The 144,179-nt window shown below is 40.6% G+C and overlaps 2 protein-coding genes and 1 long non-coding RNA gene across 7 annotated transcripts in view; all 3 read left to right on the forward strand.

Annotated features, from left to right (window-relative positions):
• Positions 1 to 2,747: 2,747 nt before the first annotated feature.
• Positions 2,748 to 109,702, forward strand: PAG1 (phosphoprotein membrane anchor with glycosphingolipid microdomains 1). The gene is made up of 7 exons (XM_062568169.1): positions 2,748 to 2,795; positions 93,264 to 93,475; positions 96,126 to 96,177; positions 96,713 to 96,809; positions 100,619 to 101,217; positions 106,096 to 106,155; positions 108,442 to 109,702. Exons 2-7 carry the CDS (start codon positions 93,351 to 93,353, stop codon positions 108,790 to 108,792), a joined length of 1,284 nt encoding a protein of 427 aa, XP_062424153.1. The 5' UTR covers positions 2,748 to 2,795; positions 93,264 to 93,350; the 3' UTR covers positions 108,793 to 109,702.
• Positions 109,703 to 135,822: 26,120 nt separating this feature from the next.
• Positions 135,823 to 140,945, forward strand: LOC134136362 (uncharacterized). Its single transcript, XR_009957484.1, has 3 exons — positions 135,823 to 136,239; positions 136,834 to 136,867; positions 140,281 to 140,945. It is a non-coding gene; the product is annotated as an uncharacterized LOC134136362 (long non-coding RNA).
• A 2,199-nt stretch (positions 140,946 to 143,144) lies between these two features.
• ZNF704 (zinc finger protein 704) overlaps positions 143,145 to 144,179 on the forward strand; it is a 111,416-nt gene continuing 110,381 nt past the window's right edge. For 4 of the 5 annotated variants that reach the window (XR_009957678.1, XR_009957677.1, XR_009957679.1 and 1 more), the window contains exon 1: positions 143,147 to 143,390. Coding sequence is in view for 1 of the 5 variants with exons in the window: in XM_062570250.1 (XP_062426234.1) it covers positions 143,148 to 143,390 (243 nt within the window). In the remaining 4 variants the exon portion in view is untranslated. Of the gene's footprint in view, positions 143,391 to 144,179 lie in introns of all 5 variants that reach the window. The other variant, XR_009957680.1, reaches the window with a different exon arrangement.

The following is a 144,179-nucleotide window of genomic DNA, read 5'->3' on the forward strand; positions in this document are numbered from 1 at the left end:
CCTCTTGCCCATGCAGTTCCTCTTCCCTTCCTGTCTGCCAGCTATCATTGCCTTTGCATTACACACACAGACACACAGACGCAGCCCGGCCACACACCTGCTGTGACTCCCTGGCTGATGTTTCTCCTTTGGGAAAACTGCCTCCTTTCCATTGTCCTCTGCACCTCTCCTCTCCTTCCTGCTGTTTTCCTGTGTGCTGCAAACACTATTTAATGAGCAAACCACCTTCCATGATTGCTAGTTGAAAGAAAAATGTAATTGTTTTATTCCTGAATATAGAGGAAGATAAATTAAACCAAATGGGAGCTGGAAGGCAAAGGAGAGGTGGGAGGCAGGAGAAAAGGAAAGGAGCAGGCAAAAGAGAGCTGCCCTTTGACTTCGGAAATGTCTTAGGCTTAGCTTACATCCAAACATGAGTATAGATTAAGATGAGAATATAAACTGATATGGCAATATCGTTTTTATACCTAATGTAGGGATTCTTGTTCAACAGCGAGTATTTAGTTTTGATTTAGCGTATGTTGCTGGAAGGATTTTAAACTAATTAAATACAAATAAACCAAGTAGCTGGAGGACTGGGGATGGCCACAGTGGGTTACAGAAGTGTAAAGTCCTTACTAGTTTCAGTATACTGGCATGTCTTATGCATCCCTTATGAAGGCTTGAGCAAAGTTGCTTTTTGCTGAGGACATCAGCTGTAAGTATTCAAACACTGGTTCCCAAGCATCCTGGACCTATGCTTCACTGTCAGCCTCCAAAATTTCCTACTAATCACAACGCATCACTGTTACTGAAAATGCTACAAATGCACAAAATGACTATGATGTCCAACCAGGGCTTTGTGCGACCTCCACGATCCTTGAACAGAGTTTGGGAACAACCCGCTATTCAGGCATGAAGGAAGACTGAACTGGAACAAAAATGTTTAACAAAGTAGTTGATTAAAGACAGGATATGTGCAAATCTTCATTGCCTATGACAGCACGAAAGCAACACATTTGGGTGCGAAAGAGTTAAAGTCATTCAGATACTTGGGTTCATTGTAGAGTCATCATGTGGGATGTGGATGCAGACGTTAACATTTCACAAAGAGTGCTTGTTACTAATGGAAGGATTGGATGGGAATTCTGTGCAAGAAGGACAGGCAAAGGAAACTAGAGAACAAAGTCTAAAAAACCATAATTAGGCCAGCTACAATAAGCTGGCTAGTATAGTGGCCAGCAAGGAATAGAGAACAAACACTACACCAGATTGATAGAATGACAGTAATCAGCTGGATAGTATACAAGCTGACAGTCCACATAATAGAATAATACACATTTCTTTGCAGCAGGCTCTGTTGACAACAGAGATGGGCTAGATGCTGCAGGATTAGACATGGACTATGTCGCCTGGTGAGCAAAGAAGACTCAGAAAAAAAAATCAACAAAAGAACCCAGCTGCTGGAAACACTGAAAGATAGATGAGTGGAAGAAGGGATCAACTCTGAGCATTCATTGGATGGATGTGCATGGAAACAACAAACTGAGCTATAATCTTGCCAAAGATTAGGTAGGGATGAAAACGATGGTGGGAGTGCTGTATCAGGTTCAAAACAAAACAAAACAAATGAGAAACCACTTTTCTACGTAGGTAAGTCATTGCTCTGTAAGCATCAAATTCAGATTCAGGCTCAGACCTTGAGCCAGGCATGTACATGACACACATATCACTGTAAAAGTGAACATGGGACTCGAATTTGTACTCAGAAAAGCTAATAGAACTCACCGGGTGTTAGGTCAGTCCTGGCATGCAGGTGGAAACTTAAAAATAATTGTGCAATTTCCTTAAAATCCCCAGAGATCTAAGTTAGGCATTTTGTCTTTGCAGCCCTTCCTGCCTCTGCTCTTGCGCTACTTTTCACTCAAATACTACACACTGTGAAATACTGTCATTTCTTCACTTAAAGCCCTTGTTGCAACATTAAAAAGCCGCCAATAACTATCCCGGGTCCCTTCTGTCGTAATCTCTGTCCTTACTAGTCATGCTCGTAAGGAGGAGGGAGGAAAATGGGAAAAAGAAGGAAGGCTGGATCCCTTCTTCTTTCCTCGGTTGCCAGGTCGGCTGCCGAAACACACTGCAGCTGACCCAGCCCGGCCGGGAGCGGAGCCCATGTGCAGGCACCAGCAGCAGCCGCGGACGGGAGCCGCAGCGAGCCGGGCGGGCAGCAGCCCCCGCGCGCCTGGGCCGGTAAAACACCCCCGGAGCCGTCGGGGGGCGGTGGGGAGCGGGGGCAGCTGCGCGCCCGGCCGAGCGCGGCCCGGGGGCCGCCGTGCCCCCGCCCGCCCCCGCGGAGCGCGGCGCGGCTGCGGGCCCCCCCCGCCTCGCCGCGCCCGCTCGGGGCCGGCCGCGCAGCCCGCCGCAGAGGCGCTGCGCTGCGCTGCGCGGGGCGCTGCGCTGCGGCCCCCGCCTCTCGGCCGGCCCTGCCCGCGCCGCAGCGCTCGGCTCGGCGCGAACATGCGCACTGCCGCGCCGGGCGCTGCGCCGCGCCGCGCTGCGCTGCGCTGCCGCCCGCGCCGCGCTCCGCGGGCCGCGCTGCGCCTCCTCCCCCTGACCCGCCCGCCGGGCGGAGGAGGGGAGGCAGGGAGCGGCGGCGGGGGGCGAAGCGCGCCGCAACTTGCTGCTGCTCCTCCCTCCGCCCCTCGCCGCGCCGCTGCCGGCCCCTGCGGGCAGCGCTCCGCGGGAGGGCGCGCAGCCAGGCGGCGGCGGCGGCATCCCCGGACGGCGCCTCTCCGCGCAGGGCCGGGGGCTTCCCGGTGAGTTGGGGGCGGTGCGCGAAGTTGGCGGCGCGGCGCGGCGTGTGTGTGTGTGTGTGTGCTGCGGGGCGGCCCGGCGCTGCGCGCAGCCCCGCGGCCCTCTGGACATTTCGGCGGTAATTTCCGAGGAATCCTCCGCAGGTGCGGGGCGAGGCGGGGAGCGGGGAGGCCCCGGGGGGCAGCGCTGGGGCGCCCTCCCTGCCGCCCGGCCAGCGAGGCGGGATCCTCCGCGCCTGGCGTTCCCGGGCTTCTGTTGCTCCGAGTATTGCGGTTGCTCTAACTGCATTTTAATTCAAATCCTGTTACACTGTGACAGACTCCAGTTTGTTTCACCGTGGCATCTGCTCTTAGTCTCGGAAACTCTTTAAGAGGAAGAGATCACCAGGGGAGAGGAGGGTCTGTTTTTTCAAAGCCTTGCGAAGAGAGCTGCAAGCACAAATTAGACCTAACAGGTCTTTTGCTCTGTGTGCTCCTTGAAACATTTATTTCTCTTAGTGCTTCTGAGATAAAAAAAAAAATAACAACAGAAAGGCAGCTATCAAACACTCATAAGAAAAAGTTGTGTCACTTGAATGTTACATACGCTAATGGACCCAATTATCTAAATAAACAAACATCATGATTTATAGGTGTCTGAACTGTAATGCTTTGAATGATAGAGCTCTTTAACCTTTCTTTCTAATCTATCCCTCAGAGATTTGGTTTTAAGCAGAGTAATATGTCATCTGTGGTGCTGAATACTTGAGTTGATTACATTTGTAAAAGGAATGGGCTTAGAAATAATACTGAGCCAGTAAGCAACGTATGCAAAAGAGAGAGGAAAAGAGCAAAGATAAAATTTTGGCAGAAAAAGATTTTTCCACTCCGCAGCAGCCTTGCTTCATTAACTTTTATCCAGAGTATCTCATTTTATTAAATTAAACTTCAAGCAAAAAAGGATGTTCTGTGTGAAACTAGAAGCTAATCCTCCTTAGTCCTGTTGAAGTCCGTCTCTGTTGCAGTTAAATTACGATTTGAGCAGTGCCTGTTAAGAGAATTTGCAGAAACAAAGAGCTCAAGATATGTAAATGGAAGTACTTTGTTATTGTATGCTTCTCTGAGAAGAAGGAGCAGAAAATACAAAACCTAGCATTTTTTATTTTGCATTCTTTAAAAATCTGTCCAGTTAAGTATACCTATATGTGAAGTGTACAGTTTCATTATAGCTAAACTGCCTCCTCTTACTGGAAAAGTGATTATTTAGTTATTAGTTCCTTTAACAAGGGCCAAATATTGCTGCCTGTGGAGCATCTCCCGTAAGGGCTGAATGTCTTTTGCTCCCATTGAAAAAATTACCAAGCACATTATGAAAGGCATTTTGCAGGCCTGGAGTACAAGCATAATTCTATCTTTCACCAGTATTTCAAAACAGGATTGTATTAACATATAATCAATATTCAGCAATCTTACTGCTTATATGAGTAAAGGTTGTGGGATATGACACTCAACCATCTCAAGTATCTTTTGTTCAGTTCCTTTTATGAAATGTCACTCAATGGGGTGGAGGGAAGAGGAAATTCGCTGCATTTTAAGGCACAATGTTCCTCATAAACCCTATTACCAGGCATCTGAATGTGAACATTGTTTTAAATCACGCAGAGAGATCACTGCTACCAGATAGCTTCAGCTCCAAATTTATCCTACTGTTAAAGTTATATTGATTGTAAAATGACAACTGGATTTCAAATAAGAAATGCTCAATAATCTAGAGCTAATTTGTATTTTAAGCGAGGAATCTACAAGAAATGCAATTGAGTTTTCCTAACTGGCTGTGCAGTGGCATTTAGTTAATGAACCCTCTTTCCTGGGGCAGCATTGGCTTCATTGATACCCAAGAGTTAAATCTGTTTATCAGTTCATTGATGCTATTGGTAAAGTGCTGGAGGTTTCAGTGACTGGAACAGGACCCAGTTTTTTCTTCCTTCTAGTGAGGGGATTGAAAATAGAGGGACTTCTCCAAAGTAGTTGCTCTTCCAATGCTGTATCATTTGTAACTGCAACATGTAACGTAAGAGTGATGAGGTTAATAGAACAAGTAGACTTGAAGACATTGTTTAACACCTAATTGAAACAACAAATAATTCAAATAACATTATCCAAGCTTTTACAATGATGACTGCACTTCAAGGTGTTGAGGATGCAGCAAATACCAAAGGCCGTGTGGGCTTTGTTCGGGTGGCGGCAGCCCAGATTCAGAGCACCCTGCTGAGCTCGGCAGGCATGAACACGTCTCGGAGATGGGTGGTAGCTGCAAGCGAGCCCAGGTGGGATGATGGTGTTGAGCCTGTCTACTCACCCCCATGTCTGGGCTGCCGAACCGGGGCCAAGACAAGTCCAGGGATTCACTGAGTGAATGGCAAGTGCTCGTGGTGGCCTCGTGCTGGGTGCCAGCGAGGAAATGCCTCACCGGAGGCCCATGGTGGCTGCACACTGCCCATCCTCACGCTCCCGGGGATGCAGTGCCATCGATTGCAGGTGTTCGTTGTGTATAGGGAGCCCACAAGCCTCTACTCTGGGGGGAGTAAGAAGTTCAGCAAGGATCCTTACGTGGAAAAATGGCGTGCTTCTAAACCTTCATATCATCACATATTGCTTGTGCTGATTAAAACGTCAGCTGGACAAGCAATACACACTAACTTATGTAACAGCAGTACTAAATGGTAATAGACTGGAGACTTTGAAACCACTGCGCATTCACGCAGCCTCACAAAAGTGTAAAATGCTGCTGTGCAAAGATGAGGGAGCTGAGGCATGAAGATTCAGGTGCAAATTTACCCAAGGGAGGTGAGATATCTTTAGTTGCTGTCCCCTCACCCCCGCTCCATCCCTGTCTCTCTCATGCTCAGATTTGCTATGCGGTACCAGGGCTGCTCTCGAGGTCTCTCAGGAGCGCCATGTCCTGCTTATCTTCTCCTCAGGCTGCTCATCTCCTTAAAACCCCGAGCGCTGCACCAGCAGTGCCGCATTGGATATGATGCTGATGAGCCAGGGTACGCCAGGGACCCGCAGATCTTAACTGATTTACTCAAGGGCAGAAGCTGCAAATCACCATATAGTTTCATGCCACTTTTCTTCAGAGGCACAGCTGACTTCTGCTCCAGTGCCAAGTCCACCCAGGTAACTGTAGGGATGGTGTTGTAAACAGGAGGAGTGGAATGAGTCAGATTTAAGAGCAAATATGCCCTGCTCTCGGAGGGAGAGTGGGCTGAATGTGGCCTGTTTCAGCGCTGTGGCTGCGGGCAGCCCCGTGTAGCTGCACCAGCAAAGCTGCCGGCGGGGAGCTGCGCTGCGGGGCTGATAGTTGCAAGTGGTGGGCACGAGGTCCTGCAAGCGGGCACCAGGCGTGCTCCTCAGGTGCAAGTGAGCAAAAGGCACTATTTCTTCACCTCATTGTATGTGAGGTAACTACGTTTTAATTAAAATAACGATGGTAGATTATTAGGACAGATAAATAGTGCCTTGTTACAGCCCTCTTGGGTAATATGGAAGCAGTATTCATTTTAGAAAGGATGAATGAACAGACAGTGTGAAGGATAAAGATCAGCTTTGTTAATCACTCTGCAAGTGTTGTGTGGGAAAGGATAAACTCATAAGGAAAGATACTGTCCATAAATGCCACTTAAACGTTTATATAACTTGAGAAAATTTTGATATTGGAGGCAGCCAAGAAGCAAGGCATGTGTGAGTTGCTGTCAGAAATAACTAGGACTTGTACAGCTGGGGTTGGTCAGTGAGTGGTGTGTTGGTTATACCCTATTTCTGAGTGCTTTGCTAGCAGTAATGACGAGCTCTTCTTCAACACAACCTTGGTGGGGTGGGGGGGAAACTGTTCTCATCCGCATGAAGATAAAACACTTGGAGACTACGTTTGCTTGAACTCTTGTGCTTCAGGTGTGATTCACTTTTAACTTTCCATGTTCCTGGATAAGAAGTTTGCCTGTTTGCAATTACCTAGGTTAGCTGCACAATGATCGATTTGTTCATCCACTTTCAATTTGTAGCTGTTTGGGTCTGCAGGGTGAGAAAGAATTACTCCAAGTGGGAAAATCCCTCCTTTTCCTCCCCTTCCCCCCCTCATAAATAACTGAAAATGGTAAGATTTGTAGATTTGTTCCTGTGCTAATTATTGATTTAATAATTCTCACAAAAATTTCTCTTGGCCTTTTCCAGTTCTCAGAACATGATAAAAACCTCTTTAACAAAAACAAAAAACAAAAAAGACAAAAAAAAAGAGAGAGAGAGAGAAAAAAAAACCCAGCTCTGATGCTTTCATGTAAATACGATGAGGATGAGTCTTTGAAAATATAATTTAGCTGAAATTGATAAATAAACTAGCTTGGCCAGAATAAATCTTTTCATCTAACTTCAAGAGCCCCACTGTAATGAAGTAAATGTAGATGTATTTTATGTGTTCCTTTCATCTGAGTACATAACAAACCCTTTAAGCATTTCAAACAAATCTGAAATGGATTTCTAAGTGGCTTTTTTCTTTTCTTTTCTTTTTCTTTTTTTTTCCTGTATTGGGGAAGTTTAATCTTTTCAGGATACAAAGGGAATAGAGTGTACCCCGCGGGTGTGTTGAGGTGAGTGCCGGTGGGAGCAGGAGGGGGCAGAGAGCACACGGACGAGCTGACTTGTCTTCTGCAATTGCTTTGTGAAAAATGCAGAATGTCCTCGTTCCCCGTGTGGTTTGACATGCACTGCTTGGCGTGCCTGTCCCCGACCTCACCCCTCTGGAAGGAAGCTTGTGAAAAATGCTTCGAGAGGTAGACGGACCAACAGAGTTTCCTGCGGGCTTTCTCCTCCAGAGCAGCCTAACTCAGAGAGTTTTTGCTGAATGCAAGCTGCGTGAAGAGAGCATGTACGAGCACAAAATGACTTCCCTGCTCTCTACCTCCCATCTACGTTGATGCCTCTTGGCAGCCTGTGCCGGGCCTGGGATCACCCGGCACCGTGCCAGGCACCTGGGAGGCTTGTTCTGGAGGGCATGTCCTGGCTCTGCCCCAGGCCTTGTCTGAAGGTTCACAGAGTGCTTAAATCTTAAACTTAAAGGTGGCTTCAGGACCATCCTCCCAGCCAGTGCGGACACAGTCCTTGGCGTATGACTGTGGCAGCGTCATTGCCTTTGGCAGGATCTTGTTGGTTGGAAACTGTGTTTTGGGAGAGAGGAATTCAAAGAGCAGTTCTGCAAAACTGAAAGCTTGCTATGCTATAGTGGATTTGGTTTTCATTCCCAGACTTCCCATATCACTATTTTCAATTACTTTTTCTTTCTTTAATAGATTGGTAACTTACTGTGCTAAGGATACTTAACAGATGGAACTGTCTGCTTTCCTTGTCCCTGCTCCATGACGAAACCCGCCAAGTAATGTTTGTAATTCCCATACTACAAAAGGCTCTTTGGATGTTCTCTTTAAAAGTACAAATTTTAAAAGCTATACTTTAAAGACAAATATTGTTCATTTAAAAGATAGAAGAGTATGTAAGTGCTGTGTTTTGAAACTCTGTGTTTTGGAGAAAGAGCCCATAACTTGATGGACTTCTGATAAATGTTCAGAAATTACATTCAAAGCAGGATGATACAATATGTTTAGAATATTTTGAAAATTAAAATATTTAGACAACTGTGTTAGCATAATTGCAGCAATTCTACAATATAAGCTTTTTCTTTGCTGAGATTGTAAAGAGACTGATTTCTTTGAGTGTTAAAAGAATTTTGCGAGATAGCTTTTAATCCAGCAGAATACTGTACTTTAAAAGCCTAATTGTGATTTACTAACATCCACATTCAGCTCACTGTTTGACACTACGCAAAGTCAGACAGCCAATTTAGCTAGCGTCTGGTGCATTGTGCCATGTGTATGGAAGTGAAACGTATTAAAAACTGCTCAGCTTTGGACGTGTTCATCTGGGGATTTACTCATAAATAATTGATAACCTACGGAAACAAAATCTCTTCATTACTTCTTGGAACGCTCACCTCTTCCCTCTCGCGCTCGTTGTTCTCGTAGGCGCACGGGAAGGCAGAGGCTCTGCTTTAATGAAGGTGCACGGCCGCCTCCAGTGCTCCTTCCAGAAGGTCACCCAGATAAACAGCGGAAATGAAATGCGTGACAGAAGATAAACATTTTATTGTCCTATGGAGACAGGTGGCATTTCAGTGTTTTAGAGGGAACCACTTAGCTGCTGTGTTGAAGACTTCTTTTCATCCTGTTGCAGAAGCGATGCACATGATAAATGACTAAATCAATGAAATGCCTGCACCTAGTGCACTGCAGTATAGTATGTCAAATTAAGAGTTGTTTGACGTACACACCAACTACAACTGTGATATTTGGGCTTGATCCTTCAAAATTTCACTGCTGTTAGGTATCCTTTCTTAGACTGCAGCAGAACAAATCTTCATGAGCAGTACTTTCTCATTTGAGTAAGGCTTTGCATGATTGGGCTCCTATTTACCAGACACCTAAGCATAAAGATGAATTTCCTTTCTTGGGAAAAAAAAGCTATTATGCTACCCACAGACCTAATAAAGTGGATTTGATTGGATCTAGCAAAATCTCATTTTAAAAGAAAAATGGTTAACGTAACAGAAGTTGTTCATCTTTTTGATGACTTGATCACTTTAGAATTATTTGCCAAGTAACAGTCTTGTAAGGTGCTAATATTTGCTTCCAGTTTAATAGCCCTACCTATTACTAATGTATGGGAAATAATCAAATTGTATCATTAGATGCAGATGGAGAAACCTAGGAAATCTTACAGCTATTTCAGCGTGAGGTTTCAGGTGTTACTCTTATTTAATTAAAAGCTGAATACTATAAAGGCTTTGTCATTCTACTGTTTCCAGATGACAGTGGCTAGTATGGAGTAAATGTAAGTCCCAATGTGCTGATTGCAGCTTTCAGCTTCAGGCTACATAGCTTGAACTCTTCTGTTTTCAACTGGCAGAAATGTGCATCTATTGAGTCATCTTGGTTAGTGTCTTTCAAAAAATACTGGTTTTAATCAAAAAAAAAAAAGAGAAGTATCTTTTAAAACAATAGTCACATGCAACCTGATGTTGGAGGAAGCCTTCATTCTTTCTTCTATAAACCAAAACGTTAAGCTTGCTTATAAAGGATTAGCAGCATTCTCTTCTGTTAATTCATACTGGTGTAGCCCAAGTGCCTGATTTTACATCAGTGAAAAATCCATTATCAGTCAATGGGAATTTTACAGCTGAAGCCAAAGGGATTAGAGGCTCATGGTTTGGAAGTGACTGAAGAAGAGAAAGACCTGGATATGCTTGTTTTCACATGGCTGTGGGCCACCACTGGGGTGTGGCCACAAAAAATGGCAAAAGACCATCTGAGGTTGCTTCAGGCAGGCTATTTCCAGAGGTGGACAAAAGGACCGGCACTGTCGTGCAGGGCTGCCGAGAAACCGTGCATCTAGGATGCTGCTTTCAGTGCTGGTTACTGGTGATCGAAAGAGGTACACGGAGAGAGGTGACGTGAAGGCCTACCCCAGGGACTGTGCGACGGCGAGGGGGGAATCGATCGGCCTGAGGTTAGGGTCCCGGTTTGGGGAGGCGAGCTGTGCGATGGGAGCGGGATTTAGCAGGAACAGGGGAAGAGGGGCACTGATCTCAGAGGCGGTGCTGCGCAGGAAGGTGTCTTAGCGAATTAACTGCCTGCAAACGTTTCTGCCCCTTAATAAATAACAATTGCTTTCCTTCTAGTAAAGTGGATTTACTAACGTTCGGACTACTTGAATATGCATGGTATAAGATAACCCAAATTCCCACACACACTTCAGTCAAGAATATTCCTCAAGCAGATTCCTAGAGTGTAATTTCACTTTCTTTTGAAACATTGCCATCAAACTTAGCTTAAAAGTAGTTCTGATCCGGAACCTAGTTGTGGACAAAAACACAGTCCATGTGCCTTCTGCTGCAGCATTTTTTACGTACTGTTCCAAGGATGGAAACTAATTCATCACACAAAGCTCCTCAGAGAAAAAGTACACTTTATTATGATTTGGGAAATGTAAATGTATTGTTTTGATCTGTTATAATAGGCGAGGTTGTGTCATTTAATTTGGCAATCATGGAAATTAAATTAATTTCATTTTCTTTTATTCTTGTTAAATGCAAAATAATTGAGCGCACATCATGAAAGGTTGGGGCTCTGTTGTTTGTAGCTTCATCATTTATTAATATAACACATTAGATGAGAGCCTTTATAGATTTGCTTGCCTAAGGAAAAAGAAGAGGAAAATGTATAAAGCGAAACTGGATAGGTAATTCTGTCCCACACATTGAGGCACTGTCAAACTATTGCCTCATTTTTAGTACATTTTGTAAGAAAATAACTTTTTTTTTTTTTTCCCATTGGAACTGTGACGCAGTGCTTAAAACAGTCGGGATGAGCTCGTGTTTGCCTGGGCAGGACTGCTTGGGCAGCGCCGTGCGCCTGCCCCTCGCGCCGTTCCCCTAGGGAGGTAACGTCGTAATCGGACCGGCGAGAGGAACCGCGGACGAGCGTACCGTGCAAGGCAGGTTGTGTCGCTGTCTTAGCCATCTTAATTGGCTGGCCTAGTTAGAGGAGTAAGCCAGTCGTGACGCGGTCGGATCTGGAACTATTACCTTGGACTCATCTGGCCTTTTCAGAAAACAGCTTTGGCCTCGCGTTGGCCGTGTTGTGATCATCGGTTCAGCAGTGGCAAAAGCACTCACCTTTCCTACCTTTGTGTCGCTGGAGGCCGTCGGAAAATTGGCTCTTCCTCTGCGTCCCTGCAGCCCCACGTCGCCCAGACACTGCCAGCCGCGGATTAGTAAAATAAATCCCCCACGTTCACAGTTAAGTGGAAAGTATAAGGAGAATTTTCTGGTTCTTTTGTGCTAGTGTCATTTGTTAGCGGGTACTGTGACCACCGTTTCTTGACTCTCATGATGTGACTTGTCACCGGGGCTCTTTGCATGGATTAATTCATTGCTCAAGGGAGTACTAACGTGTGACGTTATGCACATGGGCCTTAGGTAAACAGTTGCCTCTAGACTACCTGTAATGAATCTGTACTTTAACTACTATCTTTTAGTGTGGTTTGCGTCTTATGATGTGATATTCTTTCTTTTTTGTCTTTTTTTTGTTTGTTGTTTAACTGTGATGTCTTTGGTTGTCAAATGGGATGCATACCTATAATAACCTTTAAGTGTTGCCAGGCATAGTCAGTTTGGAAAAAAATATTCACAGCAATTTAATACATGAATTGTATCAATGTATTGGAAAGTATTTTTCACTTTAATTATGTGGAAGTATGATACAACAGTTCAGTTTTGCAGGGTATCTTGGTGGACAGTCTGTCAGCTCTTTCAAAGTGTTGTTGCAGTCAATTTTATTGACTGTGGTGAAAGCACAAATTAATCTTTCAGTTCTTTCCCTTTGTAACAAGAAGATTTAATTTCCTACCCTTGATTTACATTTCAGTATCAATTGTGTATTTTAATTTATGGGAGTGAACCCTGAAACCCTTATTACTCAGCTGTGGCTCCATCTTTAATTCTGTTTAACAAGTCCATCTCGTGTCTGAAAAGCACCTACAGCAGGGATTGTTCAGTGTTAGCAGTCGGATAAATGGTGGGGAGAGAAGTGACGGCTGTGCCTGCCCACTTGAGTGGGTCACGGCGTGTTTCCCACCCGTTGCTGTGAACTGGCTGGTTCTGTTATAATCCTCCTGAGCAGGTTTGGGAAAACCAGCCCCAGGGAAGCACCGGAGAAAGCACACTCGTCCAGAAGCCCAGGGACGGTTTCCTCCCAAACCGAGAGGTAGTTTTGATGAGGAAACTAGCCAAGTTATTTATTTGGCAAAGCAGGTAGATAGCCAATAATTGTTTATTTGCTTACTGTGTATTCGGTGCCCTGATGGAGTATGCTCATCTACAAATAAAGCAGTGTAGCAGGTCCTTGCTATGGACATTAAAATTGGTGGTTTCAGGTAGTGTCAGGGCCGACTCTGGCTGGTTTTTGTCAGTGCTTTGCTTCTCGTGGCTGCGTAAATTCCTAATACATCTGTTCTTGGATGGTTTTAACGTTAGCAAGAGTTGTCACGTTTAATCGGCAGTCAAGAAAGAATACTTTATTCGGGAAATACGGTTGTCAACATTTTCTTATAACTTCTTCCCGTTTGGTCTTTTTGAACGAGGCAAGAATTACATTTTGCAATGCTGTGATTCCCTAGGAGTAAGAATTTCTAAGACTTTGTAGTTTCTGTGTTCCCTACAGCATGCTGCATGCTCTGCTCCGCAGAGCAGTAGTATTTTCTATATTAAGTTGTGTACTTAATTACACTGATGCCTAGAAAAAGCAACAGCTTTAAATAGAAAAAGCTTCCTTTCACAAGAGCCTAGAGGAGTACAAAAACCTCAGGAGCTTGTGCACTTAAGCTGTCTGTAGTTAGTTACCAGTTTTATGAGGTGTAGCTCAGAAATGTACTCATTGTTTAAAAAAAAAAAAAAAAAAAAAAAAAAAAAAAACACTCCCTGCAGTTCATCAGTAGCTGACACTTGGAATCACTGAATTCAGAAAAAATAGTGTGAATGAAGATTGCTGTATGTAAAGGGCAAGAGCTGATTTATACCTTTTTTTAACACCTAGCTACCAGGCTATGTTAATACTTTAGTACTTGCTCTATGTATCTGTATTAGCCCCATTTTATGCAAATAAGGGCAAGCTCTTGCAAAAAGTAAATTCTGTTAAATCACTTGCCTGCTGAAGAGCAGGGTGTAGTGGAAGGGAAAAGCCCGGTGCTTCTTTCTGTCTGTGCAGCTGGTGTGTCATTAGGGGTAGAGGGGTCCTCTGCCTTGAAGGCATGCAGTGCAAACTTAAACTTGCCTTCTTCTTACCCTTCTACATAGTCCTCTTCGGTGGTGTTTTGTCGCTCTGTGTTCGAGGCAGTAACTGGTTATATGCTAGAGAGGCGAAGCCTGACAGTTTGGTGCGCACCAAATGTTAAACAGGGGGGGTGCCGACCCGGCGCAGCCGGGAAAGCGAGGCTTGCAGGAGGAGGTAGCTGATGTCTTAACACCGGTTTGAGGAGTACGAGTAATTTGTATTCTGGCAGAAGAGTCTAGCGTCTGGTGAACCAGTTTTACATGCAGCTGGCCCCATCGATCAGTGCTGCGTTCATGCAATGGCTTTCAGTTGTGTTTTGGGTAGTAGCTAGAAATTATCCCAAATCCAAAATTTAAACATGGGACCGGATGGGACCAGGCCAACTTTGTTCTTAAGCAGCTTTGCTGGATGCATGCTCTGTGTCATGTTCTGCGTTACAAAAGTCTATTCTAAAATAATAACACTCTTAGCTTGCACTTCAAAAACTTTGAAAAAGATTCTCTGTTCTCACCCAGGAAAGGACGTCAGCGTATTTTTAATATCTTGTGTCTGTTTTGCAGCTCAGCAAAACTTTCTCACCTTCAGTGTTTAAAAGGGTAAATCACAATATTTTTATTGGCATATTCAGCAGGAAGTAATGTCTGTCATTTCGTCTGATTCCCATGGGATGCATACAACAGGGCACTTATTTCACCTCTGTTATGACCACATATATGAAAGGTGTAAAAATGTCCTTAGAATCATAGAATCACAGAATCAGTAAGGTTGGAAGGGACCTCTGGAGATCATCTAGTCCAACCTCCCTGCTCAGCAGGGTCAGCTAGAGCATGTTAGACAGGGTTGCATCCAGGCAGGCCTTGAAGATCTCCAGAGAAGGAGACTCCACCACCTCTCTGGGCAACCTGGTCCAGTGCTCCGTCACTCTCACAGTGAAGAAATTCCCCCTCACGTTCAAGCGGAACTTCCTGTGCTTCAATTTCTGCCCATTGCCTGTTGTCCTGTCACATGAGACAACTGAAAAGAGTTTGTCCCCGTCCCCTCGACACCCTCCCTTCAGGTACTTGTACACATTGATAAGATCCCCCCTCAGTCTTCTCTTCCCCAGGCTGAAGAGGCCCAGCTCTCGCAGCCGTTCCTCATAGGGCAGGCGCTCCAGCCCTCTGAGCATCTTCGTAGAGTATTTGGATCTGCAAGTGTTGGAGAAATAACGTTTATTGTGCAAGTCTCTTGCCTTGCTTTTTGTAAGTATTTCCCTTTCTTTAAAGCCCAGTTCCTGCGAGCTGTTTTTGCAGCACATGTAGCGAGCGTTGTGTCGCATTTGTCTTCACGGAGTAACAAACTAGAGGCGAGCTCAGCTGTCTCCCTAACAGGCCTTGCGCCGTATCATACCCGAGATTCGAGGCAGGAGGCTTTTATCACTGCAAACCTACAAAGAGCATGTTTGTTGTAAAACACAGAAGTGTGCCACTGTGTGCGTTTCTTCCTTCTGACAAAGTTAACAGCAGTCTAGAAACAGCACATACAAAACGCACTGCTTTATATGCAAGTGGGAGCAACACCCACTTGGTAACCTTAGCTTTCTTATTTTGTTTTGCAAGCTAATTTTGCATTAATTACAGGCATAGCTTTAATCTTTGTCATAGGGCAGAAACAGTAGAGTTATCCTTTGACTAATGATGCCCAATATATTTTTTTCCCCTGACTCTCCATTCGTAGAATAAAGACTGAAGCATTTTTTATATCAATTTATTCCCTATTCGTGATTTTTAAAATTCGCAAAGACATCAGTCCTGGATACATTGGTGATGTCTGCTCTGCATGAGTGCTGTTGCCTCTAGTGTGATCCCTGGAGATTGTAGGAGGCTTTGCAGGTCAGGGAGAAAACTTCTCGAGGTGAGAGAGGAGCAGTCTTAATTCAAGTCATTTGATTTTAGTGAAGGAGAGTTGCCGTTTTAAAACGGGATGAAATCTAAGCCTTTACATGGGTTGTCCCCAAAGTAGAGGCATGCACTTGAGCTTAGATACAGTTTAAATTCCAAATTTCAATATAGTCTTGGGTAAGAAAAAGTTTAACCAAAGGAGAGACAGATATTCTTTCCTATGGAAAACAGATTTTGTTCTCTGGTTTTGGTACAGAAAGTCTGTGTTGTGGGAAGGAAAAATGCTTAGCAGGATTGAAGTTCATATGGAACTTTAATTCTTTTTTAACATGTTTAGGAAGGTTAAGAAATAAATCTCATTCTTAAACTGAACACTGCAGAGGTTGACAGCCAGAGTGTGCGGGAGCAATGGCTATTGAAAAGATTTCCATGAGGGCTGAGAATGCAGATTGCTTAATAATTTGGAATTTACATGTTCGTATGCTGTTGTGGTTTCCAAGGGATCATGCATACAAATGCCTTTGTGAAAGGTGATTACAAGTGTAAAATGACATTAGGTGCTCTATTTACTCTTTTTTATATATATGATATTATTTTTTCTGTTTTGCTCATCTGAAAAATGCTAAACTCCTACAAGTGAGAAGACTTATTTTGATATTTTGATACTTGAATTGCAGCTAGTCGATAAGAAGCAGTGATGGTAATTTGCAAAGCTAATTGGAAAATAAAGCAGATTTATTCTTTTGTTGTGAATTTCATTTGTTTTGTTTGTCTCATACTGTACACATGATATGAGCAATGATTTCACGAATTATACTCATGTTACCTTTAGGAAAACTAAACAATTTGCTGTACAATGAAAAACACACGCCTAGTCTGAACGTCTCTGAAATTCTTCAGAGTTTCAGAAAAGGTCTGTATTATAAAGCTATCCTTGATATCTGTATGGATATCTGCCCCTAATGAAGCCAGGCTGTGGTGAATCAAATACAAAGTGAACTTGAAACTCTGCAAAGGACTTTGAAGAGCAAAGAGTCTGCAACATAAAAATCAGTGAAGAATTGTATGTGTATCTAAAGGTGGATACCTGTAACAGTGCCGGCGGCCTGCTGGATCATCAGGCAGCTGAGAGGACATTAGAAAAATGGGAATTTAGTTTAACGGTTAGAGTAGCAGTGATTTTGAACAAGACTGATGGTGATACTCAAGGGAAGGTGAGAGCTTCCTGGTAAACAGTTGCTCTCCTCAGCATGCTGCAGCTCAGGCCTTTCAACTTTTTCTCCTTTCCTCCCACCTGGGTGGGCATTGCAATCAGCTCAGGCAGTCCTGTCTGCAAGCCTGTAACTAACTTCATTGTGCAAGTCCAGCCTTGCCAAAAACTGGCCCGTTCTTGGTAGATATCTGTCTCCAAAAACTGCTTCCAAAATCAGCTTCTCTGATTTGTGAAAGTGGAGAAAAACAGCAGAAAAAAAATGGAAGTAATCTGTTTGGATAGTTCATGAGATGGCTGCATTATTTATAAATTATTTATGATTTTGAAGCTACATACTTTCTCCCTAGGTTTTATGTCTTGTATAACTGAACAGTATGGTTTACTTTAAATTGCCCATCTGACATGCATCATGAATCTCTGTACACTACCGTTTCTCTTCTCTTGTATGGCCATCACTTGTGGAAAAGGGATTTGCATAACATGATTTCTTCATGTAGATGTGTTCAGGCTGAAGCTCCAGAGCATCTTGTTATAACATATGTACCAATCCTGTTGAATTGGGTTAGTGCCTGGCTCAGTAATTGAATCTATTTGTTTGTTGCTGTTGTTTTTGGAATGACGCTGAACAGTATGCATGTGTTTGTGTGTTTTTATTGCAGTCTTCATATCCTTACCTTATTCTGAGGTTTCCTTGAGGGGAGGTTGAGGGGGAATTGTATTTTTCCATTGTTCAAGCGTGGTTTTTTGTGTCCTCCTTTTACTAGAACATGATGGAAAGGGTATTGCAGTATTAATACAAATTACTGGCATACTTTCCCACAATCCCAGAGACATGTCCAGGCACCTTGTGGGAAGAAATGGGTGCCGTGGGTCTAAGAGCAGGGGGAGCGGGAATGGAGAAGGGCAAGACCCTTGAGGTCAAAAGCTGCACTAGCACGACTGAAAGCACCATGCAGGCACGGTTATTTGATTTGCTCTAGGAAATGGGGTGATATCTCTTCAGATATCTTTGGCTCAGCCAAGGCTTTCGTTTCAAATTCCCACGGTGATAGGGTTGGAGGGTGCTCCCAGGAGGGAGGTCCCCACCAAGGGTGCTTCCAGCTCCATCCTGAAGAGCTTTGGGGCCACCAGCAGCTCCCAAAGCCAGGTACCTGCCTTCCCTGAGCTGGCCACGAGCCCCAAGATGGCAGGGGATGTGTGTAGGGCCCTGCAATGGGCTTAATGAACATGGTGTGTATACTAGAGAGAGAGAAAGATCCCCACTGTTTCAGCCGGTGTCACTCGAAGAGGGACACACGACCTCTGTGAGGTGCTACCTCCTCTGTGCATAACTAAAGCACTAAAACAGCCACCTCACAGGTCTCTCTTTTTGTGCATACTTTGTGCAATTGTCCCATGGATATTTTTCGGTATTTTGTGCTGCCTTTAAATTTTAAAAAAGCTTGAATATAGTTAGAGATCAGTAACAAAGGTACATTGGAGGATGCATTTGGTTCCTATGAGATAAGGTGGCATTGAACAATACAGTGACTTTGACTAAATTCTGTTCTTTTTAAAACTTCCTTTGAGTCAATAGGTTTGGGACATAGCACTTTTCAAATGCAAACTCACTTGTAGAAGTTCTGAGCAACAGCAGGAATGGGGAAAGCTGTGAAAAATGCAAGACAGGCACTACCCAAATCTTGCCCTGTTTAAAAGCAAGCCTGGTAACTACTCTAACAGTGACTCAGAAGGGCTCTTCAAACTCTTCAGCTGGGGTTGTCTGTGTTTTCTTTTCTCTGGCATTGAGACAAATCTTTAGTTTTTGGCGCTGCTATTTGGGTCTTCACTGTGACAGTTCACTTTACCTAGTGCAGTGGTTCTCCATCATTCAAATAGTGGAGGAACAAGATTATTCCGAGAGGAAAGCAGTTGTGGGCCACCCTGAGGAACCTAGTGCAACAAAACCCTAGTAATTTGGCCCAGAGCCCCCCTAGGTCTAGTTTTGTCTATTTGCTCTGCCACTGCTTTGCCCAGGTTGTTCCTCTGCACAGTGCTCGGTGCTCCTGTGCTATGCTATGTAGCGGTGCTTTGGTAAGGAAACCTGGTGCCAGAGTGAGCCTTGGTCCGTTGTGTTATTACCCTGTCGATAGTGAAGGAAGGCTCCATATGACGCCTGTGTGGTTTCTGGTCCCATGTTTGTGTTGTGGTGCCCTGATGTGACGAACCCTGAGCTGCCCCTGCACCCGGGGAATGCAGAGCCTGCATAATGTGACCCAGGTCCCAGTGCTTCTAGCCATGCATTAGTACACACAGAATAATTTTTACCTCCTGGTTACTGGTTTTATCTGAACCTCTTCGTTTATCCAGTCTCCTCTGTGGCCTTATTTTCCTTGTTCTATTTGTTTTTCATTTTTGTTCTTCCATCTCTTTTTATAGCCTTCTTTTTCCAGCTTCTGTGATCTTCCTGTTACCTCCTTGTCTCTCCTTTACCTGACAATAAGTGTGAATAAATGAGATAATGAGACACAGGCCAGTCATCCCAATTATTTGGTATATGTATGCATATGTATGTCCTAACCCTCTCCTCCATCTCTCATCTTTCCCTCTTTTTATACAGCAATCTCTGGAGGATGGGATTATCTTTTGGTGCGTATTTAGCATATTATTGACACTGCTGCACTACGAATAGCATTGACTAATGATATACATATTTTGAAAAACTAGAGCCACATCACAGTGTTCGTTTGGGCTAGTAACAACAAATTGCCATGTAGCCCAGCTTGTCATCACTGTCAATGAAATGTTCTGCTGCACTCAGATTGTCATTGTTTCGTTTTTATTTTTGAAGTTGGAAGGGCAGGTAAAATACAGTCCATAAGGCCTCTAATAATTAGTAATGCATTTTATACAACTGCGAAAGTAATGTGTTCAGAATATTGGCTTATGGGAAAGATGTACTAATTTAAGTAATGATGACAGTATTTTGATCAGGTGTGTAGTAAACGTAGAAGTTTGAGGGTATTTTTTGAAGGCTTCTCCATCTTTCTGTAATTACCGGATAGATAATACGAACTTGCCACATCCAACATGCTAATGATTGCCTTCCAGCTTTTAGAGAGACAGAAATTATACAGTAACTGTGTCTGAACAAGATTCTGCTGTGGTAGTGTAATAAAACATACAATACTGTGCTCTCCTGCCATCGCATAAACATCCGTGAATATGTCCCAGGTCTTTCAATACAGAAAATAATAGAGATGAAGCTAAATTTACTTTAGAAGTACTCAAACAGCTATTGATGGCTTGGGAATGCTGGGTTATCAATAGTAGATGAACTGCTTTGCTGTTGCCTGACACTTTGTATGGGTGTCTCATGAATCATTCTCAGATAAAAGGTAAATGTTCTTACTCTCCAATTTTGCTCCTCTTACGTTGCTACATTTTTCATCTTTGTCTGCAGATTTCCTGAAGCAAGCTCTCTGTGGCTGAGATGCAGGGTATTTTCTTCGTGAGATGCCTTTTTTTGAACTGGTTCTGAACTGTGCTGCTTGATTAAACTCAAGTCTGCTAAGATTGTAGCACGCGACGTTAATCTGCTGTGCTCTGCATTCCAAGGGCAGCTTAGCTCTGGCCTGTGCCGTGCCATTAGAAAGAAGGTAAAGAGAATTGGGTTTGGAAAATGTTCTTTAATATATCATATACACTTGGTTCATTGCAGCTGGGTCTAGACTGATGGGAAGAGAGCACTTTTGCTTTTATACCACTAGCTGTTTTATTAGATATGCCTTGCTGTATCTCACTTTTAGAAGAATTATTCGCAACCCATGGATTCCTCTGTGATGAAGAGAGTTTTTTTTATGTGTTTATTTTCTTCTAAAATGCATTGGCTATGGGAGATATCTTCAGAAGAACGCAGAGGGCTTTAGTCTTTTATCCTTATTACCATCACACTGAGACTGTGTAGGCAAAGGAGCAGTCTGAGGGTAGGAAAAGTCAGCCTTTAGATAACCAAGGAAAAAAAAAGCAAAAAGTGTTAAGAGGCTGTGGCAGCAGTGTTCCAACATGTGGCAGATCATCTAATCCCTAGTTAATACAAAACACTCCTAAAATTACCAAAGCTTTTGATTTGTTTTTTCCTCTGTTTCAGAAGAAAGCAGTGTAGCCTGCAGGTAAGGAGTAGCTTGAATTTACCAGGATAATGCCGCAGAGCACTTTTTGGAGATCGGAGACAGGAACATCACTTCTTTGTTTGGCTCGAGAGCTGTGAACATCATTATTGCAGAAGACTCTGCAGGACGTGGGGGGAATTTTCAGAGAAGGCTTTTATAAGCTTATTCTGTTCAGTTTATTGTGAAAACACATAAAGTAGATGTTGATATTAATAGTGTATGTTTTATGCTGATCAGTGATCTGAGTGAGAGGTGAGGCTCAAGTGCTCCTGCACTTATTTCAAGTTATAAATAGTAAACTGGTGCCATATACATGATTGTATTATAAGTTTCAGCATCTGTAACAGGATGAATTCTCTAGCTAAGGTGAAGAGTGAAAATTTGTTGCCTGAAACTTTAAAGGTAATTTGAACACCAGTTAACCTTTAGTTAATAGGTTATGAAAAGGAGAGATTGAAAACTAGGAAATCAGCTTTTATGTTTTTGACTGACTAGAAGATTTCTGCATATTCTCTTGCTTTCCCTATCTCCCTTTTTCTCCCATGATCATCCCTTGAATTTGTTCTAACTGGTTACATGATATCAGACTTTGTTGGAATGATTGCGTTGGGCAAATTCTCCATGCTCTTGACTGCAGTAGCTGAAGAGGCTGCTGTTGCCATCTATTTCTGAGTAACTTCAAAAACTACTTCTGTACTGGGTCATGTGGCAGGTTTTCAGTGCAGTATTTTAGCCTGATGCATCTGCAACAGCAGCTCTCGGCAGCACCACTTCTTTGGTTTTTTCAACAAAGAAATAAATCTCACAGCCATTTTTCTTGGGCTCTGTATGCCAGTTGCATGAATTAAAATGCACAATGAGAATACAACATGAAGGGGCTGGTTGTGTACTTATCAATTATCAGAGAAATAATTAAGGCCTCGTCTACAGTCATGGACCCAGGAGCTCTCAGATACTGTGTGTGTCTCTTCTTGCCTCTCTGCCTCTTCTCTGACAGCATGATGTTTCTGCAGGGGCATCTTCTGGGTGTGATGTTAAAAAGGAGCTACTGCACATCCTTGCTGCTTCTTCCAGCTTGCAGAAGCCAGGGAAAGAAGCCGTGCAAAGCGAGGAGGCGTCGGCACCCTGCCTGGCTGTCCTGGCTCTTCAGAGCCTCTGGCCACAGGCAGCAGGAGGGATTGCGCTGCAGGCCTGTCTGGTTTTCCATGGGAAGACTCGCAAGCCATCGGCATGTCAAAAAAGGGCAATCTGAGCAAAATCTACAGCTAATGTATATGTATATATAATAGGTATATAGCCATATAATGATGGCTATAGCATCGTTAACAGCAACAGAGCTGTTTGTCTTCTGCACATTTCTGTCAAAACGTGATTTTTTCTGACCTTTCCTTTTTTTGTCTAGACCTGTTTCTTTCTACTCCAATGTTGCTGGGATTTTTTTGCTAAGCTAGTATCACTGTCTGACTTTATTCTTGCCTCTTTTCATCTTCTCTCCTAGGTATATTTTCCGTGTGCAACCACTTTCCCTATCTTGGCAGTCCATGCATTCTCTCTTCTTCCTCAAAAGCAATTTATGTTACTTTTCCATGTTTCCCATGTGTTACCAGTTTCTCATTCAACCTCTCAGGTCTCTGTTATTGCCTCTTTGCTCCTTGACTTCACTCCGAGTCAGTGCCAGTCCCCCCTTGCACCAGCTGCAAGTTGGATGGATCTCATCCCTGTTCTCATCTGAATAGTTCCCAGCCTCACTCTTTTTCATCCATGCTTCTCCTTAGCTTTTGCCTAGATTAACCAACTTGCGTATCCTTCTTCCCTAACTACTCTCCTCCCTGCTCCCCAGCCAAATTTCTTGGCATATTGTCATCTATCATCTTCCCCACACATCTCTCAGCCCTAATTTTCCCCTCTTTTCCTTACTGTTCTCCCGTTGGCTCTTGTTCTTGTTTCACAGGATTGTACCTTTGCCATTTCAAAAGGCAATGAAAAGCATCTCTCTGACATGAAGTGTCTTCCTAGGTCATGTCAAGTCCCTGCTTTAAAGCATGGAGATATTATAGTTTCTCAAAAAAGAAGTTGACAACACTTTTTAACCAGGGCAGTGAAAATAGGCAGACCCATTTTCAGCAATGCATTAATCATTTTAATGGAGAGATCCAAAATGAAATTCAGCATGAGGCTGCATATTATAAAACAGTTCAAAATGCTTCCAAAACAGGGAAATGGCAGACAGCTTTAATAAACAGTGCAGCCGCCAGCCTCACCTCTGGTTATTATCATCAGGAAAAGCCAATATAGTCTTTCAAGTCCTTTTTTCAACATATTGGCAACTACTTAGTCTTGGGAAGATTTAATATGTCATTGCAAATTTTACAGGGCTCCCAGTAGAGTCAGTGGTCGCAGGAGAAGGAGCTGCGCGAGCAGCTGGCTTCTGCTTGCCTATGGGAGTGAGAGTCCCACTTTGGAGCGAGGCATTAACTGGGAGTCTCTTGATGGTAGGACTGTGTGTTGTTGGTTTTTGTGGTCTGCAGTTCTTTTGCTGAGTTTCCTCTTTTTAGGGGGGGACTATCCTTGCTCCAGTTTTAGATCTCTGTAAAAATAAAACAAGAAAAATGGCTCCTCAGAAATTACAGTAGCCTGTGTCACTGCAGGGCTTCCCATTTTATAGAAGAATCAGGGAAATATAGATTAATTTATTATAGCTATTGTAGATAATATAGATATTATTATTATAGAAATTATAGCTATTATAGAATATAAGGGAAAGAGTTAATAATACCGCACAAAATTCGTAACTGTTGGAAATAGTACTCTAGTTTTTTAATGGGTGAACTTTTGGAGCAGTTCCACCTATATTATATCATACAGGCTCTGTCCTTCCTGTTGTGCTTCTCCCAGATACTACAAGGAAGATATCATTTTAACCAGAGAGTAAAAATAAAAATAAAATAAAAATATTTTTATGTCAGGATTTTTTTTTAAGAAAGAGCTGCATAAGATTTTTCTGTGTCATTTAGAGTCTCTTAAAAAAAGCCTAAAATTTGAGTTTGTGTGAGTAATTTATCTTTGGGTATGTGGAGGAGAGTGAGCAGGAGAATATGAATGAGTGTGCATCTCAATCATGGCTGAGCTTTCTGATAGATGAAGAGAATTTTTGGTGACTCCATCTGGCTGGAAGGTCTATCTGTGTGACCTTTTGTCCAACAGATGGAAAATAACACCAGGAGGGGTCTTTTGATTATCAAAGCATGGGAATTACTACAGTGCAGCATCACCCAGAGGCACCCATCTCTTTCCGAGTGACAGGTGATGCTTCTGGCATGTGTGAGATAGCTGAATTCCCCCTGCTGCATTGAACATGTATATGCCAGATTTTCTTGGCTATATTATCCACCTATCCACCTTCCCTCCAGTTTCTGTTGCTGGTGAGGAAAGAAATGAAAATACAGAGTGTCCATGTAGAGAACATAGTGAATACAAAGGAACTGAAGGAAGAGAATGTATTTATCGTCTTCATTCATGTACAGTAACATATATGTCTTTTACAAAACAGCTTGGTTTTTCATCATTTCTATGAAATACTTTTTGCACCATGTAAAAGGTGATTAGGTTAAGATTAATTGAAGTCTTTCCTGAATGTAGAGATTCTGCCTGGAAGAGCATAGCAATTTTGTTTTCCACTGTTGTTCCCCTTTTGCTTGCACATGTGTTTGCAATATCCCACTGAGGCATCTCTCACTCTTGTCAAGGCTTCTCTTTGCACGTGCAGCATTGCAAGCAGACCTAGCAGCACTCTTGCAGCCAGACCTTTCTTTAATTTGTAGGAATGCCATTCAGCTAATTCCTCCAAGAGTCAGAAATGAACTAATAGAGCCAAATCAGTTAATTGTATAGCACCTCAGTGAGTTACATGTGTGTAACTGGCAGATGGCAGCTATGGATTTTGGTACTCGCTTGCTTGGAACAAGAAAGGACCATGCAGTGCTGGGAGTTGGGGTTCAGTGGGGTTTCCTCTGGTGCCCTGGGGAAATGTGTGATGGGGAAGGCAGTCTCTTCCCTTTTCTGCACTGGGGCATATTCGGGTCTTGTAGCTCAGCTGATGCAGTGCAGGTGAGTACCTGGGAGGAGGCAGTCTAGTTCCCCTGCAGCATCTCCTCCCTGGGGATTCCTGTATTGCCAATAGGTTAGACTGGAGACTGGTATTTATGGTAGACTGATATTTATTCTTTAGCCTATGCTTGTTTCTCCTCTCCTTTTCCTCACAGACAAACATCCCTGTAGAGTCACTTGAAATGCAATTGATGTTTTACAATCTAGAAACTGGCTATGCCATAATGATATTAAGTGTGCTAATGATGCACAAAAGGCCATGAGGTTGCCTGAAGCCATGCCAGTGAGCTTATGTGCCTCAGTTGCAGTGCCCTTTGCTCAGAGGAGGTTGGGAGGAAACCTCTTAAGCCAGCCCTTTCTTACACACACACCATGCTTTTCCCAGTTTACCCATGCCAGTCCTTACAGTATGGGGTGGAGACGTAATGGTCTGAGCAACACCTCTGTCCAAGTGAATAGAGACAAGAGCATGCCAGAGAACGGCTGCAAAGGCAGACATGCTCTGTGCTTGGCCCGGTCGTGTGGGTAGGCTCTGGAAGGAGCAGAGGTGCCTAGAAGTCATCTTTGTTCTTGGGGAAAGCTGCTCACATAGGAAGAGTCACTGCCACCCGTATGGCTCTTTGGGTATGAATTTGCCCCTTCTCTCATGCAACTTCTATAGCTTTATCTGTGACACTTTGTTCCTCAGAAACCTGGGGCAGCTTGTGTCTAAGGGACAGTCAGATTTTGGGGGGGGAGTTCCTCAAGTGAAATGAAGAAGCTTCCCTGTGTAATTCTCAGGTGCACCTTAATATTTGTCACCAGATTATCACCTGCTTCATTTCCTCCCTTGTGCATTCCTGTGTCTCAACATGAAACTCTTAACCACACCTTAGGTCGTATGGTCAGGAAATGCCGTTACAGTAGTGTCACTGCTTGCCTTTCACAGTCTTTCTCATCTTGCCAAGGCTGAACAATATGGCTTTAGATTGTAAACATTTGGGGGTTTAAATGTCAAACCTCAAGATTCTGTTAGAAGGAAGTTAGGACATTGGTTAGGTTATCCTGCAAACTTCAACTGAAATTAAAATAGTTAAAAGGCAGTAAATAATTTCTTTGTTTTGTGGTAATATTTGTAAAACTTTTCCTGCCTTAAGTGACTTTTGTAAACGTACTTTTTTACTGGTACTTCTAGAGTGGATGTGTGTAACGAAGCATGCGATTAGTACGGTTAGCAGAGTTCCTGTGTGGAATGCGGTTCTTTTAAGCACTCTTTCTGATTTTTTTTTTTTTTTTTTTTTTTTTGGTTTTTATTTTGTTATTCGTATTGGCCACCCGAGACACTCCCTGTTTGTTTTTTTTTTTGTTTTTTTTTTTCTGGCATACCACTTATTTGCTTTCACAGTTGATAGCATTACTATTCTATCAAATAATTTGGTAAACCGTTATGGCTCTCCTGCAGAAGCAGCCACAGCACGATGCCTTCTAATTGCATGCTTTACCTCTGCTGTATTATCACTGCCCATTTCATTATTTACAAGTTGATTGCAGCTGCGTTTCTCAGAGGCTATGAAATATTCAGCAGCGAAGAGCAGCCCATGCAGAATCACAGTCCTTGCAGTGGAGCAGTAGCCCTCACAGGCAAAGAGGAACCAAAAACTTCTTGTGCTTAAAATTAACATGGAAATCCCTTCTTTGCTTTAGCTTTTCCCACAACACTGTTTGGGGAATGTGCGTTTCTCTAAAAACAGTTACTTTACTTATGTTTGTGATTGGGTAAGAAGAAGAATAAATGTTCAGGTAATAAATTTCTGCCATGTCTACCTGGCTATTGGAAAGAAAGAAGGGAAATCTTAACTGCCTGAGCGTCCCTGTGAGGCGGTTGGTATTATGGGTGGAGATAAAAAATAACGCTGCAGGCCGTTTTCTCACGCTTTGCCTGTCTGTAGTACTAGCCAGCAATGATTGACTGAACTATGTAATATTTTACCAAGTGGGAAACACGTAACGTTTTCATAAACAGGATACTTCATCGTTAAAGTAAAGAAACAATTGCTTTGACCTTGACACTAGATGTGTAAGGCCAGCAGTGTAATAACTGGGAATGTAACTAAGCAACAGTCCTGTAATAGCTTGCACTGCATTATTTTTATTAGAAAGCACTAGTAGTGGGGGGGGGCCTGAGCTAGCAAAGCAACTAGGTAATGCTTCCAAACAAAACAAAACTGTATTTGTCCAAAAAGTTTTGAACTGTAGTGTGCACTAATGTGCACTGGCTGTAATTTGGGCTGACATCAAAAGAAAGTAATGGAACCAGTGTATCCTTTTGTGGTCTGAACAAGCAGACGGTAGTCTGACAGTATCCCTGATTCTTTTAGGCTGCTTTAGAAACCCAAATCTCTTCTGGAAATTGATGGTGTAGAAGAAATGGCACATTCCTTCAGAACTAGTATATTTTACACCTATTTCTTCTTACTTTGGCAGTAGCTGTCTTTTCTAATCTACTGGCTAGTACCGTAAAGCCTTGTTTATGTGAAGAGTTGGCTTGTATTTTTTAACTAAATTAGTTCAGAAAATGGTTTAAATGAATTCATATAATCACCTACTGTAGGCATGCTCTAACTTTTGTTTAAGCTTGTCTTAAATTATTGTAACAAATCAATAAAGCTAAAGATGTAAAACCTTTTTAAGCTGGTATAAGCAGCTAGGGAAAGGAAGATACTTTCTTCTAGCTAAGTCAATTTACAAAGCAAGTTAGTTAATTTTTTCATGTAGCCCATGGAAAGGAAATTAGGCTGAGATGTTTGACATTTTTATTATGGAGGCATTGCAGAGCTGATTGCAACCAGATGGCCGCTCCATTATGCCGTAACTGAAAATATGCATTGCAAAGCTGGTGCTAGTGGAAAGCTTACAACCTCTATTGCTCTCTGTGTCCCTAGTAAATCTCTCTTGACTGATTTGGATTCTGTTTCTTTAGATACTAAACCTAGAATGAGGTTCCGTGCAAAAAACCCAAGAGGTGCTTGTGCAAGTCTCACTGCAGACACTGGCACTGGGTGGCTATAAACTACCTTAACTTTACCTATAGGAGTCTCTAATTTGATTTAAGAAATTCATATCACTGGGCACTTTATATATATGACAGAATAAAAACTTCAAATTTATCAGCCTGATTTCTTTGTCAGATCTTTGAAAGCCAGAAGATAGTAAAGAAGTAAAAAGAGGGGGTTTAAAAAGTGTGTTAGTTACTCTAAGGTGTTTTAAATAAATTCTAGAAATTTTTTTTAGAAATAGTTTCACTCTGTATATGACTTTAAATTTGAAAAAAAAAAAAACAGGAGATAATGTATATTGATTATTATAGTCTTTTAGTATGGCATAATTGAACTCATGTTCAGAATTGTGATTTTCTTTTTTCTCTCTTTTTTTGGGGCTAGTAGGAAACATTTGTCAATACTATAATTCACTTCAACATCAAGCTCTACAGAGACTGTAAAGGAAGTATTTATGAGACTGCTTTTTGTTTCCTCTAGTGGTCAGCTTGGCTTTACTTCTATTTTATGAAGATGCTTGTAATTTATGAAGGTGCCAGTTCTAAGCACTGAACTGAGTAGCAACATTTACATGTAGCATATATAAATAATAAAGATGTGATACGTTTTGAAAACGAGGTGGTTATTTTCATGTGTTAAACAGCCAGTACAGATGGGTGTTTTCACATGGTTACTCGGAAAGGCTTTCTTTACCCGCTCTGCATCTTTTGGCACTGCCCTTGTTTTCTGCTTGCTGGAGATGCCACAGACCTGTACAGTGCATTTGCTCATTTCGAAACTTGTTTTGAAAACATAGCAAATATGGTTTCCATGTGCAGAGACAGAAAATATATAATGAAATAGGCAAGCAGGGGTTCGTATTGAAAAGACAAAGCTATCCCACCGTGGAGGGAACGCAGGAGAATACTGTGGTTAGGAAGCTTGTCTGGGCGTGCAGTCTGCAAAGCCTGTTTGATACCTCTGCATGGAGAGCAGTGGGATCCAGTCTCTAGTATGTAGGGTGGATGAAGCTGGTACTGCCTTCATTCCTTTACTGGAGCTGCAGTTAGATCTGAGTAAAGATTTGAGCAGCATCAGGTTTATATTGGGTTTCTGTTAAAATAATTAACACCTCTCAACAGCTAGCAGATGGTAATTTTTCAAATACTGCAGTCATTTTTTATTCTGAGTATCCTGGCCTTTGTTGTATGGCTGTTTCCAGTAAGTGATCATGTGGTACCAGACCAAAATGTAAGTCTAGTGGTTAGTGGGCTAAAAGCTAAAGGTCTACTTCTGGTTCTTCATGATTGCAAGGTAAGGAATAGATCTGAAGAGTATGATCTGGTCTCCTTAGCTTTGTAGTCATCTGCTCTTTCACTGTTTTTTTGGAACTGAACTGAATTCAGAAAAAAAGGGACCCTTTTATTTTGGGGAGCCATGACGGCAGAGGGCAGCTTAGTGACCTGCAGGCTTATTGCTAGTCTTGGAGTTACCTTCTTCAACACAATAGTAGCTTTTCTTGGTGATAGTGGGTTGTTCTTTTACTTAAGCTAGCGAACTGTGTTTGTGAATGCTGGTGTGGCTACTTCAACTTCATGGCGAGTCAGCTGAACGATTTCCCATATTTGAGAATTTTTTCTCAGATAGATCTGTTAAAGCAAACTAGTAACAAATGGGGAGTTCAACCCTTTCTCGGTATGAGGTGTTGACTTATGTAGTTTATTTGGCTGTATGTAATACGCTCAATCTGTGGCTTATTTGAGAAATTTGAGATTTCAAGTCCCTTTTTAGCACAGTGATGGCCTTGAAACTTTCTGAGGAATGCATGCTTTTCTAATGCATACCAAACAGATGTTCTTTACTTATGGTATGTTGATAAGACCGCAAGTGATCAACTTTCAAGACAACCACCTAATGATAACTGATCTTGTGCATGTTCTTAGCTTTTCTTGAGTGAAATTACATTTGCTCAAATGAGCTAATGGGCTTAACTTTGATTTTGCAAAAGCTGAGAGCACGTACTCAGTTCCCACAACTTGTCTGACTAGGTTCCTCCTAAGCTGCAGTGATCAGTTGGTTGAGCTTCTGTGAATATACTCCTAGTCCCTCTCTCAACAATCTCTTTTTGTTACCAGTACATAGCACAGCAATGTCTCAATCCTAGGTGTTGAGCCCATGAATGTAAGGGATCTAAGATGAATGGAAAGTATTCCTTCTTGGTAGTGGTTGTCTTTAAAATGGAAGTAGAAATGGGTGAGCTTGACCAGACATGGTAAAGATGAAATTCATAAAATCAGTTTTTATCTCACACATACCTTAAGAATCTTAATGTGCAGAAGCCAGAGAATTGTGATGGTGGTCTTTAACTGCGGCAAAGATGCAGCATTTTAGTTCTAGGTTTCCAGTTCTCTGTAGAAGATACTCTGATCTGGAAATGAAGTGCTTCTAAAAGGGGTGTGTGTGTGTGTGTGTGTGTGTGTGTGTGTGTGTTTTCCTATTGGATACAGTTTGGAAATTCTATTTGGCAGTAAAAAGCATTGATGACTCTGCTGAGTGCACTAAGGAACCTGGACTCTTGCACAGGAAGATTAAGAATAGTGAAAAGGTTGTCTGTCACTCCATCTAAAACCATGTTAGCATTAGAAAACTAGGGTCATCTGAGCACAGCACCAGGTCTGGTGAATTTTCCTTCCAGTTCAAAAAGTTGTTAATCTTTGAGCTGAAAAAAATCAAACCTAGCCTCCCCAAAAAAATAAAAGAAAAAAAAAGTAGATTGATTGATGTTTTAGTGTCTTTTAAAAGTCTGGATTTACTTCTCTGATCCCATTTATAGTACAACCCCAGTAACAGCTGTTTTGCCTCAAGTAAGGCTGAGAGGTGAAGACAGGATCCTTTCAACCAGCTTTGTTGCTGGAGCAGTAATGTCAAACTATACCCTTGGCAATGTGAGATTTTTGAGTGTGTGTATATATATATGTGCGTATAAATAAATATATATATATATATATACATATATACATATATACATACATACACATATATATATGTATATATATACACACACACACACGCATATATATGTAAAAGGTTTCTTGAAAGATGTGGTTCATAGAGTGCCTGGAAGAAGTAACTTCTGGCTGGGAGTGGGAGAGGAAGCAAGTGTGGCTAGTGATAAAGGAAGCTGGTGGATTAAAGTGGACTCTTTAAATCAGCTATGCTGCCTGCTGAGAACTTCTTAATGTGAAATCACACCGCAAAGCACTGCAGTTTCTGGGTATTTAGCTGAAGAGTTTCGCCTCGCCATGTTAGTGTGGCTCTGTTACATCAAGGTTGAGGTCATGGAGGAAGATTCATCGCAGGTGCCTAACTACATCTAGCTTCCAGCTTGACTTCCCCCTCCCCCCCCTTAAGTCTCCAATTACAGCCAGGAGGAGTTTTTAGGAAGCACAATTATTCATTTAAAATAGCATAAAACTATTTCTGACAATATGCAAGATATTATATATCTTTAAAACTACATAACCAAACAGAAAGGTTTCAGTCTTGCTATTCATCCTGTATTTGATTATCTAATTATTTTGTCTTTATGTAATGCCCAAAACAGAAGGGAAAGGAAGAGGGACATCTGGCAGCAGTTTTTGCATATCACATATTATAATATAAGAGGACTTCTACAAAACTGGGCTTCATTTTTGGTTCAGTTTTTCCTTGATGTAATCAAAGAATTTAGAATCTTGAATTTAGGATCTTCCAGGTGCCTCTGAACTTTGGTTCACTATACTGCTTAAATTACTGTCCTGGAAAACAACAGTCTTATTATTTCAGGCTAAATATTCAAGGTATTAAATACTTTGGAAACCTGTGTTATTCATGACAAGATGCACAAACTACAGCTTTTACATTGTAAGAGGAAATGTATTTTTTTCTTCTAGAGTTGCCAGAATGAGTTTCACAGTTCTGCTGACAACCTCTTTAAATGTGTCCTATAATTTAAACCACGTTTTTGTTTTTATGTGCTGCTTATGTACCATGCATTCAGGTTGTTTATCTCTTACTCCGTGACACAAACCACAAGTGTGTTGGCAGCGTGCTGTCTCGCAGTTCCTTGCATACTTCTGCTGTGCTGAACTGTAATTGCCTTGTGTAACCTCATTACTCTTTGTTGAGATTAGCTGGAATCTGAGTACAAATCTGCCAGTCGACAGCCCTGATTAGGCTGCAGCTATCACCAAAATGAAACTGTTTCCTCTCGGAGGAGAAAAGGTTCTCATGTGTTAGAAAGCTTCGGGTCAAATGTTTCTGTCAACTAAGGGTTGGCAGAAATACGTGATGTGCAATCGTAGTGTTACAGGAAAGACAGCAGTTTCTTGTGATATATTTTGTGGGGTGAGGGACATGTAAGGGGTGAAGAGCAGGTCAGAGGAAGAAGAACCTCTTGAACAGGTATATGGCAAAACATTGGAGATATTTAAAGGCCCTCCCCTACGAGACCATGCAGAACATGAAGGCCTGGTTTGACATGTAGGGTGGAAACTGCTCTCTTTCACAGTGGTCTACCACAGTCTTAGTCTCTCTGCACTGGGTTTGCTTATTTAAGGTTGATGTGACAGATGCACGAGGCATACGTGTGAAGGAGAAGACGCTAGTCAGTCAGTGAGGCACAAGCAAGAGAGGCCCTGCTGAAGAGAGGCCTTCTCCAGCGCTCGGGAATCTGCCTGGATTGCTCAGCTCCAGACAAGAGGCACCAGCAGTGGGGCCGTGCCGGCCATTAGAAAGGCAGAGGGAAGAGATGAACAGATGCTTCTCTCAGAGCAGCTTCAGCATATGAGACCTACTGGTTTGGTGGTCAAAGTTCAGAGCACCTCTATGTCTGAAGTAATTCAGGAATAGCTGCTCTGCTTTCAATTTTCATCCTTTTTCCCCTAATAACTTTCAAATAAAAATAAGTTTACCACTGTTCCCAGTGTTTTGGTGTTTTCTCTATCTTTATTATTTATAAAAAGTTTTCTCCTTTCTGCTTGTTTTTCTGTGAAGCTGTCACTCCTTGCCTGTAGTATTTTGTTTTCCTCAAGTTGGTAAAAGAGGTCAGTTACATCTGTATTGATGCTAACGGGCTGCTTCATGCTGCCTTCCACCTTACGTCGCAAAACATCCCCCTCTCCTTCATCAGATGTAGCTTCTGCATATCTGTAGGTTTCTTTGCCCAGATCATCAGGATTTCCCTCTGCTTTCTTTGGATCGTGCTTCCAGATGGTCAGTTCTCGTTCAGTACAACCACCCCTGGGCAAGGGCACTCAGCTGCAAGCTTCTAATTCTGAGAGGGTCATAAAGACGTAAAATTTGTGCTTTTCATTAGGCTGAATGTAACAGGAGGAGCCTCCTTGTCAGCCTGCTCCCAGAGGGCACATCTGCACTAAAAGATCTGCCTGAGTAGAAAAAAAAAAGCTATTGAGAGCATTATTGAGTGTATGATCCCTGGGCTGGACATGGTTACTCAGAATTGGTGATCATGGAGATTATTTGTGTGTCTAATTATAGCTTCTCTTCTGGTCTTTACCTCTTTCTTTTCTTCTTTCTTTGCTGCTTCGAGTCTCTCCGAAGCCTAGAAATGTGTGACCGTTCTGAGAGTCTCTCAAAGTCTGCTCCAGAGATTTGGTGCCTTTTTGCAAAATACCACAACCACATCTTCACAGGTTTCATGGTTGAGGACTAACCCCTGGTTGTGAGAAACACAGTTGGAAGGAAGAGTTCTTGTGAAGAAGAGGCAGTATCTGAGATACTTTGGCTTAGTTTCTCACAGAGGCTGAACGTGAGACTTCCAAACGGACCTGTGGCCCCTTTGCAAACAGAGAAGAAAGCTGTTGTGACCCATCCACAGTGTAAGCTTTTCCGATGCTGCAGAACGTGTATGTAGGTAGAAGGAAGAAGATGCAGGAGCCAAGCTGGGATTTGCTGAGAGACACGTATCATTGTGCGCAGGTGCACGTTTGATAATGCATAGAGAAGTAACCAAGTAACGATTCCTAACGATGCTTTTTTTAAAAAAAAAGGTTAAAAAAATAATTCTTTTACATTACAGCCGAGGAGGATTGAAAGAACCACATTGCAACAGTAGTTAAGGCCATTTTATCTTGACATGTTCTGAAAAAGTAGAAAAGTTCAAATATTCCTACTATGGATTTCCATTTGGGGGGTTACTGTAGTGAATGTCAAAACTGCAAACTGTGTTGACTGTGAAAATAGGCTTACGTTGCAAGAATGACTAAGGCAATTACAGAGCTGCATGAATGATTAATTTACTCTGCTTTTGTTTCACTTTTGATCCCAAGCCCTCCACTGAAAAAAAAGGCAATTGTGGAAGAAGATATTTTTAAAATAAAAATTAATTCAGTTGTAATAACAGACAGCTTATTACACAGATGTGCAGCAAAACTACTCCAAGAAGAGCAGAGAGATCAGTTGCTACCATATCGCTGTAACATGAATATTAGAAATTTGTAGATAAGTAATTGCTGAACACTTTGCAATCAGAATATCTATTCACATTTTAAAAGGATAATATTATTTTTCTTTCAAAAAGGACATACAGTGAAATAGTGGTAGTAGTGCTTTCCTAATAACCCTCCTTTAAGCTCTGTTTAGTGAGCATTTGTTTTGTTATTAAAATTACTCCATATATCTCAGACAGACTTCAGCTGAACTACTGCCTAACACGTGCTAGACACGCATTGATTTTTGTCTTAGACCAGCATTTCCCCTGGGCATCATATTATTTATTCATAAAGCAGAAATGATGTCTGACAGGCAGTTACAGGGGTGTGTATCTGTAGTCCAGAAACAATGTGAAAAGCTTTGCAGGGACCCCAAGAAATCAATGTGTCGTTGCTAAAGAGCAGTCTTTTAATTCTGAGCACACATTCTTGCAATCGTTCAGTGTGGAAAAGGAAATTTAAATAACAAATAGTTACTATTAAAACTGCAGGCCGAAATTTTCATTCATTTTTATTCTGGTTATCCAAACCAAGGTGGAATTAGGCAGAGAAGGCAGATATCCAAGCTCAGATACCCTTAAGTTATAAAGCAGGCCTGCTGCTGTCCTAATCTGCACATTCTTATGTGCATTTTCATTGAGGAAGGATATTTTTACTGATAAAAATTTTAAACCCAAGTGTTGTTCAGAAACACAGATATTTCTAAAATGCATGTGATTCATAACCTTTTATTCCAATTGAATAATAGACTAATGTCTGTATAGCATACTAAAATAATAAATAGATGGTACTTTCAGAATGTTGACTGAAAAATGTTGATAATCTAATCATTTTGATAGATCTGTTTGGAAAAAAGAAATAAGGCAAAAAGAGATTTATTCTGATTTTGTTTGTCCAAAATTGATCCCTACATTGTATCAAGCAGTACTTGCTGGTGACAGATCAATTTTATTTCTAAAAGGTTTGTTGGTTTGTTTGTTTTTTACTTGAAAACAAATGTAAACATTGAACCCACTGTTATTCTTAGGAAAATTTTTAGCTGGTGTTATACTTCTTAGATGTGTAATTTCAACTATTGAAGCAATATATTTAAGCTGAGATAAATGTCTCAATATCTTGCCAAAGCAGGCCGTTATGGAATTTCTTATGATTTTATTTAAAACAGGTAACGTAGTAGGAAAAAATAGCACATGATCAGGTAATTAAATATTGCATCTCAATGTATAAGCAGAAGGGAGCTGAACTGAGTTTGTTCTGGCGTTTCTTGGCTTTCTAGTACTTGACTTTGAACCGGAACATTCTTTGATATATACGGTTGGGGGTTCAAAATTCACTTTGTGTATCTTGAGGGGGAAGGGAAATGTAAAATATGAATTCATTTCTACTCCATAGACATCAAAGTTACTGTCTTTCTCCTAGTTAATAAGAAGTAGTGCTTATTTACAGTGAAGCCAAGAAAAGCATTAATATTGTGAGGCGAAGAAATCAACTTGTGTTTCTTAAATTAGTGTGCAGAACACCTTTGAGTTGTTTTCCCCAGGGGAGGCTTTGACCTCTTCAATCATGAAACATCACAGTAAATGCAATTTTAAATCACTCAACTGGGACAGCGTAATCTCTGTCCATCCAGAATATGTAAGAGTGCCTGAAGCATGCACACAGGGTTGTTTTCAAGCAAGTGGTATGGCTTTAAAAAGAAAGAGAAAATATCATACCTCATTGGTATTTTTTAGAAAAATCAAATGTATGAACTTTCATATTTAGTGATCTGACATACAAAGATGATGTTGGGAAAGTGTTCCAATGTTTTCATTTGCCTATGATTTTGGTAGATTTGAAATCTGATCTCATTTGACGTGATCTGAAGAAAGTATAACAAATATGACATTTTTCTTGTATGTGTTTCACTGGGCACATTTTTGCAGCTGCTATCTGATGAAAATGTGAAGTCACAAAAATATTTTGTTCCTCAAAAATGCATGCATTTTGATTTGAGCCTGCCAATTCTTTTGAATACTGCTGTTAACTTGCAAGAATTATCATGTATTTACAATAAGTAGATTTTAAATAACAAATTTATTGCGTAGTGTTAAGAATGTCTGAATGTTAAGTAGCAACTTTAAATGTCAATTTTTCCAAATTGTTAAGCTAGAAGTGTAATAATAATCCATTTAATCTATTTGGATAGCTGATAGCCTGTCAATTAATAAGATTTGTTCATCCAAAGCTCAGCTGCATCCGTCTTCCCTTCTGAAATCTATTTTCATAATTTAGTTCAATCATTCCTGTTGTAAGCAACATAACTCTTTGGATTTGTGTATTCTTCAGCTGTCAAAAGCAGATAAAGCACTAAAACCTGAATACACACGTTTTCAGCTTCGCCGCTCTGGAGTACTCTTCAGGACACTCCTGCAGTGGAGACAAGTAGCTGCTTCTAGGACATGGTCCACTTTACCTCTTTTGGAAGCTTATTTGATTGTAAGATTAATATCTTTTTATAGGGTTCTTATGAGACGCTGTTGACTGAAGGGAGTTTAGGTACCCAATTTCAGGTGGAATTTGGCCTCAGAGCGAGAAGCATGCACGTTTAGTTATTTACGTGTGGACACAGGATGTCCTCCTTTCGAGCCAGCGGAGGTCCGGTGCCCACGGCTGGAGGAGCCTGGAGAGCGGTTCAGCTCTCGCTGGCCCAGACGCCTGCTGGCAGCTCCCCTGGGAGCTCTCTAGGGAGCACCCACCTCCTGTACTGGGCTCGCTTTTCCAGTTACCAGTGTGCTGCTACTCGGCGTGCTCTTCCAGTGCATGCTTGCTTAGCAGTGATGTGTTAGCGTGATAATACGTTTCCTCCTGGCTTTCCGTCACATGTAGATTACTAGGTTTTAAAGGGTGTTTGCAGTACTCTTGTAGAAAACAAACATTATGCAAAAAAAATTAAAGGTAACGCATATACTGAATGGACTTTTTGGTGTAATTTCTCTGCCTATGGTACCGTGAAAAGAGCTTCTCTAATTTATTTTGTGATTTTGTTCTATTTCTAAAATTACTTTCTTCTGATGCTGTGTTGCTTTTGATGAAAACTGGTTGATTTGGAAGTTATCATTTGAAAAGTTCCTATATAGGAAGAAATTTTCTGTGTTTTTCTATTTCTGCTTGTTCTTTTTTCTGAACAATAATTTATCTAATATCAACATGTCCATGTTGAAACACCTTTCCTCACAAAACAAGTATTCTGGGATTCTAGAAACAGGCCATAGCATACCGGTCCCGCTGACAGGTCAGTTGGAGAAAAGGCAGCACTGCTTTTAAGACAGCCATCTACTGAAAGGTAAATGTTTTTCAAGACCAAAGTTTGCTATTGAGTTCAGACTGACCACCATTTATTGGCTTTTTTTTTTTTTTTTTTTTTTAAGATTTAAATGTGACTCTGGGACAACCATATTTTTGTTCTCTCTGCACACAGCCTCCAGCTTGCTTGTGGTCTGACCCACGACGGGAACTCCTAGGCGCTCCCATAACATAGGAAATAGATAATAACTGCGAGGGCTCAGTGCTTCACAGATTTCATAGACTTTTTTTAACAGTGCCACATGAGGAAAATGAGAGTTGTTATCATATGGCACAGGTGAAAAATGAAGGCATAGGGGAATGTCCTTAAAATACTGCTATTAATTGTGAATATCTGACCTGAAACTCTGATTATCTGTTCTACTAAGGGTTTGTAGCATTCTGTAGTATTTAACATCAGATCTGCCACATTAGGTCCCCCAGTGCTTCCGTTTGCAGACGTGAGCGGTTAGTGCTGCTGCAGGTCTGCACTTTGGGTCTTGGGGGGCGAGAGGTTTGGTACCGACGGGCAGTTTGTGTTAAGTGTTTTCTCCAGTACCTGCAGGAGCTCTTTGCCAGGGAGGTGAACTCAACCCGTCACCAATGTGGCCATTGGCAATTTGGTCATAACCCTCCTTTCTGCTGCCCCCGCTCACCTGCCCTGGTTGCTTTAGGCCTCCCAGATTAAGCCGTTTGCCAGGAGGTCGGGTGCCCAGCCGGCGAAGCGGGACCCCGGAGGTGGGGAGCTGCAGGTTCGGGGCAATCGGTGTTTTAGAATGGGTGAAGCGACATCCTTGTCCCTAGCCTTGTTCTGTACATCTATACTGCTAGCGCCTTTGCTCGCAACATACATACTGTGAATGTGTAAAAATCCACTTGGTGTCTTTTGCAAATATTTCTTGATTTTTTTTTTAACTCACCCATTACTAGTAAGATTTCACATCTGTAATGAATAAGCAGGATTTTTACACTGATGTTATTGAAACAGAAGTATACTAAAGACAATTTTTACATAAAATACTTTTACTACTCAGTAGTTCTCTTAAAATATTAGTTAGACTTGAATATTTTTTATAGTTTCAATGCTTTGATTGGAATAACAGACATTTAGTCAACAAATATTTATTGAGGGACAGTAGTCTTCCTGTAAATCATATATCTTGTAAAAATTCTCTGGAGTGCTGTTAAAAGCATTTGTTTCCTTTTATTGAAATGTAGGGCCTACACACAATACATGCCAGTATGGGATGGGATAAAGTTTTAGCTACCATTTTGGATAGCAGTATTATAATTGTTACTGAATTTATTTTTTAATACTGCCTTTGGAAATCTGGGCTCTGTTCTAAATTTCATGGTTCCCTTTGTGAAACCATACCAAGGCTGAATATATGGCTTTTTGGTCCATGGGAACATCATAATTTTAAATGTCACTGTCTGTGAGACTTCTGAGACAAGAAGCATGTACCAAGGAGAAACAGTGCACTTCCTTTTCCGTGGTATAAATTGTCGTCACAAAATGTGCTGCTGTTCTCTATATAAAGCAGGTACTGTTCTGAGTACTTTGCACGTTAGATGCGGAGACTATCTCCGTTTTGCAAGCTAGAAAATGAGGATGTGTCCGTGAGAGGTTGACTCATTTGAAGGTGATGGTGGATTGGGGTTGCTGGCATATGTTTCCAGAAAAGTTAGTGAGTAGAAGAAAAGGTACAAAAACAGTATTTATCACTTGACTGCTATTTATCGCATCTGCATTTTTCTGAATTTCGTGGGGTGTTTATCTGTATGTGCATGCATAATGCATTTGTACTTGGTGCTTTAACAAATGCAGATGGGGGTTATACTAAAACACTTTTTACTGGTTTGAAAGAGTGCAGAGTGAAAAGTCAAAAAAAAAAGCCAAGTCCAGTTTCTAAAAATGTATGAAATAATATATTTCATGCCTATCGAGGAAGTCATTCAGGGAATCTAGAAATACAAATAACCTAAAACCACAGAATTAAAAGTCCTAGTTGAGGCTTTTCCAAACTGAATTCAAATGTATTTGAAAGGGAGCCCTCCAAGATGCAGCAGAGTTGGTTCATTTTTCTCGAGAGAATCTGAGCTGGGCATCCACGTTTGGAGTTCAGGAGGAGTTCAGTACCTGGGGGACCCCTCCCAGACTGAAGCTTCAGTAACTTGTCTCTCTGTGGAGACTATCAGCAAAGTTGCCAGTTACGATGGCATTTGCTGCAGCGTGAGCACTGAGCTACTCTGGACTGGAGAGCTCATCAAGTCAGTTTAAGCAGTGATCAAAACTGCAGCAACTGGCTCGCTAGTAACCTGACCCTTCAATTGTAGTCAGGTCTGTGACTCAAACCTTCTAGATGATCTTTCCAGATATTTTATATATTTTATAATTTAACGTCTACTTTGGAGTTTGAATCAGCTATCAGTAATCAGATTAAGCAATGAAAAATCCATGTATGACTTCCCTAGCTTTTCTAAGGAAAGTATTTAGTGCTCTCTGTCTTGATACCAGGAATGAATGTGGGTTTGGACTTTCAGGTTTACCGTTTTCTTTTGTTTGAATATTAAAGTGATTATATCTTTTCTGAAGCCATCAAAGCTTTTTAACCTATTTTATGCCTTAATTCCTATCCTTCCTCTGCCATCCATTGAACAAAGAAAGCTGCAAGCATCCCACTGAAAACAAACCTTCTTCAGAGCTACTGATGGATGCAAGAAGATGGAGTCTGTATCTTCTTTTGAAGCAACTGAAAAAGTGGGGAAGAATCAGTCCTGTCAATATACCATCACTTATTTAGAGGGCTTTTAAGCATGCATTTGCAAATGTTTTTTTTAAAAAAAAGCTTTTAATATTTGCTGCTAGAAGCCGAGCAACATTCTGAATGCATACTCGCAGCATACACTGTTGGCACCTGTTCCTGCAGCCCACGTCAGGCAGAAATCCTCCTTTGAATTAAATGGGCTTTTTGCCTGACACGCTCTCCCATTCTAAGTAAATTAGCAATAATAGACTTGAACTATAAATTATTTTTTGCTCTGGGCTTGTTCCTTAATAATTACCCACCACTAATAAATGCTTCACCATATCAGCAAAATACAAGAGCTTTTACTCTTAATTCTTAAAACTCAGCAAGCAGCTTTTATTTCAGGGTTGGCACTACTGGAAGAGGAGTTGGTTTGTTTTTATGACAAGAGGAATCACTGTTAAAAACAATCCTGGGGGTGTAATTAGGACATTACCTTATGAAGCTACTACCCTGTAGTATGTTGAAATTTGAAGTTTTTATCCTTTAAGCAATATCTTCTGTATTAGAGGCTGAGATAGCTAGTTCTAGTAGGGTTGGGTTCATTTTTTCAGTGCTTCTATTACCAGGTATGTATTAATATTAATATTGACAAGAGGCTGATTCATGCTAGGCAACATTTTTAATATGGATTTAATTCCACCAGGAATCGGGGTAGTGAAATGTGCTGTATGGCAGCTGGCACAACAGCATTTTTAATCAAATAATAGAATCCAGCTGGTGGGGAGTCAAGTGAGTTCTGAAGCAGACGTGACTTAATGCAGATCTTCCCGATTTCTTTAATAAAATGCATTACCTTTGCATATTAACCAAATGTAAATGGGGGAGGGGAAGCCAAGGGAAAGCAAATTCGTAGGTTTGTTAGGAATAAAGTTCGTTGTTTTAACAGGGAGGGAGATGATGGGGTTTATGCTATATGTAATACATTAACTTGGGCTCTTCTCACATATTGCGAAATTATGCCTAGTTTGCAGGCATATTTATGATTACAAGGTTCAATTCCTAGGCTGTGTCCTTGCATACTGCATGTGGTGCTCTTTCATTACACACTACTGTCACTGTCAGTAGGAGTCCTCTTCAACTTAGATGTCGATTCCTGTGTTGCACTTAACTGGTTAAACTAGAGTGCTGCGGCTTGAACAGTTAACCCTGGCAGCAGACTGTAGGTCTTCTTTGTGATCACTGAACTGAATATTGTTTCAGACGGTCCTCTTTCCCTAATGTCCTTCTCTGCTACGCTAACTAAAATTATGAAGACTTTGATAGGATTCAGATAAGGAGGTTCTTGTGGACGTGCAGAGTTGAAACGACGTGATTGTGCTTGAAAGGCCAGTGTAATGCTGCTGCAAAGGTTGGCACTTACTGAAAAATGTCCACAGGAGCCCCATTTTTTAATGATTTTTCTTGTTTGTTTCAATCCCACAATCTGGGCCAAGCACTCAGCCAGGACAAGCAACTCATTCAGCGCTTTATGCTTCCGAGGGCTTAGTTCACGCTGCTGAAAGAAACAGCAAATGCACGGGAAAGAACTGTTAATACCTTGGCTAAAGCCTTTTCTACTCATAGTTTATGGACAAGGACAAGACTGTAAGCGATAGGCTGACTGACTGCCTTTCCCTTACTTCACTGCTGGGTGTTCCTCACTGAGCCGAGGTGGATTAGATGTTACCACCAGAATTAGCAGAGGCCTGGGGGAGCGGGTGTCCCCTTGTCCTGCCCTGGGCTGGGAAGCCTCAGCCTTTAGGGATCTGCTGACTCCTGTCCTGTTAGTTGCAGCTGAAGAGGTTTGTTGTTTCGCACAGTCCAACCTGGAAGTAAGAAAGAGCGAGAAAGCGTGTCTGAGCTGGCAAAGCGTTTCTCAGCTGAGTGATCCTTATTCTTTCACTGAGGTCTCCTGCTTTCATCGGGAGCTGTTGCATGATAGCAAAATCAAAATCACTAGCACGCATGGAGAAGTCCAGTTATTTTCAAAGAGTGTTACAAGGCAGGTTTCTTTTTTAAAATCATATATTTTTACTTTGTCTATGTATTCAGAATTTTGTCATCAGTAAACTCCTATGGAAGAAGAATACTAAGTATTTTTATGCAGAAGAGTATTGATTAAAGTGTTATTGGACTACCTTCTGACAAGATTTAAAAGTAAATTTAACTGAAAAACAAAGCCAAATGGATCTAATAATTTCAGGAAGTGTCTTGAAAATAAAAATTGCTATTCACATAGCTGCAATTTATTGCTTTTATTATTCCCATGATTTTTCTGTGGTCTTTGTTTCTTTCTGACAATATTACAGTACCTGTTAGGGATTTTTATTAGGTTTGGTTTTACCATGTCAGTTGCCCTGTTCTTTATAATTTACTGATGCCACAGGTAAATTAAAAATGCATCTGAATGTGAAAAATGCACATTATTATAATAAACTAACAAAATTAACGAAACAAGAGAGAAAAATTCACCCTAGAGAAGCCAGATGTCGGTTGGCCAAGCACTTTTAGTATAGTACCAAGAACCCAATCTCAGGTCTCGTATCTGGTGCATCCTGGACGAATGCCAGGGCGCTCAGACAGTCAGTGGCGCTTGGTCAGGAGCAAATCTCTTTTTCTTCCTCTGATCCTCAGGATTCATCCAGAAATCTCAGCCTGCATCTGAAAAGTGTTCCTAACGTTAACCGTCGTAGAAAATGTAATGTTACAGCACAACAGCTCAGTTTCAAACTGAATTTGACAAATGTACGACCAGGTTTTGTGATCTCAAGCTAACCTGGGCGAGCGCTGGCTGTGTGTGACAGCTCTCCCCTGTTCTCCAAGCTATCCAGCAGTGTGCATCAAACTGAGGTTGCAAGGACCACGTTAAAGGTATGGATTTGTCTACCGCCGTATTGATCGGAACGGCAATACCCTGGTTTTCGTTCGGCGGTGTTGAATTTAATGTACCATGTGCAAAGATTTGGCCAACTGGCTGTTGGTTTTAATGAAGCTGTGTCAGATTCACAGGATGTATTTCAAAGCAAACTGATAAATGACGGGTAACGGAGTACATACTGGTTGTGTAGTTTAAGATGGCAGCTATTTTGGGACTAATTAGATTGTTTATGAAATGATCTAATAAATATTTAATGATTTGTTCAGTTCTTATAAACAAATACTTGTGCTTGTAGCTGCTAATTACTGCACAGAGCTGTTCACTTTGCTTGGGCAGAGTTATTTTTGTGTTGAAGTGTTTGCTGTATTCCTGCCCTCAAAAACTCATTAAGGCCTGATCCTTCAGACAGGCCTCCCTGTGCTTAGCTTGACTGCTCATATAATATTGTTTCAGCAGCGTTGATTTCAATATTTTGATAGTGAAGAAGCTCGCATAAGTTGGGGGGCTGGGAGCAGGTTAATACAGCGGTAGCATTGATCTGTATAAACAGTTGTTAATGAGCACATGTTGCACCCTTCCCTGGAGGCAGAGAAACATGTTTCCTGAGCTGATGGATAGAATGAAGTTGATCACGGAGAAAGATTATTGATAGAATGAAGCTGATCATGGAGAAAGATTATTGTCCGATACCCTTTAGTTCTGCTTTGCCCCAGACCTCGGGGTGTTTTCCCATGCACGGATTTCCCCGCGTAGGGAGCTGCGTGCTGCTCCTGCGGCGGTGTCCGTGCTTCTGCCCCTGCCCGCCGTAGGGTAGCTGCAGCCCCTTCAGCTCACTTCCCTGAGCTGGTTTAGCGAGAGCACAAAGCCTTTCATAAAAGTAAACAATAATATCACTTGAGTGCCTTTACAAATAACAGAAGATAATTTGTTTGCCCAGCGGAAGAGGCATGTTTACCATCTAGCAAGAAAGGAACGATACTTTCCCTCCAGGCTTTGCTAACTAGAAAGAATTACTGCAGCTTACAGCAGCCTAGCGCTCCAGAACCTCTTACGTTAGCTAGCAGCAAATCCTCAGCCGAGGTTTTAGGGAATAGTGGGCTAAGACAAGATTAAGAGAGAAGTAGGAGAATAAAAGCAGCAAAACAAAATTCACAAAGGCTGGGGACAGGAGATCAGCACCGTAAGAGTGCCAAAGGGTGAGTTTGTGATTGCTGTTGCTGAAGGGTAACTGGAGAGACTCCCAGCAGACAGCGTTTCCTACAGGTTTCTACTTGGCCAAGATCTCGTTTATAATTATAACAAAGTGTTTGAAGCTGTTCTGCACTGCTGCTGTGTGGACTTCTTCCTGCATAGATTTTCATGCTTATTTTCTTAAAGAAGAAAAAAATTTGCAGACTACCTAAATATTCTAAGAAGAAAACCCAGCGGTTTATTTAAGTTTGCTTTCAATATGCAGAAAATTGACTCCAAAAGAAAAATGCTAATGTTTGGCTTTAGGCTTTCCTGGGAACACAAATAAACTGCTGTTTATTTTTTATCTTTGGAGATTTTTTTAAGTGTTTTTATTTCCCCTCATTCTTTTAAGCTTTTTGCTATTTATCTAACATCTCACATAACTTTGATATTTATCTTTGCAGTAGGGTAATTTACATGAAGATATGCAGGGTTCTGAGGATGTTTTCTTTACCAGCAGACAGGATAAGGAGTTTAAAATCATCATTTCTCCATTCAGTATCTGTTTTGCAGTTGCAGCGCAGTGCTGACTTCCGATATAGCCTGGCTGCGAAACTGAAATCGAGTCTCGGCAAAGCAGCAGAAGCCCACGGCTGTCAGACCGTCCCTGTCTACGCGGGGATGCGTCTCGTGAGCCCTCCCCGTGCCTTTGCGCTGGGGCCTCGCGGAAGCGGAGTTGCTGTAGAGAGGATTGGTGAGAGCAGGAAGGCTCTGCCTGTGCTTCGCAGGCTCTGTCTTGCCTAAGTCAGGGAGATAGCTGAGGTGGGCCGGGGCCAACGCCGTGGTCAGTTTGACTATGCAAATCTGTGCCGCAGTAAGTGGCATCTGAGGATTTCTTTTTACAGGGCATGTTAAACCTGGGAAAATTTTAATTTCAGTGTTGTCATTTTTAAGTCATTTCTGATACAAATGATTTGCTGGCAAATGACCAGGAAGACCTTAGGTCTGCCAAAATCTGGGGCTTGTCTAGATTTCCGTTCCTGTTAACGCAGCTGATCCAAATGATCGTTCAGCTGTGTACAACGGTGTTCAGTACTTTACTGTACAGAAGTCGTTCTGATCATGGTGGTAAATGCCATAGCAAAGAACACTATACGTGAATAAAAAAGTTTGCTTGCTGTCGTCACCTTATACCTAAAATCCCAATATGGTTGGTGGTTATTTTCATACATTGCAAGTGGAATCTGCTTTAAACAAACACGTATCTCAAAGATCTCTGTGGGTACTTTCAGTGCACTGTATAGTGTCTGAATAGCTGAAAATATCACAAAACTTGTATTTGGCAGAATAATGAAAAATAGGATGAATGAGCAAAAAATCTAAGCTGGCGTAAAAGAAAAGAAACCAAAGCTTAGAATAAAAACCTCTATAATGAGGCATTATCTTGCTTTATACGGCAATCGCAGTGTATAAAATATTCCAACAAAATTTTCCAATTCAAATAGCTCACTGGTATGTTCACAAAGATACTTGTGCCGGATTTACTAAGTAAGGACAATGAAATTCTTGTTGAACCTAAATGTGTTGTGCATGGCTGGTAGAAATGGCTGTTGTGAAATTGCACTGCATTTAGATTCATGATGACCTGTCTTTTCTTTTTACTTTGATTTTTTCCCATGACTTGTAGTTACTGAAGTCCCTGAAGATTACAGGGGCAGAATGCCTAAAAGTGCTTTTTAATGCTTGACAGCAAGACCCTGACAGTGTTATACACACATTTTAAGCAGGATAACAATTGAAGGATAATGCTGCACACAATACTGAGGGTTTACAGAAGAGGTAAATGGGGATTTCTGCGGCTTATGATGGAGAGTCTTTGATATAAGTGTTTCAAAAATTAGATTAGAGTGTATATCATTTGAAACTCTTTTCCAGTTGTGCTGTAAATTTCATGGCAAGGTTTTGTTGAAATGAGCTCTTGTGGTCTGCGAGCAAGAAAATCAATCAGCATGTGCCTTATCATTTTTCTATATCCTTGGTAGGGATGCAATTAAATTCAGTCAGAAAGGTCACCGTGTGGAGTATACATTAACCTCGCACTAACCCTGTGTATGATACTGCCACTGAGAATGAGTTAATAAAGATATCAGTTGGAACTGTGTGTTTGTTCTCTCTTTTCTTCATAGGTGACTGTAGCACACACGCTTCTAATTACGTCTCTGTGCATAATATTGGTAGCTACCTAGAATACTTGGGGCGCTGTTAAATTATACTGTGGCCTAGCGTATAGTGGAATACACAGCTGAGTTCCACAGTTAGTGGCTAAAAATGCTTAAACTCATTTACTGAAGTTAATGTTTATATAGGAATATGTCAACGAGACAAGACTTTGTTTCCTTTCCAGGCTCTGATGATGTTTAAAACAGCAGCTGCAAAAACTGGGTGTAATTCCAAAATGCAGTAGAGTTTCTGAATACCATTTGCATTATGCACGTTTGCTCCAGATGAGAAAAATGGAATTTCTTATTGAGAATTGGACAAGTACTTTAATGATGAAGGGAATCTTGACCTTTTTAACCTTTTAAATTAAGTTATGGGGAGGTATTTGATTTTAGATTTGATTTGGGAGGCCTCTTTAAGGAGGAACCACATGCTTGCAATTTTAGCTATAAAAAACAGTACAGTGTGACATTAAGAACTTTAATGCAGTTTCAGGGCCAAGTTAGAGAAACATAATATCTAGCAATTCTTTTCCAGAAACTAGCAGTATTTCAGGAGAGATCATCAAATTTTACTTTTAAAAACATTTCTCCTCCTTTGTCTGAAAACATTAGTTGGTATATGAGATTGCAGTGTTTCAAATGAATGCATTGAACAATTGGCAGAGAGAATGAGAAATACAAGAATTATATTTCAGATTATGAAACAGAACCAGGGGAAATAAATTTGGGCAAACAGAAACCTTGTTAGGTCAACCAGTAGAGTAGGTAAGATTTTTAGAGCAAATTTTGAACAAAAGAATAATTAAAGTCATGGAAGCAAATGGGATAGATTAAGAAATAGTGAGCAAATATATTGTGCCTGGGGTAGCTGATTCATCTTCTTTGGTTCTGTTACTGAAGAAAGGCAATAGATTTAATCCATCTCAGCTCTGATAGAGAATTTGATATGATGCCCACATGGAGAATTATTAGTATGGTGGAAGAAGGAGATTTATAGGAGAATTTTTAAAGTAGGTAGAGAACTCAATAAAGAGGAGGTGGCAATATTAGTCTTGAAAAGGAGGGTGTTGGGCCACAGGGAGGCTACTAATAAAGTTCCTCAAGGGAGATGAAGCATGTTTAATATCTTCTCATCATCGGCGTAAATAAGCCGTAGTGTGCTTATGAATCTGTAGATGACTCAAAGTTAAGAGTCACTGACATTTCAGAAGAGGATCATAACATCATACAGGAAGGATTGAATTATCTTCCGAGCTGGAGTAATAGATATGGGACGAAATTTAATTGTGCAAAGTGCGAAGTCGTGCTTTCAGGGAATAATAACGGAATTTAGTCTGTGAGCTGGGAACTCATCAGTTGAAAAACAGGAAAAAAATAAACACAGCTATATTAGGTGATGCAGAACTACAAGCTGCCAGTATGATGCTGCTGTTAATAAGCTAAATGCATTCCAAGAGCATAGTGGGTGATGTATTTCTAGCAGAGAGAGGAAAGTATTAACAACATATTTTAAAGTATTGACGGAGCATGGTGAGAATAGTGTGTACCATTCACATTAAAGAAAGATGAGTTCAGACTGGAACAGTTTCCCAGACAGGCTGTGAGGACAATCAGGGGAACGGATCGCGTGGTGTACCAGAAGGCACTCCAAAAACTTGGCTTGTTTAGGTAATAAAACAAAGGCTGAGATACTGCTTTCTCCAAGAGAGTAAACACACGTCAGGAGAGTGAATGCCAGGGAGCAAAAGGAGCTATTTAAGCTGAATGACAGAGTGGGCACAAGAACACTGGAGAGCAAACGGACTGCTGCTAAAGCACGGCCAAGAATTAGAGGACAGTCTTTGATTGCATCTGAGGTTCTTGGACAGGCTTTTTCCTGGCGCAGCAGAGATGAAAATAAGCAGCAGCTCTAAGATGCGTTTTCTTCAGTTTGTGAGAGGGACTCGGGAGGCTTCTTACAATCTGTTGTTCTGTGTTTGTTTAAGGTGTTGCTCTTGAGAAATGGGATGCACGCATGCCTGTGCGTGTGTGAATGTTTTAATTAAATTCCTAGCTCCTCCTGCGTGTTCGAAGCATTCCCCGATGGTGTATGTGTCCATGTAATACGGCCAGTATACGAGAGGGTATATCCTTGTGCACTCAGCTGCAATACTTCAGAGAGGGGAAGCCTTCAGAGACAGCAAATTCTGTATCTCCTAAAGGGAAGGTCCTCAGTCAGCTCCACTTTTCCCATGTCCTTTCTTGTTGTGGGAATGTGCTGTGTTTTTGCGCCTTCTTTGATAATCAGAAATAACCACTCCTGAGCACAACCTAAATACTGACCTGCCTGCACAGAAATATAAATGTCATCTTCCAGCTCATAGATTTCCCTCTTTCAGCAGTTCCCAGTGGAGATAGATTGAAATCAGGCAGATGTGTACATTAGAAAGGAAGATTACCAGCTGTTGATAGGAAAGTTTCAAATGGGAATGAGGTTTAGGTGGTTAAGAAGATGCGTGAGGCGAGGGAAAACTGAGTCCTGATTCTGCAGCGTGGTTGAGCGCTACATTGGGCGTTCAAATGGTTGCTTTCCCAAACGCAGACTGGAGCTCTTAATTCAACTTTTGGGTGAAGTTAACTTTGTGCATTGGTTGTACTGCGGATACATACCAGCTCTGTTGTGCCACTTTTCTGTGCTGTGTGCTGCCATCAGCAAACAAAATAGTGCGCTTCAGTGCTCTACTTTTGTGATCTGCGCTCTGAGCAAAGCACAGTTCGCTTGCTGCTTTAATGCAGGCATTGGGATGGTTCTTCGGACATGTTACATAGGAAGTTTTGGGTGTGAAAGTGGGGTGTTGAGGGTTGTTTTCTTAGAGCTTGGGTCACCCTGAGTAATACTACCAGGCCGGGGCAACTGCAGTTCTGCACCAGCGCCACCTTTGTAATATTCAGATCGGAGTAAATTCCTTTTCTTTTCTGTTCTTATCACTGCTCACATTTCTTATTGTATTTGATCCTTGGAGATTCACATTGCTCTGTAGGTTTTGGGAGAAAAGATCTGTCATAATTTGTATTCTATCTAATCTTGAAAAAACAGAACTCAAGGTTTTGCAGGAAATCCAGCAATTTGTGTTGTCCATTCATATGTTAATGCCCACATTTCTTAAACTGCCAAGCTAAAGAATAGAGATGACAATTTATTCCACTTGCAGCATGTAAGGCTTGCTTTTTGGATCAACCATAACAATGGTTATCATTAGTGAGGTTGTATCCTGTGTAATAAGCAGCAAAAGCATCTGTTCCGTTTAATTTTTTAAGATCATTCTCACTCGATTTCCTTGCTTACACTGTTTACCCTTGACATGACTATTTATTCAAAATACATTAAATACATTAATTAAGATTTTATGGCTGAACCATGTTTAATATGCATTTTTAGGAAACTATTGGACAGATTTCACTGGTGTTATTCCAAGTATCTTACTTGCTGATTTACTCTGCTTTGAAAGTAAAATCAAGTCTTTTGTGTCAGACATATGCAACATGGGAAGCCAGCAAATGTGAGAATCAAGAATGACTTGGTGCTACAAACAAGAATGTGTGGTTTTCCCCTTTCTTTCCTTCATCTAGTTTTGTTGTAAAGCAAACAGAAATGGCATATATTCCACCTTCGTGTGAGTATAGCTTCTGCATTTTTACGATAAGACCAAAAAGTTTGATCAGAGCTTTCTCAGGAAGATTGAGGAAGCTGTGGCACTGTCAGCTGAATCCACCATTCCTCTGCTTCACAGGTCAGATGAGCAGAAGTTATGCTCACAGGCAGGTACTCTGCTTCATTTCATTTTTCATGACACAGTTGTGTATGAACATGTACAATAACTATTCACTTTTTCTGTTAATTTTCTGGGTAACGAGCCCTTAAAATTGTATAAAGATTGTATTAATTTTTATATAGTAGCATGCTGAAGGTTCAAGAATACTACTTAAACAGTATTGAACTTCACCTTGAGCACTGAGGTTCATAAGTTTATTCATTTAATATCTCTTTAATAGAGATGATAATAATGGGAGTAAAATAAAATGACAGCATCCAACTTGAGGAATAAAGCAACTCCCAGACTTATCATTACTTCTTCTTAAGGAAGGCAGAAAGAAATAAAAACAAGCCTGTTCAAATCTGAGAGACAAAGTGGTGATGTTTCTCTTAAACTCATTAAATGAAATGAAGAAAGCAAATTCACATCCCAATTATTCCTGCAGTTATAGTGTAGTGTGGGAACTATTCTTTCTATTGCTGGGAATAATGGAATACTTCCTTCTTCAGTCAGATGCCTTATTTTATGATTTGTGTATTATTAATATAAGCACCAACATTTTGCTAAATGAAAATGGGCTCTCCAGATACTATGCTGTCTTCTACTTTTCAAAATTATTTTTTTTCTTTTTGTTTGATTCAGTTGCTTCACCATAATTTGGAAGTTCCTAATGGTAGTGTTAAAGAAATGTCTGTTCCCACACAGTTAGAAGAGAAATTCATAGTGTTTCCTATCTTTTGGGGGAGAAAAAAAAAGTAAGGTGGTTATGGTATAGAAAAATGATTTCTGATCTTCATCTAAAAGAGAAATCTGTTTCTAATTTAGAGTTAAAAAATCATAATGACCACCTGTATGAAAATTTTAACCATAGTAATTTAATAGTAAAAAATAATCTGGCTCAAAATCTCAGCATTTTTTTTTTCTGAATAATGTTTCCTGGTCTGTTTGACATCTCAGGGAAGAACATCTGCTTCAAAGACGTGTTTAGAGATTGTAAGTTTTGACTTTTTACCTTTTCAAGTAAGCTCTTCTGTCATGCCACCTCATACAACAAGTAAGAAGTCTCTAGCTGTTGTGGGCAAGCTCTATAGCATCGACATTGTCTGTTTCGGTCTGGCTTCATTAAAAGTTAGAAACGTAACCAGACTCAGTCTGTGTTCATCTTTTTCCTCCTTTTTTTTCCTTTTTTTTTTTTTTAAGTGATTTTCTTCATTGACTATTCACATTTTTCAGATTCCTTCTACTAAAAATGGACATGTCTCATACATGGGCTATTAAAAAGAAAATTCTTTCCAACAGTCAGACACAGGGATGATATATTTAGAAATGTCCAGTCTGTGCTCAAATTTTTCATTATCTTGGACAACTTGTTTGGAAACCTTGTATTTGTAAGTTCCAGCCCAGATTTTCAATAGGTTTCTATGAATATATTTGTGGGAATTTGCAAATAATTGATACTTAGGCTGTATTCTGTCCCCATTAGATTTTTTTTTCAGTGGATGTTCAAGCAATTATCCTTTATTTACATAAATACTGATGCAAGTGTTTATCGTTTATATCCATTAAATAATTTACTTACATTTGTATTTACATTAATTAACATGTATTGCATTAATGTAAAATGTTAGTTGCATGGACTTGCATATTCTCACTGCAGCAATATATTAAGGTAAGGATGCTACCGGGTATCAAGGAGACCACAGTTCCCCAAACTCCTTGACCTGGTTCATTACAAAAAAAGCAGTCAAAAGCCAAATGAGGATATGAAAATGTCTTTCACAGCTGTGACTGCACAACATATGTTAGTACTTTATGTGATATGAGTAGGGAGAATTTAAACTCCGCATTTGGCCGATTAGTCTGATGGTGTCTTTTCTTTGACAGCAAAGGTGCCATTGGCAAAACCTATCCAAAAAGGACAGAGTGGGTATTCCTGCAGGGGCTGCCTAGGATATTGAGATGCTTCTGGCATATAGCTATTTGTAACAGATGTCTCCAATTAACTGTAATAATTCTGAAAAAGAAATGAACTTTCTTCAAGATCTCCTGTGTGAATGTTGATGTAGCACAATCCAGCTGAGCCTGGAAGATCTTGTAGCATCAGTGCTTGAGGAGGGAAAAAAGAATCGAAAAGCTACAATTTGGCTAAAAAGCTTCAGGTTGGGCTACATCCATGTGCAAAGAGGAATTCATGAGAGAACTTCTGTCTCATTTGCCATGTGTTTCCTGACTTGTTTTCTCCAGCAAGTCCTCACTGCCATCTCAGCTGTGGTCCCAGGGCAACACTGCCAAGTGGCAATGAGCTCCAGCACGGTTTCATAGGGCAGGAGGCACATAGTTAAATTTCCTGTAAGGTCCTTATTGCTTTACTCTTTCCTTACAAGTGTATTTCTTTTCATACCTGTATCTAAATCTAAATAATTTCAATTTAAATTTTAACAATTTAAATATTTTTAATTTATTTTTTAAGGGCATCAGTATTTTTACCAGTTCTATTTATTTCTCTTCACAGATCTCTTGCAAGGTAGGTCTTTGGTCAGATGCCATCTAATTCTTCTTACAGTCTTAAATTTTTATATTTTTAATTTTTCAGCTTATGTGGTAGATTCCATTTTGGGCAGGTGTTAGAAGCACACTAGCGTCACTTGTTTGTTTTTATTTTGCTCCTTTGAAAAGTTAAAGTCCTGAATGAGGTTGTTTGAACTCTCTGTATTCGTGTTGGAAGGTCAGCTGCACAGACTCCAGGAGTGAATGCAAATAAGAGGCTTCAGCCCTGTGCAGCTCCTGAGCTTTCACCAGGAGGAAGCTGGATCCCACTGGAGTAAGCTGATTGCTGCAAGGTTATCCTGAGATTTCCAAACTTCTGTTTCAGTGGGAAGGTAGTGAATCTTGCTTCTTTGACACACTTTTTCCTAGATTTGCCTGGAAGACTACTAGACAGATAGCTCTGGCTTGGCAAATCTCAGGGTTTACACCTAGATGCTGACCACTCTAACCACCAAACAGGCTGATCTCGGTGCTTTTCAGTTTAGCATAGATATCCACCTATCCTGGATGCCATCTATCTTGAGCTGCCTCTGTCTTTCCAGGGGCTTGAAGGTGCCGCTTTCTCCAGCGAGGCTGCCACCACCTCCAGCTGCCCTCTGGAGAGCGCAGGCCTGCCAGGAGCAGCCCCACACTGACGTCGGGGGTGATGGGGCAGTGTCACGGCCCAAATTGGGTACTTTCAAGGAGAATGCTGCACCTTGGTTCTGTAAAGCCTTCCCTTGGGAAGCACTGGTGAGGGGTCCTGTGTGGATGCTGCGGTCTCCACTCCAAAATGTGGTCAGCCTTGCCCTGCCTAGGAAGCAAAAGCTCTTGGCTGGTGCTGCTGTGCCGACGGTACGGCTGTTAGCCGTAAAATCCACGAGGAGCTGATGCCTGTAATCTTCCTGTTCACTCACGTTTATTATTAATGCCTTTTTGTATGACGAAGGTGTTAGTGCAGTCGTAACCTCGCAGTGCAGGATCCTGGCTGCTGCGCTTACGTGAGCCTTCAGTGACTCTGTTTTTCCTCTTTCAGCTTCTGGGAATTCTGCTTTGCAAGCTGTAAAGGAGCCTCATAATGTTTCTTTAGGGAATAACCTATTGGCTGTATATAATTATAAGCCACTTTATTTTCTGATACTTTACTTCACATTATCTGCTTTCAGTAGAGAATTATGTATTTATGAGTCAAAAAGTTTAACACTACCAAATAGTTCCTTACTATTTTTTTTTCCAAGGGAATTGTTCTCAAAGCAGGCTTCACAATTTTCAATATTCAGTAGCATCTCTGATTTACTGCAGTGCTAGGAAAACTTAAAAGATTTTAAGGGTTTAAAGGAACGTTTCTCCTGTGATAGTAATCTTTTGCATTCCGTGTGTGAAGTTCAGGTTTGTTTTGGTTTTGGATGTTTGAAGGACAGATGGACACACACCATTAGTGAGAACATAAAATGGAATGGAGGGATAGCGGTTTGGATTTTTGTCTTTTTTACCTTAAGGCAGTGTTGAGGATAGCAAGGTGACGCTGTGTCTAAATAATCACGTGTAATTCTTGCAGGATCAGAGCCAAATAAAGGTAAGACATGATGAGGGCTCTGGACCAAGTGGAATGTAAAAGATAAATGGTTCCTGTGAGCTATATCTGTGTTGAAAAAAAACTGTCAAGAACAGTTTTGGGGTTTTTTTTGTTTGTTTGTTTTTAAGCATGCATGGGACAGAATATAGTTAAAACATTTATTTTAAAAGCTTCATATAAGCTTTTCTTTTCTCTTCATACCCAGAGAAAGCAGAGAAATAAATGACTGATACAGCCTAGCACACTTCTAACAAGAGAAACCATGGTGCAGATGTGCACCAGCTCAGGTTCTGCTCTTTTCAGCAGAGCAGCATTGCACTAAGATTTATATGGGCAAAATTAGAATTTAAAGTGATAAACATGATAGGAATGCAATCTTTCAAGTTATTTGCAGTGATTTCCAGCGTACATTTTAACCACTTCCTGGCCAGTGTGGAGAAGGAACAAAGCCATGGTCATCCGAAACGATTTTCTCATCATTTTGAGAGATGCTCTTGCAGTATAGATGAAGCATTAATGCAGTGTTGCTTTGGCATGCCTGGGGGATTTATGTTGTGTTGATTCAGTGATGAATCAAGTCGGCAATATCCAGTACTGCGAGTGGTACTGTTAACACTTTTGGCACTGGAGAGCTGAAACAGCCAGCAGGGAGGAAGGCTGGGGATGCAGCTGGAATAAAGCGATGGCTGAAGCACAGAGCAGACAAAGTCAGAGGTGGTGAGTCGGTTACCAGCCGTCCTTAACCTCACGCATCTTGTCTTTCCATCTGTTAACAGTGAGTTTATATGTTCGGTTATACTGACTGAAAGAGATATGTTCTGTTTGGCGGCGTATAACTTCACCTGCTTATTCTTTTATATCCTCCCCAATTTAAGTATTGGTATAGAAAAACAAATAATACTGTGAGTGTTGTACTTTTTTTTAAAAAAAGCAACTATTTGCATTTTTTTCAGATAATCAGTAAGAAACAACATAAAGGCCAAAGCATATGTTTCCTACTCTGCTGACTGATAGCATTAAATTCATGCAAAGAATTTGCATGCTTGCTATTTAACTGAACAAACATCTAAATGACTACCAAACAGTTTCACATGTTTTGCCTACCATTTAATCCAGCAGCTTTTCTTGGTCATGAGCTCATGAAACACAATCAAGATATGTTTTGTTTTAGCAGGAATCAGGAATTAAAAATCAGGGGAAAAAAAAGGCAGTTTCATAAAAAGAAGTCAGGAGATTTCTGCAGATGTGTACAAGAGCTGTGATTTTTGAAAGTATATCTTCCAGCACAATTGTAAGTCTGTGCTAATAGGTTCTTTTAGAGGAGATCGGTATATGGCTGGTATTTCACATTCTTAACGTTTGTGTTTTAATTTTCAGGGCTGCACGTACGAAGTAACTCCTTATTTAAGTTTTTCTGTATGTCCTATAAAATTAAGAAAATAAAAATTGAAAGACCCTCCTCATTAGTTTTTCTGGGCCTGATTAACTATTTTTCATGGAACAAAATAATGTTCTACGAATGGGTTCGTAGGCTGTGATACTTTCAGTGGCAAGGAATAGAAACTGATTGTGCAGATCAGTTGTCCCTTCCAATCTGGTATTCCTGGAAGATTTGCCTGAGTAAAAATTCAGGCTTTGACTCGCTGTGACTTCTTGTATCCAGTGTGGAGAGTGATAGGAAAAGGAGAATATTTGTGTTTCCTCTCCTCAGATAATAAAAGCAAAGGCAGGAAGAGTACAAGTACCGTTTATACTATTATTCCTGAAGTGCTTTAGAGGAAGTGATGTTCTTCTAAACGTATTGCATGATTAAGTTTTTTTTTTTTCTCTTCTGCCCCACTAATTTAAAATTAAATGTTTCTTCTGTTTGCACTGTGTAAGACATGCTCATCTCTCTGACTGTAAATTTAGCAGCACTTTACTGCCTGGATTCCCACTGTACCAGCAAGCGATCATATTGGAAGGGAAGTTAAGATTCTCTTCGTCGTCGTGGGACCATCACTGATTTATCAAAGGCAGCAGTTAGAGTCCCTGTGGGAAAGTTCACAGCTGGCTGCAGCTGCTCTAGTGTATTCCTTTCAGAGGGGGGAATGCACATTAAAAATGAGAAAACCTGTAATGAAATCCATTAACAACTGTTAAGAGGGAAACTAGCTGGGGGAGATGAATTTTAGTAGAACAAAAACTATTTATATAAAGCCACCTTCGCTGTTGCAATAACTGACAGCTATAAAACAGTGACTTCTGTTTCTGTGCCCATGTTCAGTTTGCCAGGGTGATGAAGGCAAGAAGCCACCGACTTGCTTGCAGTTCAAACAGGGCGTATAACACTCCAGAAAGTCCTGAGATGCCCCATCGGAGGTGCTCGGCACAGTGCTGCCCCGCTGGGTCTCGGCTGCAGGAAAAGGGAGCTCAGGGAAAGCCAGGCTCTGAGCGTACGTGTGTGTGTGCGTGTATGTGTATGTGCATGTATGTGTATGTGGGGGCTTCTTTAGTTTTTCCTTTTCCCTCAGGCTTAACTGAAAACGTTTGTTTCTCACATCCCTATCTGTATATTTTGCTGTGGGAGAAAACGTGCGTCGAAGCCCTTGCAGTTCCCATGAGTTCAATGCAAATACTGAACAAGAATTTCAGGATTTGGGTAGGAGGATTTTTTCCTAAAGGTAGGCTAATGTCATCCTCTATGATCTGCAATTACATATTTTGGCAAAGCTTGCTCATTATTCGATTAAACAAGTCCCATCTTTGATCTTTGTTTCAGGGTTTTATGTTAGTATCTACTGCGTGCTGCGTCTAGCTTAATAAATTGTCATAAGCCATACTGTATACTATTTTGTCTGGTGTCTTTTTTGCAGTGCAGAGTTGGGGGTGATGTATAGACTCCTGCTAATCCATTGGCTGTGTTGCAACATTGTGTAAAACTGAGAGAAGTTACATTCAAAGATGAAAGAAATCTTCTTGGAATTCACCTTTACCGCAGAGTTCCTTAACATTTTGTCCAATTCCTACTGGGTAATTTAAAAGTTATTTTCCAAAGATGGAGGCATAGAGGCACTGTCCAAAATCCTCGTTCTTTGGGCACTGATTAGAGAGACGATGGCCTGTGCTCTCTGCCCGTCAGGGTGAACTCTGCTGCCTCTCACACACAGGAAAAAAACAGTAGGTTAATACAAGCAAACAGCAGATAACTGGCAAATTCATTCTCTAAAACAGAAGGATCTGGATACATGAAAGCCTGTCGGTGGTGGTCTGTCCTGGCCTACTTGATTTGGCATTGCCTGGTTTCCTGAGCTGTAGAGGCTTAATAGGTAATAACCATAGAAAGTCTTTACTGTAGATGCTGGTTTTCATATACCACAGGTTAGTAGAGTGGAGGTACAGGATTGCCAGGCATTTTCTTGCTTGCTATAATTGATTCTAGATGCTTGAGATAGTTTTCATGACATCGTCATTATTAAAAAAAAAATAGCTGGTGTAATGGCCATGCTGTGCACAAAACCTTTATGGACAGACAAAGAAGGGAGAAATTGTTCTGTTGTTTTGTTTTAATTTTTACGCTTCCCTTGTTAATTACTGCTTCTGGAAGCACGTGGAAAAGGAGTTCACTATTCCACTTCAGAGGCTTTTGGAAGAGTGGATGAGAGCTTCTGGACTGAAACTTTAGCACGTAGTTCCAGGTGTATTTATTTCAAACAGCTCCACTCAGCTTAACAAAAAAAAGGGAAGTTTCAAAGAGCTTTCTTTTTAGCTGGGTGTCTCTGGTTTATTGGTCCATTAAAACATGAGAAATCTTTATTTCAGATGTTCCACTGAGTTTAAAATATTTTTGAAAATTAGAGCAAAGTACCGTTTCTCAGCCCCTTGCCTAAGCCTGGCTTTATCAGACGCTTTTGCAATTTGCTGTTTTGTGTTTCATGTTTAATGGCTATTAATGTTCTAAAATCTTCCACTCCAGTCTCCTGAACCAAGGTTAGGTTCTGTGCTGGTCTATCTGCAGTGGGTATGTCAAAGGGAGAACAAGGTGCTTAAGGATGCTAGCTCAGTAATGTGTTTTTATATCTATTATTCTAAAGAACTGTGATCTCTTACAGGTCTAAAACAGAGGGATATGTGGGTCCAAATCAACAGCGTAAATCTCCCAGGACAACAATAGCAGGGAAGTCCTACAAAGCCCGGTTGTTACTGTTGTTCATATGCCCCTGGGAGCCCTACGTATTTGAGGTGCCATGAGCTTCTTTAGGCTTTTTCTTTTGTACATGTATCTTAGGTCAAATTTGGGCCACTATTCCTAGATTAGCCAACCTTCTACTTGTATTTTGATGTGGCTTAAGGTTGTCAGTCTGTTTTTTTCCTGATTTTTAAACTGATTTTCACTGTCAAGAGTGTAGTGATGATAATCAAAGAGACCTGCTAGCTGACAGTCTGTATTCTATCCTGTTACTCCTGAACTGGGCCTTTGAGTATTAAACACTGTCTGAATTCCCTGCAGTTAAATCAAAGTGGATAGTTTCTCTAAGGCCTTTTTCTTTTTTCTTTTTTTCTTTCTTTTTTTTTCCTTTTTTTTTTTTTTTTCCAGTGGTTCCGTGGTTTTAGGTATACTATTTTAAATGAATGGTACAGGCATTGTTAGCACCAGTTCAACACCTAAATGTGTTTATATGTGGCAATAGCTCCATTGGTAAGAGGCCTTGTATAGTTTGTGCAAATATTTGCTTATATAGATGAAATTACGTTTTAATAATTACTTTTCATGTAATGTGATTTGCTGAATACAAATTGCCTTTTACACTTTTGCTGAGTATGATGCCACCATTCCGGGCAGCAGAATAATTCAAAGCAGGCTGACAGCATCAGCCCTCGAAAAATACAAGCCAGCCTCAGGAGGCAGGATGCAGAACAGTCATGGCTGGTGATGCAGTAGTGACACCGGTATCCTTTTTCTCAGCTGCTTTATCACAGCTTGTCAGAGAATGACAGGAGGATGTCATTCTGTATCTCCCTTTAGCATTTATAATCTCAAAATTAAGTCCTTGATAGTGTCTGGTGGCTATTTTGCTAATTATCATAGTGTCACTTCCATTTTGAAAACCTCTGTCCACTAGTATCCAACAGTCTGGCCTACTATCTCCAGCATGCTTTAATCAGATTTGACATTGAAAAAAAAAATCTCTTGTGCTTTTATAGTTTAGAAATTTGATTTAGATAATCAGATCTTGTCCATATTTCCAACTAATTCAAGAGAGTTTCTCCCAGTTTGCTGTGACAATATAGGAAAATGGATGGCTTTGCACTATTTTTAACCAAATCTAAACACATTTGAATGTCATGAGTCAGAAAGAGCTTTGACCTGAAATCTAATTTAGGAGTAGAAAATAAGAAAAGTAGGGAAATACAGAAGAAGATTAACCAAACTGAAAAAAAATTTCCTAGTATTTCAAGACTTTATTCCTGATAAATGCAGTGGTCTAAAAAGCTCTTATCAGAGAATAGTTGGGCCTTATAAATGGGGGACATTGGAAGATTAGGAAGAGTGGAAAATGAAATCTTAGTGATGTGACTTTTTTTCTGCATTTTTTAATCAAAATTAGCTAGCTACAGGGAAGAATAGAAGGCAACCTGAGGTCTAGGGAAACACATTTGTAACCATCCATGTCCTAATGAGTGGCATTAGGAAACCTTTTATTAGTATTTCGCCTCAGCCGTAATAGACTGAATACACTTGATCTTCTATGGACTAAGCAATCCCTAACCTGTCAAGTATTTGGGTGAACAAACAGTTGGCAATTCCAGTTACTGCAAGTGGAAACGAAAGAGCCAGGATCAAATGCCTGACAAATAGTAGCTGACTGGAATCAAGTGAGGTGAAAGTTTCAGTTCCATTGCCACTGCTGATCTGACAGATAGAAAGAGAAGAAAGACATTGGCAAATAGTATCAGGTGTCCTTAAAAGAAACACTTCTCTGAATGTATTGGAATTCATAATTGCTATAATGTAAATCAGCATACAAACTTACATTAAGAAGATTTAAGATAATTATTTGCATTCTTGCAATTCAGAATCAGAATACTAAACTCTCTTGCCATTGGTACGGCTGAAATCTTCATAAGGCCTTGACTTGACTCCTGAAAGAGGTGGCTTTAAACTCATGCTAGATATCCCAAATTAAAGTCCAAATGGAGATAAATCTTATGTTAACGTGCATGGGTGCTGTCTTCACCTTAGGTGGTCAAGGACCTCCGATTAAGGACAAATTGTTGAGGTGCAAATCATCTCACCCAATTAAAATACTTCAGTAGGTCAGTTGGCTCAGCATGAAATACAGCCCCCTTTAGCAACGAACACTGTTTAGGGTGTGCAGGTTTTCAGTACGCACTGGAGATTAGAAAACACTTTCTGGGACTGATGAGCTCCCAGCAGCAGTATGCCAGAGCAAAAGGCGATGCACTCCCAAATACGTGATTCTGGTCCATTTAATGATGTGCTCATGACCTGGGTTTCCAGGGGACAGAGAGGACCTTAATGCGGTGCAGCCTGTGCTGGGCTCGGGCAAGCAGGAGGACCTGATGTGTGCAGGGAGCTTCCAGAGAGGTGGGAGGGTAGATTAAGCAGTCTTGCACAGGGCACAGGAAGAGTCGATGTGTTATTTCACTTTGTTGTCAACAAAGTCAACGCTTTGTTGTTTCACACAACAGAATTTACCAGTGGCATGCAGTGATACCAATAAAACTGTCAGTGGAAGTAACTCTCTCGCAAATAATACGGTGAGGGAATAGTAGTGACGAGTTTGAATGGGAAAAAATGTAATTTAGAAAAGTCTAGAATAAGCCATGTTATCAAATTGGTTTTCATTAACAGCTAACTCCAAGTTTAACTAAGATCTCCAGGGTTATGGCTTCATTATCACCTGATTCCAGCTCAACACCTCTTTGTTTGACTAGCTGAAGATTCAATGTAACACCTATTTACAGAAGTAATTTACAACTGTGACTCTGATCTGTGTGCACAGAGATGTTCAGAATTTGCTTAAAGATGTTTGCTTTGTATTTGTAAAGACTTAATTTGATACCAGGGTTTCAGAATGTTCTCAACTTCAGTGACTAGCTCTTGACATACTTTGTTGCGGAATGAACCTCTTACTCCTGGATATCCTGAAAACTGTGTGTGGTATCCCTCTGTCTCTTTAGTTGTAGGTGTAAAGTGTGTGTTTTAGAAGACTGTGATCAGAGCAAAGTTATCAAAATAAGAGTGTACTAAAAATTCTGATAAATATTCTGTAACTCCAGAGACATATACTGCACCTTATTTTCCCCAAGAAGGCGTGTATTTTGTTCTTTTCAAATTTTTAAAGAAAAATCTAGTTTAAAGATTTTCTCTCAAACTAATTCTGAAACTTTAATTTGCAAACTTTAATTCTGGTTTCTTAATGCGTTCTGCCATTGAATAACAAATCTCTTTGCCATGAGCAATATATCTTTGTGTTTTTATACTCTTTGAAAGCCAGGAGTGTTTGAGATAGGGGAGAGGAGATTCTGATCACAGCTGTAAGGTATACATTCAAAGATCCTGGAAAAAAAAATAGAATTACTGATGATTTACCGCAGTGCAGATGAGAAGGTCATCTTCAATACTTTAAAGTAATTGTGAGAAGCATCATCTGTTCTTCTGAAAGTTCATATTTCATGTGGTAAAAAAAAACTATGTCCTGATCTTTACATGTCACAGTGTTGGAAGAAGCATGTAAAGTTGGGCATGTAAAAAATCAAAATCAAATAGGATCACAAAGACACAGACAGAGAAGGATCTCCAAGGAAAAAATCGATAAACTATCTCATATAAACCATATATGTGTAAATGATAACTTTCTATACATTTGTTTACCAGCACAAACATTCTGACATTCTGCTGCCACATCTGGATTTGTCTGCACTAAATGCAGGCATGACCACTTTAAAATCTAGGGGTGCAGATAGCTAAACTCTTGGAGATGAAATGAGATGACACAGGCTATCGGTAGCCCTCTCTTCTCAGACTCAAGAGTTTGAAATCCAAGTGACTGTCACTGCTGTTTTTAGCTGTCTTTACCCAAAGTATACCATGTATTAGGCATTATGCACTAGACCACCTACTGATGCTATGTTTCATTTCCCACACATTGCACAGTAAAGGGGGATAATAGTACAAAGAGAGTAATTCCAAGGGCCGCTGGTTCATGTGTTCTAAAAACTTCAAAGAAACAGAAAAGGGAGGGAAATAAAGCTGGCCTACTCTTGACTTGCAATGTTTTAGTTGAGCTAATTCTGCTTGCCTCTAGCAACAAACATTTCCTAATGTACTTTAGTGGTAGACATTGCATCCTCTGGTATTTATTGAATTGTGCATATAGGCTGGCTTCCATGCAGCGCTCTGGTTTGGGGCATTTTTTTAACTCTAAACAACTGCTTCAGCACTTCTTTTTTTTTTTTTTTTTTTTTTTTTTTTTTAGTATAGAAGGTTATGTATTTTTGAGATGACTTACGTAATTCCATAGGGCAAAAGGAGATCGCACTTGAGATCCATCAGCTGTGATACTGGGCCTGGAAGCTAAATGTGTTTGCTTCTCCGAGATGTATTTTGGATATTTAAGATGTTCTGTCAAAGAACATCTGTTCTTTCATTGCCACAGAGTTGTCTGGCTCTGCTGATGCTAAGCAATCCTGATCCTGTCGTAGTCCTACTGGAAAGATGTGTAGGACAAATACTTTGATTTCTCCTTTTAATTTATTAATAGGTAAATGGAATAACTTCCCTTAAGAACTATTATTAAAGAATAAAATTAGAGGAAGTGGTTGGTTACTCATCCACAGCTCTTTATTCTCAGCTTAATTTTGAATTAGAGATACACAGTCTTAGTTGGCTGTTAGTATCCACTTGGCACTGCCACTGATTTTTCCTGAAAAAGTATGTTAAAGTTTGGCCTCAGTGAAATGCTTTCAAATGTTTGAGTTATTTTTGAAAATGTTTATGAATTCTATGTGTAAATCTCCCTCTGATTTTGCTGTCTTATGTTTTAAATTCGTGTGCAAGAATTTGGAAGTTGTCAATCTGCAATTATGTGTTACTCAAGATAGAGATCCCAAAATTTAACAGCAAAAATGAGCAACTGGAGCTTGGGTACCATGGCTGGCCCTGCTCGTAAGACTCAAGCCTGACCTGGTAGGACCTACAAAAGGGTGAGAGAGGGCCCCTGTGAGATTGCCAAGCAGTCACCAATTAATACTAATTGCATGGGAAATTATTGTGATGCTGTGATGGTTCATCTGGGACCTGGAATGAGTTCACGGTCGTGCAGCACCCTAGGACTGTGTCTCTCTTGTTAGTTGTTACTAGAAGAAAACCTACTGTTGTTTATCATTCAGTTGCAGTATTTTAAGATCTGAATTATAATTAATGTGAAGAAATTTGAAACAACTTCCATGTATCGTGTAGCTTGACCTGGGAATATTTGAGTTAAATTGCAGTATTCCTGTTGATTTCAACAGGGGTTGTCAACAATTTCTCTGGAGCCTGTTCTGGATTATTTTTCATTTTCCGATAGAAAACAAACATGAAGTTACAGGAAATATATCCCAAGTACCCACTACAGTCCTTCTTTTAGAAGAAGAAAAATACAAACATCTAGTTGTAAAACGGGTTTCTGGTTTGTGTCTCCCTTTGCCAAAGGGAGCTTTGGAGAAAACTGGGATTTAAAATCCTGCCATCCTCCTCTCTTCATACTGACAGCTGTAAACATCTGCTAAGAATGTGATTCATTGTCTCATCAAATAGTTGCTCGTTAAGATCATTAAGCGTTGCGCCTTCTTGCAAATTAAAATGGTAATGTCATGTGGAGGAAGTGAACAGCCAACTTGTTCGGAGGCTGTCTGGAGAGTGATTTCAGAGTCTTGTGACAGAAGGCGCAGCGTCGGCCCTCCGCTGCAAGACAAAACCGCAGCGAAAGGAAGCGAATTCCAGGCGAGCTCCGAGAGGCGGCCGGTGGCAGATGGAAGTTGTAGCGCACACTGCTGCGTCACCTTTCGGAGATTTTAGCCTGCCGTTGTCGATCTCTCGAAGGCAGGCGAGGCTTTAACTCGTGAACCGTGTTCCGTGTAAGCGCTCCCTTGTTCCAGACGCTCGCTCGCGCAGCCTCCCCCGTGTCCGAAGCGCCGACGGGCGAAGCGGGGCAGCGCGCGTTCCCGCTGCCGCGCGGCGCCGCTCACCCCGGGGTGCGAGAACGCCTCCGACGTCTCGACATCCTCCTTTTCAACATAACGAGGCGCCGGCTAATCAGAAGTACGCGGGCGTTTTTCTGGGCTGCTCCGAGAAGGAGAAGGAGAAGCGCCGGCCTGCACGAGAGGGTGCCGTTGTGGCGCTGCTGGGGCTCGGCCCCGACAGAGCCGGCATTGTTCGCCCGCCGCGCCGGGCTTGGCAGCCGCGCGAGCTGCAGGGCCGCGCCGCGCATACAGAGCGGGAGCGTAGCGGCGGCCGGGCGGCGGCGAGCGCCCGCCGCTGCCGCGGAGACGGGGCTTCGAAACGCGCCGCGCTCGGCTCGCCCCGGGGGTCTTCTGTAGATCGGCAGCGCGGCCCTGGATGACGAATCCTTATTAATCGAAGGTAATCTTTTTATCTTTACAGGAGCGGGTTAGCTGCTGCTAGCTCAGTTTCTGATGGGAATGGGTGCAGGAAGACCCGAAGTTCTGAAGTCTGCAGCGTTCTGGAGAAGAATGGAGACTTCAGAACAAATAGCGGCTTCATAGTGGGCATCTTGCTGCAGCTGAGGGTTATTGAAGTTTGTCCGTTCCCCTTTATGTGTGTTTAGCTCACAGTACCATTAATGAGAAAATCTGTATGTGTTCCCATCAGAGGAAGAAAAGAGCGTTTAGTCTCCTTCTGTAGCTTTTGTATTTTTTAAGCCAGAAGCTGCTGTGTACATGCAATAGTAAACGGATTTTGCTAATAGAAAAACATTAACATGTTGCCGCTAGGCAAGGTAAATACCACCTCCTATGGCCAGAGACAGTTCCTCACCCCTGCAGGTACTCCACATGCTCCAGAACAGTCTAGACCATAGTTAAAAAAAAAAAAAAATCCACGCACCTCAGCAGAAAAATCATTGCTGCATTTATTAAACATTTTTTTTTCGGGCACTTTGTGGTTACTAAGATTACGTAGACTGTACTAAAAAGACTTTATGTTGTTGTGCAGGTATTTCTCTCATGTTCTTGCTCCTCCGATGACTTTTTTAGTGGGGTTTTTATTATAATTTTTCTGCTTCGAAATTAAAGATAGATTTTTGTCTGAGCAGTCCTTTAGCTTTTTTGCTGTTCTCATTGCTTTCTTTCCCTTATAGTTGTTGAGTATGTTTTGGAGAGTTTGTGCTGCCATTTGGGGGGCAATTATAAACGTGGTTTTGAGGGCGAATGCCTCATAGCTTTGCAGTTTGTTCATTTTGTGTGGCCAGGTTGGCAGGCTTTTGGTGAGCGCGCACCACTCTAGGCAGGATCCCTTAGTAGCTCAGATGCCCCCAGTTTGGATTGCATCGTATCACAAATGGCATCCTTTGAAAGAAGGGGGATTTTTTTTGTTTGTTTGTGTAAGGGAGGAATAGAAAAGAGGAGGGTGTCATTTGTGCATAGCTGGTCTTGCTCTTTCCTGCCGGCGCGCGTTATGTAGCAGCACGGTTTGCCGCGGGTAATTTGGAAAAACATAGCTAGTACCTCCTGTTTGCCTGATGGCATGTACCGATCGCAGCAGATGCCCACGTGGCTCTTGTGCTGCTGCTTGGTTTTAATCTTTAGGGAACAACTGTTTCGAAGAGTGAATGTGCTGCGTTGTATGAGAAGCTCTGGAAGGCGTCGCGCTAGTGACAGTGGCAGCCGTCGCCTATCTCGCTGGACGTCCGTCTGCCAAAACCAGTAGGGTTTGCGAGCTGACCAGCCGAGGGCTGGGCACTGCAAGTTGATTGTCAAAGGGGGCCTGCAAGTAGGGAAGTCCAAAGGAAATAACTTTTTTTTTTTCCATAGGAAGTAGCGGGGTTGCTAACTGCTCCTCGAAATGTGGTACTTGGGCTTCTCCTGGCCACCAGCCCAGGGATTTGTGTCATCCCCTTCGTGCGTGCGCGTAAGCCCTGCTAATCCTCACAAAACGCGGCGGGCTCGCGGCAGATGCACCGTGGGCCCGCAAGGAGCCTGCGAGCATCTCGCCGTCAGCTGGGCAGGTCGCTCTGCTGTGCCGGGGAGGTGGACCTGTCCCGGCGGTGGGAGCGCAACGTGACATCCGCAGCACGTCGCGGGGCAGGATGGGCTCCCGGCCCTCCGCGCTGCCGGGGGACCTTCCAGACAGCACCTGCTATGGTAAAGGAGGACGTTGTAAAATAATAATAAGCAAATTCAGGCTTGCGTTTTTTTTTTTTTTAATCTATCAAATGAGGTGTATTTAAGGCATTATCTCCAGGAGAGAGAGCAGTGAGGCCTGAGATTAGATTCTGTGTGTCCGAATGAGTTTCTGAGGTTTGTTAGGGACCAGCAAGCGTGGAAGTCCCAAATTAGAGCTTGTCTGCACAAACACCAAAAAAATAAAGTGAAATCAGAATAATTAAACAATTTGCAATTCACACCCATTTCTTTCTAGTGGGAGCTTCACAAGAGCCACTCGTATCATGAAATAAAAACTTAAGTGGATAAATGTGGTTTTAAGTTAAATCAAAACTGGTCATTTGTTCCTGTGAGTACGCTGGCTTAGACTGCTGGAGAGCCTGGTGTTTCACCTCCAGTGCTGCGCTTTGCCTGGCAAAGGCTTGCGTCGTTTCGTTCAGTCCGATAGTTCAAAGAAGTGGAACAAATACGTCTCCCGCGCGTGAAACTGCGCTGCTTAAAGTTCATTTGCTAAGTGCTGCCTGGTTGGTTTATACAGCGACTTTTGTAACCCATTTCCCCCGGAGTATGTGGCGCTAAGCAGGCAGGGTCTATTTAAAATAGACAACTTTTGCCTTACATAATCAACTTTCGTCTTTTGTATGTGTATTTGTAAACAGAAGGATGCAGCTGAGCTTGCCGTGGACATAAGCACAGGCACAAGCGTTGCGGTAACTTCTTAGCCAGTACTTCATTTTTCAGCACCAAAACTTTTCGCTTCCCTTTTGGGAAAACTTGTATGAAGACCTGAGTGGACGTTGCTGTGAGGTAAGAAATACACCTCTCAAGAGCCTGGATTTTTAAGCTCTTCTTTCTGATTTTGCATGGTTGCTGCGTCCCCGGGTGAGAAACTATTTCACGCTGAATCTGGTTTTCGGAAAGATTTGCATATTTATTCTTTATTCTTCTGTAGTAACGCGTTTGTGACCAAAATCAACTGTTTGTTGTGTGGATGGTAATCACACTTAAACGACCCTGAAATTTACTGTCGTGTGAAGTTTTACATGCTGACTCTTTTCCTGTTGGCCCCGGTCTCTCGGGGGAGAGGGCCACGCTGCGTGCTGTGCGTGCCTCTTTGCGCGGCAGGTCTCTGCAGCATCGATCACTGGAATATATTCAGCTTTTAAGTGTTAGCTTAAAACAAGAGAGTCCAGTGTGTTTTCTTATTCCCAGGAACACCACTGCTTTGCTGTCATCTTTTCTTCCTCACCCTGTATTTGCTGCTTTTCTAGATTTTCCCCTTTCTCCCAAAGTGCCGTCTGCGCTCGGTAGAGCGGCCCTTCGTCCTCTCCTTCTGGAGAGAATTTGGCTTTTTCAGCGCTGCCAAGCATGAGAGCGGCAGGGAGTTTCTGCCTTGCTCGGTAGCAGCCCCCACCTTCTGTGCCCGCTTTCAGGCACAGTTTGCTTGAGAATTTCTTCCTGCTGGCAAGTTGATGCTAAGAAAACAGCATCGGTCTTGCCTCCTCTCCCAGGACATGCATGTGGCATGTTTTAATTTGCCTCATGCACGGAGTGACCAAATAAATGAGCATCAGCGAAAGAAGATTAGAAATATGATGACTGGAAAATGTGTAGCTTTTCAAGGCAGATGCAATAGTTGTGATTTGGGCTCTTAAAATCAGGTTTTCATACCGTAATGCAATGCTAAACAGATCATGCAGACTGCATGGATACTACAAAGGTCCATCACTGTTAGTGCAGTACAGCTATGCTGCTCATTTCCCTCATCAGCTTGTTTAGAAATACCCAGAATATCCATCTTAATCATCTATTTCTGCTGTACAGTAGGTGCAAGAGGAAATGCCACAGAGAGTCCTGACACTGGAAAAATGCATCAGTTGAATGTGCAATGTAAATATTTTAACTAACCAAATGTAAACATGATTTTGCCTTTAGAGAGGGAAAAACCTGTCACAGTCAAACTAGCTGATCCAAGAGTGACCCTGTATGAATGAGATACAAAACTGTGTTCACACATTCCCATAATCAAAATAGAGTGGTTAATGAATTGTCTGGTGTAGAATGAATTGCAAATACAAATGTGCCCAACACAAGGCAATTGGAAGTCGCTGCTGTATTAGCTTCAGAAGAAAGGACTTTCCATATCTTCCTGAAGTGCCTTTGGTGCCATCGGTTACTATTGGGTGAATGTTAAGACTATAATGTATTAAAAACAAAAAAATCCTATGGCCTTTTGTCTTTCTCCTGAAGGTGGAGAATTGCTAGTTGATAGAAAACAGAGAAGAGGTTTAATTTTTAGGGCTGAATAAGGGCCTGAAGAGCAATGCTATAGTATAGCATACAGAATCCTTCAGATACCACTCATCTTTATCAGAACGTAAATGCCAAGAAATGTAGACTCTAAATGGCTTTTGCCCATTTTTTCAAATTCTAAGTAGACAAAACGTCTGGAGATTATTTCATTGGCTGTATGCTCTGCTCTGTAGATTGTTAATGCCAGAAGGGGAAGAAATGATACAGAGGATTTGACCGGACTCTGTGGTTCATGAGAAATGAATTAGAGAGATCTTATTCCTGTAGGCATAGGTCTGTATAAATCTCCAAGACAGAAGCTTTTGTGATTGGAATAGCTGAAGGATGTTTTTTAACCTGATTTTTGTTAATATTACCTGAAATGGGTCTGCCCTACCTTTGCAGCTACTTTGTTCTAACAGCTGGAAGCTTATATTTATACATTAGCCTCAAAGCTTAAAAATGTCAATCCCTAGGTTAAAAAGCTGTATTGATTTTTTTCATTCTTCTTGTTAACGATGGAGAAGTGGAAACACAGGGAAAAGAGAAAATGGAAGAGCAGTCCCCCATGATAAATGCTTTCAGTTGGAGCACAGATTAATCATGAATAACATAGCCTGAGTGTCATCATCTGCTATTATTACAGCAATTTAGCTGTAGACAAATGAGCATTTCTTTTAAGAGTAAAAAATACCCAAAGAAAGTAGAAGACACCAAATACTTTATCAGTGGAGAGAAAAATACAGTAGCATTTTTTTTCAGTACATTGGAAATTAATAGCTGTTTTTGTATGGATGAGAATTGTTTTGTGTGATTGAGAATAGCTTTTGCATTATCCCTGAATAAAATTTCTGTTGCTAACAAATGAAGTGTTACATGAACCTCAGGTAACTATTGTCTGGATTATAGATCATTCAAACCTCCTTTGCTTCCCAGATCAATATATCAATTTTTGTGGAAAAGCATGGATTCCTTTAAGCAAGAAAGAACTCCATTTTTTCCTTTAGGAATAGGGAACTCATAATGCTGAAGCCCTGTATTACCTTAAAAAAGGGGATCTAAAATTGCTTGTTTTAGCAAGGGAGAGAGAGGTAGCATCAGATTAGTTTGTAGCACTGAAATACTTACCTCTGCACTTCTAAAAGAAGACAGCACTATGTGGAGAATGGTTTATGATGGTGGATGGGAAATAGAGAATGTAAGAGGAGGGAAGAGATGTACAGTTGAAAAACCTTTGGAATGACACTGTAAACTTCAGGGAGAAAGGGAATTAGATGAAAGAATCTGTGAGCATGGAAATAATAATATGAAGGGGAACATATTGTACTTTTGAGATATTTTGGACTATGTTTTGAAAAGAATTCAGCATAAGATCTGCAAATATATGTATTTGAGTGGGTGGGTGAATGGGAATATTTCCATTTATGGTAAAGTGAAATAATAATGTCATTGCTCTAGCTGTTAAAATAGTTTAAAATCAACTTCAAAGTGATTATTGCAGTGTTAAAGTATAGACAGTTGTGGTCAGAAGAAAGAGGGAAGTTGGAATCTGTCCCAAAAAGTGGGTAAAAGCATAATTTATGCTTCCTGTCCAAGCCATAAACTGTATGTGTGAGAGAGAAAGAGACTGCTAACCCAGTCCAGCACATTCTCACTCAGTCAGTTAGATAAGACATGTCTTTTAGGAAGGTTCTTTGGATGTAACGAAGTGAACAAATCTCTAGGGCCAAATCTGTGAGGAGAACTTGGAGGCCTCCATCAAAACCAGCAATGAATACAGCATGTATTTTGAATTTGAAAGCACCATCTGAAGTAGCTTTCCAGAGCACAAGGACCATAGTGTCCCAAGCGTCTTCGGCACATGTCTGGGAGCTTACTTCTATAAGGCAGCATTTGTGTGGAAGGTGGGTGGCATATGCAGGAACCTACATGCCTGCAGTTGGCTTTCAAAAGCCAAGTTTTCACTGTGGTATAGTGTTGCCTGTGATTTTTGTCTACTCAGCCATTTCCGTGTAACACAGGCTTCAAATTCAAAGCTGCGTATAACATATCCCAAGTGAAAAACAGTAACTTTTAGCATTGGGTAAATCTAGCTATGTGCACAATTTATATTTCTGCTGTCTGTCAGTAGTCATGGACAATCTGCTATCATTAGACTAAATTAATTTCCTAGATCTGCTCTTGTGGAGCAGCCAATTTCATTGCAGGGTATCTCAATTAAGTAGAGTATGCTCTAATAGTATTTTACATTTGCACAGCACCTCTCATTCCAGAGTACTTTATAAATCATATACACTCAACCACACTGACCTTTAGCAGTCCCTTGAGTACAGGAGAGCAACAGTTTTACAAACCATAGGAATTTTTGCTCTGTAATCCTGGGGCAATCCTATTTATTTCAGAATGCATTATATGTTCTTATGTGTATTACAGCTTCAGTTTTTAAAGATCTTTACTGAAAATTTAACTAAGAATAGGGTGTATGGTCCTGTGTTTCATGTATACACAAAGAGCTAATCCATCTTCCCAAGATCAAAGTCTTGTTTGGAAACATTTCAGTCTTGTTTTTAAATGAACATAAAAATATCACTATCTCTATACCTTGACTGTCGTTTTATTTGTAAATTTTCACCTATTTCTGCAAAAATTTGTCAGCCAAAAAGCCTATAATCCGCATTCCTTCTCGTTTGTTGCGGATCCTCTCATCTCAAAGCAAGAAGTACAGCAACATAGATGCAATGGAAAAAATATGTAATTGTTTCTGATGAATGCAAATGTAAGTGATCTTCCAGGATATCAAGCTCAAGAAAATCAGCATGGCTGTGCATTGGGCCAGTATATCTAGATGAGCCAAAGATGAGTCACGCCAAGTGAACAAAACGGGAGGGAATGATGGTGATGAATTAAGCTTGCTGGCATTTGGTGCCCATTCCCATAAATATTCAGAGGATCATCCAAAGCCTACTGAGATCTGTTAGTGTCAGTGGAGGTGCAGGGGTCTGTGAGTGTCCCATTGAGGCTCAGTCTATGTGCAGGACTCCCTCGGTGATGACAGATTCCCTCTATTTACATTAAGAAAAAATTCTAAGGGAGTGACTTTATTTTCAGAGAAGAAATAGCTATGCAGCCTCCTCTATCTTACAGTGCTTGCCAAACCAGCGGTTTGGGGGGTTAATTTGGGCCTTATTTAATCTTTTAAATCAGTTTATTTATTTATTTATTTGTAAACAGGACAGCAACATTCCAATTTTAATTCTAAAATTCAACAGATAGATTACAGCACTGCAGTTAGCTCTGAATACCATGGATGATAACTCAGTTAACAGTAAATTAAAAGAATCTTTAGGCTTTCAGTGTATTGTTTTGCCATTTATCTCTTTGTAGCTTGTCTGGGTTTAATGTAGTTTATTCTGTTTAGTAGCATTACTGAGACAAACCCCATTAAAGTAGGCATTATAGTGCTTATTTTGATTAGCACTCAAGGCCATAAGATAATGACACTCAAAAAAAAAAAAAAAAAAAAAAAAAAAAAGTTGTGTGTTTCTCATGGTCATTAGCACTATGATCACCACCAACCTTCCTAATGCTGCAAGTCTCTCTCTCTCTCTTTTTTTTTTTTTTTCCTCTCCTTTAAATGCCAGGGCCAACTGTGAATGCCTTTATTACGGCCTGTGACATTTGAACTAAAACATTTATCTCAGAAATAACAGTTCTTGTTCCCTTCAGTGCTAGTATTTGCCAGGAATCTGATGATCTTGGTTTGTAAGGCTTTAGGGTCAAAAACTAGTGCTACTAGATAACATTTTGTAAAGCAATTTTTTTTTGGTCTAATTTTATGCCAAAGCTTTCCAGACATTCAAGTATGTATGTGTTCTTCTCAAACAGCACCCTGACTAGAGAAAAAATTTCACTGCTCCTACCAGTGTAGGGAGGAGAAGCATTTCAGTCCAGACTGGGTATGTGCAATTAGAATAATTTCCTCACATAATGTTTAAAACAGTGGCTTGTAATTCCAGGCTAAAGCCTCTCAGCACCTCTTCTCAGCACTTGCCTGCACTCAGAGGATGAGCAGCTGCTATTACATGCTAATGTCTTCAAAGGGTGAATTGCCATTTTAGGACATATTATTAACTCCATGCAAACTGATGCATTTGCAACCTATTGTGAGGACTTGCCATTATACGCTCTTCCCTTTGCAGGTTTTAGTTTTGTTAACCAAGAAGACAGACAATAGTAAAAGAAAAAATGAGCTTAAAGTGCCTTGCTGGTCTCAGTGGCTTGAAGTGTCCTCCTTTGGGTCCATTCAGCCTTCACGGTCTGGCCACAGGGACCATATTCCTCACTTGTCATCTGCGGGGAGTTGCCTCTAACAGCAGAACTAGCTAGCCACGGCAATTAGCATTTTCCATGAACACAGCCAGCACATTTTACCAGTATCGCTACATTTCAGTTGTTCTGCATGAACGACAGTGCACCCGAAATGAGAATCTTACCCCAGGCATCATCTGTTATTCTTGAAGACCAAAGTATTTCTATCTTTTCAATAGCTTCCCAGCTCCAGGTGTGAGAGCGTGGCAGTCTCTTGAGGTCCTTTGAGCTGCTTATCAAAGTCTCAGCACCAGATGACCACTTGTTTTCATGAGAATATTTCTATTTAAAGACACAAATTGCTTTAAAAAGAAAGACTTAAAGACAATAGCGTATGCAAGGATGTGTGACATACAGAGGTTTGTCAGAGAGTCTGCCTCTCCCCTGAGCTGGCCAAAACTATTAGGCAGCCCCAAAACAGCCTGGATCAGGATTTTTCTGTGTTAAAGCTAACAGCCCTTTTGGGTTATCCCTGACACACAGCTGGTCGACTGATTCAGTTCACAAGCACTGAAAGTGGCCTCAGCTGAGACTTGCCTGGGAAAAGGACCAAGTGACTGGGAATGCCACCATGGGGGACAGGAGCACTTCTTCTGGGGGCATTATCACTTTATTCAAGCTTAAAGTGATTGTGAAACTGCTGTAGAAGTGAGCCCAATTTTGTAGAAAATTTGCCTGTTTCTCCCTTCTTTCTGCCAACATAAACCTTTTGAGTACAAATCCCTTCTTGCCCTACCTTTTATCATATTGCAGCCTGAATAATCTCGGCTTAATCTGTCTTCCTTTGGCTTTTCTGAATAAATTTTACTCACTAGAGCATCTAGTCTTATATTTTTCTACTTCTTGTTTTGTCTAACGTTGCTCGGGATAGATAACTAGTGCAGTGGTTAAAATACCATCATGTTAATGTTCATTCCTGGGGATGGAAAACCACTTGTCTTGGAAGCAGTTACACACAGAAGCAGACTGAAGAAAGAGCCTCTGCATGGAATAACACTGGATTTAGCATTCAACTAGTCACCACGCTAATTTGATTTTTCCAGTTATTATTTTTATCTGGTTAGTTGCTACAGTTAAATTAAAAGGTATCTCCCAGTATCTCCCAATATCTCAAAAAAAAAAAAAAGAAAAAAGAAAAAAAAAAAAGAAAAAAGAAAAAAAAAGGTGAGCCAGATCTCTGGGAGATATTATCTTAATGAAATCCTTTAAGATGTATTTTCATCCTCACTTGTGAATACCTGATAAATGGAGAATAAATTCCCACAGTCTGCGATTTTGCCTTATTTATTTAATTTATATGCCATTACAGCTGTGAGTAGGGCTTTACAAAACCACAGGGACACAATCTTTGCCCTAAAGAGATTGTAGCTGAAATTAGACACAACATATAACCAATGGCTTCAATAGACAAAGCAGGATTACACCAAATAAAAATGATTCATATTGTGTTTATTGTATACATTGTAAGCTTGTGATAATACAATTATTTGGAAAAGACCTGTTTGTCACCCCTGAATGGGGTGATTAATGACAAAGCCCTGGAAGAAAGCCATCATTAGTGTTTACTGTTTTAAGCTAGAAAACCTGAGACACTAATGACTAATTGTTCTTTCCTAAGGGCAATTAAATTGAAGAGCTGGATTTAATGGAGGCAATATTCTATGGCATATTTGACTTTCTAGATATTGTGGCCTCTAAAGATCTTCGCTCTGACTCTTTTTAGACCCTTCTCATGGCCTAATGACATTTAGGTTGCCTTAATGTTTTATTACACAATGAAGCGTGGATACTTGGGGGCTCTAACTGGACTTCAGTGCTTCTTTCATCCTTCATTGTGAGTACTTGGTGGATAGTAAGATTTTTCACAGAATTTGAAGTTAAGGAGTTTCATGCCACGCATGTAGAACTGTATTTCTAATATTTCCTGACAGGTACACAAGTGATATTTTGTTTCTGGAAATAAGTCATAATTATGTATTGCATAATTGGCCAAAAGTTCCTGAGTCTGGAAAGCAGAACAGGCAGCCGTCCTCATGTAAATACTTTAAGTACTTGCATCAAATTCTCAGGTTTTATTCTCAGGTTTTATTCTGATGTTTGATAGCTAAGCATTCTGTTTAAGGGAAGCTTGGATAATTAATTGAGATTTGGCCACTGTTTCCAGGGATCTGCTGAAAGAGAACTCACTTCCTCCAGTCCAGTTAGGGTGTAGGGACAATACAAGCTGGGCTACAGCATGAGACTGGAAGCCCCCAAACTTCTCAGCCTGTTGTGCATGCAGGGCACTTTTGGGGTTTCTTTCGTTTTGTTTTGTTTTTATCTCTCTGCTCAAATATGGAAGGAGGTTGGTGTTCTTGTTCACCTTCCCCACAGGATTCTTGTCTGGCTAATTAGTCAATATTTACCCAGCTCTATGAAAACGCTTTAGAAGTGCCAATTATGAATTATAATTATCTTGTGAAGATGATTGGAAGCCCACATTTGCATGTTGATTCAGGCCATGGGAGTAAACCTTTCAAATAAGGAATCTTATTTAAATGCCTTACCTATTCCTTATCTCTTCCTTTTTTAAAGGATGATGAGAAACATTAGTTTACCCTCAGGAAAGATCAGGTCTGACTGTTTTTAATAATGAGTTATGTACTTAGTCACAGTAGGTAAATTTACAAACCAAGCAGGACACACTCGGAGATCGATTCTGCCTGTTCAGCAGATGGTTTTGCACAATAGGCATCAGGACAAGCCTGCTGAGACTTTAAAACAAATACTTCTAAGTAGCATTGCCGTGAGCTTTTTAATACAGTGACAATTCACATTTTAAACTCTGCAGAGCTCCTCCTTTATTTATATCTCATCTATTTACTGAAGTGTAATAGATTTACTCCAGAAAGAGACTAAATCTCAGCAGATTTCCACTAAAGACTAACATTTAAGTTTCAACTTACATTCACAAAGTAGTATCTAATGCTCAGCACTAACCATAGAGTACTTTGCTCTTTTTTCATAGCAGCATACCAATATTAAGACAAAGGGAGAATAGCCTAAAAAAGAAGACCATGACTTAACTTACAATTCCTGAAATTCCTGGATGAATGTTTTTGTGTTTTTTTCTGTGATCTCTGCAAAAGACTTTATTTTTCACAGTGTAGATTGGTTGGGCAAACAGTGTCTATAATGCAGATTTAATATTTAGCATGTAAATACGTGTATTAATATTGCGTTACATAAAAAGAAACCTAGAGTTGCACACAATTCCACAGAGGAGACCACGTTCTGCTTTCAGTTATTATATGAAAGCAGCTGAGAAAAGAATTGGGCCAGAAGCTCCCTGCATGCCTAACTCCTTACAGTAACATAAAATTTTAATGGGTAAAAACGATGGGGAAGTGAACAGTTTTTTTAAAAAATTGCTTTGCCTAGAGTCCTAGGCAATGTCAGTTTATTAAACATTGTAGGGTCTGTGGTAGTGAATATTTCTAAAAATCTGGTCATTCATTTTCTGTCATGCCGACTGGAAAGTGTTTGATTCTCTTGAATTGTTCTGCTTTGAGAAGAGAGTTCTTCTGATAGTAGATTAACATGCTCCATCCCTGTATAAATCCTTAAGTTTTTCTAAGAAGGGCTTAGTTCTAGCATTCAGCCCTTGTGTAGGAAATGATTGTAGTGGTAGATGTTTGCATCTGTGTAATGCTTAAGTGTGATGTTAATGGCATGAGATTCAACTACAAAGTAAGACACCTGGATTTAGGTAGGTCTCAGCTAGCAGCTTTGAATGCCGTAGTTGTCTAATCTCCCACTATGGTCAGTAGAGATCAGGACTCCTTTTGGTTGCCCACTGAGAAGGAGCTAATGCCATTTGAGATGCTGTGGGACACTTTTCATGGTTTCTCATTGCTAGTTGAGAAGCAGGAAAGATTCCTCTAGGTCCTTGCCATGGCTGCCTGCTCCATCCAGATGCTTTGGTTGTCCTGATGAGTTTTCAGAGGCACTTGATCTCTGTGTGTGAGCAATTGAATCAAGGAGCTAATCAAAGCTATTGGCAAAAGCTAGAGAGCAGCTGAGGTCACCTGAAGGTAGATACCTACAGGCAGGATTCATATGTCTGAAAACTGATTAAAATGGCACTGGATGCCATTTTAAATGTCATAAGCTATGTCACCTGGCCTCCAGCTGTCACTGCAGATGGACAGAAATCTCTTGTAGTTACTGTATCAAATTGTCCATCTCTACTGACATGTCTCCATGGGCATCCAGATATCTCAGATGTCCTCAGGCAACTCAAGTGGTCCTATTTGCCTATGTTAAGGCAATTGAAGGCATCCCTGTTGGCTGGTCAGCTGCTTCCCTTGCTGGACTCCATTACCAAGTTGCCACTGGGAATACAGGAAGTTCAGACATGTCCTTCACATAGATACACTTAGACGTCATATGTGTTTAGATGTCATACTCTGGAGTTGAATCCCACTCCTCATGTCACATGTGTGACATTTTGCTGAGCCTGCATTGTCATCTAAGACTGTGTTCATAGATAACAAAAAAACTGTGGAAGGGAGAAGAGAAGAGAAAAGAGATGAGACGAGACTAGTCATTGCCGAGGTTACTGCTGTGCACTTTAGCTCAGCCTGTGATTTGAACTCAGATGCACTATGCGCAGTCTCTCCAATCCTTCCGTCTCATCTGCAGGACCACAGAATGATAATGTGGGTAATTGAGCCAAATCAGAAAGCTGCATCAGGAGAATATCGGTATCCCTGAGGTCTGATCACTGGGCAGCAGCAGCCACATAATAGAGTAAAGTAGGCATCCTGAAGAGGATCAGATGACTCCTTCTAGGTAGCAGTAGATACCATTTGGTAAATGGCTTCTTTTCTCTGTCCATTTAGGCTGACTTTTGATTTTTTCATCATCATTTTGCTTTTTCCTTGCCTTCACTTCACCAGAGTTTGCCAGCAATGCTATCTTTGCCTATTAGCCTATTAATGTACCATCTGCTGTGCTTTTTTGGGGCAGTTTCCATGCAGATTTTGCTAATTTTTTTTTCTCTAGACTGTTTTGGTGTGCATCAGCATTTTACCTATTTGCATGCGCAAGGGAATGATAGGAGCCGTGATCTATTTGGGTCAGCGCATGCCTGTATGTAACAATTGCAAGAATAAATTCTCCCTCACCAATCTAGGTTCTCATTCTTGCCCATATAATATCTATTAGCTCCCCTCTGCTATTTTTAGACCTGTGAAACTGGAGTAAAGAGAGAGATTATTCTTTCTGTTATTGCTTTCTTCTAGCCAAACTTGGTCTTATGTTTCTCCTTTTGTCCAAATAAATAGTTGAAATAATACCTAGCAAAGCAAGTAATTTAGCAACTGCGCTTGTTGTTATCTATGGTTGTAGGTTACTTGTTAGCTGAAAGTCCAAAAAGAATCCTCTAAAAGGATGATATGATTGTTTTTCTGAAAGTAGCATATTAATTTGATACTGTATTTAAGAAAATACAGAGCAGGATAACCTCTGCTCCTTAGGCAGCCAGCCAGCCAGCTGTATGTTGTAGTCAAGAAAATCTTTCAACAAAAGGAAAAATGAATTTACTAGTGCTGCCATCAAATTAACTATAAGTATTTCAGCTTCAATAACTAATAGTTTCCTCTTCATTTGTGAATGCTTTCTTTGAAAATCATGCCATTCTCCTATAGAATCTGATTGCTTGTCAATAAAACTATCTTCCTAAGCAGGTAAAAGGATAAAAAGAGGTTTGTTCTTTATTGGTGTTAGGTTATCCTTTAAAATGATGCACATTCATGAAGGTAATAGACAGAACTTGAGGATGGTAAATTGTTCGAAGAATAAAGATAAAGCATATAAAGCATCTGTGAAGGGAAATTAGACCTTGGCTCATACAGAGCTAAAAGTGATGTAATGGTGAACTGTAATAGGTAACTAGTGGTTGAAACTATTTTTTTATTATTATTGTAACAGTAGAAGTTCTTAAGATGACCTCTCATTCTTGCATATATGTTTTTTTCTTGTATGTTTGTTTAACATTATTTATCATCTTTTAGGTAAGCCTTCCTACTGTTTCATCTCTATTATTTAAATCTCTTACTGAGAGAGTGTTTTCATAAATTTCTGGTCATTTGCCCGTTTTATTTCTGGTATATCTTTTTTCACAGCTTGGAAATCCTAATATTAACAGGTCACAACCAAAGTGATCAATAGATGTTGATACCTCTACTGGTAATTTTATAAGGAGTTCATGTGAGTGACCTTGACTGGTATGTTATTACAGAAGAATAATTTCAGTCTTATTTTTCTCCTTCAAAACCGTTTTCAAGACCATTTTCTGTGAGGAGAAAGTAATGCCTGAGTCAGCACAAAACCAAAAAATGAGGAAGAAAAGCCAGGCGTGCTATTGATTGTGTGAAGTGACGTGATGTTCTGCTTGTCTCACCTACCAGGAGTTACTCACCTGTCATAATACTTTGGCAGTTTTTAACTCAAAGTAGTAGTAAAACTTTTTGCAACAGGGATGATATATTTATCTTTCACTCCACAGTACTACACATAACTCTTCCTGCTAAAACAATGCTAATGATAGTAACATGGGAAAGTATAAAGGCAGGGGAAGTCTCAAAACATTAGTAATACTTAAATTGCAGAAAATTGATGCCACTAGGCAGAAAAAAGAGCAGACTAATGGAAGAAAAACAGGATTTTTTTCAGTCAGTTGATTGTTAATTGACAAAGTTTACAAGCTAAAGGCCAAATTCTGTTTTATGTTTCTTTCTTGGGAGCAGGAGAACTATATGTTTATTTGGGATCATGATTTATCCTAGTTGGGGAAATGTTCTGTTTATACCAAGTTCAGATTGCAACGTGCTAGGCAGATGACATCTAGACTAGAGATTTCCCGTGGAATAACATGAGAAAGTATTTCCTTTATTAAGTCCATTTCCCTTCACAGATGTTTTCCTACCAGAGCTCTTCAGAATAGAGCCCTTCATCAAATATCCGGCAGTCAGGAAAAAGTGCCCAAAAATGTGACAGGCAACTGCATTTGCCTGATATGTAAATGCAAAATGCATACGTAGATTTACGGAGAGTTTCTTTTCCCCTGTAGCATATAGCACAAACATCTCAATTACATCTAGAAGGAGAAGACCTGTTTTTCATTACTGTGAAGTCTTTCAGAATTACATTAGTTACAGATCATTAGCTCTCATAATCATATTTGCTGTGTGTCATTATGAAGGAATGAGGGGTTTGGGTGTGTGTGAAGGGATCCCCATTTGCAGATCATTCTCACTGCACCAAAGAACAGCTTTTACTGCCTCAGCCCATTGGGATCAAGTCCAGATTTTTATCTTTCCCTCTTCACAGCAGGAAAGCAAGCAGATAAAATGCATCAAGTGCCAGGAAGTTGGTGTGGGGAGCAGGAAATTTTGTTTTGCTACCCCACATTACTGCAGTTGGCATTTGAGGCAGTATGTGTGCCTTGGCATGGAGGCGAAATCATGAATACCGCAAGGAAAGTATCTTTTTCCTTTGCCCCAGCTCTTTCCCTACTTGCTATTCCTAATCAAAAGGAAAGAATGATTATTACACTATCCTTGAAGAGAAAGAGTTTGTAAAACTATTGATGTCATTTGCAGAAATTGCAGTGAAGTGTTAACATGAACCTATGAAATGAACTGCTTTATCAGTGCTGCTCCCACTAAGGAAACACTTAGCCAGATCTTCCATTCTGATATATGTCAACCAAGAAAGGCAATGCATGTGAGTATGTCTGAAGACAATAATTTGAATTGTGTTTGTTGTACAGCACCTTTCCTGGAGGGCCCATGATGTACTGATATCGCCTCTCCTAATTCCAGCTATCTAAAAGTTAGTTATCTGAAGTTAGATATCTGGTCTATAAGTGGAGACTAGATGTGACTAGCTTTGAAGGTACTCCTCTCTACACAGATAAAAGTTAGGCTTCACTGACTGCTCAGTACATAGAGAGCAAATTTAGATTATTTTGGGATGATTGAAGTAAGGCATGATTGAAGTCAAGTAAGGCAGTGCCTCGCCTCAAGGACTGCACAGCTGTTTCCAAGGAGGGAAACACAATCATATAAATAAGGTATTAGCTGGGGACACCGGATATCTGGGATCAGTTCTCATCTCTGCCAAAGATCTCTTGAAGAACCACCTAATCCTTCTCTGTCTTGGACTTTTTGGTACAGACATTTTCTCACGTGCTGCCCATCTTATCTAAATAGAACACGAATCTTTTTAGGGCAGAGACTCTCTAGTAATGCTTTGCAGAGATGCACTGCATGTGTAAGAAGAACTGAAGTTCCTAATGAAATACAAATGCTAAGCTGAAAAATCACATTGCTGAATGAATTCGAGTGAATAAGAAGGAGTTTGAGAGTGAAATAGAGCTTCACCTTTACAAAGGTGAACACTTTTTTTTTATTTGCCTGTCACTAGGCTATATGAGTGACTGCTTATTCTCTCATTGCAGAATATTACATAGCTCAATCTTCACTAATTCCTTTTGCTTCAGGATTATTTAATCTTAAATTTAACAAGCCCTTCTGATGTAATTTGTACTCTACCTCCAAGGACCATCACTTAGCTTCCCTAGAATACTTGGGTCTGGAATATCTATCTATCTATCTATCTATTTTATATATAAATATATAAATATATATATATATATATAATATCTATAAATTGTATGCTACCATACGCACTTGGTAATCTTAGTTTATTCCTTTGCTTAGGATTTTCAAAAAATGAAATGATTTTTATGTGCTTACTTTTGGAGGAGTCCCACTCAAGACACATTAAAAGGCTATAATATCCAGACCCTTGGATACAAGGCATTTTTTAAATTTCTCAGTTTAAGTATACCTGTTTTCTAAGTACATGCCTAAAATTCCATTAATTTAACAGTAAGTGTTTAACTAAGTGGAAGTCATCTAGTCCTCTGCTGGTGAGTGCAGAGGTGAGATCTCTCCTCCAAGATCCCATAGATGGGGACTGGGTGAATAGAAGCCTATTTTTAGAGAGGCAAACTTATGTAAGATGAATCCCACCCGAAGCAGTAGTCTTGCTTTCTTAAAAAGAGTCCTACTTCTTCAGGAGTATTTCACCAGGGACAATCAGAGCATTATGTTTTGCTGTTGCACATTCTGCGATCTTCAATGTTTTTGTAAGCTCAATGTTCTTCGGAAGTCAGAGGAAGCCACTGGAAGTGTCCTCTCTACCCACTGTGTTTTGTGGGCCTGATTCAGATATCCATTTGTAAAAAAGAAAGAGTGTATTTCTGGGGATTTCAGAGGTCTCTTAAGCCAGTTTACAGAGGCAATCTGTGTGTGTGCGCACCTGCTTTCCAGGTTGGTGAGAATTCCTCTGTTATTATTACCTGAATTTACAAAAGGGTCACTTGAATCACTTTATGTAGAACATTGTTGCACTGCAAAGACTAAAAAGGGACTTGGCACAGTAGAATTGTAAACAGCAAAGTGCAATTATAAACAGACTGTGTTTAATATGAAATAACATCTAGTTCCAGGAAAAGCAAAGCTATCAGGAATAATTGTGTCAGAGCTGGAAAACAGTTCACAAAGACAGCTTTCATTTCTATATGCTCTAAAGCATGCAGTAATAGTGGTCTAATTACCTCACTGAAGCCAGAAAGCAATACGGGATGTTGTGGGGGTGTGGGAAAGAGAATAATATGCTACAATTAAACTACAATCTTTGGCATGGTCACTCATCAGATAAAGCTATTCTGCTGTAGCATTCGAGCCAGTCATTATCTGGCTGCTAATGCCTGGGGAAAATATGTGGTGGTGTTGCTTTGAGCCGTTTCGCATAGCTTGCTTTCTGGGTTTCTTCCCAGCAGCTGTCAGGCTGAACTCTGCCTTAGAAAGCCGGGGCCGCAGCTCCCCCTGTTTTCCCTTTACTGGGCTAGGGGCTGTTGTGGGGCCGATTGCTGCGTAGCTCCTGTCCCATCTGTGAAATGGAACTAACGTTATTACCCACTATGAAATGCATTTGTGAGTTTTAAATTATTTATTTAAAAAACAGTATGTTTAGGACTGGATTTACAAAATGAGATAACTGGCAGTGGTGTGTGAGTGTGTGCTTTATACATAGAAAGACCTTGTGAATATGGCAAATAAGAGTGTGCTTTCCATAAGGTAAGTGGATGATTATATATATTGATAAGGCCTGGAATTTCAGAGCGTGTATCACTGGGACATAACCGTGTTCACATGCATTTATGTTCCTTTGAACCTGCCTTTGAAAATCTGATTTTAGGGTCTGCTTGCTGATGATACCTGCAGTTTTCTCTTATTTTCCAGAATGCTCAGTCTTTTAATCGAAACTCTTCCCCTGCCTTGAAGCACACTCTTGAATTCACATGCTTAATTGCTCATTTCACTTTCTTGTTTTTTCCTGCTTTCCCAAATGTCTTTCTAAGGAGGAGAAAAGCCCAAGATGCAGGCTAGTGTAGATTAGGAGCACTCCAAGTGTAAGGACGGACAAGAAATTGGAGTTGCAAACTAGGTGCAGACTGTGAAGAAGTTAATAGAAAGAAAGTCAGATAGTGGGAAATGGGGAAACACAAAGTGATATTGCTCAAGTGAGTATACACCTTAGTCAGAGATATAGGTTTCTTAAGTAGGACAGGAAATGTCAAGAATGAGAGTTATTTTCTATGTTTGGAGGCTGCAATATTTGGAGGAAAGCATAGGGGAAGAAAAAATAGCCAATAATGGCTCTTGAGTTTGCAGTAGTGGATAGAAAATTTGCTAAACTTGTTAATAGAGAGAAAAATGCGAAGGAGAAAATCTTGAAGGAAAAACATCAGTTAAACTTTGAAAATGTTGGCCTTGGAGTGACCAGGTCTGACAAAGCACAACCACGTTGATTGGCCTATGATTGCAGAGAGCAGTGTAGGTCAGCATTTACTGAGGCAAAGACCTTTTTCCGTTTTTCTGTAATGTCGCAGATACATGGTTTCAGAGAGACTTGGTTTCTATCTAGAAAATGTTAAGAATTAAGAGTAGTTAAAAGTGACCAGTAATTTGGGACTGTTCAGTTTTGCCTTAGATCTGCTTTTGCACTGTAGAGCACACACACATCCTTTGACGAGCGGGCTCTGATTTCTGTGAAGGAAGATACAGTGGGGAATTAGATCAGCCCCTCATTATTCTGCTGTTTCACTTAGCAGAAATGTGAACTCTTCTGAAGGCTTATGACATGCATGGTGTCTGCAAGGCATGCCTGACAACCTCCAACAGCAATTCATTCCAGCATCAGGCTTTCAGGATCAGGCCTTAATCATGTGCACATCTGGTCTCCTTCAGCATTTCTTATCTGCCTGGAATAAGAAATATCTTTTTTGTCTTTAGTTGTTTTAGTTAAGCAGTTGCTGCCAAGAAAGTAGCCAAAAATGCAACTGTATTAGAACACCATTAATCTGATATAGAAAAGAGTTTGTCCTCATCTAGTGCATAGGAACCCTAAAAGTGAAATGCAGCAGATACTCAAAAGCGACAGCTACTAAGATCATGGTCTTAATATTTGTGTAGGTCAGTACTGGATGCATATATAAACACCTAGAGGCTGAAACAAGGCAGGACAGGTACGGAAACAATTACACAAATCAGTCTAACATCTTTTTTTACCATGCATTTGGAAATGCCACACAATCTTGCTTCTGGTGATACTGTAGTGTTAGGACACATTATAATAAGCAGGAGCTCAGCCCAGACAGCGGTCCAGCCACCTAGTGTCTCTAGCAGCATTTATAATAGTGTGTAATTACTGTTAAAGATCAAGCACTAACTTAAAGCAAGGATGATGTTTGCATATTCACTCAGTTCCATAGCATCATCTATTTTAATGTAACACTGCGCCTGAATTATCTCTTTTTGATAAAATTTTAACATCTTTGCATGTACTTAATCAGTTGCCCATAAAGGCTCATTGGTGTATTAATATCTTCATACTGTTTTTGTCACATACAAAATTAGGTGAATGCCTTGGGCTGCAAACAGAACTGGGAAGAGAAGGGAGGCTGGGCTTGGGAGGTGATGAGAGGAGCTGGAGTAGAGTAGAAAGTTGGACCCATGCTGTGGCGGATGAATATGGAAAGCAGATAAGGCTCTGTAGCACACTGAAGGATTGAAGTCAAAGGATCCACTATTTTCAGATTCTCAGTTTGAGAGATGAAGGATCTGATTTTACAAAGTGCCCTGGACTGTATATGTGGACTGTATACATGAAGCACTGTCAGGACACTGAATATCCATCATTTATATTATTAAATTGTTACAACAGCCTATGGCATAATTTTGGCTGAAGTCAAATGGCTCTTTCCCAGTCTAATCCCAAGCACAATTTAGGAGTTAGTTTAGACCCCAGTGGAGAATTTGGGTACAATCACTGTTTTACGAAGGATAAGAGAGTTTAGCAGTACGGACACAGGCTGTGCCCTGCCAGTTGGCCTCAGCACAAGACAATTATCCTAGGCATCTTTTATTTACTGCTATAGTAATCACTGTAATAGTGATGTTCAGAGCACAAATCCCACCGACTACTGCAGATGGGCATCAAAATATGTCCTGGAGTCAGACACACCTGTAAAAAGTTTGGCCTGAGTAATTTGCCCGCACAGGGACAAATGCAGTCTCAATGGTGCCCACAAAACGTGGACACGTAGGGTTGTATTATCAGGAATCCGTCAGCTCTGATAGACCACAAGAGACAGTGAGGAGCAGCTTCCAGCTGCTCTGCCTTTAAAGCCTTGTGAAAAAGGCTGGTGAAGAAGATCGGAGAACAGTTTCAGTTTAAAATCAAGAGGTTTAGAGAGGGTTCTTTGGATGAAGGAAGGGTTATTTTAGGTTTGTTTTAACACAGGGCAGTCACCTGATACAATTCACTACAGAACTGTACTTATCTCGTGCCAGCAGCAAGAATATAGGAGCGATTTATTATTTTCCATGTATGCAGAGAACACTTCTGGCAGGGAAAAGATTCTGGACTGAGTAAAATGAGCCTGCTGCATCCTCCCTCTTGTCTAAATAAAATGCACAGACTATAAGGAGAAGTTTGGTGTGAAATCTTGTTGGTGCAGGAGTTGTCATGGTAAAGAATTGTCTTTCTCTGGATCTTTTCTTTTTTTAAGGTCTGACAATGTCTTATTCAAGGGACATGCTCAGTCTTGGGACACTTGGTGATATATTGTTCCCAGTGATGCCTGAGCTTTGTCTTAAGCTGCAGAATGAGTTTTCTGGGAAGCAAATAAGGTAACAGGATCTCTTTCGGTTTCCAGTAGAATTGTAGCTTCATAGAGAAAGTCTATTTTCAAAATCTGGAGGAACATAAGATAAAAGGATCTACATCTGTGGATGTTACTCACACCTGCAGGACTGGCTGCTGCTGCTGCCTGTTCGTTATCATCCAAGTTTCTGATCTTTTATTGTGTTTGGATGACAGTGTTAGCAGTGGGATGTAGACAAGAGGACATTCATTTCGTACCTCTTAGCTGGTGTCTCGCTTTGTGGTTCCATATATCTTGTATTTCACCATTTTCTGGTTCATGCAATACTTAGTGGGCCTGCTACCAGACCAATAAAAATCTGGTTTAAAAATGATGACCTTCTTCCCTGCTCCTTCTCCCTCCCACGTCTATATTATTAGGGTGGAGTGGATCGTTCAGCCTGGATGATCCAACTAATCTGTTTTACAATTTAACAGGGATATCAGGATAACTGAAGGTATAGAAGATAGGAGGGGAGAGAAGGAGAAGAGAGCATTAGGAGATGGAGCAGCTGGAGAAGGAAGCTTGCAACCAAGATTTCTCACAGGGGATCAGCACGTGAATCTCCTGGTCAGTGCCCTTTTTAGCTGAATCTGGTCTGTCAGTCTAGGACAGAGAGTCTTGATCTCTGAAATCTCCCTGAATCTATCCTGTCCTCTTGTGTTTGGGTTCTCACATTCAAAGTCATTCAGTTGTCAAAACAATTTCTTCCCTTGCCTATGCCATATCTATAATTCATAAAGAAAACCAGAAAGGTGACACTATCAGCTTTTCCCACTCTTTCTCCTTGGGAAGCTAATGGAAAGTGTGGGCCTAAGGTGATCTGTAACAGGCAATGTAAAGCCCAAAAGCAGCGGTAAGAATCCAAAGCGAGGGACGGTGGGCAAGGTGCCCCAGGAGCCTCTCCACTGGGTGGCCGTGGGGCCATGCTGCCACCTCGCAAGGGCTGCCCCAACCCCAGCACCATGCAAAGCAACGTCAGGTACTAACATTGCCTGAAACTCCGCACCATAAACACAGACCAGATCCTCGATCGAAAGGGTCCTAATCGGTCCCTTGGTGGGCTTTGATGTTCAGTTCTCAATGCAAGTTTTTGCAGCAGCTTCCTCACTAGCAGAAATTCCCACTCCTGGCTCTCCTTAAAACCACAGCCTCCCCAAACTCTCTTGTGTATGTTGGATTCGAAGTGGCTTCATCCCTGATACATTCGCATTCTTTGGCTTGGCAACAAATTTGCTGTTGTGCCCCACATTGCAGACTTGCATCATCATCAAACCTTGCTGAAATGCCTAAGCTGTGCTTTATCCCAGGAACACTTGTAAGGAAAAATAACATGTTATTTGCTATGAAAATGAGGGTCATGTAATGAAAAAAACATTTTCTGTGCATTTATGTGCAATTGTTGGGAAATCGCTATTGGTGTTATTTGTCATATAGGTCCCACTATTGGCAAATATTTATGTCTAAAAAACAAGGAAAAAATCCATCAAGAAGGAGAAATTCTCTTAAGCATAATGTAAGAATTACTTCTCTGAACTGATAATGATTTTGACATGTGAAGTCATTTGTATTTTATCCTAGATGAAATAAATTTTCTTATCCAAATATTTCAGGCCTGTCTTTGTTATTATTAGAGTTTAGTATTACCTGCAACTTGTGTGGAGATTTCTAAACAAAGATATTCTTGCCTTTCTCTGAAAGAAGTACAACCTAAAGAAATCTTCATCTCAAAAGATCTTAACAGTTTTTTTTAAAAAAAAAAAAAAAAAAAAGTTCAGCCAACCATTGCTCTCTCAATGATGTCTCTCTGCAAGGTTAAAATATTCAAGCCTGAGTGTCTTCCGAGGGTGGTAGTAGGTTTTTTTCCCAAGCCAAGCAGATGAAAGACTCCTCTTTTAGCAATGGGGTTCTCTGAAGCGCTGAAGTACAGTCACATGAGCCACAATGATAACAACAGGCACAAATGTATTTTTCCTAAAGGAAAGATTCACCAGGGGGCAGCACAATATAACTTTTTCTTGCGAAAGCAGTAGTTAATTGTTTAAGGTGTCTAAAGAGATTTTTAAAATTAGCTGTTTGTTGTTCCATAGTTACAATTGCAGCTAAGTGTGTTGGTAAAGCTAGCCTCTGAGCATCTCCAAAATCCATTAACCATTTGGGGTCCAGGCGTTCACCAAGTGAAAGCAGATGGCTGTATTTTCACTGTATCTCCGTGCCAGGTTTCCATCCTGGGCTGCTCAGGTGGCTGATGGGTGCTTGTCCAACCTTCAGTATTTCAGAAGCTCTCCTCTGTGCCCCAAAGGAAACTCTTTCAGCCTCATCATTTGGGAAGCATTAAGAAGAAGGAATACAGTCTCTGATGGCTGGACAAATACCATTAGAAGAGTGCCATGCTCAGCAGAAAGCATATGCAGATGTGCTTTCCTGTATTATGATTATATTCACTTCTTGTCTTATAACAAGTAGACCATTGAACAGCTTCTAGGTTTCCTTTCCTGCACTTATCCAACTCCTGCAGTATAAGAAGCTGAAAGAAGTCACACCTCGCCTGCTCAGGCTTCTCTCGTGGAGGGCTTCATTACCACTTCAGTCTTTGTGAATTTATTCCAATTTAATGCTCTGTTCTGCTCGCACGAGTAACCAGTTTCTCTAGTAGTTGCCTCCCTTAGTTCAAGTGCCACTCTACTTTTCTGACCTTTTCCAACCTCTCTCTTTTTTCCTTTTTTTTTTTTTTTTTTCCAATTTACAGTGAAAGCCTTATATCTGAATTGTTAGTCTTTCACTGTAGAATAACTACAGTTTCTGTCCTTGGCCCTTTTCTTGCTTCCATTTGGCTTCTGCCCAGTAGGATTTCTTATTGCTAGCTTCAGTCTTGCACTTCACTCTTGACACTGAAACGCACATCTCCCTTGACTCTCTGCCTCTGATCTCAGTCCTTTTTAAGCTCTGTCTCTCAACTCCACCAGCTGCTGCTCATCTTGTAACTTCCTAATTCTGTACAGAGACTTTAAAGGATGCAGCTGTCCTGTGCGTCTTTGTCCCGGGCATCCTTAGCTTTCCTTAGCTCAGATATTACCTTTAATTCATTAGGCCAGCAGCTTTAATGCATGAGAATGTATTTGTAGAATGAGAGAATAACTTTGCCTGCCATATTAGCTTTTGGAAGGTTATTTAGTTCACTGCATTTTCTGAGAGGAACGTAGTATTGTTCTTCAGTGCAGGCATAAAATCATAAACTTATCCCTAGAAATAACATAAATGATTTCATTCAAGACACCTTTGTGTCTGCTTTAAAAAAATCAAATAATCATTTGTTTCTGTTTTCTGGAAAAAAAAAGAAGAATATTTTGAAATCTCTATCCTTTTTTTTTACCTATATTTTCTTCTTTGTCCAGTATTTACAAAATAAGGTTTTTTTTTCCATTTGAATCCTCTCCTGTTGTATTTGTTTCCTGACAAAAATATGGAAGAAAGAACAACAAAAATGTTGGAAAAAAGCTATTATTCAGTTTTCATTTTCTTCCCTTTACATTTTTTTTCCCCAAGGAAAGAAGAAAAACCTTTTTTTTTTTTTTTTTTTTTTTTTTTTTTTTTTTTTTTAAGTCAAGAGGATGGATTTTTGAAAGTTTTGAGAGGTTGGAGAAATGCCTTTGAAAATTTGTAAAAAAAATGAAAGTTGAAAAGAAAAACAATACATTCAAAATTTGTAACAAAGGTTTGGAGCTAGTTACTTACTCACCACAACATGCTTTGGAGTGTCTTCTAAATGCCAGGTGAAGGACAGTCCATCACTTCCACAGGAATCTCTTCCAGTACACCTGTCCAAGAGGTCTTTTCAGGCATGAGACCATGTTTTCTGCTGACTAATTTTGATTCTGTTTCTCTTAAGATGTCTCTGTTTTGCAGTCAGTGCTGTGACCACGTGTGTAGACAGTGTAGACAAAACCCAAGTTTTGCTTTAGTAGATAGGGCTGTATCAGATGCACATTGCCACATAAATATTCTTTTTTAGAGTGGCCTTTGCTTGCTTTTCAGTGTTTAATTTTCCAAGCTCCAACAATAACCAGAGAAGTGCAGAGCTCAGCATTGCACCAAAGCTCCCGCAGAAGTAAGACCGTGCTGGGCATGTCCTCCCCCACGATGCCTGCTGCAGTGGCTACGCTTTTCCCACAGTGTGGAGCTGCCAGGAAGGCAGCTGTGGGCTTTGCCCAAGAGTGGTATGCCTGCTTCTCCCATCCTTTGCATTTATTAGGTATTAAAAGTTACAGATTATCTGATTTTCTTACTACTTAGCCAAACTAGAAATATTTAACTCCACTTCAAAGTCTGTCTTCCTAGAATGAGAAACTTCTGATCCTATTCTGTCAACTTCTCTAACCTTAGGTCTTTTTCACTGTATTCCTTATACCCTCTGCTCCCCGCAGTAAATATAAATCAGAGTCAATGGGATATCTCTAGAAAGGTTCAGGAAAAAAAAAAATTCCATGTATGTTTCCCCTCATTTTCATTGCAATTCCATTAATTAATATCCAGAAAATACATCAATATATTATATTAGGACTGCAAATTAATATTTTAAAAAGATTGCTTCTGTTCACTGTGGGTGATTCAGTAAAAATTGGTTCTTTAGGAAATGTGTCTGTAAGTCTGATCCAGCATGGTAGAACTCAATGAGCTAATTTTATATAGGAGTAGTCCTTGTAAGAAATACCCAGTCACATAGCTTAGTATTTAAGTTCCTTCTGCTCCTTTCCTTTGATGTGAATGGTCTTTTCTTGAAAATTAGCTCTTTCTCATAAGATTTTAATATCAACATGGTAACAGAGTGCTTCTGATACAGATCTGACATTATTGCCTAATTGAATTTGCTAGTGAAAAGTGTGCTTCTGCTGCTGCTGCTGCTGGAAAAAAACCAAGGTGTATATATATGTATTTCATGTATATATATGAAAATAGATAGATAAAATGAAAGTAATTCTAAGTATTTTTAGGCATTAGTCAGTCTCAGATTATGATACTTTTTCGTTCCCCAAAAGTTATTGCTAATTTCTTAACTATTATATTTTATTTGAATGTTTATCAATCCTACAGTCTAGCTGCAAGGCTGTGACTTGACTTTGCATAACATATTTCTAAATTGTGGGGACTGTGATATCTTCAGCTGTGCAGAATGAAAGTCGTCCTTTAAATTTTGCCATAGGTCAACAATGTATTACATTAAAAATAAGTACTATATTTTAGCACATTTTGAACACCAAAACTTATATATCGTAAATGCAGTTAACTTGGGATGTTTCACCAGAAGCTACTGTGTTGTAGCAAAAGTTGTGATAATTCAAGTTCTTGAAAAATGCTGTGTCTATCTACTTATCTACTCTTCTTATTGTCTTTATTATCCTCAACTGGGGAAAAGCAAAATAAATAAATAAATAAATAAATAAATAAATAAATAAATAAATAAATCAGGGCAGACTAATAAGAAAACAAACATTTCACACAGAAAGAAAAAAGATCCGCTCTACTGCAAGAAATTTTTGCGTGATGTTCCTTTTAAAAACAACCTAGCTTATTTGACATTGTACTTTAAACACCTAGTCACGTGCAGGCAGCATGAGACATTAAGAGAAAAGGAGACGAAATCTTCCCACCATTCTTTTTGTCTTGCTAACTTGGCAGGAGTCTTAGCTGTTTTGAAAGCTCCCTTTTCAATAAAGTTAACAAATATCATCACAAATTGATTATTCTGTGTCTTGAACTGAACACTTTTTTCCCTCAAAATACAAGGACAGAGATACTGTACTATGTATTATTCATGTTGAGATTGTTAATGCTTAACAGCTTGTGTTAATATTTGACAAGATTTGTTCCATGTCACCATGAGAAATTGCAGCTGCAGATCTCTCTGGCTGGCTGTCCTGCACTTAAAACTGTTTTTTCTGTAAGACCTAGATTTGAAAAATCTCTCTTGCCAGACTTGTGTGTGCAGATTCGTTGTCTTCAGAATCTGTCATTACTTCCAAATGTGGTTTTCTGTGTGCAGAAACAGAAGGTGTGCTCAGCACAGATGCCAGCACTCTCCAAGGAATAACATCTTCATCCCAAAGTGACACCGGCTCCTGCGAGTATCATGGGACCAGACGGTGGCTTCTTAAGCAGTGGGGAGGTCCATGCCATCCTGTGGGGAAGTTTGGCAGCTATGACCACACTCCTATTCCTCACCTTCCTCATCTTCCTCTGCTCCAGCTGCAACAGGTAAGACTCAGTAGTTTAGGTGGCACTAGTTTTTCTTGAATCAAATATTGCAAGGACTGAAATAGCTTCATGAATAACTAGTTAGCAAGAAATACTGGGGGCTGAGGTACTGAAATAAATTACCGCAAAATAGTAAGCTACTGCAAAGTAGTCACTTCATGTTTTCAGAGAGCTAAGTCAATTCATGCTTCACTGCCTTTGCCATGGTGTCCCCACAGGCACTTCTGTGTGTTAGCTTCCTCACATCAGCTTTTATCCCCATGGTAATGTATTTGGGAGTTCAGCTCTGACTGTGCAAAATTTCTTTCGGAGCAAACTTGAACAATTCTTAATGGTTTTGTGCTGTAAAGGAACAATCTAAAAGTACTTTTTTTGCTGTAAAGGAAAAATGCTAATGTTTCTGCTAAGTGCTTTCTCTCTTAAGTTGAAGTCTGGACTGCACAGGGACGTTGGCAGTAATAACCTGTGGTGCAGTGTCCATGACATGATGGGAAGAGGAGTGGGGGGCAGCACAGGCAGTTTTCTAAGCATTGTCCATGCTGTGCTTAGACATTGGATCACCTTGGTGTATCTAGGCTAATCTAAATAGCAGATTACACTGTTAGTCTTAAATCTTAGCTAAAAAACATTTTTGAAGTCAATACTTCTGTCTGTCCTGAATAGTCTGTTCATACCAGCGGTAGTATTAACTGGTGCTTTGTAACTAGCTCAAGGAGTACAAAATGTCTTTTAAAAAAAGAAAGAAAAAGAAAAGAAAAGAAAAAGTTTTGCTTTTCACTTTCTTAAAAATTGAAAAGATGGCAAAGCTTTTTTTAAAAAGCATGGGATGAGACGGTGCTGATCTGAGGAGGGAAAAGGGCAGGCCACACAGCTTCCTGTAACACTGGCCAGTAAGCCAGACCAAATGGCCCAACTTCACAAGTAAATCTGAATTTACTGAGACAATCTGAGACACCAGACACTTTTCAGCTCTCAGGACAGCATTTCCAACTCCCAGGCTTTTGCAGGACAGAAGTGGAATGTTACTTCTATTCCCTCTCAATAAATACTCATCAGCTGCATTCCTGCATATCCAGTTTAGAGAGCATGGTGAAGTCAACTGGAATGGGGAAAGCAAAGCCTTCTTTGCTCCTCAGTCTTTCTGGGAGATGCTCTCCTCCCTCTGATACACACAGAGGCTGGGGCGGACACAGCACGTTAAAGCATGCTTTTCTAATTCAGCATCTGGACTGTTAATTGGGCCATGTTTTCTGAGAGCACAGAGAGTTTTGTAGAATGAACTGGAACTAAGCATTGTTATGACCTGAAAATTAGGTGGGTCGAACAGGACAAATAATATAGGTAAAAAGAAAAGCAAAACAATTCCCATACATTTCAGCTTCACTTTGTCTGTTCCTGGAGACTAGGAAATTGATCCTGCTATTCAAGCCAAAATGATTAAGAATCAGAGAAATGCACTAATTAATGGCTTGAACTCATACTTTATTCTCCTGTCTATGAGAGTGTTTGATTCCAGCAATATAGGCACTTTTACTGATTTTTTTTTCAGATTTCAAGCCTCTTTCAAAACATGCAAATTTAGCCCAACTTGTGAAATAACGGACAGTTTTAAAGCATACTTTCAAACATAAGTGTATGCAACTATATATGGTGTTCTCCAAGGTTTTGAAAATGTGTCCAAAATCCTGATGGATTTTTGAGAGGAAGAAAAAGCTCTTAGTGTTCGTTTAATTTAAACAGAGGAATCCTTTTTCTCTTTTTTCCTTTTAGAGAGGGGTATAAATCCAGAGCAATTGCATAAGTATAGAGTCCCACAAACAAGCCTTTTACAACACACTTCTCTTTTCGCACCCCACATTTCCAAAAGGAGGCAGCAGCAGTATTGTACTTCCAGAGGAAACATGAAGAGTAGGGTGGGAAAAATGGCAAGTGTAACCCTTCAGCTGCCTAATGGTGACAGAAAAAGACATCTGGCAGAATTTAGGCATATAGGTTGGTATGGACTATGCCATAGTCTTTTGTCAAAAATAGCCAAAAGCAGGTGCCTTTTCTATGGCTCTGCATCAGCGTAAGTGGGATTCATCTGGATCTGCTTCAGTTTGCATGAGGGTAGGTTGTGGTTTGCAGTGTTTGGGGAATCGGCAGAGCGGTCCAATTGACAGTGCGTGGGATGTTGCTGTTTGGGCTCTGCGAGCAGCCTGCACTCAGTCCAAAGTGTCATTCTGATAAGTCAAATTGGTCAGGCCCATCACAGAGAGAAGTAACACGGGGTAAGAAACTTTACAGGTAGTCTGTCACCAAAACATATACCTTATGTATCTCTGAACATTTCAGATATGATTAAAGCGAGGATATTATTCACAGTATTTTGGTTATAATCAGTTACTTCTTACAGTGATCTTACGCTGGAACAAGAGAAAGGTTTGTGTGTGTGTGCGCTTGTTTGTCATAACTTTTTAAATATGTTCATGACCACCTTGCCTTGTGGTGACCTTACACTGAGGTCATATCAGTCCCAATTTTCAGTTATTCATATTACAATATTGTGGTGGATTGCAAATTTGCTCTCAAGAGGTCCATACAGTCTATTAATGATTGACATTTGTTTATTAGTGTAATTTGTAGTAACATGTTATACTTCTTCACTAAGGGAGAAGAAGCCGAAACATCAGAATGGAGATCATGAAAATCTGATGAATGTGGTAAATATTTATTTCTATTTATCTTATTTTACTAGCTTGTATCTTTCTTGTGGTAGATTTGCACCAAGGCCTTTGCAAAAGTATTGCAGGCTGGAAAATAGATAAGGAATTTAGATACTGTTGAGGAAGGGAAACTTCAAGAAAAGTTTCAGAATAAGAAAAGTAGGGTAACTTCTGTAAATCCCAGTGATCTGCACTTTCATTTGCTCTTTCTGCCATGGTTGTCACTGAATCTTCTGCCTTTCTTCCGCTTAGGTTGCTCTACAAGTGCAGTTGTCAGCTGCTCTTTTCTGACTCACTGAAGCCATGGTAATTTCAATCACTATAGAGTTTGGAAGGGAGATCACTCTAGACATACTTATGTTTTTCATTTTAACATCTGTAAATGCAGGGACATAAATCTTTGAGTATGATAGGTGTGATCTGCCTCTCCCACCAATACTGCGTGCGAGTTAGAGCTCCTCAGATCAAAACAAAAACCACAGCATATCTAACTGTTTCTGCAAACATTTAATCTACCTAATTTGTGTTGTAGCCTTCTGATAAGGAGATGTTCAGCCACTCTATCACAAGTTCAGCTACTGAGCCTCCTCCAAGCAGCGACCACAACGGGGCACTCAGCAATGGCGAGGGTGAGTAATACAGTCCTTGCGAATGGGCTGAACAAGAAGTGCCATGCCCTTGCCGTTGGTTCCCAAGTTAGCTGCTCCCTGATGCATTTGTAATCCATCACAGCTTAGGTTTCTAGCCATCAGCATTCCTAAGGCACAGTCTTGCTGTTTGCCTGAGTACCCTGCGTTCTCCTCTGATCATCCCTGGAGGTCTGACCCCAGAGCAGCTGCACAAGTCGTGCTGCATCCCAGGGCAGCAACAGGGCACATGGCTCTCTGAAGGGAAGCCCTTTTTTGTAAAGAACTTTAATTTACATAAAATTTTCTTTAAAGTAGGAAACCCTGTGAGCACTACTGCCTTGCAGGGAAGTCAGCCGTCTTCCCATGGAGATGCTGGGTTGTAGCAGCACCTGTGGCACAGCCCTGCACCCTGCCTCCCAGTCCTCCAGGCCACCCCACGGTGGGAAGGTGCTGGGGCCCCCTCCAGGCCACAAGCTGCATTTGGGAGAAACTAGATCATCATGCTGCCCTCTTAATCTTGTCCAGCTGTGGAGCTGGGATGTGACCAAAGATGCAAGTGAACTTGAGAGCTTCAGAAACACTCCTTGACTCCTTAAAACTATTTCAAGCCCTCCTCCAGAGCCTACAGCTGTTGATCATAATCCCACGCTGTCTGATGCTGTCACTTGATGAAGTCTTTAAAACATCAGTGCCAGCTTAAAAGGGCACCCACTTTATACCATGGTGTCTTCTTCTCACTCACTCATTGTCCTGTTCCCCGCAGTCAGAAGTGTTTGTGCAATTTCATGGTAAACTCAGTAGAGGAATAGATCCAGCTAGAAAATAAACTTCTTTTGCTGAACTAAAGTGAGCGCCAGTCTGAGTCTGAGTGTGTGTGTGTATCTGTCTCTCTACCTCCTTACAGGTACTTAGGTCACTTCTTAACATTTCAGGTTCTTCATCATTGTAAGCCTGTAGGTTACATCAGTCTACATTTCCTCTCAGCTGGAATGAAACTTCAAAAGTTTTCTAACTAGACCTGTTAGTGGGATTGGTTCAATACTGAAGATTTGTCTCAATTTACTCCATTTCCCCTAGATACTGCAAGAATTCTTTTTTTTTTTTTTTTTTTTTTTTTTTTTTTTTGGGAGCACAGTTGCTTTCAGGCTCTGAAGACAGAATAACAGTAGTTTTTGGCTTTTCCAAAACAGCTACTACAAACTGAAATTTGTGTGTTTTTGTAATCTCTTTCTTTGCTGCTTTATTCTCCCCAGTCTCTTAATCTACCCTCTACAAAATAAAGCATGCTGAAATGTTGCATCCCTTTGAATTCATATGTTATTAAACAGGTAAGTATTACTAGGATCAGCTCTGTAAACACCTCAAGTCACAACCTAGTCTCCCTTCAGGTCTGAAAATATAAAAATGAATTTTAGGCACAGTATGAGGAGATTTAGTAGATACTAAGCATCCACAAAATAGTCTAAGTCAAAGAATAAGCACAATACACTTCCCAGTCCTTAGTTCAAGGGGAACTAAGCAGTTTTTGTCATCACTAGAATGTATTTTTGTATTTTAGAAAACAGGAAACATAAATAGGCTTCTTTTTTTTAAAAAAAAAAAAAATCTTTGCTGTGCTGAACACTCAGAATGATTCACACTCAAGTAACCCTGGAAAGTATTTTACTCAGCTGATCCTAAAAATAAACACACTCGCAGTTCAGAGCTCCTGGGAGCCAACTGTTCTCTCCAAGTTAGACACTGACACACTGGGCTGCATTCCCCAGATTATAGCTGAACTCATAATCTCACCAAGAAGCTGGAGGCTAAACTATTAAATGTTTACCCTTGGAGACAAGTAGCCAAAGGAATTTTGAAACTTTTTTTTTTTTTGGCAGTTATTTCCCGCACCCTTACACTGACTTGTTTCATGTTCAGGTGTATTTAGCCCACAAAGCGATGCAATGTAGGGAGCAAAGCTGTACAGTAGGAGACCATTTCTGTTTGCCCCTAGTCACCACACACACAGCTGTCAGAAGGTGCTACTAGAAGGCATGCTGTCAACTATCAGACTGTTTTTAGACTGTCTGATATTACTCAGTTTACAATTTGCATAGCAACCCATCTGACTAACTGGAACTGTTTAGCTTTAATTTCTTATTTCTACTTAGTATATATTTATATGTTAAAAATTCTGTCTTTCTTTTGTTGTTTCTATTAGCCTTTTGAGAAGGGACAAGGCTGTGAAAGCCACACCATCAAATGTATTTTTTTCATTTGCCCAGCTTGCCAGTGTTGTCTTCGTGACAACACTGTATTTTACCTAGGACAACCGCTTGTGCTTCAGTGCTCATAACCACAACAGCACAGAAGTGTGAGCTCTCACTGCTTCTGATTATCCCACTGCACACTGAAGCAGATGGATGCTACCTGGGGACAGCGAAGTTGCTCTGCATAGTGCACAATGCCCTGAGCGCAAGGGCCAGAAAGGAAAAACAGATGTTGAAGCTTCTCCAGGTGGTTCCTGATGTTCCTCAAGAGCTGTACAGGACACGCTGCATGTCTCCAATTCCTCCTCAGTCACATATAGGAGTCAAGTGACTGGAGAAGGATGTTTTCTGTTTTTTTTCTCCTCATATTTCCCATTCAGATAGCAATTAGCATCTCGTGCCTTAAGTTCCATCTGAGTTTTGCTGTCAGATTGTAGCTCCCTAGGGGAGATCTGAATGTATAAGAATATCTGCCCAAAGCACAAGAAAAAGAAACATATGTGCAAACCACCAAATCAATAGTACTGATTGTCAAACATACTAAAGAAAATGGAGGAATGTGTTGATTTTTCTGAGAGAGTACCATAGGAACTGTACTAAGAAAAATAAAGCTATTCTGAGGTGATTTTTTAAGAAAATGAGGTCACATGAAGTGACATATCCTATACTACCAGAAACATGCCTGTATGTATCCATGTATGTATCTATGACTGCAAGCAAATGCCATACGTGTGCCCTGTAAGATGAGAAGTCCCATAAATTTCAATCCCTAATACCCATTTTGTGACAGTGACTTGTGGCCCACTTATGTGACTTAAAATAACATGTTCTGCCTAACACCACTTTTTGAAGCCTAATCTTCTCTTTTGTGCATATGGCTGGCTCATTAGTAAGTTGTCAACCTACATTATGTGCTGTGAGACTAAGGAAAGTATGGCATAGCCTCCCAATAAGGAGCTGCTGGTGTATTGTGCAATGAGGCTGCTTTCAGCAAGGTGGAACTAGGTGTGGTTCAGACTCGAATTTGGCCAGTATGTTAAACAGAGTGAGGACTGGGTAGGCAGAAAGCAGGAATATCTTCTCTTTTGATTCCAAAAGATAGGGAACTGGAAAAAGAAAAGAATAATGAGACTTTTTTTTAAAACGTACTTGGTTCTAGACCTCACATCAGTATTCCCCGTGTGAGGATACTGAGCTGTCTGTAAGCATTCAGTTAAACTGAGTGCAAGCCAGCTGAGCTTACTTGCATACTTGCACCTCTCCACCAGTCGTCTGGACTTGCTGCTAATACTGTTGCATGTAAAATGATTTGTGGGTGTGCAGAGCATTTATGATGCTGTGAGAAAGACATTTGAGCAGGAGAGGAGCAGCCATCTCCTTAACAGAAATTTTTTGATAAACTGAAAAGCATGATGACTACTAGAATATTTCCCAAATATTTGTATCATTTATCCTTTCCAGTGAGAAATGCAAAAACTAAATAATGTGGAGTGTACTAAATCACATTCAGCTTCCTTAGTCATGCAATTGCTTTAAATAATTCTTTAAAATTTTCTCTAGTTCTCTCAGAGGACAGTACAACTGCCTGCATCCAGCCTTATGAAGAAGTACAAACGTCTGTCTCTGATCTACTAGATCAGCAGGATAGTCTTGGAAAATCCATTAAATGTCACCAGAGCCGGGAACTACCCAGTATTCCTCCTAACGGTACCATGGAAACCATCATCTCAGCTAGAAATGCAGAAAATGATCAAGGTCTTGGAATGGAAGGGCCTTATGAAGTCCTGAAAGACAGCTCCTCTCAAGAGAACATAGTTGAAGACTGCTTGTATGAAACTGTGAAGGAAATTAAAGATGTCGGAGCAGTAGCCAATATGGAAAGAAGCTGTAACAATAAATCGAGGGCTTCACTGGTGGTTTCTGAAGGTCAGATTCAGATCCCTGAGTGCAGAATTGAATCAGCAGAATATGCATCTGTTGATCGAAATAAAAAAAGTCGCCAAAGTGCTAATTCGGGCAGCCCTCTTGGCAACACACCAGATATAGAGGATGAGCCCCCCCCTCCAGTACCCATGAAACTTCTTGATGAAAATGAGAATGTGCAAGAACAAAAAGTGGAAGAAGAGCAAGGGACAGAAGGAGCAAGTAAACCAGAGAAGGTAAACACTACAAATGGTTGTCCTTGTTGGACAGTCATATAGTCATAGAGAGAAAAAGTCATTTTGGATGTACCTGGGGAGGACCATAGTGGGTTTTTTGGTTGTTGTTGTTGTTAATAATCCGTAAACTTTAACAGTAAACTGTTAAAGTCACAAAAACAAAGAACATCAAGACAAAAACTACAGAATACAGAAATATGAAAATGTAACTTCTGAATTATGTATTTGTTCTGCTGGAACCTCAGTTTTTAACAGTGGCAGTGTGCTGTTACCGATATCACTCAGAAATTGCATAGGAAGCTTCTGCTTCTTTTTCAATGGTGTTATACTTGTGGGAGCTATTACAGTAGGTGTCCAGTGTCTCTGTTAGCATCTCCATCTCTTTCAGAATCTCATACTTTTTTTTTTTTTTTTAATCTAAATTTACGAAAAGGAGAGTGGGTTAGAAGCTCTAGCTTTAGAAATGCTTCCTTTGTGGGGCCATGTTGGCTGAGCTGTGCGAGTGTTAGGCATCGGCTCAAGCCACTCAGCCAGTCTGCCTTTGTAGGAGAGAGCAGCAGAGAGAGGGACAGGGAGAATTGCGACTGTAGGATTTTAGAAAGTAAAATTTGCTTTTGGTCTTGTAATTGCTATTCAGCAATTCAAACACAAATACAAAGGATCACAGATGAAAAAGTACTGAGCTAAATACCCATATTAATCCTTTACAGCATTAGGACCATAAAACACTTGAGTAGTTTATCAACCTACAGATTTTACACTTGTCAAATTCTGTATGCCTCATGTAAACAGAGAAATGAATTTCTGCCTGGTGAAATGACAGCCAAAAGGTGCCTTTTATCAGCAACTTAGTCTTTCCCCCAGACTGGGGATGAGACAAAAATATAATGATCACATTTTCAGCAAGTTAGTTTATTTTAACATTTTAATTTTTTCAACAGAACTAATTTGAAGGATCCTTTCAAATCACCAGACTGAGTTGTCACAAATTGCTGAGTTTGCATTTTTTTCAGAACAGCACTGTGATTTTAGCAGGTTAATATAATTTTGGTGTTTGAGTTGTCAAATATTGTTAGATAATGTTGAAAATCTTCAAAAATCTTTAAGATTTGATGTGACATTTTAATGTAAAGATTTATCTGAAAGATCATATCAGAGCTGGAGGATTGTTACTTGTTTCTGGTCATTCTCTTGTTTGAAGTATTTCAATAATCCAGGCAGAGGACTGAAAAATACCTTGTTAAATAACTGCTGAACACATTAGCATAATATAGCATATAAAGCATGATAGAGTCAAAATGAATAAACTGAAGACTACTGATAATCTAAAATTGTTCATCTAGACTCTTCAGAGTACAATCTTGCAAATAACAAGCTCTTTAGTAGAAAATTAACATGGGTTTGTGAATGATAATCCACCAACCCTCCTCTCCTATCACCAAATTCAGGGCATATATAATTTCTAGTTAGTCTTTTAGAGAAACAGCTTTTATTAACAATGACATTTTTCCTACCAGGTGCAGAAAGTCTTATAGAAAATCATTTTATTTCCCAGTCACTGATACAAAGAAAATGCATTTACTACTCTGTAGCTCCCCAACACACCATGTATGCAATGTCAGTAACTGCAAGGACTGGGAACTGATTAAAATGGTTCAGGTTTTGAAGGATTAATCAAGAGATGACACATGCAGTCCCCTAAGCACCAGAAAAAAAGGTGTTTGTCTAATTAAAATTATTCAAAGCTAAAGTCATTCTGAGTTAAAGCTTCAGCAGCATCAGATTGTTCCCACGTACTCTGCTAGGTACATGCATTATGCATTGAAGTGTGTGCGTGTCCTGTCCTTGAGAGCTGCAGCTGCAGCAGAGTTGAAAATGGTAATTAATTGAATATATAAATGTCATTATTGTTGGCATTGTACATGGAAGTGGTTGTGGGATTGTTTTTCTATTATGATAATTTTCCCCTCTATTTTGCTTCTTCAAGCAGTTCACAGCGATGGCTATTTTTTCTGATGTGGCAACCAAAAACACAATGTTTATGTAAATATATTTTAAATTACATCTCTTTTAGTTAAACAGATTCCGTATGTGTCTCTTTTTGCTTTGTCTCTTCTGAGGATACTTAGCTGCCTTGCTTATAATGACATCTGTATGCCAGCTTCTTCAACCTACTTGCTGACCCCTGATGAGCAGGGAGGTTGGACATAACATGAATCCATCTCCCTGCAGTGAGGCTTTGCTTAACAGGGCACAAAAACAGCAGGCTCCAGATGGTGAAAGGCCATCTGTCTGGGGCAGGTAGGGTGTTGATGTATCTAAAGACTGCTGTATCTGTGAAGGAGACACATCCAGGCTGTTTCAGGCTCCTACCCCTCAAAAGAGAGAGGATGGTCTCATCCGAACCACTCATTGGGAATGATTCCCATCCCATGTCAATCCCTGTAACATGTTCAGGAGGGACAGTGTCAGTTGGTCCCAGCCAGAGACCATTCTAGTATCCAGCAGTGCAAAAAGGTGCTCTGGTGTCACGCCAGTCCTTGGCGCTGTTTAATTTACCAGTAGAGGTAGAGCCTGATAAAAGTGAACAGTTTTTCTCCTACTAAGCACTTCACTTACTCAGTATTCTTTCCTATAGCACCGACATGCAGTTAGATACAGGGATAAAGGATCACTTCAAGAGCCAGACATACAATAAACCAGGAAAAGTAGTTATCTAATCTGGTTATTAGGTACAAGCTAGCCAAATCCCGTGGAAGATCTTGGTGAAGAAAAGCACCTTTAATAGCAAAATACCTTACAGGCCTCTAGCACCTAGAAAAATTTGGCAGTAGTTCTTCTAATAAAACTGGAGAGTCAGGAGTTTTTTTTTTTAATTCTTCTTTCTTGATCCAAAAAAAAAAGGAAGTAGAAATCTCCTTTTTTCTCAGGTCTTCCTAGAGTGAGCAATCTCAAGAATACTGGGAGAAATGCTCTCTATCTCTCTGTGTACATCTGGCTGCTGCCCATCTGATTTCAGACTTGCACAGTCTGAGGATGGGCAAAGCATCTCTCAGAAACACTCCTGAGGAGAATGAGGTTCTTGTTCTGGTGCCCAAGTCAGGAGCAACAGCTGAGCCAAACAGCAAAAAATCAAGTGCTGTTGAGGAACAAAAGGGAAGTGGAAAGAAAATAGGCACACATTCTGTTTCTCTTGCTGTTGTTGAAGTTTCAAGCTTTATATATGACGTTGCTAGGTGCAAAATATTTAGGAGTATATATATTTTTTTCAGTTCCCAACAGGATGAGATCCTTCAAAATCAATGGGTCACAGGTCTACATTTAGAAAACAGAATGAGTGAGAGGTTCAGAGGAAACGAGTCACATCATCAGTATTTTGGATATTTCTCAGTACTTGAATGGAGAAACATAGAAGGAATCTTGATCCATGATGCTTATTTACACATTAATTAAAGAAAATAGTATATTGCCCAGTTTTGCTAGCAGTATTTGTTTTAATGTGCAAGGATGAAACTAGTAACTTACTCCTCAGCAATAAAAACGTCCTGCAAATAAGAAAGACTAAAGTGAGCTGCTGTAGTATAGCAGATCTAATAAAAACCTCTGCTGAAATATGTGTTAACTTCTCATTTTATTTTTTATTTTTATGAGTAAACAAAGAACAAGTCAAAGAATGCTTTGCACAGACAGTGCGAAAGAAGGGAGCTAAGGCTGAACTAAAGCTTATTGGAACCAGTGAGCAGACTTCAGGGGTGTTTGGGTCAGAAATTCTGTCAGAACGGCGTCAGAAGTTTATAAAACTTGATATTTATCAGAAGTAAAAACAACAGGAAAAATAGAAATAGGAAAGCATCTGTTGTAATAAGCCTATGAAAAAGCTCTTTATCTAATATATTTCTGGAAGCTGGATTTGATTAATTGAGCCAAAAATAGCTCTTCTTCTCAATCCTGCTCTACACTGGAAGAGGTCTGAAATACTTTGTGTGAAGAATTTGAGTAAAACTACTCAACAAACTGTGCTAGTAGGCTCCCTCTGAATCACTGTGGAGCAGAAGCTCCAGCAAAGGGTGCTTGCCCTAGCGGGGAGGGACTATGCATCCGCTGGGAGGCAATCAGGGTCTTGACTGCCATAAAGATCCTAACTGCTTTTCTTAACAGCAGAAGGGCTTGCCCTGGTGTTTCACGATCGTAGGTTTTGCATGCCTAAAGTGAATTTGACACTAAACCAAGCGCTCCATCCTGAGCTCTGTTACTATCTTCAATATATGGATTGCATCTAGACCAATGCTTTTGAGAATTCAGTTTCTCCTTTCAGGTTGGGTTAATTAGGTCTTTTCTGTGTTTCCGGTTGTCACCCGTTGTAAGGCAGCATTGCTGTGCACTTAGGAACAGTTGCTACATTTCATGGTGGAGGAGGCTACAGCTTCTTGGAGCACTTCTGGAACCCTTTGAGTGAAGGATAATAATCATTAGGAAGGTGCTAGACCCTGGTTTGAATGTAGAAGTGTATATGAAAATTGTGTAGAAGGCTGACTACTGTTTCACAACAGTTCAATATTAATTGTCAATATGACTTTGTAAACTCTTTCTTACTTCATTAGAAATCTAAATGCAGAGATAATAGTGAAGCAGAGTCTGTTTTAATATTATTTTCACTCTTTTTAGGTTGGAAGAAGAGCTGACACATTAAAAAGCTCTGCTAACCTCAGGGCTGTTGATCTCCAAAGACATACTCTGGATATTAGCTATATAAAATGGAACTAGCAAGCAAATGACTATAAAATATAATGTATTGATTGTGATGGGAGGGTTTTGTTATAGGTTTCACACTGATGACTTGTAATGAGCCTTTCTTTCTCTCTTTCTTTTTTTTTCCAGAGGCTTAGTTCAGTGTCTTACAAGTCTCGAGAGGAAGATCCATCTCTTACAGAAGACGATGTAGGTTTTGTTGCATGAAATACAATAACTAACTCGAGACTATTTTTCGAGCAGAAGTTGGCATAATGATATGATTAAGCAGGATCTAAGAAAGATCAAAATTGTCTGAAGAAAAAATAAAAGTGGAGTTTTTTCTGTACAGAGTTTGTAGAACCACTTTCCTATAATCAGAAGTATTTTAGCATTTGGTTTTATCATGCCACGAGGCTAAAAAAATGGTGTCAGTAAATAATGGGATGCCACAGCTATTTGATTGCTAGAGCAGCTTCCTCCTTGATCTGTATAGAGTGCTTCTTAAGAACAGTAACCAATGGCCTTCTGAAACACATTCCACCTTTCCCATTTAAAGTGTTTGGGGCTCTGAGAAATAAACTGAAGCATAGTGAAAGTACTGGAACATAAACTGTTTCTTAAAATGTTTGCTAGTCAAATAAATTGAGGAGACTGAAAAAAAGACAGAAAATTTAAACAAAAATAAGGTTGCCTGTGATAATCTCCAATAACCCCTGTGCAATCTATAAATACATTTTCCAGACATAAAAGTAAACACAAACTTGGCTGTCAGCTGAGTGAGCTAATGTTTTCTGCTGGGAGAAGCACTCACAAACATTAGCAAATACATTGATTCTTGAACTGGGTTCATGTAATTTAATGCTGGGAAAAGGTAGATGTGTGTCTGAGCAGAAACTGAAACACAGGAAGTTCCACCTGAATATGAGGATTTTTTTTTTTTTTTTTACTGTGAGGGTGACAGAGCACTGGAGCAGGTGGTCCAGAGAGGTTGTGAGGTCTTCTTTTCTGGAGATATTCAAGGCCTGCCTGGACGCAATCCTGTGCAATGTGCTCTAGGTGACCCTGCTTGAGCAGGGGGAGGGGCTGGATTAGATGATCTGCAGAGGTCCCTTCTAACCTCAACCTCTCTACAGTTCTGTGAAAATCTCTGTTTTGGTTGTTTGGGGGCTTTTTGACTGAAATAAATAGAAGGTAAGAAGTATTGGCATCTGCAATTTGATGTCTCTCTTCATCAGAAAAAATTAAACACCATATTAATGGAAGTGATTTAGTTCATCTGCACCACTCAGTATCGTTTAATGGTAATAGAGATTTTCATGCCTATCTACTATTTAATTAGTTTAATTCAAATTCGGAGTGGCCTTGCATGTTTGGTAAAGACTGTAAGAAGAAGAGAAGAGTTGTGTTGCAATTGTGATGTTAGCTATCACAAAACCAGAGTAGGGAATTTCAGCCTTCTGCTTTGTGAGAAGGGTAGTTGTAGGTAGAAGGAATCAAGAGTGGCTCTCTACACTCGGTGCCAGCCTTGTCAGCTCCTCCGTGGTTGAGGGAGGAGCAGAGGCATGGGCTGCCCCTTACGTCTTCATTAAGAATTTTCTTCATGCACTAGCTTGAGCTTACCACTTGTTAGATCAACTCTGAATGGATTTCTAGAATTCATCTCATGCAAATTGTGCCGTTAGACAAATTAACTTACAGGAGAAAATTTTCTGCCCTTGTCTGCTGTCCTATGGATGCCATTTGTAGCTAGAGGGAGCTAGACTTCTGCTCCTGCCCTTCTCTTTATAGGAGCTGAGAGATTTCAGTCTCTGGTCTTGGATTCAAAGTGACTGATCTGCAGCTCCTTTTTGTAGGCAGTCTAGTCAAAGGAACAGACCTTCTATATCAAGATCAGCACTGACTAGTTGTATTTGCTATTATTTGGTGTGGTAAACTTACTTCCTTATTTTTAATTTTCTTTTCACATGTCTTGGTCCTTCCTAGTGCCTATAATCACTACAAACCACTACCATCCTGTTCTAGTGTCTCTAAGAGCATAATAGTAGCCACTACTATAAAAAATAAAAAACAAGGTTCAAATTGCATCCTTCTCCTAGATTCCAGCTGGCAAAATTGATCATTCTTTTGATATTTGTCTCCTCCTTCAGCCCAAGTTAGCTCCAAAGCATGACAAAACTTTTAAGAGCTCCTGCTCGTGAAGCCATTCTTTTTGGTCCTGGGTCTGATTTGCCTGGGAGGGAATTTTGTTCAGAGAATTTTTACATTTATGAACTTAAGCACATTACATTTATGAACTGAAGGAAAATTAATTTTTAAATGTGTGCAAGAAAAAAAAGGTTTGTAAGGAAGGTTTGGGTTTTTTATTGAAGGGTCATATCTTTTATTAGGCAACTGGTATACTTGTGATAGAAGGAGTACAAACTAGCACACGAGCACTGGCCATGCTCAGTATTTACTCAGTAGATCTCTCTTTTTTTTTTTTTTTTTTCCTAGATTTCAGCCATGTACTCTTCGGTGAGTAAGCCAGGACAGGCCATCAAGGCACTGGATTCTACTTACACCTGTATTCAAGAAGTTGCATCTCCGAGGTCCCCATCTATTTGCAGTGGCCTCTATGCAAGTGTAAAGGACTTTGAAAACACCCTAAATACTACCACCGTGCCTCAATCAGCAGACAGACCAAACGGGGAGTTAGAGCCTGACTACGAGGCTATCCAGACAGTGAGCCAGGAAGAAGACAGGACCTTGTCTGTGCCTAACACAAACCACAGTGCTCTTTCAGGAGAGAATGACTATGAGAGCATAGGGGACTTGCAGCACCACAGAGATTTCACCAGACTTTAATTACTTTGGCAGCCAGATTTCAGCGTTTATCTTATCAGCTGGAATTTTAGAAGGAACATGTGAAACAAGAAGAGAGTGTTCCTGCTGAGGAACCAAGTTAAGTACAGAACAAAAGTTGTGAGGAAGCAATGCATGTTTCAACGAGGGTGCAATATCCCTTAGCTTATTCTTGGTTTCTTGGATATTCTTGGATTGCAGCTCACTAGAAAAGTTGCGTCAGTTCAGAATTAGGACTAAAACAATGTAAAGGCTTTTGTGTTGCCACTTCCAAGACAACCAGAATTTGGGAATTTTGCAAAGTGTGCTGTGTTTTCTCAAGAAGATCATATACCAAAAAGACTGCGCTTACACAAAGCTAGCTTTTAATTTTAAAAGATTATGTCATTTGTTTCAAGCTGTTTTTCAAGAATCATTTTTCATTCAAGTTCAGCCTTCATCTTTGTTGAGCAAATCACAGATCATTATGCCTCAACTCAGACTTACTTTGCTGGGGTGGGGAAGGTGTGTTAACTTTCATGTCTTTTGGAGAGCTCTGTAATTCAGCTTGCCAAGACTATGAGCAGTCAGACGGGATTGGAGAGGGAGTCAGAATATCAGTATGTTCTGCTCCATTTTCATTACAATAAAGTGCAAACAACAATACTTTACTTCACAAGGGACCTACTCCAGATGTACTTGAATTAATTCTGTAGGCTCTTTATTTTATTTTTTTTTATTATTTTTTTTATGTTAAGGGCTGTAGAACTTGACTTTCAGTATTTAAGATACATAGTGATGTTTGTGGGGTTTGTTTTGTTTAAATATTTGTGAAATACTTTTTTTTAAATGGCACCTTTAGCTTTCTTGCTCTATTCCCATTGTGTGCACATATAATACTTACACACACACGACAATTGTCGTGTTGCATCAAAAAGCTGTGCAAATTAATGTGTTGGTGTAATGTTCAGTCTAAGAGTGTTGACTTATATTTTTAAGAATTTTACTCTTTGTTTTTAGACTTAAAATTTTTTTAACCTAGTTTATTATGTAGGAAAATTTATGTACTGTCTTGAGATGATGATTTTCATTTTTACATTATATTTTTCAGGTACAAAGTTATTGTAGATTAACTTGCTTTTTTATGTAAGAGAAGGAATCCCATTCTTTGTTTGGACTTTATTTGTTTTTCCTTTGAAGAACACTTGCTACATTAGAAGCATGTAAATGAACAATTGCTATTGGGTTTTTTATCCTCGTAAGCAGGGGGGTGGAACATGCCTTGCTATTTCTAGGCTCATAATTACAGAGCCTGTGTAAAACAACACTGCCAGTGGGCAAAAAAATAGAAGAAGAGAGAATGGGGTTTAGTCTGCGATAGCCACTGGTCCTTCTCTGGTAAAAGGAGCAGGAGGGTCACAACTGAGGGAGATCTAGCTTGGGATTCTGACAAGCAGTTTGAAAGCTATTGTCATTGCAAAGATACCAAGTTATTCTGCAAGTTGTTCTGTTACTGCTAAAAACAAAGCAGAGTGCTTAGAGGAAACAAGTAGATAGTGGACTGATACTTCTGTTTTCTTCTGCAGTAGTGCAATGGGCCACTCCTACAGTGGAGAATTTACACACATAGACACATGCTTATAGTTATGTGTATACATGTGCACATATCCCTGTGTATACACACATATACGTGTAATTTGGATACAAGAATAAATTACTTGGTAGCACTCATACACATCATATTTGGCATGTACTTGAAGAGTATTTTATTTTTACTTTAAAATAAACAGTACGTAAATGGCTCATTGCATAGTAACCTAGAATAGATTTATTTTCCTGGTACTGATTTTTGACATATTGAGTCTTTCTAAAATCACTGGCCAGTGCCACACCAGTACTTGGTACAATAAAGAGCAAACATAGATTTGTTTACACACATTTATTGCAAATAATTTGATAGCTGAAAGCAATGAACTGGTTTATGGACTTGGCCTGGACTGCAGTGGCTCTGAGGAGCAGTGCTAGTGTGCAGTCAACTCCTGCCTGCGTTCGGGTGATTCAGGCTTCCTGGATCCTGACCTTATGCAACAATGTAGGACACTTGAGCTATGACTCTCTTCATAAAAAAGAGTCATAAAAGCAGTTCAGGTCAGCCTACATCCATCTTGTTCTTGATCATGCTGTCATGCTTTCACAGTTACAGCAAACCCTTTGCTTCCACTTCATTGCAATATGTCCCTCTTTTAAAGCTGACTTCCATCTTCCTTTCTGGACATTTTCCTTCAGAAATGTTTCTGGTTTTGTTCCCTTGAATGTAAATTCATTAAGTTCTCCTTTGACTGTTCTCTCCTTCTACTTCGTACTGTTTAAGGCCAAAGATAAGATCTCTCATGTTTCAGAAGATCTTTTGTAATAAGAGAGTGTCTGAAGTCCTTAGGTATATGTTTTCTGTCTGCTTCTTATTCAGGGGAACTGAATGTTCCCATCTGTCTGACTACTGCAAATTAGTGGGAGACATTTCCCAACTCCCAAAATTCCCCAAATTGTCTCAAGATGCAGTTATCCCTTACAGATTTGCCTTATACATTATCTACATAACTGCTCTGGAGAAACAGTAGCAAACTGAGGCTTGCCAGGTTCACCAGATGCAAGTTTAATACAAGGTTAAAGATCAAAATATAACACAAGTTCATGCTAGCAAAGAAAAAGGTTAAACTGCCAATTGCGAAATTTTAAGCTGCAAAAGAAGAAATTAATGCACCACTCGAAGAGTATCTCACCATTCTCTCCTTACCGTCATTCAAGATCATCAAGTCTGGGAGGGACTGCCCTCTTGCACTTTGCTGTTCTTTCGGAGCAGAAGCGTAGTGTTGGTTTGCAGAGAGGGAAGTGAGATTCAGTCCCATCCTTCCTGTGCACTAGGCAGACAGCTGCTCCTTCAGACCCCTATATTTGCTTTTCCTACAGTGAAATCCCTCCTCCTCTCTTCATTTGTTTTTATTTTTAACCCGGCTCATACAGCCATGCACTGGGAGCTGGTACTGGGCTTGCAGTACTGTGATGCTGACACTTTCCTTATGGTTTAAATGATGCTCAGCTTGGTAGCAACCTTTTCAAAGTGGCTATCGCAGCAGAGAAAGCGCTTCAGCGGTGGGTGGGTGGCTTCAGTGCTTCAGACTGTGTTTTATTTTCTTCTTTATCTCAGATTTTGCAAATAGGAGTTTAACCTTTACTTTTTACTATTCTGTCAATCATGTATTTTAGGGATATGCTTTATCCACATCTCTTCGATCTCTCAGTCTCGGGGTCCTGACAGATGACACAGTAATACAAAGTTTAATATGGAGTGTTTAGTCCAAGTTACCTTTCTGTCTTTTGTCAGATTTAGAGACTCTTATCTTGGCAGTCTTATCTGACGTAACGGCAGGAGAGATCTGCTTCCAGCCCACGAGACCCTCAGTCTAGTAGGAAAGAAGTTCAGAGTCGGATTGCTGTGCTTGAGACATTTGGACCTGCCCTCACCATTCGAGACCACTTACACTGGACTCTTGGAAGCCACTAACAAAAATTATCCTCCCTAAACAAGACCCCATGGGAGAAATCCATAACTCCCCTGCAATCTCCATTATAAAGTCTAATGCTAAAGAAAAATGTTTTAGAATTGCATCTAGAGTTCTTAAATTATATCACTTGACAAGGAATCAAGCATCTTTTTTAGTTCCCTCTATCCAGAAGTAAGATCCTTTCATTTACTGATATTGCCACTGCTTCCTTTTCACTAATATATTGGATGGAAAGATTCTTCCAATAGTAATTCATAGATAGATTAATCTTATTGTAAAGAGTCTCTCATTGTTATTTTCTCTCTTTCACCATATCCCAAGTATATCACCCTAAATAAAATGTCAGCATCCAAAATGAAATATTTCTTAACTGATGATCTTTTCTGGGGCTACTTAGTAGTCTATTTTTTTAACCTCCATTTATTGGTGTAGTAAGATCTCACTTCAAATCACCACAGTAAAGTCAAGTAAAGTTGTAATGTGTGTATAACTACACTAGTGGAAATGTCTTTTCTCTTTTCCTTCTGAGAACCGGTAGAAATCAGAAATGTAGTTTTGAGGGTTTTTTTCAGTGAATCTATGTCTCCTGTAGGAGTTCTAACCTAACCCCAACACCTAAGCCAGTGGTCCCCTTCTACCATAGCAAGCTTAGAATTACTTTCATAGTTGGAAAAAAAAAAGTTATTTAATAATATCTGTAGCTTGGGCATGTATCTTTTTACCATGGTTAGATCAGTTTTAGTGCCTTTTTTACTAAGTGTTTAGTACTTCCATACTCTTTTAGAAATGTTTGTTTAGCACGAAAGTAGAAAAAGAGAGCTCTTACATTTACTTGTCTAAGTGGGAATTAGCTTTATGGAGACACATCAAATGTACTGGACCTCAATTAGCCCTAGAATAGCAATAGTTTCTCACAGACTTTCTGTAAAAGCGTAGTAATGTAGCTACACCAACTAGACTTTGCAATAAGAATTATCAATCTTCTTTCAAAAAAAAACTAAGTTTTTCCAATGGTGAGCATTCAGGGAGGTGATGTTATGTGTCCGTGTCACTTGTGAACAATTAGTTGCTCAGTCTTTGTATTTGAATCAATTACAGGTGTGCTTATATGTAGCAGGATTCCTGGGATGGGGGCAATTGCAAAAGCAGTGCTGAGAGTCAGATTCATTAGTCACCCAAAGCTGGAACATCCCACAATAGCAACTGGCTTAGAATCAGCTGCCTGCTGTAAGCCCTAGTGTGTTGTGCCTTCAAGGACTCCATCTTCCCAGGATTTTTCCAGCCTGTATACTTCTCCATGGCTCCCTGAACAGCTCCTGTTGGCTGTCGTGATCGAAACTCTGTATACACGGTGCTCTCTGTTAAACCTTTCAATGGTGCTTTTATAAGATGCTAGATAAACAGTTTCAATGTGCTTTCTGAAAGCTGACATGTAAAGTTGTGACATATAGCATTCGCTCTAGTACTTTAGACTTCACAGAATTTAGCGCTAACTGTGTTACTCTGGCTGCAGAAGGCTCACAGTGCTTCTCTGTTTCTTCTTCATCCCACGTAGAATCAAAATGTCACACATAACAAGCCTATGTTGGGTAATAGGTGTTTCAGAGCAGCTACTCGGGCCAAGTGCTGTGGCTGGAAAGCAGTTAGACACATGACTGTGATCTGTGCAATGTGGGATTGGAAGCATTATAGATCCCAGCTCCAGGACTTTCTCCTGCTTCCTATTATGTATCTATATTAGTTTGCTAAATGACTGTAAGAAATCTGTTTCTGAGACAAATGTGTTAGTTTGGGCCAAATTCCAAAGAGAGATTTTTTTTTAGGCAAATTAGCATTATTTCAGATGAGTGTTACATATTTAGGTTGGAACATGCCTGAATAAGGCTGATATGTGCCTCACAAGTAACTTAGTGTGTGTAGTCTATTGCAAAAAAAGGAGACCTCATAAAGAGAGATTCAGTATCCACAGATGCTCTTGTGGTGGTATGCTGAAGTCTTTCAGGGGCAAATCTCTTCCTGAGAGCAGGAAGCATAATTGCTATTAATATGATAAGCATAATGATTTTATACTGTGGTGCTGAAATTGATTTGTAGCATCTTTTTTGGAGTGATCATGGGTGAAGATATTACCAAAAATATTTTTGATATCCCTTGCCAGCTAGCCAGATAATAACATTGTTGAGGATTATGCTAATGCTAAAAGCTATAGATGGATCATCACAAGGATAAAACCACTGAGTTCCCTTTCTTTAAGAAGAGAAGGCCCTTTGGTAAGGCAAGTATGAAAGATCCCATGCTCAGCCTTCATGTATCTTCAACAAAAATATTCAACAAATTAATTGCTTATGTGATAATTTTCCAGTAGTGCATCAGGGCACCACATACTCTAGACAATGTTTTTTTCCAATGGACAACAGCAAGATTACTTTTGATACAAGGTTCCTGATTAATTGATAAAAACTTACTTTAGATGTAAGCCACAGGTCAGCAAGAGAGTGTCTATGCAATGTATATATCTCTAAGCTAAATGGTCCGGCTTAGGTATTGTAAGCAGAATAACTAGAACACCTTAATGCTCTACTTGGGCTGATCCATTCATATAGCACTAGCACAGACACCCCAATATGTATAGCAAACACGTGGAGTATCTTTGTATTACATACTGGTTGGCTTACGCTCAATCTATTGACAACATAAGTCTCACCATTCTGTTTTGTCAAGTTGTGAAGTTTTCTTTTTGGAAATCTTTAGCTTAAAACTGTCCAGAGGGTTAGTCACTACAAACAGGATAGCAAACATGTAAAAATAAAGATGTTACTGTAGAAGTAAAGATGCTCCCTGTTACTGCACAGCAATTTGTCTATTTTATGTGGTACTCTCCTGCCATACACATTTCTAAATAATGGCTTTCATTTGTGATGTTCATTTATCCTTGTAATAGCAAAGTCTGACAAGCTTTTGTCTCCACAAATTCTTTAATTTTCATCAGTACGTGTTTGTTATAGAAAATGTAAAATAAGATTCTTTGTTCTGTTTAAAGGACAGTGATTTTTAAGTTTACATTAATATAACAACTTGCTCAAATGATTAGCAAAGTCTAGCAGAATGACTTGATTTTAAAATGCTTCATTTTAAATTTCAGAATGCCTCTTTTTCGGTACAGATGTTACCAGCTCTTGGAATTTTAATCTTGTAATATTATGGATGGGGGGTTAAAACCTTATTGATCTTATTACTTTAAAGGAAAAATAATACTGATGTTTTGACATTTCTAATGTCTATGAAGAGACTCTCATATTTTTGACTTTCAGCATAGGACGGAATTGGACTATCCTCTCATTTATGGAACTGTTATGCCCTTCCATGTTCAGCTGTCACCTTCTCAGTGATTCTTTGTCCTTGATGAGCTTTGGAAACTGTCCAGAGGGCACAGAAACTATATCAGCTTAACAATTTTGAGTGGGATCTTTTTAAAGCGCCTGTGGGATTCAGAAGTCTGGACTTATGCTATTAAGGGAAGTCACATCCTCAGGGACCCCATCTTGCAGACATCATGAAGATCTTTACCTTCTTTCAAGGCAAGAAGCTCTGTAGCTTGCAAACTCTCAGCTGATATGAAAAAGATGTACTGTAAAAGGTAAATTGATACAATGTATAAGTATTAGTAAAAAACCACCTAAGAGCACAAGAATTTCCTTTCTCACATGTATGTGGATACTAGAGTATGGTCTTTGTCTTTGAGCTATTTCAGCATGGTCACATAAGCAGTCCCCTCAGATTGTTCTCCCAGCAGACAGTGTTGCTCAGCTATTTCGGACTTTAAATGAGCATTTGGCTCAGTATAGTGGCTCCCGAGTTTCCGCATGTACCACCTCCGTGCTTTCCAGTGGGGCCTCTCTCTACGTGGTGGCAAGGGCAGATCAAGCATGACCCTTTGCCTTACAGCCTTTTGCCCTTGAATTTAAGAAGGAGGGATATAAGCTGCTTCTCCTCAAGCTGGTTGGACCTTCTAGATAAAAGCATGGTAAGAGCCACCCTGCAAACCCAGAAAAGGGCAATTACTCTCAAGGCAGGACAGACACAGACTGCTGCAGCAGCTAGGAAGAGAGAGGTAGAAGGAACAATGGCTAAGCTTCATTGCACTTCACTGATTTTTACAGTAGAACAGATTATAGTAAAAGGACAAATTTCTCACAGTCTTGTAAGAGATGGGTGGAATTTCTTATTTCTTTTCAGTATTTCCTAAGGAGGTACCATGTAAGTACCATGTAGCCACAGGTTTTTTTGTACAGATCTGGACTTGCATCAATAGATTATAGTGAAAACGAGAACCTAATTTATTTAAATAGGATTGCTTGCATGAGCCAAGTGTGCAGGATTGGCCCCTAAGAGTTTAAGAGATGTTTGGCTTGGTGCTAGGTATTTGTATTTTCACTGTAGTGATTTTTTTTCTTTATGTCAGTGAATTTATATGACTTCCATTGGCACAACAAAAACTACAGAGTCTGGTATATGGATAATTATCTTTAATAGCTGTTGTTAAAATTATGCCTCAATAGGATTCTCTTTAAATTGGGTGCTATAGGAGCTTCAGCACAAAATTGCTTTATATATGGAACATTGCATACTTAAAACATATTGGAAAAATGTTTGTAAATACAGGCACTTGCTTTTATTTTAACCATTGTTTTGTAATGGAAGAATATTTATTAGTAGAATGGTTTTCTAGCAATGTTCTCTTACATAATGTTCTAGTAACAAGATGTGTTTTGTGGACAATCATTTGATTCTGTGATCACTGAAGCAGAACTTCAAACCATCCTCTAACCCGTACTTTCTTCTGAAAAGAAAGGGCTCGAACCGTCTCTATCAGTCTCAGAACGGACACAAAGAACAGGTTAAATACACTGTGTAGTTCAGATCTGTAGGTTGTGAGAGCCGTTTGAAGAAATGAGTGTAACATATAAATCTAGAGCCAGTGCACGCAGACTTCCACGGCAGCACTAGCTGAGGCTTGTTTGCTACACGATTAGTTATCTGGCTTGCTACATTTTTGAAATTAATGCAGTTTCATTAACAACCCTCAGACAGTGAAATAGTGTAGTTTTCCAAAATGTGTGTTCCATAAACTGTAGCTTGACTGTAATTGCAGAGCTTATACTACTGCTAGAGTAGTTCAGATTCAACACTAAGTTGCATTTTGTAAACTGATAAATGCCATGAAATTCTTTTCAATGTTTTGTAGTAGTATATACAAGTTGATGTAATTTAGTCATACCATTATTCTAAGAATCTTCTTCTGATGTTTCTAGCCAATTCAGCTTTTGGCTGCTGAAAGCACAGTAGGTAATTATGGTTATTTACTGTAAATGTAGACAAGTTTTTGTAAATATGTCAGGGCAAAAAAAAAAAGAAAATATTACTTAAACATACGAGGCAAGTTATCTAAAAGTAAGAACATAGGTAAATAATATGAAACATAGGTTTTATTTGTGTACAGTAGCATCCTAATACTTACCTGTTTATATGCAGAAAAAAAATCTTAAGATTCTGTACTGTATTCTCTGAAAGCTTTTAAAATAGGCTCTGCCATTTTCTTTGGTTAATATATTTGCATATAACTTTTGAATTTATTGGAAATCCATGTAAATGGTATCAAATTGTAAACATTATATTGCAATGAAATGAGTCTAATTTAAAAATCCTGGGAAAAATTCAATGAATTGAAATCTTTATATAAATTCAGTAGCCAGATAGAATAAAACACAATAAATAAGCTTTGTCTTTTTTGTTTTGAAAGTCTGTGTCTTTTTTTTTGTTTGTTTTTCTTAACAAATGTTTTATGTAGTCTTTGTAGTCACTGCTATGTGATCGAATTTTGTTTGTTCCAGGCATTTTGTGCTGATTTCATTATCTGACGTGAACTATTTGTGTTACATAGCACCTTACTCCCAAAGCCATAATCCTGTCAGGATTCAAGTGTGCACACAACTGTGAAATTTTAAATTGTCTTTAGACTAACGCAAGAACTCCCATGAATATAGTGGCACTATGTTCTTTAAGCAGGTAAAAGTATTGAGCTTGGGCCTTTACAGGTTATGCAGCTTTCAGCATTTTTAAAGAGCTGCAATTACCAGCTTTATAGATTATTTTCTAAAACTGCTGTGGCATTTGATTCTTTTTACTAAAAATGTGCTGCAGGTAGCATTCCAAAACCATTTGCTGAACTCCTCTGTCAATGAGGAGAGACGAATTTGTGTAAAAATACCTTTAGTACTTCCCAAAGTGTTTTAGGGACAGCTGAACTAGGACCATAGATGAATATTTAAAGTAGAAATTCTGGATGGATTCTGCATTTAAATCTAACATATGGAAATGTCTTTTGAGCATGTCACTGGAGGCAGGCTTCTTTGAAAACTGGAGCATGAGGGTGCAGGCTTCTTTGAAAACTGGAACATGAGGGTGAAATAGGGCATAGCCTCCTGGGACTTGTATCCTCTGGAGTTACACCTTGCCTCTCATTAACTACAAACAAGAGAAGAGCACCCATTTAATAACAACCAGTTACTGATGAATAGGTTCCTGGAAAATTCACAATGCAGCCACAGATGAGTTAGGCTGCAAAATTAGATTAGCCCCTACAAATAGTATCTGTTTACTGTCATACTAATGGCTCCCTCTTTGACCTGGATTGGTATATTTTATTTATGGGTGTATTTTAATACTCAGCAATATAAGGTTATTGGTCGATTATTTTAATACTCAAAGATATAAGGTTATAGGCCAAATAGAAGACTCCTGTAAAACTAAGGAAAACTGCATGTGCAGAATCATTCAGTATCAATATTCAGATTGTTCTTCACTGAATATTTGTTCATAAACCAAAAAGCTGCAAAATGAATAATTTGATATATATTTTTTGAAGCAAATTGTTGAATAATAGCCAGCGCAAGCTGTTCTGAAACGTGCAAATATTATTCTTCTTTTATGCTTATTTCACAATAATCATAAAGTAGTAGTGCTGCAGTATACTATATAGTAATAATATATCAATAATATAATATACTATATAGTAATAATATAATATAGCCATAAAGTAGTAATACTACAATGGCTAGCTTCAAGATTGAGAGCAAACACGCAGAACTATGTGGCTGGTTAAAATACCAAACTATGTAGTGCATATTATGATTAGTCATGTAGTGTATGCAAGCATTTGGGAATGGAAAGTCGTGAGCATCTTTGTTCTCCACGGTCTTTGACATTACTTGTACGTTTTAACCGAACAGGAAGGAGTATACTGCAGTGACACCTGGTGTTTAAAATAGTTATTCCCTGCAAAGCATGACTATCAATTTACCTTTACTTTTTTATTGGGTACATATTCATTCAAAGACTGACAGTTCACCCTGTGTCCATGCAGTGTAGTGTTAGACTGAACAAGAAAGTGCTGGAGCTCAAGAGTGGCTTTAACATTAAGTTGTAATAAAATATATCTGACAGATTTACAGTGACATGATCTCTCAAGAATGGCTCTTCTTCCTAGCACTCTAGCTGCCAAGATACTTTATCACTACTTCTTCTCAGCTGGTTATTACACAAATGAAGTTGACTCTTAATATAATTCACACAACTAGAATTTAAGTGCAGCTTTTGTGGAAGGCATGATAGGCAAAAAGAGAGAACTATTCATCCAGACAGGATGCCACTAGATTGATTCACAGATCCTTCTTACCACATATCAGGAATCATCTATGTGCTGTAATGCTAGAAAGCACATTAGACTATAGGTACTATAGTCTTACTATAGGTACTTCCAAAATAGTGCGTAGCAAGGAGCTTATCAACCAAAGTAGTCAAGGTCTGTATATTTACAGATGCTATTGAAATGTAATGTAAATCACATCATTAGTTAGCACAATTATTATTATAGACTATAGATTAGTAGGATAATAGTCTATAATAATGATAATAATGATCATTATTGTTAAGGATTACAGTTTGCTACAAGATACAGAAAAGGAAGATTTGGTAGCAATTTAGACTGCTTGACAATTTCTATTAAGTACAAGATTTTGTGATCTTTTTTGAGAAATACATACTTGTGCCACATTTCTGTAGTTAATCTTTGAAATTCAGGAAGGACCAAACCCTAAGGCTAGGGCTGTACTTTTTATTTGTCTGTGAAATTCTGTATGGATCTGATTGAGTTACAAAAGACAAACTACCCTACAAGTCACTGTTTTTCTTCCTGAATTTATCTGGCAAATTATGGTAGCCTAAAAAAGGGGGGGGAGGGGAGAAAAGAACCTAAGCTTTCTAAGTTTGGGCTTGTGCCTCAACAAATAGCAGCTTGAGCCTCTGAAAGGGGGTACCAAGACTCTCTCCAGCACATACCCTAGGGCTAGCACTTAAAACTAACATTGAGAAACATTAACATTTCTTCTCTCCACTGCAACCTATTCTCATCTGTAAAGTACACACACACACAAAAAAAAAAAAAAAAAAAAAAAAAAAAAAAGTGAGAAAAAGTAAAAAAGTATCTGGGCAAACCAAAGTCTGGATGTAGCTCTGATGGGAGAAAACAACTGCTGCTACAAGTAATGTAATGAGTCTTGCAACCTGATAGCAGAAGCTGACGATGTGCTGTTTCTGGGTTTGAGTGCTGAAGCCATAAAGAGCTGGAGAAAAAGACAGTTATCAGTAGTTTCTAAGTTTTGTCTTTAATAATTGCTAGGAACTGATAAGAAAAAAAGGCCTACATGAAAACTTAAGTCACAAATTCAAGCACTTAAACCATGAGGAAATGCTAGATTTCCATTTGTTCACATATTCCTCACATATTCCACTTACTTACTCCTCCATAATGCATTTTCCCACTTCATTCAGCAAGTAAGGGACTTCTTGTGCAAAAGCAGTATTGTGATCTATTTTCAATGACTCTGTGCAACTTTCTTGGAGCTGACTCAGTGCAGCTCCAGCCCCGGTCTTGCAGGACAAGCACTGAGCCTGAGCTCATAAGCCTTCCTGGAGCCTTGGCTGGAGCCAAGCAAGCCTGTGCAGAGGTATTAGTGTATCTGTGCACCAGCACTGTGGTTTGGCCACAAACTAGATAGCTACCACACATAAAAGAGATAATTAGGTAGTTTTGCTTTATTTGGTTAATTACCTGTGTGTGTGTGTGTATGTCAAGGAGGAGGAGGAAGGACAGAGAATCGCAGTTTTCATTTCATTTAATTTTCCTCTTGAAAACTTTTCTTATGCACTTTTCCACTTCGAATAGTCCAAGCAATGGTCTATAGTGAAAAATGTCAGAAAACTCAAGCCAGAGAATGAAAATGTGTAAAGAGTCTGCCAGACAGAAATAGTTCTGGTTGTCTGTGGTCAGTAGGTGTAAATGTGATTCACAGAAGAATTAGAGTTTGGAAGCAGACATTTCTACCTTTGGAAAGTTTGAGCTAAAGGCAATACCACCACAAGGTGCTACTGTGACAGAAACCCTGTGTGTGAAGGGAAAATGGCCTTGGGCTTCTCCTGCACCTGTACAGCCTTGGGCAGAATTAAAAACAATGCAACCATTCTGCTGCTTGAGGCAGGGCCATACAGGCAAGTTCTTAAAATGAATACCTTTAGGTTAACCTAAAAAGCCTCAAAATAGAAATTCTCACTTTTTAGACCTGAGGCTAGCAATTTTCCATTTGCTTCCAAGAGCAAATGCTTTAATATGTATGGAGGAAATTTGTGAGGATATATAGCCCTAGGTGCCTAACACCAAAGAAGAATTAAGTGTCTAGGTCCTCCATACAACATATGTTGAAAAGGAGTTTCATGACAGGAAACAAGCTGAGAACAAATTGCTTGAGGTTGCCCCTGAGGATAATACTTTGTCCTTCCCTTCAGAGACCAATCTAAGATAGGTGGGCACTTCCTAGTACTCATATTTCACTGACACAAACCTTTCCAGTTTGTTTAACAGCTGTGTCTGGAAAGAAACCTGTGTGTTGGGGAGATGATGCCAAATACTCTTTGCAGTATGAGGAAAAATTAGCCCGAAGAAATGCTTAGCACATACTCTCTTCTGGAACAGTGCATGTATGAACTCGTTCAGAGACTAAGCAACCATGAATGTACCCAGATGGGCAGCACACGTCCTATCAGTTAGAATGTCTCTGTGCACCTTGCCCCCTTGGCAAATTTGCAGACACCCAATGCTTTAAAGCACATCATCTTCATTACAGCATATTGAGAAAGGTGAAGTGCCAGATAACACTTTAGATTACATTCAGAATTGATCTAAAGGTGGGCTTGAATTCATCTGAGATCAAGACTGGGCTTAAGAACTGGGCAGGTCAGGCCAGCATAGCCTTCACAAATTTCAGTGAAATCCAGATTTCCCTCTAGGGTTTCAGAACTAACCACAGAGGCTACATATTAAAGGACTTGTCTCTGGTGATGTGTCTGCAATTTTTCATATTGCAGGAAGAAAGAGGCTGCACTGAAAGCCAAGTGAGTCAAATTGTGCCATCTTAAGTGTAGTTAATTCATGATGAAGTTAATTCACCTCTTCCTCCATAAAGTAAATTTTCAACCGAGAAAAAGAGTAAGAATGCTATCATCTCACAAAGGGTGATGCTAATCTACGTGATCCTGATCTACTGATTCTTTGTAGAATCACAATTTGATGCAGATGAACTAGCTATAGAAATTTTCTTCTGCCAGGATTTTCTTACATCTGTTTTTTTGTTTGTTTGTTTGTTTGTTTGTTTGTTTGTTTGTTTTTGCTTAAGTACATATTCACTGTAGCAGGACTCCTATCCCTGCAGTTTCTGCTGTGAGGGACTGTTCTTGGCTTCAGAGATGCAGTCTGGTAGATTTCCAGCATATTAGGCTTGAGGCTAGGCCCAAAGAATAACTTACATACTAAGAATACAGATCTGTTTGTTTAGCAGCTGCTTGGTTAGCTCCAGAAATGCATAAATTCACTAGATGTTCCCCTATGTGACCTGTAAGTCCCCTAAATGTTTGCACAATTATCCCAGAACTAATATAATCCAAGTAATTAGATACCTGGTTTAAGTAGTTAGGGGCCACTAGGATCCAGGAACTAGATGGATCATGTTACCAAGGACACAGATGCAGTAGGCATGCTCTGAGAACACCTAATGCAACCTGCTATCCTTGAGTTCACTGTAAAAATGATGACATGGACAGTTATTCCCATCTGAAAGCACAACCAGAGAAGTAGGAAAGTTTTCTGGTTAAATGCTTGCCAAGGAGATGTCTTCCATAACCAGGGAAAGAGGGTTCAAAGCCACCTCCTTGGCTTCAGCAATGTTCTCTAATGACTCTGTGACATGGCATGAGGGTATTCTTCACCTCTCTTGTCGAATGAAGCAGGACCAGGTGTACTAGATCCACAGTATAGACTTGAAGCTGACAGCCTAACCAGTAACTGCAGTTGTGTGATTTCCTTACATCCCCATATTGAAAAAGTGAACAACCTGTTCTAAGCCCTTAGCGTGATAGACTCTGAATCCATTCCTGCTCTCTACAGGGTGCAGGAGTTTAGATGGCTTTCTCAGTGTACTCCTGAGTGTGGTATCCTCCTTGTCATGTAGGTTGTGGGGCCCCCTGTAGCTCTCTTGCATGCCTGCAAAGGTACCTTCGATTTTTTATTCATGAGCTGCATTCCATGTTGGGGCCAGAAATAAAAAGCTTACCATTATGATGCCAGTAAGTCCATAACCCATTTCTATACCTGATGAACAATTCCTGTAGCAAAAGGTTGAAAAGAGGGACAATTCCCAGGGTCAGTGAGCTTGGACAGCTTTATTGTATTTAGACCAGGCCATATAAAACAAACGCATACTTGTGCCTAGTCATAGCCCCTACTGATCAGCTTCTGGTCCTGCCCATTTTATTGTGAACAATATTTGTGCTGCAAGGGACATACCATCACTCCACTGAGAAGACATAAAAGCATGTCTCCCAGGAACAACCTTGGACAAGCATGACTATCTGGGGAGACCACTGGGTTTTCTGTTCCAAATGGGAAGAAGGTGGGTGTTACTGGGTATAAGAGACTGTATTAGTTGTGCCTGATGGGATGAAAGAGCTGAGAGGAGAGGTAGAAGTAAAGGAAAAGACAGAACATGGACAGGATTAATTTTAATTTTTAAGATTCCAAAGCTAAATCAATGATTAAAATTTCAGTCGTGTTTAGATTCTGGCAAATAAGCAGGGCAGCAAGCACCCAGCATTCAGATGTCTCAGAGTTCTGGAAGGTTTTAAGTTCAAAACACTGACTTCAGCATTCAATAGCCCTGGCAAGTGTTAAGAGGAAAGCTTTGGCATGTGTTAAGGATCTCAAAAGGCGGGGGGTGGGGGGGAGTGTTGCCAAAAGCTCTCAGTTTGGGACTGGCCTTCCTGAATTTCTGTTGCTGCTCATTAAAGCTGCTATTCCTATACTTGGACAAACGGAGAGAAAAAGCACAGGGAGAGGATGGCGTTCTTAGTTTTGGAGGACTGTGTTATTTCATTTCTTGCACTCCCACTCCTAGCTTTTTGGCAGAACATGATAATTATTGACAATGCCTCCCTACTTGAGTTTGGTAGTAAAAACGTGGTTTTTTTTTCTTTTTTTTTTTTTTTGGGGGGGGGGGGGGGGGGGAGGAATGGGCTTAATCCAGAAACTGAAAACAATACTCAGTGTTTCTTAAAGCAAACAATGTTCTTATTGCTTGTGGATTTTTTTTTTTTTTTTGGTCATCCGTGGTGCTATTTTGAGTTCTAGCATGTCTATTGTATACAGGCCAAAGTGCTCGCTCTGGTTGTTTACAATTTCTCCTTGCGTTGCCAGGCTTTTCTTTCATTAAGCATAGTTTTGCAGGCCTTGTACAAAACAAGCCACAATGTAAATAAACTGCAAAATGTGAGCGCAATAGCCCTCAAAAGTCATCTCTAGCCCTGACAACATAATAAGAGCGTGAAGCACTCATGACAGGTTGAATTCAAAAGTTTCAGTACTTAGATTCAATGCCAAGGGCTTGTCTTGTTTCTGCAAATCTGGACTTGAAAAAAAATCATTTAATTTTGAGCATCTTTAAGATAGCTTCTGTTTGCAACCTAGATTTCAGTCTGGTTCTGGCGAGTGTACAGCAGTCACAGTTGCTATTGAGGTGACTGGCTGAGATCACTGATTTCAGAGCTAGAGGAGACTTTCTCCACTGCAGTAGCTGGAGACTTGCTTTTCTGGGTCAGTCATATCTGGCAGTCCACATCTGGAAGCTATCAGTGGACAGAAATACTTTGTCCCATTGTACTATCACGTGCCCCACAAAAGGCCTATCTAGCTCACTTGATACACACTTGGGCTTTAAGGCTGTAACAGCTTGCTGACTTTCTATTATTAAGCTTTCCTAGCTGAATGTTAGACATCACATGGTCTCACTGCAACAGGCATCCTCAGGAGAAACAGGCAAAGTTTCCTCTGATTGTGCTGTAGTTCTGATGTTCCCAAAGAGTGAGGCAATGAGGAACGCTCCTGTTATTGGTTCCTTTGCCCTCAAAGATGGTTCTGTAAATGGCTAAAGCACAGCATCATGACCTCTCCCTGGCTGCATAATCCATCACACATATATCAAGCCTTTCCACTAGTTCTGGCCAGCATAGTGGTCCCCAAACCAGACACCACTGCTTCAATGAAAAGAAGTTTTGAGAACCATTGTCTGAAGGCTGACAGGAGAAAAAAAAATGTACCATTTAGCACATCTACAGGATTTCTCAGCACCAGAGAAGTGCAGGGACAATATAGAACTGGAAGAGAAGCATCTCTCTGGGCTAACAGCACATGCAGTAGTAAAAGCTACCAGTGCTGATAGCAGGCCAACTCCCACAACGTATTCCAGGAACTGAACGGGGCAGTTTATACAGATCCTGAATGGCTGCCTTCTAGTTGCTCCTTGACTTTGCTGCTCCACAGAGCAGCTCTGCAGGTGGCACATGGATTCCTCATCATTAGCTCTGAAGTGTTGCCTGGGTTTGGGCTGCAGAGGACAGTGCAGTCAGTGCTCTTTAACCTAGCAAGCCGCACTGAAGAGCTTTTTCTGTTTGCTTCAGAAAGACTGATACTATACCAAGCACAGTTAATGAAATAGATCACATTGTGCCTGCACTAATTACTGGATGCTCCTGCCCCTGCACCCCTCCCCACAAACCACTGCAATACTCACCAGCAAGCATCATCTCTTGCCTAGAATCAGTGCCTGATAGCCATTTTTCTCTCTATAAAGCAGTTCTTGGAAAGCACCGTGATGAATACAGCCAATCTACGAGAAGTTTATAAAATACAGTATCAGAGTCAAATCATGGCTAGGCAAACTCACTAACTAGGATGTAAGAGAAGGAAGTTTTTGCTATGTTGTTTCACTGGGTTTTCTGGACTCTGCCTATCTGCATAACAGCAGACGCCATGGTCCATGCATTTGCACACGCTGCTCCCAGGCTCACATATAATTTTGATTTCTACACTCATGCCTATGGTTTGTAGCCTAGTCCTCCAACCAGATGAGCCACTCAGTCACTGGTGAGCAGACAACTAAATCCAAGGTAAAGCAAAACTAGCAGTTTACTACCAGTATAGCTAGTATTTTTACCAGAAAATTCCAACTAGGATATGTATGTTAACCTTATCTACCACAGGCAGCTAAGATCATGCTAGGATCTGTATATAATAAATGCATCATACATAACCTTGGATTAGAAGAGCATTATAGTGATTCTAAGTTAATCACTGGAAGGTTAGAAAAAACCTGAGGTAAGGTTGCCTACATAATCTTAATTTAGCGTCCTTGTGTGCCTATATCATGAAAAAGTCTTTAATTACACAGTCAAGTCATATGTCTTTCTCCACTACCTCTTTGTTTTACCCAGTGCATAGAATAGACAGCATTCACTTAATGAGCAGCTAGTCACTGTTTTATTTTTTCCACTGCTTAGCATGTGGCCCCATCCTTTGTTTAGCACATGCTTCTCAAGTTCTGCTATGAAAACATAACTATTAAGGCCCTTGTTGGGTGCTTCTGTCATGCCCATCTTTAGAACATTTGGCTGTTTTATGAACATTAATGGAATTTATTTCCCTGACTCTAATGCATACTCATTATTTAGAAAGTGTGTATATACAGCAAAGCTGAATAAAGTAATACTAAATAAAAAGATAAAAACAAGATGCAAGACAAAATTGTCTATGGCAGGAGCGGATCTGAGCTTCTGAGTAACTTCAGATTAGCAGAATGTAGTCTAGAAGTCCTCCTTCAGCGAGTCTGCATGAAATGGGCTATCACTTAATGGACATGTTATCCTGACCAGTGACAGCTGTATTTTTTTTTTTATCCAGAAGGGATCTCAGAAAATTTTGCAGTAGATGTCTGTGTGTGTATGTGTGTGTGCAAGCACATGTATATCACACAAAGGAGGTTTAAGAGAAAAACATTGCACAAAAAAATCGTACTAAAAAAAGCATTAAAGACACCACTGAAGCATGCAGTTACACCATAAATTCTCACTACTAGTTTAATGACCAAAATCATGGGACAGTCAGGAGCTTGTAACATTCTCCCACATGTCTCTTTTCATATTTAGTCTGAGTTGTCACATGCCTGTCTCTCTGAGCTTGGAGACAGCCATAGAAAGGAAGCTTCTAACAAGTCGTCATTAAAAACAGAATGACAAAGAAAGATTTTAGCAAAGTTTCTGAAGTTCCTGTGAGGATGAGGCCCACTCTCCCCAAGGTAAGAACTGCCCAAACTGACCCACACAGGCTACTTAAAGTACAGTTTCTATCTGCCTGTGTATAGTCACTGCTGGGATAACCTCTCCCTGGAATCTGAAATGACTAGAGTTGCTCCAGAAATGGTGAAGTAAATCAAAAATGGTGTTTTGATGGGTTGTGTGATCAGCAAAATGACCACAGAAGGAAGAAAATTCACTGTTTACTTGAGAAATGGTTAATTACACTGTCCAGAACAGTCTTCAATTAGTAGAACAAGTGTGTCCAGAACCTCCTTGAGTTGTACTGTATCCTGAATCACCTCGAGAAAAAGGTCAACTGCATTTTGACACCTGATGCTAGAAAGAAACTTCTGCCATTAGGTCTTCACAAATGGAATCTGTACATATGCGCTGTGAAGCACAGGCAAGATAAATTCAACACTTCATCTCAATTTTTTTGGAAGGCTTGCAAAAGACTCTATGTTTCCTGTAGGTGTCAGAATTATTATCTGTACTTGTATTGCTGATCTGCCTGTATCTGCTAGATATGATTGACTTTGACCAAAAGAAGAGACATTTTGTTTACTTCAAATTAGCATAGACTCTTTGGTACCTGTCTGCTCATACTAGGTCCAATTTCTTACCAGAATTCTACCTATCTCCCCAAGTAACTTGCTGTAATTTACTTTCAATATAGCCTTTTCTCCACTTCTGGTCCTCTTCTGGGAAAGCTAAAAGGAATGCTTCACTTCTAGAGGAGAGGAAGCTTTCCAGGAAGGAATCACAATAAATGGCTGGAGGAAACCATACAGAACTGCCCTGACGACCTAAGGATTTTAAAGCTGGAAGAGAACTGAATTCCTCTTCTCTCTTCTTTTTTACTATTATGTCTACAAAAAGATATGTAAATCATTGTGCGACATTGATTTTAAAAATCTATCATTAAGCCACGTTCCCTTTTTTTTCAGTTGCAAAAGCTATCTAACTAGCAGTGTCATAATAAAACAACTTTATTTCTCCAGTTACTTGTATTCGGTGTAGTTAAAGAACACAGCAAAACTGAAAGTAATTTGCTGTGAATACTGGTGCACTAGACCATGAGGTTGTATTAGTAGAATGCTCTATGTGACAAGCAGATTACAGGCTATTTTTAATTGTCAAACTCAATCCTTCATTCAAACAAATACATTGTCAGAATTCTAATTACTTCCGTCAGAATTGCTGCAGCTTATTAAGAAAGGGGCATAAGTCTTTCTCGGTAAATTCTTGATCATTGCATTGCAATTCCAAGCCATTTTTGAAATGTTCCATCATTTAATTTACAGTCTGTTTCCCTCTTTATGTGGGTTCTGATTGCAAAATCATCAATCACTATACAACATTAGCCATGTGATGAACCATGTACTACTTGTTAGCTCTGGCTCCAAAACAACCCCATTAGTCCGTTCCTTATTATCTCCTGTTCCTCCTAATTGCTTACATGCACATGGAAAAATTTTGCCTTTTATTCAATCATCTTGCTCTTTTCTAACAATGAAAATTGCAGGCACATTCAGTAACGATCCTTCTGGCATTCGTCTAATGCTACCAAGTTTCAGGAACAGGTTTTGAAATTCTTCATTGTTAAGCAAATGTTCTGTGCGTGTGTTGGGAGCTATTTGCCTAACTGAAAAGTCTGATCAATGGAAAAACTTCAGCAGGCCCAGCCCCTGTCAAAAATACAGAAATTGTAGCTTAATTATGTTTTGAGGGAACAAATGCACCAAAATAATACTGTCTCCTGCCATTGCTGATATTTTCAGGCCAGCTCAGTTCACTAGAATGTAATCAAGGTGGCTGGAACATAATTAGAACTTGAGGATTATAGGTCTGCATTTTTTTTTTTTAACCTCAGCTGGAAATGCTGACATCTAAACGATGTTTTAGCTACAATGTGACCTGTGCTAGAAGCTGTATAAATCCATAGGTATTGTGATCCCAGTGCCGCACAGCCCAAAACAAACACATGAAAACACTGTGTCTGGTTACAAAAGTTAGAGGAGGCTACCTGAGTAGCAGAGACCAGAGTTACGCCATAAGGAGTGACCTAACTTTAACACTTCATAATGAGATATTTATAAAATCCCACTGAGTAGTATCTAGTACATCCTTGCCAAGCTATGCTGCAAGGAAAACCTCACATCATGTGGTGGATGTGATCGCTGTGGAAAAAACATGTGAAATGTTAAGACCCTTAGTGAAATCTTACCCTAGACTCAACAGCCCAAGGCTATGATCTCTTTCCCACGGAAAATCACCAGGTGGAAGTGGTCCATGGCTGACAGCTAGGCTGATCTGGCAGGTAGAGTGAAAGAGAAGTGACAACAGTTCTCCCGGATAGGTTGCTACCGGTGAACACATTTTTCATGGTATTTCTCCCTGCCTATTGTTAGCATAACTCTCCTGCAATTTTTTTTTATGCTGCTTCTTTTTTTCTGTGTCGCTGATGTCAGTGTGTGCATTATACATACAAGCAAGTGCCCTGGCTGATCCAGTGAGAAACTACACATATATAATAGTTTAGACAGTATAGGCCTATGATAGATTTTGAAAGGTCTGCCTAAAAGAAGCCTCAGAAATATCATCAGCAAATGATACTCTATGTTGCACATGGATTAGGAGTACAATAGCCAAATCCTGAACTGGAAGCAGCTTTCCTGTAAAGAGACTAACGTCCAGATCTATACATTTTTTCAGCATTATTTAGGAAGTAAGAGCAAGTAGCAGGAGAAGTAAAAAGCATTACGTCTGTGTTGGTGAATCTGGGTTTTCTGTGAGCTAAGAGCTCTGAATATTTTTGCTTTTTTATCTTTTTGAGAAAGTTAGTTTAGTAAACTTCTTCAGATTAATAAGGAATTCACCATGTGCAATCTTCGGAAACCAAAGTAAGCTTTGGAGATTAATGGACTTTGCTGTTTTCCTAAGGCAGTTGAAAGAGAAGTCAGCAGTTTGACTTGGCATCAACACAAAGTTTAAAGAGTCTGTTTGTTTCCAGAATCCTAGCCCAGTATTTCTGAAAGTTTATATTCTTCTCTCTAAGATAAAATACTACTCATTGTCTTACAAAATTTTCAGGAAGGAGAAATAAATTGATTACTTTCCTTAGAGATCCTGCTTTATTATACAAGGTTGTGTTCAACATGTTGACAGAAATGAAGTAGTAAAGCTCAATATAAGGTATCATTTAGTTACATGGTACTTCTTACTAACACTAGTGAAAATAAAAACCAAATTGCAAATATATTAACCTTCTCAACTACTGGTTCTGTTTCTCTATTACTGCCTACTCTGCTCACTGAAATAAAAGTGGAAAATAAGGTCCTGTAATAAGGGAATCCTCTAAGTAAACATGCTTTCCTGATTTAGGAGATGATAATGGTAATGCTCTATTCCAGGTGCAGGAGGAAAAAGTATACAAATGGAAGATTTTTTTGTTTCATGCCTAAACCTGGTGGTACTGGAGGAACCCTCAAGTGACATATCAGACAGCCATCAGGCTGCACATTCAGGTATTGAAATCTACTAAAAATCAAAATTCCTGATCAGATTTTGATAGTTAGTATTTGTGCTTTCATCACCAAACACTTCCTTGCATACGAAGTATGATAGCACAGTTTCTTGTACCTCTTCTTCCTTCCCTGGGAATGAAAACGGATTGTTTTTTAATAACACAGTATCTGTGCTACATAACATGCCAGTGGAAGAAGCAAATTCAGTTTCATAGTTGAAACTATTTATAAGCATTTATTCTGCAACAAGAGGCTAATAAGGAACGTCAGAGCTGACATATACTAGTAGCAAATGTAGATCCTATTGGACAGAGCAAAGCAGCCTTTTTTTTTTTTTTGGTCAATTGGCCTGCGTTCAAACCGAGCATATTTTGGTGTCATGTTGGACACAGCATTATCACATAATGGAAATGCAATGCAGGGGTTGCTGAGCTCCCAATATGAGCACTAATCTGCACAAATCAAAAATAGTACCTGATGCTGTTCTCATTTATAAAATGAGTTTCTTCTCCAAAGTTGGCTAGCATGACCTTTCAGGTCACTTCGACAACTGTAGATAGAAATCTAATGTTTCTGCTTCTGCTGCATGAAAAACCTCATCTCTGTTCCACTTGCTTTCCTTCTCAGCCTCTTAATTTCTTCTATGTTTTCACCAATAAGGGTATAAAAAATGGAAATAGCAGTTATTTCTTCAGATCTGTCCTAAAATTGCTACATCATCACCGTTTCACAGTACTGGTGAAGCAAGGGACTTCAAACACTTTCCATACTGTGTATGCATGGACTGCCTGCAGTTCCATGCTGAGCTAGCAACCTGCAGATCTCCCTAACTGAACCCCCTGCTGCTTCCTCTGCCATCAAGAGCAGTAGAGCCTCACTTTATTCCTGCTCCACATACCCCTCCCCAGTTAGGCGAGAACCCTCAAATCCGTAAGTGATCCATAATTCACCCTCGTATCTCCATCCATTAGAAAATCTTATCTGTATGCCTGCTTTACAGAGTAGCATAAAAAAAGAAAGAATTTACTAAACTTTTTTTTTATTATTATTTTTAAATGCAAGGTATGCAGAAGCATTGAGCTCTGATTACACAAAGCAGCTTTCCTATTAAGTATCTACATTTCAGAAAAGAAACACAACTTAAAATTGAAGGCAAGAAAGGCTCTAAAACATATATGTTCTGGTGGTTAGGAATCACTAATGAAAAAAAAAAAAAAAAGATGACTCTGTAATTGGCAACATTTAGTGTGGCTGGTGCCCATGGCTTTAATTGGAAAATTAGAAATTAAAATGAGGGATGCATATGTTTGTAGATTTCACTGCATGCACTTTACTACTTTACCCAAATCACATCATCAGAAACACACTCCCATCTACTTCTAGTATATCTCTTTCTCAGTAAATCAGACAAACGGTGAGCTACACAGGGGCAGGAAGAGGTTTATTTTCTTATGGAACTGAGAGAAACCTTTACAAAAATGATTTTGTACAGATGACTTGAAGAGAAATGATCCCAGTTTAAAGTGCACTTGTCAGATACTTCAGTCAGACTTAAGAGCTAAATTAAGTCTGTACATGTTACCTGCTAACAGCTGAAGAGGTTAATGGAGACACTGGTATGAAAAAATAAATAGGGTAGCTAAACTGATGTCACCTAAGGTTTTACCATTGCCTATTCTCTACTCCTTCTGCCAGATGAGAGACATAGCTACATCAGGACATGTAACTGTAGGGATCTCCCTACTCTAAAACCATTTCATTTTCAACTGAAGAACAATCTCTTGTCAATCTTTCCTCGGGAGAGAAAGTTTTATTTGCTTCTAACCTGTAAAAGAAGAGAATACACAAACGCACTTACAATGTATTCACACAAAAGAAAACCAAAGAGGCGAAGGAAGGTTGCATGTGTTTACACATCTCAAAGAAGCAACGCATAAGGAAAGTTTTGAATTCAAATCCCATTGAATGGGATGGGAAATCAAACAGTGGTGGAAAGCAGAACCAGCAAGGTATTATCCACTGAAAGGCAACAACATCCATGAAAATGGCTAGTATACCCATTGTCACAAATGCCCTTGAGATCAGTGAGGTGGAGATGTTTAGTGAACTGGCATTGCTCAAAATCTACTAATCTCCATGAGCAGACTGAGATTCAAAGCAGACCAGAGAGCAGCCCTTTGTTAATCATAATAAAGAATTTGCTGTATTCAAATGAAGTTACAGCAAAGTGGAAGCGTGCCAGTGCAGCACCAGTGTTCCAAGAGGAAAGAAAGGCGAGCTAGGAAATTATAGACCCTTCATCTCAATGTCTGCAATTTGCAAAATAAAGAATATAACAGAAGAGTAAGTTTGCAAAATGCACGTGCAGATGGAGTATCATTCTCTGTAATCTAGTTGCAGATAACTAGGAGGGATAGATGTGGTTGGTTAACTAATCTCCTTTTCGACACAACTATGCTACACTTTATTAAACTTAAAATACTTAAAATAATAATTCATGTGACAGACTGCTCACCTAATGTTCTGTGGTAGAAGAGGTTAATTCTCCTCTAGAAAGGAAGTCTGTTATTCTGTAAGGATAACTTCATACTACCGTAGAAAAATGGTTATCTAGGTCCTCAATTTCACATGCCTGGGTTTTGTAGCCAGCTAAACTTGTGAACAGCACAAGGGGAAATGTGATCACATAAATGGACACACAGAAAGGGAAGGACCTGATTTTTTCCACAAACCATACTGGACATTTATATGACACTCATCTGTGTCAACAGTAATTCTCTAAAGCCTCTTTCATAGAGGCATCATGCCAGTTGGACTCCCCACTTCTTCTCTTCACTCTCATCCTGGTAAATTGCCTATGAAGAGTTGTGTTCAAAGAAAAATTTCTATGAAGAAATCAGTATTAGAAACACAACTCTTAGTTTCCTCAGCATCTCTGCTACCAATCAGTGCCCTGCAGCTCTCATTTCTACTACTTGATATCCTGATTTACCACTCTTCTTTTGCTGTCCTTCTGTGATTATAGCCATTAGTCCATACTCTCCAGGCTCTGCTGTCCCTGTTGCTCCTTCCATACAATGTTTTCTTGAGCCTCTTCGTTCTGCATTTGTTTTCTGCACTGAGAATTCATTTAGCTAGGTAATATGCTCCAAATGACTAACCCAGGCAAGGCAGATACTCCGTTAGACTAGCTCCTCAAGTAAAACCTGTTATCTTGACATCTATGGCAGACTCTTGCACTGTATTAACTCAAAACCAACCTCCTAACCACCAACCAGAGAAATGAATGAGCATGTGAGTATGTGGAATTTAAGACCATTTGCTATTTCCTGGGAGATCTGTTGCCATTTAGGAACTGAACTTACCATATTTGGTTGGAACTTCACTGCATTTCACACTCCACCCAAACCTCTCAATGTGTTTAATATCAAACGTTTACAGTTTGCATTATGCAAAAGAGCTGACTTGTGGACTACAAATTGCCCCCAATCTGAATCACCTGAAGTTATAAACTGAGCTCTTGTTAAAGAAATTTAGCTTAAAAAATATGAAATGTGATTGAACATAGTTTGGGTCACTTCACATGCTTATTTCTCAACTGCTTGTTTACTTGTATCAGATTTCCAAGCTGTTTTCCACAAATGATGCATACAGGCTTTATTTACGTCCTCACCGAAAAGGAAGCTGAAAGTCTTGCCCAACCTTCTGTTTTCAGCAATTGGGGCTCGAAGATGATTATTTATAATCAACTTTAACAACTCACTATTGGAAAGAGCACACTTCACAGGCTAAACAGAGGGGCGATAAAGGAACTAGGTTTGCAGAGGTGGTGCGTAAGGGAGTCCGAGGCAGAGCTCGGCCCCGTACCTCCGCCATCGCGGAGGAAACACGCAGCTACGAATAGCGGCTGGGCAGCTCCCGCACAGGGCCCGGCGGCGGCTCACGCCGTTCCCGGGAGCCCAGCACTTGTGGCTCCCATTTTCGGACGAACCAGCCGTGCCCCCGCCGCAGCCGGCGCCGCCCGCGCCCCGCGAGCGCCACAGCGCGCCGCCCGCGCCGCCTTCCCCTCAGCGCCCCGCTTCCCGCCCCGCGTTGCTGCGCAACGGCCGCCCCGCGCCCGGCCGCGGCGCCAACGGCCCGCGCGCGCCGCCGCCGGCGGCTGGGCCGCGGCGCGCAGGGCGGGCGCGCATGGCGGCCCCGCTGACAGGGCCGCACATGTTTACGGGCGGCGCGCTGCCAGCAGGCGGAGAAATCCGAGGCAAAAGCTGAACAGGATCGCGGGCGGGAGCATGGATCAAGGGCCCTGGGAGGCGGCAGGGCCCTCCCGCGCCCAGGCTGAGCAGTACGAGCGCTGCGGGGGGAGTGGCACTGCGGCTACCCGGGCACCCGCCTGCGCTCGTCTTTAATGCGACAGCGAACGGCCTGTGCCTGGGGGACAGAAGTCGGTTTTCCGAGCGAGTCACCGTGGTCTGTGTCTGTCCGGCGCTGTGGTGTTTTATGGGGGAGAGCAGGGTGTGAGAGGCTGGAGGAGGCCAACCAGATCCCCCGTGTATGCGTGGGGGAGGTTTTTCCCAAAGCGGACCGAGAAGGTGAGCAAAAGAAGTTATCCACAGCTGACTTGGTCTGAATTTTATTGAGGAGAAAATGGAGCCGTCAGAACCGTTACCTTTTCTCCTCCTAAGAAGCTGAATAGAAAGGGCATCTCCAAAAAATCTTCCAGCGAGGGATTTTTCTGAACAACAAAACAAGCAGCTTCAATGAACTGTGTAATCACTAGGAAGTGGGAATATACACAACCCAAAGTATAGGAGGGTTCCTAGTCTCAAACTGGTGACCTAGCTTTCATCTGATTTAATTAAAAGATCTTTATGGTTTACATGTTTCATGAATTATCGGGCTATCTGGTGTTTCCCTTAAATTTTGATTGGCAGTGGGAGTTAATTTGAAGAGCTCTTATGGCTGAAGTGGGTTTGGTATGCAAAGTGAAAATGTGTTTTCAAAGCAGAGCACATTCACCTGGAGTATTAAGAATTTATGCAAATAAAACTATACTATCCTATGATAGTTACCAAGATGATCAAAACAAAATTGCTTAAAATTATACCTATTGCTTAATTTATTGGATTCCATATTTTTATTGCTGACATTGAGTGACAGTGGTATTTTTTTCTTCATTTTTACAGATTTACAGTGGAGTTTCAATGAAAAAATCAGTCTGTAAGTACTGTTTTATGTGGTCATGAAAACATGTTTATGTTTTCATGAATGTCTGCTCTAATTGGTGCATTTTGAAAGGAGCAATTTTTTTTTATCTGTTAGTTTGCAAATTCAGCCTTCACTTTAAGAATTGAGCTGACTTCTTTCACACTTCAGTAAGAAGGAGGAAGTGCCCAGTCTTGCAATGTTTTTAACGTGTTTAATTTAACTTGCTTGGGAAGTTCCACCTAAATTAAGACAATTAATGAATACAGTTATTTAATATTTCAATTACCATCTTTCTGTATCCTTCTTTAATTCTGATGTCATTATAAACAGACATTTCTATTATTACATCAGTGAATACAAGCAACTTTCAGAACCTCCAAATAGCTTATATATTTATGTACACATACATGTATATATGCATATGCTTCTAGAAAGTGTGTGTATATATATATATTATATATATACTTTCTAGCATGTGCTTAAGCATTTGAATGACAGGCCTATGTTTTCTGCCTCTGTGCTCAAAATAGATGGAAAAAATGAAAAAGCATTTTATTTGTCCTGTGCTACTTTTGTTAAGAAAGAGTGTTTTCCCTCTCTTTTTCTTTCTTCCCCATTCATAGTGGAGACCAAGTTTTGGTCTTAAATTTTACTAAATCATCCCACAGTCTCTCTCAAGAGTGGTTAATTTGAAAAAAAAAAAGTGAACCATAGTCATTATATTATTTCTATTATGAAACTGATGAGCTGACCAGTTCTTCTGGGAAACAAAGCTTTTTAAGAGACATAAATCTGGTAAGTTCTGTGAAATTAATTATTGACTCAGTTAAGAACAACAGAAAACATTGGGGAGAGGTTTTAAAAAAGACATGCCATTCTAGCTAATGTTCATTTTCTCACAGTCCAAGGATTGACTACCAGGAATTCCTTTCCGTACCAGTAAGATTATTTAGAACTCGTAAATGTTTCAGAGCAGTAACTGAAAAGAGGAATGCTTAATCGCTGATGAATTTTGCTACTTCATTCCGACGCATGGCTGGCATTGGAACCTCCTTCAAGCAAAAAAATGTAGCCTTAGCTGCAGGGTGGAATTTCACTGCACAACAGCCAGACGCAGAAGTGACCTTGTGCTCCCCACCCGGTTGATGAGTGGGGCAGAGGCATGTCACAGAAGCGATGATTTTGCTTACTGAGAAGGAGGTCAGAAGGTTGCCACCCCTCCTTTTGAGCAGCATCTGGTAGACAATTTTCTGCCTAATATTGTCAATCATTCCCTTGTTCTTGAAGGTGCCTGACTGTCCTCCCAGCTGGAGTGAGAACTTCAATGATCACTATAAAGCAAAACAAATGCAAAGTTTACAAAGGGGGTGTGGAGAAGGCAGGTCCCCAAATAAAGAAGTTGGCAGGGGCTCAAATGCCTGGGATTATGAGAGGAGTGGAACACACACACGATTAATGCACATGCTGGTTTGAATCCTAAGGCTCAAACAATTACATTTGTTGCACACGAAAAAACAAAGTGAATGACTACTTGAATAGGTTTTGTTATAAAAAACGTGGTGATTAAATGTGCAGAAAATTTAGGGTTTATTTGCTTCCTACTGCTGCTATACTTTTTAAGAGGCAAGAAACTGAAGTATAGCATCGGTCTGGGAGGAGATGAGAGAGGAGATCTTGCCTCTAGTGATAAAAAGCTGTCATTTGTGGACATGGGGAAAAATTATTCAGAGACTAAAGAAAATTAATCAAGAATTGCATTCTTTCCTTTCAGGCACACTTAAAAAAAAATGGTGTGTGTGTGGGGGGGGAGAAAATGAGAGATGGCCAAGGCAAGTTTCTGGGTCCTACAGCAAAATAAATATATGCTGCAATGTGGTCTGCTCCTCTGACCACAAAAAGCACACCTTCAGTTTAGAATGGCTAGTGCTTGTTGCTTGTTGGCAGCTTTTCTTAGCTGACTGATCATGTTCCCTCACAGAGACAGTTTTGGGACCAGCAAGTGAGATGGTTACTGGGTAACTGGTTACTGAGAGGTACTGAGTAGTGCCTCCCTGAGCCTTAGGAAAGAACCCATTTTTCAAAGCAGAAGGGATTCTTTCCACAGCTTTGTATCAGGCAAGCTTCAGTCATGATTAGGATATAAAGTAACAAGAGCTGAATAGAACAGAACATCAAAGGGAGGAGTAAATAATTATACTAGAAATTGAGAGTAAAGTACTTAGCTGAAAGATAGATTGTGTAAAACATCTGGAAAAATATGTATCATAAGAAAACTCTTACCAGAAATTTATCTGTGTAGATTAGTTGAGTCAGTGCCAGGGAAAGCTAGTATTTTTCTGTGGTTAGTACATAGCATTACCCAGGTGATCTACTGAAAGAAGTTAGACTGTTTATTCAAGATGAACTGTAAAGCTGTTGCGGTAATTGGTTGTCACAGATCATTCTAGAAGAACTTCTGGAGGGCTGTATATGTCTATATATATTTATACATTTATCAATGGAATTGTCTGTCTTTTTTAATATATCTGTAGATCTGCACATAGAGATTTGTTTTCTGCAATATGAACTGATTGCTAAGGTGAAAGACAAGGAAGCAGCTGGAACACTTCTGCTATGATGGAAAGCTATATACACAAAAGGAGTGTGAATGTGCACATTAAATTCTAATAAGCATAGAAATCATTGACATGTAAACAGCTATTATTACAGTCACAGCCTAAACTTTATTTAGAGGAACATTATGCTGCAATACAGTCTTCAAATATCCCTGTTTATCTAGGTGTTACCATATTATCCTGTATATCACAAGAATTTACTAGATGTCAGGAAGTAGCTCTGTGCCAGAATTGTTCAGTGGTTCACCCCGAGTGCTAAGACAGAATCTGAGGGGAGAAAAATGGTGCCAATAGATTATGGTTTATGTCTGGCTTAACTATCTGTGAATATAGGAGAATAAAGATATTGAAGAGTATTGTATCTAGAACTCACTGGCTGTTTAGAAAACTTTCTCATACTACAACTTACCTGAGAAGCTGTAAAGGACAGTATGAGTTCAGGTATCCATGCTATTTCTACTACATGTCAGACAGACTGAAAGAAATGGAGCAAACAGTCATTTCTTTCCTTTGCTTTTATCACACACTGTGAGAGAAGTTATTCTTACTACAGCTCCAATCTGGCTTGCCTGGAAAGTGCTAGAAATCTTTAACCAATCTGTTGTAGAGTTGTCAACACTGGCTTCTCATTGCATTGATAACCTAGCAGGAGTAAAAATCTTCAGCAGCTCAGGTTACAAATCAAAAAATAAATATTCTTCTCTAAATCCCTTCTTGGATCGCCTTGCCCACCTCCCCAGTGAACTCTGGACTACCCTTCCTTTTCCTTCCTGACCCCAAAGCTATTCTGCCATGTCTCCTTTCCACCAGGATTTGGTTACACCCTTCCTCCTCCATACTGCACAGCTGTTCCAGAGCTGCCTTTTGTCCAGCACAGCTTTGAGAGCCTGGACCTGCCACAGTCCCAGGAGAGGAGAGGCAGCACCTGGGGTGTGGAGCAACCTCTGCAGAAGGAGCAAGGCCCCCTCCTGCAGGCCGGCAGCCTGAGATGCTTCCTCATTGTCTCCAGGAACCTTTCTAAACCTTTTCCTCTCCCTCCTGCCAAACCAAAGAAACACTTCATCACTCAGTTAGTAATATTTGAAACAATTATTGTTAAGCTGACAATTAAAAGCTTGATTATTGGTTCACAGTATGTGCTTTTACTTTTATCCACTGAAACATTAGACCAATAAGTGTCAAGTCATCTGTATCATAAACTTAATGCTGGAAAAAAAATGACCAACAACCTGAATGCAAAGTTCAAAAAAGGGTGAATTCTGAGGTTTCATTAAAGCTAACAGGCATGTTCTGATTTGTACAGGCCCAAGTATACTTCATTATTTTCTACAGGAGATCATACAGTCCCCATTTTATTTTGTGTTCTGCACGCTAGCATATATAATCCAGTTTAGTGATAATGCATCCATTGTAGCTATCACTTACAATTTTGATTCTGTTTGTGCCACAATTAAAACAGAGAGATACTTGAAAAACTCTGTGCAGTTTCTTTATATTTATCCTAGCAGAAGTCAGGTAGGAATGTTACCTTCAGTGTCATGATTATAATATGGAATACTGTGGATTTAGGCCATCACAGAAGATCACAACTAGTTTGAAACTAAAATACTAAAATAATATGTATTTGAAATACTTTGAATAATGAGGTATTTGAGTAATTCCATTTCTAGATATCTACGGCTTTGAGGTATAAGTGTGAAGGAACTGAGAATACCATTTAAATTCATGGTGGAATTCATGTTTAAAGCAAACCTTAAACATAACTTTTATCTTCATGATTAATTCTGAATTCAACATAGAAATAAAACAAAAAAGAATGTATCCACTGCCAGTTTTTTCACAAATTCATCCTTTGTATAGCTACAGCTTAAAAAAATAACAATTGATCCACTAACCAGGTCTTACGAAGCTAAATATTTGGCACACACAAAAAAAGAGACGAGTGAATCTCTCTCCTGTAACAACTGTTTTCAAACTTGCAAAGTTTCAAGCGGACAGATTCTTACCAATGCACCTGCAGGCATACCTACCACAGGCTTTGGTCAAGTTTTGCTAAACTTTGGTAATAAAATTGGCTGAAGCAACATCGAACTGTTACCCATAAAAGCCACAGTGAAATGTCTGCAAATGTCACTTCTAGATGTATGCGGAAATAATACTGGAAAATCCGTTGCACTAGAATCTGCCAGTGGTTTTGTCATGGATCTTTTCCAGAAATATAAGGTTTCTGGAAACTGAAAGATTTAAGGAAAACAACTGGTTTGTGGGGCAGGATTTTTTTCAAAAGACAAATTGAAAAATGAAACAACTTCCACAGTTATCTATGAGAAGTAAATTCATTACCAAAAATAAGCTTGTTATTTCTGTAAGAATGGGTACTATATTCTGTATAATTTACTGCATAGAGAGCACAGCATGTTATATTTCAAAATCAGTAGAAATCATTAGGTCTGACAGTGACAAATTAACCTTGTATTAGAAGTGAAGTTTGGCTCCATGCTGACATAATATGTGTATGCTTGGTGTGTTAACATGTGCCCAAAACAAGAGTGCATGTGGGGAAAGATATTAAACACTGAAAATGGAACAGAAGAGTGTGTGTATGTGTATATATATATATATATATATATATATATATATATCAGAATCAGGAATAACATGTAAATGAAAATTTAAAATATTTCTAGAGAAAAAGGTTAGGAAAAGCATGTGAGATTCCTAAGTAGAACTTTAATCTCAGGTTGAAGTAAATGGTATAGAAGCCATGTAGAAATGTATATATTATTGCAACAACTTAACCCCCTAAGTTTTAAAACAAAATAATTTAATGTAAAAAAAATCAGAAAGGTATTTGAAAGCTTAAAGTGCAGAAGTACTAAAATTTAAACATGAGAATTTTTTCCCCTAACCATCCTGGTTCGCTTTGTCTCGGCTTGTCATCTCGGAAACAACGGTCTCGTCTCAGCTGTCTTCCCGACAGTCCCATTCTTTCCAGTTCAGATTCGGGGGCAGCTGGGGGTTCCCAGCCCCGCCACCGCTCCGGCCGCGCCGCCGGCCGCCCCCGCGGGCCGCGCCGCCGCCGCCCTCCCGGGCCCAGAGCGGGGCGGCCGCTTCCAACAGCGGGCAGCGCCGGCGGGCTGAGCGCGGGGTGCGCGGCGCGGCCGGGGCGGCGCCCCGCGACCCCGGCGTATCCGAGCGGGCGCAGCTCCCGGGCCGCGGCGCCCTGCGCAGCGCCTGGCGTAGCCGCGGACGGCGGGAATCCAGTCCGGGTTTTGGTGCCGGGGACGTCGGGCTGCGAGGAAGGGCGAGCCGGAGCGGATCCCGCTCGCTCCGCGCCCCGACAGCCGTGCCGCGCCGCGCCGGGCGGGCGGGCAGGCCGGCGGAGCAGGGCGGCCGGAGCAGGTGGGCGAGCGGCGGGGCGGCCGCGCCGGCAGCGGCAGCCGGCAGCGGGCCCGCCTGGCCGCGCCCGCGGGCCCCCATGGCCGCGGCGCGCCCGCCGCACACACCCACCGCCGCCCGCCGGTGAGCGCCGCCGCCGCCGCCGCCCCTTCGGCTCGGCGCTGCCTCCGCGCGCCCGCGGCGGGGCCGCTGCCCGCAGGCTGCGCCGAGCGCGGCGGGAGGCGGCCGCGCCGGGCGGAGGCACCATGCAGGCGCGGCGCCTGGCCAAGCGCTCCAGCATGGGCAGCCGGCGGCTGAGCGCGGGGCCGGCGGCCGCGCAGGCGGACGGGGGCCGGCCGCCCAAGCCCGAGAGCGCCTGGAGGCCGCCCCGGCGGGAAGGCTCCGCCGCGGCGCTGGAGGAGGAGGAGGAGGACGAGGATGTGGTGGTGGAGGAGGAAGAGGAGGAGGAGGAGGGCGGCGTGGCGAGCCCCCCGCCGGCGCTGAGCGGCCACGGCAAAGGCCCCCTCAGGGGGGGCCTGAAGGTACGTCCCGGGGGCGGAGGGGGGGCAGAGGCGGGGGCTGGGCCCGGCGGCGGCGGCAGGGCGGGGGCGGGCCCGGGCGGCGAGTGCCGGTTGCCGGTTGCCCGGCGGCGGCGAGGGCGCGGGGCGGGGCAGGTGGGTGCCCCGCGCCGGCCGGCGCGGCGGTTGGCGCGGCCGCCCCGCGCCGCCGCAGGGAGCGCGCGGCGGCCGCGCACCCACCCGCCGCCGGCAGCCGCACGCGCGCGGGGCGGGGCGGCCGCGCCAACCGCCGCGCCAACCGCCGCGCCTGCCGGGGGCGGGGGGGGCGCTGCCCCGGCGGCTCCCCGCGGCGGAGCCGCGCTCAACAAGTCCCGCGCAAAGCGGCTGAAGCCGGTGCCGCCGCGGCGAGCGGGGGAAGCGAGGCGCTCCGTGCCGCCAGCGCGGCAACAGCGAGGGGCCCGCCGCGGACAGCCGTCGCCCTGCTTCCCGTTGTTGTTCTTCTTTTCTTCAGGACTTTAAAAAGAAAACCCATCCAAACAAACATTTTAACGAAAACTGAGAGGGCGGTCGAAACGGCCCGTGCTGTGGTTGAAATAAATGTGTGGGGAGTTGCTGATATTTGAAAGAGTTTGAGGCTGAATAAATACTTGGTTGAAGTGCGTGGCGCGAGGCTTGTTAGGGTGGTCGAGATTTTCGACTTGGCCGTTCTCAAAGATGTTTCTGGGAGCAGAGTTGGAGCTGTGTGCGTGTTACCTGGTGCGCAGTGCTGGGAAGGGCGCTAGAGGAATCCTGCAGTTAGCAGGCAACCACAGT

This window comes from Rhea pennata, chromosome 2 (assembly GCF_028389875.1).
Source record: "Rhea pennata isolate bPtePen1 chromosome 2, bPtePen1.pri, whole genome shotgun sequence".
In the NCBI taxonomy this organism is placed as follows: Eukaryota; Metazoa; Chordata; class Aves; order Rheiformes; family Rheidae; genus Rhea; species Rhea pennata.

What these genes read in the sequence shown, in the direction of transcription:
- PAG1 (XM_062568169.1), top strand. Translation starts at nt 93,351, where the DNA reads ATGGGACCAGACGGTGGCTTCTTAAGCAGTGGGGAGGTCCATGCCATC. An exon ending in ATGAAAATCTGATGAATGTG is followed by an intron (nt 96,178 to 96,712) that starts GTAAATATTTAT and finishes TTTGTGTTGTAG; the next exon opens with CCTTCTGATAAGGAGATGTT. An exon ending in GGCACTCAGCAATGGCGAGG is followed by an intron (nt 96,810 to 100,618) that starts GTGAGTAATACA and finishes AATTTTCTCTAG; the next exon opens with TTCTCTCAGAGGACAGTACA.